General features: G+C 40.7%; 1 protein-coding gene and 1 non-coding gene across 3 annotated transcripts; one reads left to right on the top strand and one right to left on the bottom strand.

Moving 5' to 3' along the window:
• Window positions 1-36,112: 36,112 nt before the first annotated feature.
• On the top strand, window positions 36,113-36,248 carry LOC118978523 (small nucleolar RNA SNORA42/SNORA80 family). Its single transcript, XR_005064738.1, has one exon. It is a non-coding gene; the product is annotated as a small nucleolar RNA SNORA42/SNORA80 family (small nucleolar RNA).
• An 8,141-nt stretch (window positions 36,249-44,389) lies between these two features.
• BCAT1 (branched chain amino acid transaminase 1) lies at window positions 44,390-142,346 on the bottom strand. 2 transcript variants are annotated; one of them, XM_037033936.1, is made up of 11 exons: window positions 142,141-142,346; window positions 106,223-106,294; window positions 99,594-99,794; window positions 88,223-88,333; window positions 85,905-86,024; window positions 71,320-71,483; window positions 64,525-64,667; window positions 58,862-58,947; window positions 55,938-56,078; window positions 53,231-53,305; window positions 44,390-46,129 (listed from the first exon to the last, which is right to left on the bottom strand). In XM_037033936.1, the coding sequence occupies exons 1-11, from the start codon at window positions 142,330-142,332 to the stop codon at window positions 46,088-46,090; spliced, it is 1,347 nt and encodes a 448-aa protein (XP_036889831.1). In that variant the 5' UTR covers window positions 142,333-142,346; the 3' UTR covers window positions 44,390-46,087. The 2 variants fall into 2 exon arrangements, with proteins under 2 accessions (XP_036889831.1, XP_036889832.1); XM_037033937.1 differs by lacking the exon at window positions 142,141-142,346 and adding an exon at window positions 106,372-106,959.
• Window positions 142,347-144,179: the final 1,833 nt, after the last annotated feature.

Raw genomic sequence — 144,179 nt, 5'->3', positions numbered from 1 at the left:
GGTTCACAGGTCCGCACTCAATTCACTGAGCTACACCAGCCAGGGCTTGTATTTATGCTTTTTTTAAAGAGACATTACTTTTAAGACACATGATGAATTATTTGCAACTGAATTGAAAAAAAAACACATTAGATACAAGATTCCCATTGTTTATGTATTAGTTTTGTGTTTTAGGGCCATTTATCTCACTTTCTTCTCCTATAAATTTAGATGAATGCAATATATTACCCAGAATTTTGGAGAAGATTAAATAAGATACATATGTACAATCAATCCTCATCATTTGTGAATTTCATCCTTGCTAATATTTATTTGTAACCCCAAAATCCATCCTTTGGGGCTCTTTTGATCATTTACAGACGAGCACAAAGCAGCCAAATAGTTGAGTCACCTGACGTGTGTTTCCCAGCCGAGGTCCAACAAGGTGACACTCTGCCTTCTTTTGTCAGCTCTCATACTGTAAAGCAGTCTCTTTTTCATGCTATATTGAATGCCATGTTTTTACATTTTTGTGTTTTTGTTGATGATTTCATTATTTGTATTGCCCCCCCAAGCATATGGCTGAAGTGCTGTGTAGTGTTCCCAAGCACAAGTAAGATACGATGCACCTTTCAGAGAAAATGTGTGTGTTAGATAATGTTTGTTCAGGTGTGAATTATAATATTATTGACCATGAATTCAATGTTAACAAATCAATACTATATAGATGAAATGTTTTTATACAGAAATACATAAAACAAGGTTATGTATTGATCAGTTGGCAAAAATGTTGTGATCGGGGGCTTGTAGGAACCTAACCCGACATTTGTCATAGGAGCAATTGTTTAGTATTTACTAACTCGGTGTTAATGGCAACTTTATAAAATGCAACCACCACAAATAACAGGGATCAAGTGTATATAACAGGCTTTGGCACATGCCTTCCTTAGAATGAGTACTTAACAAGTGTTTTCTCCTCTGCTGTTAAGCGTTAGAGATCAGACCCAACCCCTCTTCTTCAGACTCATCCCCTGGGTTCTTCCTCCTTGACACATCTCCCCAGGCTGTGAGCACATTGTCATGTGTGTCATGCCTGTTTGATCAAATTCATCTGGACATAGGTTTCCCAACTTTAGCCCGATTTTTGTTTACCCGAGGTGGTTCTTATTCACAGAAAGCCTGCTGGGCTTCGAATTAGAGAGATCCTGAACCAGGTGTTTGGTCTTCTATGAGATGTGTGATCCACATTCATGTCCTGAGCACCTGGATATTCTCATCAATAACTACATAAAAGAAAATGGAATGACTGTTCTACAGTAGGAGCTAATGGAAAGAAATTAATCTAATTTGGAAAAGCCAAAGGAAGAGATGAAAAACAAGTTTGAAGCTGTCATCTCCTCTTTTGGCATCACTGAGTTCTGCCTGTCCCCACCACACCGGGGAACTCCTAGCAAGTTGCATATCTCCCTCCATAATTTCCAATTAGCATTTATTTGGGCTTCTAAATTTTCTAAATGGGTGTACCAGCACGATTCAACACCCAAGGATAGACATGCATTAACTTTACTAGGCTGTTCATTGAGAAAATTATGTTACAATAAAACTTATTCAGCTATGGCTCAATAGTTCTATGTAGGAAGACTAAGTACATGCTTCTGATGGTTGGCAGTGTGTCCTCTTGACTCACCTCAGATGTCTCCTGCAGCAGAAAAGGGCAGTTCTCATGCAAACAGTATTGCAGCCTGAGTGCCCAATGGGCCTCTCAGCTTTCTGTCTCAAGCCCTTTCCCCAAGCTTCAGAAACTTGGCCAAGCTGCAAGTAGGGAAGACCCACAAATGTGGCATGGTTAACGCCTCTGGAAAGATCCACAACTAATGAGGGATAAGTGCCCCAGATCCCGTACTCCAAAAGAACATTCTAAGGAGATATACACGTGGTTCCACAGAGGGTTGAGCTCCAGATGCTTGCAAGAGTCAGCAGCTCAGTGATGCATCCTGTAGTGGCTTTTCTCCTTCCTGCCTTTCTCACTCTGCCTACTCTCACCTTCCCAACAAACTACATGTACCCAAGTCCTTGTCTCAGGCTGTTTTGGGGCTTAAGGGGAGACATTTCATTGGAAGAATGGACATGAGCTGCATTTGCTCAGTCCTTAAACTAAACTAAATTAAACTAAAGCAATCCAATCATCTGTTTAAAAACATTGAATTGCCAACAGATATTTGACATAGACTTGAAAGCATAATTCTCATGTACTAAGAAAAACAAAGATGTCAAAAAAAATTCTCTCTAATAGTAGCTACTATAGACCATGCTCTAAACTTGAACCTATTCTTTTCTCCAATTAGGGATCTTGAGTGGAAAACAGAAAAATAATTCCAATCTTAATCATCAATATTTTCCACTCATATGACCAGTCAAGAGTTGAGTATGACTGAATGCCACTGCCAAAGTCTACAGAACTGCGGGACTTGGGATGTTCAAGTGTTTAGTTCACTTCGTTTTCTTACTCACTATGAGGCTCAAGGGGAGCCATGTTATAAGAATAGTCTGCCCTACTTCTCAGGCAAAAGAAAATGGAAGGCTGGATAAATGTGGCTACAGGAGCCACATGGACATAGAATTTACTTCCCTGCAAATCTGGTCAAAAAGCTACGATATATATACTTGGTATGTTGCTCTGCTCCGAAGAATTTCAGAAACAATTGCTTTGAAAACTACCAGCATGATCAAGGCTCTTCTTAAACATAAAAGAATCTTCACTGCATTCCAACTGGATAAATATATGTATTTGGATACTTTTTCCCTTACTGATCATTTGTCTTTGGGAATGGTAAGAAAGGAGGTGAATGGAAGGAAATGAGTGGCTGGTTTTTAAGTTTTAGTATGAGATTGAATTTTAAGTTATACCCATGAAGCTAATATTCAGGATGCCCTATTCCTGATTCTCTGATTAAGCATTTTTCTATTGACATTATAATCTGCATTGCATAAGCCAGGGTCTTCTCAAAGTTTTATGAGAGACATGTAAGTACTAACTTTGGCAGAGAGACCTAGCTTGCTTCTGCCCCATTAAAGTTCAAGCAAAGCTGTACTGTTTGTACAAGGTTTCCATCCTCATCCTCACTAGCTTGGATTTTGTTTTCTTTGAAGAGGGGTGACAAATAAACAAAACTCTCTATTAAAAGCAATGAGGAAGTCACAGTTTACAATTATATTCTCTTTTAAAAATTTAACATAATTACTTTAATTCCTTATGTGGCCAGTGATTTGTCCACCCCTGCATTCTTTGAATGTGGAAGACTTAATAGTAAAATCAAATTGGCCAACAGTTGCCAAGACCAGACAACAAATTAATGGTCCAGTTATGAACCTATTGCATGTGTTCTGTGAGTTTGTTGTAAACTAATGCAGGAGTGTTTTTGCCCCCTCATCTTTTAAAATACAGGGACCCAAATCTTGCTTTTGATGGTAATAAAAGCACAGCCATACTAACTTCCACTCACTCATCAGTTTCTTCCAGCATGCCCTGATTTCATGCAGTGTCCAAGTAGTGACCTTTCCCAAACCTGGACGATGGAATAGAATTGGTGACACGGTAAAACACTGTCGAATCACACTTACGCTGTGTTCTACTAGTTTGATTCCAACACCAGAAACCATGTGCCCATGGCATCCACTATCACTCTCTGGTGCAGAAAGAATTACATGTCATTTTGATTTTACTTGTCCTTCGTTAAAATGAAAGAGAAGACATCAGAAGCTTTTGTGTTTATGCAAGAAGGTGTCATTCATATTGATACACACCTGAATATAAAGCCTCTTCTTTGTGAGTGAAGGCAGTTTAAAAATGGTAATGTTCCATGTAAATGTCCTTGTAATTTTGTGTCTGGAACTTTTCACTGCCTGTTGGTGGTTACACATTAAAGGTTTTTTTGCAAGCCTACTTGATGTGAATTAGTCTGTAGCTTGTATCCTGTATATATTACCATCCTTTGTTTTAAACAGCACTGTTTTCTAAGTCAAGCTACCGAGGGAGCAGTTGGGGTATGCAGTCCTGGGGCATAGTGACAGATTACGTGATTAAAAACAGAATTGAGCACAGATTTCAATCACAAGTATGTTCTAATGTAACTCATGTGTTACTCAACCATTTACTCAGCACCTATTACATGATCCACGCTATGCATTCCCTGGGACTTCAAAAGTAACTAAAATAGTCTAGGGAGGAGGGTGAGTAAACAGTTACAATCAGAGACACAAGGAACGACATAGGTTGTACAGAAGGCCAGAAAGATGGATGAAAGATGAAGAGGCAGTTGCATTTTACAGCTCCATGAAAAAATGAACTTGATTTTCATTGCTTCAAATCCACATGGCCTTCCTTGGAAATGTCTTCTTGGTAAATTAAGAGAATTCAATAAAAATTTCCACCTTTTGAGACTCCAATGCCCTAGTGTAGAGAAGGAGAGGAAAGTGATTGATTTTTGCTCACATTGCTGCTTGATGGGCCATCATCATGGTCAGAGTCAACTCTGAAGCATAACTCACAGTTCTTATCTCAGCAGCTGCACACAAGCCTCTGAATGCTCACTCAGGGCAGCAAACAGATGCTGGAAATGTCTTTCTACCAGAAATGTAGGTGAGATGAGCTTGCTATTACTTTAGATTTATTCTCCTTTTTTTTAATTGGCAAGTTCTAAGAAGGATGGATTATAGGCTTCTTGAAAGACCTCATTATGCAGGAAAAGCATTGGAGAAAGACTAGAAGGGAAGGAAAAAGAGAAAGGAAAGGAAGAAAGGGAGGAAAAAAGAAAGGGTGGGAGACAGGAAGGAATAAAAGCGTGCAACACAGCGATAGTATTTGGATTAAGAGAAATGTTTTCTTCTGCTACAAAAAATATAACCATAAGTCACACATCAATTAACACAGGGACTGAAGAAATGTTGGAAAATACAAGCTACCCTACAGTCCTTCTGGAAATCAACTTTAGTGTTGGGCTGGGAGTCATCTATTATTAAGTGCACTGGATCAGTTCTCACCTTCCCTGCTGTCTACCCATTAGCAAAATCTGTGTGTTAATTTTTCTGTGACCAGTTTTGTTGTGTGAAGCACACTGGCCCCAACTGGAAAATAACCAGGTCTTTGGAAGCAAATGTCTAATGACCACAGCATGTAATTGAAATAATACACAATCACATAAACACTTGGTAAGGATTAAAGAGGTTCAAAGATTATCTCTGAAATCCCTTTTAGAAGGGAAAACAGCACATTGCATCTTGGACCCAAACTCCCTTCTTAGACATTCTCTTGGCTCATAGCATTTCTTATTGTAATCAAGCCACAAATAAATAAATAGGCATTGACCCGCTCTAAGAAGAGAGAGTCTCACTCTTAAATTCAGGTCTCCTTCCTTTGCTTAATATTTATTGAATGATTCTTAAGACATGCAATTTGCTACAACTCTTTCATGTTTGTCACCATGATAAACTAATACTGTCGTTAAGCATATTAAATAAGATTATTCACTTGGAAGGAAATAACAGAAGAGGAGAATTGTCAGGAAACAATTTTGGAAGTTTACACTAAATATCTTTGTGCAGTTAAGTAATCACACTTCAAATGGTAACAACTTTTCAGCATCTTTTTTAAATTGGTATTTTATTTGGAAAGTTATCTCTAATTAGGGTAATAACGACATTGAATTATTTATTCAATAGATATTTATCGAAGACCCACTATGTACAAGTCACTATTCTAGGCTCTGGGGAGAAAATGGTGAACAAGACTGTCTTCCACTTATTCATACGTAGAATACAAAAGAAAAAGTAACAAGCAGAAACAACAAAACAAACAAAAATAAGCTCATAGGTACAGGCATCCTAACTGTAGTCACCAGAAGGAAAGAGGTGAGCAGGGGGGCAGAAAACAGGGTAACGGAAGGAAATTAGACTTCAGGTGATGAGCACATGAATATACAGATGTTGAATTGTAACGTTGTACACATGAAAATTATATAATGTTATTAACCCATGTTTCCCCAGTGAATTAAAAAAATTGCTCTCCCATATGGAGTCTATATTTCAGCCGAGAAGAGACTCAATGTACGAACAAATAATTATAGAAGATGATTTCAAATATATGTAAGTGCTCGGAAGATAATAAAGTCTAAAGATGGGACAGAGAACGACTGACTCAGTGTGAGGTATGGAGCCATTTTCATGTGGTCACACAAGACCTCTTGGAGCTCAGACGAGAATGACCCAATGCAAGGACACGCGCAGAAAGCTGGGACAGAAGTACTCCAGGCAGCGGATACAAGAAGTGCAAAGGATCTTGGAACGCTTTTGCCTATATTGTTTCATTCGATCCTACTTATTCAGAGTATAGGCAATATTCTCACCTTCAAAGAACAAGTCACACACCCAAAGCATCAGATGAGGTCTTATGATGCCTCTGCTTCCTAACGTATCATGATATTTCCTGTGTCTCGATGATTATAAAGATTACATAAATCATCTGAGCAGGTAGTTTAATGATAAGATTAGCTCTATTTTTTCTTCCGTTCATGTGGGAAGTGGATAATGCTTGAACTCTGAGTCCAATAGAACTTCATTTGAGTTTCAGTCGCCTCAGTTACATATGCTACCTTCCTGCCAGTCACCGGAGATGGACCATCAACTTGTCCATTACAGCCAAACCCTCACTCGTAGCCTGGATCCTAGACCCCCTAGCCCACTAAGGACATCACTGCAGAAATCCTCCCCTCTCTCTTAGATCATTAAACTTTCTTTCTCTACTAGACCATCCCCATCAGCCTATTAATAAGTGATTATTTCTCCCACCTAAAAGAATATTCTCCTTACTCCATTTCTCCTCAGATTAGCATACCATTTCTTGTCTCCTCTCATTACATATACTGGCTCCCTAAAGTTGTTCACACTTATTGTTAGCAACTCTTTTCTTCTTATTTGCTATATTGTCCATAGTCCCGCTGATCAGGATGAAAACCTTAACTCTCCCACAGTCCTTAGCTAATCTGAGAGCTAATCCTATTGTTTCTACCTTCAACATATATCCGGAAGCTAGCCACTTTTTACCACGTCCACCACTCTAACCCAGGTCTGACCCATCAACAGCATCTCTCACCTGGATTACTGACAGTCCCCTCACAGGCCTGCTGCTACAGTCTATGCCTAGTGCAGCAGCCAAAAGGATCCTTTTCAAAACTAAGTCAAATCATACCATTCCTTGGCTCACAATTGCCCGGTGTCTCTCATCTTGCTAAGAGTTAAATCTAAGTCCTTACAATGACCTGTGAGGCCCACGTGGTCTGGCTACCAAACCCCTTTGACCTTATTTCTTACTTCCGTCCCCTTGGCTCACCTAGCTTTTGCCACGTGGACTTCCATCCCCTGACCCCTCTGCCAGCATATGAGCTCCACAGAGTCAGGGATCTTTTTCTGGGTGGTTCACTCATGCACCCCAAGGGCCTGGAACAGTGCCTGCCACATAGTCTGTAGTTAACATATATCTGTTGAATAAATAGTCCATGCCTACCTGTCATAAAGTTAGCCGTAGATTTGTCCGGTTTTCAATTCATTTAATTGGTATATAGGGTTCTGTCAAATCACGTCACAATGTTAGTTACTGAATACAGTTCTCTCTTAAATAAATAAAACTACAAGGTATAAAACTCCAGCTCACTACGTTTTACACAAAGTTAGTCATTTATTAACATCTTTCATATATCAAAAAGCTGTTTCATTGGCTGCTGCCTTAGTTTCAGAATCTGATCTCCACATTGAGGGAAATATTGCTTCTTATTGTTCAGATTATTGGTTCATGGCTACTTAAGAGCCTAGAAATAGATAGAAAATAACCTTAAAATAAGCAATTTATTCCTTCTCAAACAGAATCATATCTACTATTGAGTCTCTTCTGAGATCAGTGAAAGTTGCTGTGAGAATATATAATAGCTTTTAAGTTGTTCATATAAAATTGAAAATGATTACTTATGAAAGAGAAACAAAACAAATATTTCCCTTTAAAACAATTTTTGATGTAGTAATTGAACTAGAACTTTCTCAGGATTAATCAAGAATCTTTCCATACACATCCGAGATGAGGATAAAAATGAGGGTGTTCAAATTGTTGTGGTGATTATTTCATAGTATATACATAAATAGAGTCATTATGCTTTACATCTGAAACTAATATAATGTTACATGTCAATTACATCTCAATTTGTTTTAAAAAACAAACGTGTTCAAATATAGCCAGAGTACCCAATTATGGAAAAGCTGTTCTATTGGCTGCTACCTTAGTTTAAAACAAAGTATATAAACATATGACAGGATACATAATGTAGATAAAAAACAGGTAAAGTAAAACATTTAAAATAATCAATTACATCTCTGGCTTAATTTGAAAAAAATTATTATACTGAAGCCTCATAATTACTTTTTTTTTACTCTAAAACCAGAAATGGTTACAGCAACTTTATAAGGAGGTTTTTTTTCTGCTTAACATTCTTTTTTTTTTTTAATTTTATTTATTTATCTTTAGAGCAGAAGGGAAGGAGAGAACGAGAGAAACATCAATGTATGGTTGCCTCTCATGTGTCCCCTGCTGGGAACTGGCCTGCCACCCAGGCATGTGCCCTGACTGGGAATGGAACCGCAATCATGTGGTTCACAGGCCCGTGCTCAATCCACTGAGCTACACCAGCCAGGCTCTGCTTAACATTCTTGAATCTACTTCATAATATGAGTGCTTCCCTATATCTCCTGTCACTCACATATCTAAAATTTAAAAAAAATTATTCTGAGAACATATTTTATACTCTTCCAAACTTCTTCTGGGAGTCCTCAGAACTTTGAAATCTGGTTATTTGAAGTCTTGATACTTCCCCAGACCTTTTTCATTCTCCCGAAGAAGAGGAAATCAGTAAGGAAATGTCAAACCCTAGACACATCCTACTGATGTCATCGGGAGCTTTTCTGTAGGGTTCAATGCACAGCACAGTGTTCAAGCACTTCTGAGTTCAGGCCTCCTCCCTGGGCCTGTCCCTGCAGGGTTTGCTTTGCTTTGTTTTAAGAAACGAGAGATTCTCATTTTTCAACAAAGGTCTAGAGAGGTCATTACCGTGACTGAAGGAAACCCAAAACTGATCGCCAAGGAAGGATTTTGGATAGTCTTAACTCAATTCATCTCGGCTCAGTTTAGTGCTACAGTCAGACGTGTATCTGGCTTGCCTGCCCAGGGCTAACCGTTAGACCAATAATGCACGACCCTGCTTTTAAAAACAGTGAGTACAGTTGTGGAAATGGCTGTAGGGAGCTTGGTGATACAAATGAGGTGTGGTCAACTAGCTCTGGGATTCGAGAAAACTTTCTGGACAAAATCATGCAGGGATCAAATTTTCAATACAAGTGAAATGGAAACTGGGCAAAACCAGGTGGAAAGGGTGCTTACAAACTCCATTGATTCATTTAGACAGGAAGAAGGTTAACATCTAGTATTTTAAAGGAGGCTGGATTTCTGCGTTTCACTTTATTTTTGGATCGTTCACCTCTGTGGGGCCCGCTTGGAGTTAAAAGGAGGACCATGTTTAAAGTGCTTGATTTGTTTTTCTTCCCATTGTATAAGTTTTTTTCATTAAAAAAATTAGTTCCCTTCATCTGCGTTTGAGAGTAAAATTAATATATTCTGGATTAAGTCTGAGGAGAAATACATCTTTAACTCTGTACAAAAGACATTCATTTTAATAATCTGCTTGAAAATTTGGACTGACTGCAGAAATTTTTAAAAGAAGTATTCAGTTTGAGTTTTGTTTACCAATATTGTAAGAAATCCTATATTTGTTTTAAAAAAAAGACTGTATTACAGTTTCTTCAGTCCTTTGTGAGTTTGTCTTCCTTCATGTACCCACAGTGCTTGTTTCTATAACATATGGGACTTTATACATGAAAGCAAAGCTGTGTTTGTAAAAAAAATCTTCTGGTTTTAAATTCCAGTTTTTATTCCATGTATACCCTGTTATAAAAAAATTACAGATCATTGCTATTTTTGTCCAAATTTTACCCCACAGAAATCCCTTTATTAAGAAATGAGAGTTAATGAAAAGTAGGGCTACTGTTTATATGGCTACAAATATCACTGGGGAAATATTTTATGTTTAGATTTTGCTGAACTATTTATAGTGGTGACTCTTACTACTGTAAAGCCCTCTTTTCCCCGTATAATGGATATCTTTGTGCCTGAATTCTATATACTTATATGGTTTACATTTTTATCCAGTCTGACCACATTTCATGCCACATGACTTTGTCTTCCAAGCCTAGCAATATTATAGCAACACCTTCTGGCAGAACAGAGAGAGACACTGAAAATCTAGTGAAATAAAACGGTGCCTGCCTAATAGTGTCTTAAATCATTAGCAGGGAACAACAGTGAAACTTAGCTACTTAACAAATCTCTCCTATCAGGTATTAGGTTCTTTTTCTATCCTCACTGATGGACTTGAAAGCTCTCAGTTTTAAGCATCTGAGTTTCTTCCTCTGGCTAATACCTCTTGCTGTATTTTATCTGTCTTTTACCTAGTTAGCATGGGGTATGTATAAATCCAAGTCTTCTAAAACATTTCTTGCCCGAAGTACTGTATCAATGAGTGAACTTTGGAGTCCCTCCAGGGGTCAGTTAATCAGTTTTAAGTGAGACATTTCTCCTAACCTCTCTCAGCTACCAGCCTTCCCCCTCTGCCCTGTTATCTCTGTTCCTCCGTCTCCAGCTAGCCTATGCCACCCCCACTCCTGGCCACACACAATTCCTCACCTCATTCCTATGAAATAGATACATACAATGCACATATTTTCTACAAACTCCTAATGCTGGGTTGTGAGAACATTTTGCCCAGGACATTGGATTTACAATAAAATACTTTCACATTTTATGACACGGCTAAAAGTTGGAACTACTTCCAGGTCCCTGGTTCCTCAATTAGAAATCACAGCTCTGGCTTTTTCCTTACTTAAATATAATTTAGAAACTAATTTGAGTGTTTACAGAAGATCTTTCTTCATGTGCATGGCTCTACATGACTTGCATTTCTTCTCAGTCACCTGAAGGATTCCTTCTAAATGTTCATTTCACTAATTCAAGATCCCCAGCAGAGAACGATTTCACTCAGAATAAGCAGTGGCTGGAGGTAAACACTGTGCAAACGTACTGTCATTCCCTTGGCTCCTTATTTTCACCTACTTGGGAGTGAAGTCTTCCTGAGACTGGCCCTTGAGCAACGAGGAGGTCTCCAAATAGATAAAGTCTTGAATTACCCTTAGAAGAAATTAAGAAGTTATTTACCTAAACAGAAATCAGATGGCTCCTTGACATTAGATGTTGTGCCCTTGACTTTCGTGTCGTTATCTATGTCTCTAGTCAACAGTCTCAGAATCTCAGAGCTTTCCACGTTCATTTCCCACGAGTTCATGGTTTTTCTGAGTGGATGTGTATTGGCTGACTTCACTCTCAGTTGAAAGATAGTCATTCATCCTTCAAGGCCATGTTTGCTTTCACTCAGAAGACGAGTATATTTAATTTACTGTTTACAAAAGGAAAGGAGGGGAAGCAGTGATTGTATTGATGCTGAGATGATTGAGTCACCTAAATCTTTCCAAACACTCAGCTCCCCAAACACCTCCAAACCCACTGCCGTTCCCTCTTATTATAACAAATTTAATTAAGTACCAAAATGCTACATTATAGATCACTAGTCATCAAATCTAAGGTGTCAACCACCCATTTTATTAAATTAAAGTGAAGAGAACTGAGTATAAAACTATTGTAGAAATATTATCATAGCATAGATCATGTTCTTTAAAATTAGAATAATCAAATATCAAATATCATAAGTCCACATATACACATACTTTATACTATTAAAATAGTCAAACAAATAAAATGTCCACTAGGAGCTGAATATAAGTAATGTTGCATTTGTTCAAAGTCAGCACTAATAAGAAATACAGAGTGGAACAATTTGCAAGAAAAATCACGAATGGCATCTGTCACTGCCTTTCCTTAATTGTTGCACTACTGCGCGTGTGAAAAAACACACAACTGTGGTGTAACTTACTTCGCAGGCATCTTTTCCCCGTGGTTTCTAATCTCCAATTCACTTTCATATACTGTGTGGCCTGAGGGTGTTCGGTGTTTTTGAAGAGGGGTTGGAGTTCATGTTTTAATATTTATAAGGGGATGTAGGCAATTCAACATAGCAAATGGGAGATCTGTTCCATGATTGTTTGGCTTTTTATAAGTAGTTACTCTTGAATTATAGCAACCCAATCTCCAACATCCTGGCGTTCAACCACAGCTCTGATGAAGGCTTTCTGAATCTGGAACAATGTGATCTGTAAACTTTCAGGAGTAACTGCTTCAGCTGTTGTGTGGCTTTAGTTATTTTACACGGGAGGGTCTGGCTGACAACACTAGAAACATGGATGCTTAGCACCATCTATTGTTCAAGAACAAAACAACTGTAAATAAAGGGGACAGTCATTCTCAAAGTCGCACATTTAAAGAGAGAGTTTGTATTAGTTTTCTACTGACAGGATAACTGCCTATCACAAACTTACTGGGTCAAAACAACACAAATTCTTATCTTTAAGTTCGGTAAGTTAGAAGTCGGGAACAAGTCTCGCCGGGCTCACAGCAAGGTATCAGTGGGACAGCATTCCTTCCCAGAGGAGAAGCTGTTTCCTTACCTTTTCTATAATAGCTTGTAGACGACACAGCTTTCCGAGGCTCTCCACTTTCCTTGGCCCGTGGCCCCCTTCCGTCACCCACAGAGCCAGCCACACGGCATTTGGACACCACTCCTTCACAGTCTCGTCTCCCTCTGATTCTGACCTCAGCAGGGAAAGGCTCTCTGCTCTTAAGGACTCATCCAAACTAACCTGAATAATCTTCCCATCTCAAGATAATTAAAGACATCTGCAAATTTCCTTCCCCCAGGGTAAAGTAACATCGTCACAGGTTCCGAGGATCAGAACCCATACGTCTTTGTGGGGTCATTATTCCACCTACCACAGGGTCTGAGAGTCAAAGCATTAATTAAAAACCTTGTGCAAATACCCCCAATTTAAGTCCTTGATTTTCGATGGAGTCAGTGGTAGATTATCATTTATGCTGGAAGCACCGAAGAGGAAGGCTGCAACATTTGTCATTTTTATCATTTTAGGTCTTATGAGTTCAGGCTACAATTGTTCATTGTCTTCTACTAATACAGAGTAGGTTAAGTGTTTCTTAAAATTGCCATCTCTTAAGACCCTTCTAAATTTAATATTTCTTAGAAGAAGTCTCAGACCTTATTTCTTATCTTTCAACACCCAAACTATTTCCTTCACCCCATCCTACCTATCAACCTGGTCACCAGTGTGAATGCCACATCTTGTAGAGGTGTAAACACATCGATAAATATTAACATATTCAACCAATGTTATTATCTAATGTTTAATTTCTATTCTACTAAGAGGCTGTGCTTTGAATGTCTTTTCTATAACATACAATGCACCCTCCTTGTCCATGGATGATATGATCCAAGACCCTGAAACCATTCATTGTTTTTTTCTCTTACGCATATACCTATGATAAAGGTTAATTTTTTTAAAATATTTTATTTATTTATCTTTCGAGGGGAAGGGAAGGAGAGAGGGAGAGAAACATCAATGTATGGTTGCCTTTCGTGAGTCCCCTGCTGGGAACTGGCCTGCAACCCAGGCATGTGCCCTGACTGGGAATCGAACTGCGATCGTCTAGTTCGCAGGTCCACGCTCAATCCACTGAGCTACACCAGCCAGGTGTGATAAAGGTTAATTTTTAAATCACATAAAACTAATAATAAAAGAAAAACATTTATAACAATGTAGTATAATAAAAGTTATATGAATGTGGTCTCCCTCTCTCTCTCAAATATTGTATTGCGCTCTACTCACCTTTTCCTATAGGAAATCATTTCCAGCTTCTCTTTGGCATATCCAAATTGCCAGCATCACTACTGTTGTGTTTGGGGGCCATTATTAAGTAAAATAAGGGTGACTTGCACACCAGCACTGCAGTACTGAGACAGTCAATGTGATAACCGTTGTGATGGCTACTGGGTAACTAAAGGGCATGGAATGTGCACAGCATGGACACATCCAGCAAGGAGATGGATATCATAGGATTTCATCATGCTAGTCAGAATGGTGTGCAATTTGAAACTTGTGAATTGTCCATTTCTGGAATTTTTCACTTAATATTTTCAGACCATTTTTTACTTCATATCACCAAAACCACAGACAGGAAAACTGCAGGCAAGGGGCAACTACTGTATAGATGACTTTTCCACCCACCTTACAACACTGAAATGCCACTTGTGATGCTTCTTATTCATTTCCCATAGTCATGTTATTGATAGACAACTTTGATAGTCAGTACTCGGCACTCAGTGTTATTGTCTCTATAACAGTAAAGCAGACGCGTCAGCTACTGGACTTTCGGGACACTGCCGGCATTTCATCACTAATCTAGAAGCACTGGCAAAGGGCAGTGCTACAGCAATGTTCAGCACACCTGTGCCTTCCTTCTCTGACCAGGAGCCACTGGTGGTGCCTGGAGACAGAAGGCAGCTTTGGGCCGAGAACACTGTTCAGAGTCCCCACCGATTTAGAACTGGTACCCACCACTCCAAGATCTCTGGCAAAGGGACTACCTGAAAAAACAGTTTGCTCTGGCCATGCTCACACTGAGATGTGTTTGATGCTTCTCATTTCAGGATGGGAACCATAGACGTTGCAGAAAATAGTATCTTTTTATGATTTCTCAAATTTGGTAATAAAATAAAGGCACTGAATTTTTGAAAGAACTTAAAAATTAATGGAAGGGCTCAAGGTCTATCAGAATATCATTTGCAAAATGACTAGAATGTGTACAGAGATTATGATCTATACATCACATTCACAACCATCTAACTAGGTAACGACACCAATCCTTTAAGACAGAAATCACTTTACAATCAAAGAAACTAATGCTCATGCCTAATTGACTAGAAATCTAAAAAGGCATACTTGTTCACAAGGATATAAGGAAAGGATCACTATTATATAATGCTTTTGGGAGAAGACTCTTATTTTTCCTCTATGAAATATAATCAGTCAGTTTTGATGACGGTGACCCACTTTTATTAGTTATGTTCAGTGGGTATAACAAAAAACCCCAAATAGTAGACTTATTATACAAGCTAGAATTATATTTTTCTGACTAGTGATAGTCCTGTTTTAGGAAGTCCTGGACCGCCAGGCTGGCAGCAACGTAGGCTCCTTCCATGTTCTGCCTTGGAATCCCCCAGGCAGTGGTTTCCAAATTCCCACCCCAGAAATTCTTATTTGATTGTCCCACAGTGTAACTTGGCCATCAGAATTTTTAAAAAGCTCCCTAGGCAATTCTGATATGCAGCAAATGGATCCAACTTTTCAGGAGGGCAGTTGACTACATCACAATGTTAAAATGTGTGTTAAAGTTTTTGACCAAAAACATCTACTATAAATTATGTATTCTAAGGAAGGCTTAAGAATGGGAATAAAGATTGAAGTAAAGTGGCATGCATCTCCAAGTTGTTTATGATAGCAATAAATTGGAAATAACCTATGGCAGAAACTGCTAGATAGCAGAATCTGCTTCCCCTGCCTCCTGGACACACAGCTGCATTACATTTCCCAGCGTCTTCTGCCAGTGGAGAGATGATTAGAGGACCACATTCTGGGTGATGGAATGTGAGCAGAAGTGACACAAAAAGCTTTCAGTTTTCGTCCATGAATACCTCCTGAAGGGCCATCCATTCTCTCATGTCCTGGTGTTGGTGATATACAAAAATTCAGTGCTGAAACTCAAAACTCTAAATGAGGATAAAACTACTAGGAGAAGGAACCTGGGTCCTTCCTGGAATGACCATGTAGAGAATATCCCTGACGAGAAACATGCAGATCATGTGCACATCATGTGAGGAAGAGAGAAATGTTTACTGGTTAAGATGCTGAGAATTTAGCGTATAGCAGTTAAAGCTGACCCTACTACAAACTTTAGGTATTCAAAAATAGAGATATTCGTCAAAGAAGCTTAAGTGACTTTCTTGCAACATCGGCTTTCTGTGGATGACTTATTGATTGCAGTCTGGGCAGTAGCCAAGCCAGAATATATATAAAAGCATGTACTTCCATTCTGCTTTCTTATGATCAATGCTAATACTGGGCTATTCAATTAATGCACTACTATTCATTTGACCACAATCATCTTTGTGTGGCTGAGTTGGGGTTGTTTTTGATACAATAAGAGGTAGCTCACCCCCACACCCCTGCTTCAAAAGTCACCTGTAGCTAAAGACTTTAAAAACTATATGACGCATTCTGACCAGTGATTTGCCACAGAATCATGTAACTGGAAAATTAGGGTGAATTAAGGGTTGGTTAAGCTAATCACTCAGATAATTTGAATTCCAGCCACAACATTCTTTTCCTTGAACACCTCCAATTATGGGTACTCATTGAACATAAAAACAAAGCAGCTTAGTGTTTCTGTGTCTGTTTTTGCAGAGCCAATAGCAAAGATAAAAAGACGAACACAGGCAAGAAGATAAGCTAGCATTTATTGAATGTCTATTGACCAGGTCCTGGGGATAGTATGCCTTCTGTATGTATTATTTCACTTAGTCTTCACAACAACCCTGTGGGGTTGGCGTGCCCATTTTTCAGAAGACTCTAAGCTTGTCGAGCTGAAATAATTCACATATCTGCCAAGTTTACATACCTGTCAAACTGACAGATGCAGTGCTTACCCCTCCTGAACCTTAGAAGAAGAAAATAGGAAGTGGCAGAGCATAAAAAAAGTTTTGGTTAATGATCGGTGAGATTATGTTTGACATTTGTTTCCCTGGAGGACTAGAAAAGAATAGTTTCCCAGTAGGCACATGGCTTCTAGAGTGAGATCACTGGGATTTGCATCCAACTTCTGCTTCCTAGCAGGGTCACCTTGGGGAAGTTTCCTGACATCTCAAAGCCTGAGACTCCTTATCTGTACAACGGGAAAGTGTCTGATAGCCACCACCTGTAGTTCTACTGAGGATGGTTAGAGATAATGGCCATGAAGTTCCTCATACCGTGTTTACCAGATAGTAGAGTTTGCTGCACAAAAAAGAGGAGGATGGGACTTCCGCCAAGATGGAGGCATAGGTGGAAACACTGTGCCTTCTCCCACAACTAAGTTTGAATACAACAAAGGTTTAGAGATCAAAGACACAGCCAAAGAACAGAAAATTGAATTATATGGAAGTCCGACAACAACGAACCATTCAACCAGGATGGTAAGAGGGGCAGAGCCAGCAGTGGAGCAGGGTCGGGCAGGACAGATCCCCCGACCTAGGCGCGCAGGTAGCCCAGACCCTGTCAGGGTGTGGGGCATACTGACCGCGGTCGCACATTCATGCACAGTGAGGCGGACCGCGCGGGCCCCAGCGGGCGAAACCAGTGGTGGAGGGCTGACAGCGGTGGCACACTCTCATGCAGTGGGACAAAACTCGTGGGCCCCGGTGACGGTGGCAGCTGCAGCACCTGTGGTGGCAGCAGCGGGAGGTGGCAGACGAGACCACCATTGTTCCTCTTTGGCCCCGCCCCCACATGCAGCGTCACAACCCAGCGACTGAGTTGCCCTGCTCTGGTGAACACCTAGGGCTCTGATCCTGATACGTAACAGGCATGAACATCTCAAAAAATGGCTCAAGAATAACTCAAAGCCCCAGATCCCATAACTCTAAGCAACCAAGAGATTGCCAGCCTCTCAGATGCACAGTTCAAAACACTGTTTATCAGGATGCTCACAGAACTGGTTGATTATAGACACAAATTAGAGGAACATATGAAGGCTAAACTAATTGAAATGAAGGGAGATGCACAGGAAACCAATAGTCATGGAAAGGAAACTGGGACTCAAATCAATGGAATGGACCAGAAGGAAGAACAAAACATCCCACCAGAAAGGAAGGAAGAAATGAGAATTCAAAAAAATGAGGAGAGGCTTAGGAACCTCCAGGACATCTTTAAACGTTCCAACATCTGAATTATAGGGGTACCAGAAGGGGCAAAGAAACAGCCACGAGTGGAAAACTTATTTGAACAAATAATAAAGGAGAAGTTCCCCAGTCTGGCAAAGGAAATAGACTTCCAAGAAATCCAGGAAGCTCAGAGAGTCCCAAAGAAGTTGGACCCAAGAAGGAACACACCAAGGCACATCATAATTACATTAGCCAAGATGAAAATGAAGGAGAGAATCCTAGAAGCAGCAAGAGATAAGGGGACAGTCACCTACAAAGGAGTACCCATCAGACTGTCAGCGGATTTCTCAAAAGAGACCTTATAGGCAAGAAGGGGCTGGAAAGAAGTATTCCAGGGCATGAAATCCAAAGATCTACAGCCAAGATTGCTTTATCCAGCAAAGCTTTCATTTAGAATGGAAGAACAGATAAAGTGCTTCTCAGATAAGGTCAAGTTCAAGGAGTTCATCATCACCAAGCCCTTATTATATGAAATGCTAAAGGGACTTATATAAGAAAAAGAAGATGAAAAATATGAACAGTGAAAGGACAGCAAACTCACAGTTATTAACAACCACACCTAAAACAAAAGCAAACCAAGAGGACAGCTAGATCAGGAGTGGAACCATAGAAATGAAGAACACATGGAGGGTTAGCAACAGGAGAGTGGGAAGAGGAGAAGGGGGGAGAAGGTACAGAAAATAGCATAGACAATAGGTAGAAAATAGATAGGGGGAGGGCAAGAATAGTAGGGAAAATATAGAATCTACAGAACTTGAGACACATGGTTATAAACTAAGAGGGGGAGAATGGTGGGGGAGGGAGTGTGCGGGTGGAGGGGAATGAAGGGGGGGAATAGAACAACTGTAATGGTATAATCAATAAAATATATTTTAAAAAAAGAAGAGGAGGATGGCAATAGTTATATCAGCCAAGAAATGAAAACACTTTGGGATGTCTGCCATTTTCTCAGAGACATATCAATAGATATGAAAGTGACATAAATGCATAGTATAGTTTTAAAGTTGCACATATTTTACTTCAAGTCATTCTCACGAGGCAAAAATTCTGAGATACCCTGTGCTTTATATACTGCTTGTTCTTTTTGAAATGTACCTCTACCCATCATCAGAATTTGTGCTTGGTATTGACCATTCTTTTTCCCTATACATTCCTCAGTTAATTTCTTAAAGTAACAACCTAGAATCTTAGGGATACAGTTTGTAATTACTCAACACTGAGGGGGGTGAACCTAATAATTTCCTTAAATGGCAGAAATCATTATTTAGAATAGTAATTTCAGCTTTCAAGTATGCTTGACTCAGGTTCTGAATACTATGTCAAAAAAAGTTAAACACTCATTTTGGTTTCAGAACTTATCGATAGGAATGACAAATGTAAAGAAGGTCTCATAGAGTTATGTTAATCTGTTCAAAGAAAAACTAAGGAGTTTTCTTTGAGTGTTTCTGTGTTGTACTTATATGCATGCAATGATTTCAGTGTTGAGAGAAAAGTTAAGGAGTGCCTGTCTAACTGGGGTTATTTACAACTCAACTCCAGTTGTCCGTGAGAATCAGGAAGAGATGGAATGCAAAAGGGATTTAAGAAGTGTCCTGGTGAGCTGAGAAGAAAAGCATTTGGGACTTTGTGCGACTGCTGAGGAATTAGATAGGAAGTTATGTGAAACTGAGGAGAATTATTTGATTAGAGAGCAGTAGTGGTGAAAAAATAAAAGCAAAGGAACTCTTAGCAAATAAAATCCAGTGGAACCCCAATGTACGAACACGCTAAAAATGGAGTTGCTCTGTTGAAGCGGGATATTTAGAACACCTTCTAATAAATCTTCCCTCTGTTGTAACCTGTGTCTCTTGACATTATAATTTGGAGATGAGTACCTACCTGAACACATGATAATCACCTGGGGATGCTTGTTGAAGATGCAAATGTCCAGGTCCCAAACCTGGAAATTCTGATTCAGTAAGCCTGATGTGGGAATATTTATTACTGAAATACCCTGCTAGTGATTGTGATGTACAACAAAGTTTGGGAAGTGCTAATAAAGTTCGTGAAGCTAAGGCCATTGAATAAATCCTACAAATAATGTATCTATTTAGGTATTTCACAAAGTAAAGCCATGTTGTAAGATAATGTGGCTGACAAAAAAAAAAAATAGATTCCATGCTCTATATTTAGCCTCAACTGAACAATGAAGGCAATGGAAATGATTAAAGTTATATAGTTAAAGGATGACCAAAGCTTGGCCTGAGGATTTGGCAAAAAATGAAAAGAAAATACAAGTGCACTCTAAGAGGACCAAGTAATAGCTCTTCTCTACTAGACAGCAGTTGTGACAAGTGGCTAAACAGCATGGACTTCTGCATTCAATTTTTGAGCAAGAATTTTGCTCTTCCCACTTAGGTCTTTGCCTCCACTGAGTTATTTAATCAGGACGCGGGGAAGTTCAGGGATCACAGGAAAGCTTCCACTGGTGATCTTCATCCACCGGCAGCAGACAGAGGCTAACTCCTAGAAAAACCCCAGAAGCAAAGGAAGCCCCCAGGGATGATCTCAGCTGCCTCAAGAGAAGAATGGCTCTCCCTTTCTGTACTTTCAAAACCTTATATAAATGTCTGTCATTTAGCAGAATTTAACCCGGAAACATATTGGAAAGGGATTCTGAGAATTATATTTCTGGAGTTCCCCTTTGCAGGAGGAGAATGTAGAAGGCAACACGGATGAAGCAGCTACAGTGCTAACAGACAATCTGGTATCTCCATGTCTGTCTCCCATGTTTCAATGCCTTCTGACTCCACTCGCTCTCCCACCATGTTCTTCCCTGCTCCTGGAACTAGCCAGGCTGTTAAGAGTCCAGAATTTGCCACAGCCAGATGTCGGTACATTGCCTACCACAAATATGAATGCCACAGAAATATGGCAAGAATTGAAAAGCAAGAAATGCCATATTAACTTTTATAAGGGCTTAGTACGTGACTTCTGTGAGGATAACTTGATTTCTCTCAGGGTTCATTGGCACATAGTAATTTCCTCAGCTGACTGACACTATTTACTTCTACTCTTCTCAGGCAAAGAGAAGTCCTTTTTAAGAAATTGTTATAGCAACACTGCCTTAGGCCACTTGAAATATTAGTTGATGGTTCCTTGACCATGTGTAATTGGTAGTACTTAACTTACTACTCTATGTCCTTCCCTCTCTGCTCCAGCACTATGCAAATACACACCAAAATGGTCATGTGTGGAAATGAGAGAATTATTAGCCCATAAGATTTTTAAAAGAAAGTCCAGGTCCTTATCTGTTGGGAACTGCCCTGCCTGATTTCAGAAGCTGTAACCCTCCATGGCTAAGGCTGAGTGATCGACCTTGGGACCCTAAGCCACTAAGGAGACAAAGCTTATCTCCCTGGCAGAGGTGCTGCCTCTGCCCCTTTTACTTCAACTTGCCTGGCCCCCAGTGCATGATCGGTTAGTCAATGACAGGTAAGATTCCTCAAGGGAGGAATGACCTAAGACAGGCACGATCACAGGGAGGCCCCTTCCCTGGGGCCCCTAGGGAAGGACTTGGGGGGCTATAGCAAAAGAGGGTGATGGACCCTCGCCCCTTGGCTTTGATATATCTTGAGTCCTCATTCTGTCAGTAAGAAGCCTACTAATCTCTTGGCTATCTTATCCCCCCCCCCCCCGCCCCCCGGCCTGACTTAAGCCTAAAACAATGACAGAGGGTGGTGCAGCCACAAAGGACGGAGAGGTTCCCCAGGTGATCAGGCCTAAGAAAGAATATATAAAATCCTATAAAACTTTCTTTGCTGAGAATACTCTCAATTAAATGATAAGGGCCCAAGCAGGAAATGAGTTTGTTTCCCAAAGTTTTGTAGCCCTTTAGCTAACAGACCCTGACTCAGAATAAGCCCTCGTAGTTCTTTGTATGCTATTTATTCTTTGATCCTTACTGCCTGACAATGACTAATGAGCTTTACCTGTATTCCTGTGCCAAAAGAACCCAATAAAAACCCATTGAGGAAAAGGTTCTTGGGTATTCTCCTTTGAGAGACCGGCCACCTTTCCTCCCTAAGCAGATCGTGTCTTGGTAGGCTTATTCTCATCCGTGGTGGCTGGAGGTAGGGGGTGGGCCTGCGGGCAGAGCCCCCAGACACTTATCTGTACCTAGGCCATATTCTACAATAGAATTAAATTGACATCCCATCCCTTTTGAAAGAAGACTGATGGCCTTACTGACATACAGTACTATATTTTAGAGCGCACCCAGGAACTCACAAATTCATGTGAAATTCCTACTTAGGTAGTTAGTTGGCAATTAAGTCCTCTTAGGAAATAAAAAATTCCCTGAAGATTAGAGTATAGACTAAAAATAAAACCATAAGAAAGTATTAACCAAAACATGTCAGTATTAGAAACAGATTAAAATATAACTAGGAACCTAAATGCACAAAATGTTTATATAATATTTTATATAACAGTTTATGTAAAAACTTCCAAAATATATTTTTTCTAATTTTTTTGCTAAATATTGAAAAATATAAGGCATTTCTACAGACATATATACAAACAAAGCTTGGGGACTAAAACTACCAAAAATGTTCAATATCATGAGATTTTTTAAATTGCTACATCTGATTAAAAACATTTAATAATAACTTTTTAAATGACTTAAATGCTGCATAAAGAAATAATAAAAGAGAATGTGCCTATTTTTTTTTAACCTTCGCCTGAGAACAATTTTCTCACCACTTTTAGAGAAAGAAGGCAGAGAGAGAAACATGGATTTGAGATAGAAACATTAATGTATTGTCTCCTAAACATGACCAGGGAATATACACACCAGAACTTGGAATTGAACCTGCAACCTAGGTATAAGCTCTGCCTACACAACCCTTTGGTCACTGAACCATACTCCAACCCACTGAGCCACACTGGCCAGGGCCACACCCATCTTAAAAACCAGTTAGTGAGAATAGGATTCAGAAGATGTCATTCTTATTTGTGAATAACAGAAAGTATATGTTAACTTTTAAATGTTTAAATTCTTAGAACAAGAAAAATGGCAGTATTCTTCAGTCAAACTCAAGAAATACTATTCCTTTGCATTTAATCATTGCTTGCTTCAGAAAAACTAGTGACGATATTTTCTTTGGTTAAGCTGTTTTTGTTTCCATCCCAAAGGTTAATATTATTAAATCATTTGAGAAGTACAATCACATTCTTTTATAATCTACTTTTTTCCTTCTTTTTCTACATGTGTAGTGATATTACACAAATTAGTATATATATCATCAAACTTTAGCTCAAAAAAATCAACTATTGAATCTTGTAAGTAAAATTACTTATATAACACAATATTTCAATTTTAAATAATTTCTGCTTATTTCTTTGTCAATTGGGACAATGGTTATTAGACTACAATGAACAAAATTACCATTTCTGGGGGAGTCTAAAAGAAATCCCTAATCTTTCCTCAATGATAGTCAAATGGGTCCTGTTTACCTGCTTCCAGAAATGAATCAATGCTCCTGGCTTGTAGTTGAAATAGTTCTAAAATTCTTTCATAAGCCAACTACTCAATTAAAAAAGTTTAAGGCAAAATTAGGGCAGTCTGAGGACAGAGATCATACATTAATAAGCCTCAGACTTGCTCAATATCTGGTTTGCAAAAGGTACTCAAAAGTGAGTCAAGAAAAGAGATTAGATCTTAGCGTTGCATGGAAAAAAGAATGTTGAAGAGAGAATATTTTATTTTCTACAAGTTGACTCCTGTATATCTCAACCACTCTCTCAACCCATGAGAGCTAATACTTTTTGAAATATTTATCTATAAAACTTGTTATTAATGGGCATTAGCCAAACACTCTGTTCAAGAACTTACCCACGCATTTTGCATGGAAGTAAATAGGAATTAGGTTAATGCTGAAACTAAGAAAAAATAACAGTACCTTCTCTTCAAAATGTACCAACCCCCTTTTTGAAACACCCTTTTCCCACACTTGGCTCTACCTTGTCACTGCCCCCATTTCCCCTCTCCTCTGCCCGCTCTGCCATCTTTGTCTTCTTTCACACCATCTCCGTGTGTTGTATGTGGCACCTGCGTGTGTTCCTTGGGCTACCGCTGGCAATTTCATGATGCACATCTGCTGCTCAGTTCTTGTTTGTCTTAATCACTTCTCACTCAACTCTAGAATGAAGGGAGTTAGACAAGATTATTCATCTAACATAAAAGCCCATTAATAAACCTAGATCTCCCAAACTCTTCTGTATTTACCAAAAGACAAAAAAAAAAAAGCACATACATGTAACGAGAAGGAAGGTCCCTATATCTAACCTACAAAACTATACTCATATCAGTTTACCTTCAGTTTTCTATTAAGGTTGCAAAGTCAATATTGATACATATAAGAAATAGGCTGAACAAGTCTTCTAATATTCTGAGGGAGTGAACAGTCTCTAGGAAATTATCTATCCAGCTTTGCTTCTAAACTCTATCTGTAAATTCATATAGTCTAAGAAGCATTCCCAAATTAATCCTACCCATTCTTAACAAGCTCAGGTAATATTTGACTTTGCCCTACCATTCTTCCCCATATAAATTTGTAAGTGTCTTGAGAAAAGGACATAATTTTCTGTTTACTAGACTGTAAGAATTCTCAGGCACTTCCTGTCGAAAACTAGAATGTAAAGATATACAAAGGTCACTGAGGAAAGCCACTGATTAGGAGGAGTGAAAGAGACAGGAGGAGCAGTGTATCTTTGTGCTGAGTAGAAACAAATCTGACCTCAAACCCAATTTAAGACAGGAAGAGGAGGCCTACCTGGCTTTTTGAAAGTGAAAAATTAATCGCGTTTATCTCGACAAAACAAAACCTATGTGGAGTCTGATGTACAGAGTAACACCGAGTGTTTCTGGCAGCCAGAATCAATGAGGACCCCTCTAATCACTGGAGACAAGTTTAAAACGGTAAGTGAAATGAGTAAGAGTTGGAAAGTGCGCTTTATCAGGAAATGTATGCTCAAGTCACTCAAGCAATGAAAATTAGATTATTTTAGAAAGCCAAAATAATGAGAAGATAGAAGTGAAAGTAATGGGTTGCCTGGAAAGGCTGCAGAATAAAACATCAATTTGAAATTTTAAGGAGTAAGGTACAGAAACTATAATCTATAAAAGTGTTCATTATCTTCCGCACATTAAGGATTGAAGATTTCTCTACTAGAAGGTTGATTTTTATGAGGACAGATTTTGCTCTTCGAAGAGGATAAAATTACTCTTTTACCTTTAAAGAGCCCAAAATATCAAACTGTGAGATAAGCTCAAGTATTCATAAATATAGTACTTTTTAGTACCATAGGAATGTAACACCCCAAACCAAACCAAACTAATATGTTAAGAATGACTATGGAAAAAAACATCACCTAATAACCCACAGGTATGAGCATCATAGAGTTGTAACAAAGGGTGAATGAGAAGAAGCCATTCAACTAAAGCCGTAAGAAGGTCAGTATTAAACCCAAAGAGGAAAATCGGTCCATATTGTTAGAACTAGAAATGACACTATACTAAGTTCTATCTGTCTATCTATCTATCTATCCATCTATTTATCATTGTCTATCTCTACATTTTAATAAAAGTACTTATTTAATTAATACATAATACTAAAGAAGGTGTGTATGTGTGTGTATCTACGCATAGGGAAGACATCCAGATGAAACGCCCTAGATGAGAAGACCTAAGAGAAAACTATAGAGTAATTAACCCTAACGTTCAACTTCTAAAAACAGGAGATTTACTTAAAAGAACCTCATTTTTCTTAGCCTAACTAGTGCAGGTACTGTTGCTTGACAATTTATCAAAAATGTTTTGGGCCTAATATAGTTAGTTATAAGTTTCCCCTCTTTCCTCTCTCAGAGTAAAGTTTTAAGTCCATTTACTCATAAGAAAAATGGTCATTTTACTTATCTGAAAATCACTGCCTTTAAGCTTCAGTGGGTTTTAAGGCAAAGTAAACTAAAATTTACCAAAATAGCTTTAAATTTGTGCCAGGAGAAAAACGAAACCAACTGGGACATTCCAAGTTGAAGCGTGGTTTGGAGGATAGAAAGGATCGTATTGATAGAGATAGTAGAGGCCAGCAGTTTGCTGAGTGTTCTGGGCCAACGTGGGCTGATCCGTAGAACATGGAACCTGATGAGGACTCACAGATTACTCGTTAAAGCCTCCTTTTTTTTCCCCCAAGAGGGGAATTTGGGACAATTCTCAGGAAAAACAACTAAAAACCAAACAACAGAAAAACCCGCAAAGCAAGAGGCAATATTTTCACTGAGAACAAATGAGTTATAACCCAGAATATATGGTTAAGGCTGCTGAAAGAAACAATACGAACCAGGAGAAAAACTAAATTCAATGGCTTCGGTTACTTGCATATGATTTAATGTCTTAGTTAGTTTATTAAAAATACTCGACAAATGTTCAGAGCTACTACCGTGGGAAAGTACAGATAGTACCTATCATAAATACCTGATTGGTAAAGCATACATTTATAAACAAAATTGGATTGGCCCTGGCTGGTGGGGCTCAGTGGCTTGAGTGCTGGCCTGTGAACCAAAGGGTTGCTGGTTTGATTCCCAGTTGGGGCACATGCCTGGGGTGTGGGCCAGGTCCCCAGTGGGGGGCTTATGAGAGGCAACTACACATTGACATTCCTCTCCCTCTCTTTCTCCCTCCCTTACCCTCTCTAAAATTAAATAAAATGTAAAATTTTTTTAAAACAAAAACACAATTTATAATTTTATTTTCAGCTAAAATATATGTATATATATATATGTATATATATGTGTGTGTATATGTATTTAAACTCAGTAAAAATTCCCCACAGGAGCTTATTCTCACATTTGAATTCAAAATACTTTCAGAATTTTGGTTTAACATAACCGTTCCAGGAACACCACAAGCATGTTCGTGCTGGTAACTTTCTGTCAGAAATGATCAAGGAGAGAGGAGCCTGGTGAACAAAAGCCCTTTAGAAGCAAAAAAAAAAAATGCATATGTTATTTCAGTTCTTTGAAGCTCACACTTCTAAGCAATGTGAATATCTTCAATAGGTGAAAAGGCATTCCCCAACCTTTCAGGTTTGGAAATGCACTCATCAGTTGTGAGAACTAGAAAGCTGGACAATGAGGAAATTCCCAAGATGCAGCTGTTTATGTGAACAAAGTGTTTTACAAACAGGGCGTGAAATGCCTCCGCAGAAGTCAAGTCAAAAGGAAGTAGTTTAAAACATACAGGCCATCACTGTGTAAAGCAATAATTACTCAGTTTTCTTGCTGGAAGTACATCTGTGGCATTTAAATTCAAGGAAGCCAAATCCTCAGTAGAGCCTGTTGTTCCATTTTATATCTGGGTAGTTCCTTTTAGAGAGAAAGACAGCACATATGTTTGATTAACCATCCCTTGTTGAGAATGTGTCCTGTAGAGCTGGTGACCCCCTTATGAAGAGACTTTTTTGTTTGCTGTATCTGAAGGCTTAGGACTTGGGCAAGATAATGGCCTGCTGTGGCTTATTGAAATCTCTCTTCTAGAAATTTTGAGCAGACATGGAGAGTGTAGTGGTGGTTATAACCCTAAAGTGAAGAATTATGTAAGGAGGTTTCCTAATAATCAGCTTGTCACAGACTTGAAGCTTTAAACCACGAAGAGTTGAGGTAGTACGTTTATTTACGTTTTTCTTTTATAACCACAATATCCGGATCACTCCTAACCAAACTAAGAAAGAAAGTTCTCTACGAACATTTAATTCTCATTCCATACCCAATTTTTTTTCAATTTTTCCCAAAGGCCTTGACAACCAATTTGGGTTCCAAGCCAGGGCATGATCTATGATCCCACATTGCTGCTTTGCTCCGTCTCCAGCAGCCTTATAAATCCAAGCAACCCCTGTAACATTATCCCCACCTTCACTTTTATTATTTTAAATTGAAAATATTAGTAAGATGATTGTAGATCCACAGGCTCTGTGGAAGAAAGATTACAGAGAGATCCCGGGTGCACTTTACCCAGTTTCCCCAGATACAAGTAATAATGTACCACATTGCAGGATGCTGTCACCACCAGGATTTTGACGGTGATACAATCCACTGATTTTCCTAGATTAACTTGCACTTACATGTATATGTGTGCATTTAGTTCTATTTCTATGTTAATTGTTTAGTAATAATTTCAGCTAAAATACATGGAGTATCTACTATCTGCCTGGCACGAAGTTTTATACATGTGTTATGTAATTTAATACTTGTGTTAAGTGCTATTCTTCCCCCGTTTTACAGACGAGAGAGGTTAATGACTTGGCAGTGGCAACGCAAGGCCAGTTCACTTAACTGCCACATCACTTGTCTCTCATTATTTCAGAGCACCTCTCAGCACACAACACACAGCCTCGCGGAGCCAGAGCCAGGCTGCGTCCTGAGGCGGGTGAAGCTGGGAATGCATTCCTAATAGAGCTATGAAAGTCCTTGTCTCCTGTACGGGATTTTAGGACAGTGAAATTATCCTATTTGATACTATCATCTGGGTACATGACATTACACATTTGTGAAACTCCATAAAACTGTACAACACAGAAAGTAAACCCTAAATATTGGTATTAATTAATAATAGTATATCCGTATTGGCCCATCAATTATAACGAATGTATCACATCACTGCATTATGTTAATAACTGAGGAATGGGAGAAGGACTGTAAAACAGCTCTAAAAAATAACGTCTATTGACATAAAAAAAAAATTGAAGTCAATGAGTCTTTCAGATGGACCCAGCTAACAAAGTAACTGAAAATATTCGAATCTTTGGAAATCTCCCAACTGCGATCACTGAGCATTTGTACTTCACCAGCTGCCTTGCATTATCTGAAGTGGCAAGAAAATAGTGACAAAAACTCAGGCACTTAGAGCGCGCCCTGGGGAATGTATGTGGCTTTTTCCCCTTCCACAGCTTCCTTCACACCGACCTCAGCAGCTGAGCAGGATGAGAGCAAACAGAGCAGAGAGTCTGTGATTCCCATCCATTCCTGGGCTCTGTGGAATTTGAACTTAATCTTGCTGCATTGTCACTTGCATGCTAAATCTTAAATGTCAAAATATTCTTCAAGGCAGACGCATCAACATGATATCTGAAAATCTCTTTTCCATACTTTTTTGGAAGTTCTGAAAGAAAATTCTGCTACTGCTTCAAAAATATTGTTTTCCCATTCTTGTGGAAATTCACAATGGGAATATTATATTTAATCATTACCACAAGCAGAAATACTTATTTCTAATGGAAATGATATTAGACATGGACATCATGGAAAATATTATCTAAACTTTTGTATTGGGTAAGAATTTCACCCCGCACCTGAAGTGTATTGCACACCTAGAAAAATTGCCAATGACCGCTCGCTGTGGAACTTGGCCTTTGACAAACGTGCTGTGCTCCCAGGCATGTTGTCCCACCACACATCATCACACAAAACCAGGAAGACCAATCACTCTTAACAGCTATTCAGAGGAAGATATCTGAGCATGCCTCGCCCTCCTCTGCCCCAAATCGCAATCCAATATTAACTCATAATCTTTTTCATTGACTTTGGTAATTGTACCCTTTGAAGACAATTCTATGAATATGCATATGGCCTTTAGGCACTTTAATTGCCATCTCATCCAATTAACAGATAATTAAAAATGCTCCGTATGAGTATCTTTTCCCCCTTCCTTTTATCACCAAAGAGTGAGCAATGCCTGTAAGGAACAAGCGCAAAAAGTAGTCCACGTCATTGAGGGATGTGGGGTGTGTCAAAGGCAAACACAGCCAACCTCCTTCCATCACTAAATGCACTAGATTTGGGTTTCATGATTGCTGTTCTCCTTCAACCGTTAACTAGTTCTCATGGGGCCAGTTCTGGGATCTTCCCAAAGTTACAGTGTGTTGTTAGAGTCATTTTCATGGAGAGTCTCATGGGTGAATCATTTTCATAGCAAAATGGAGTAAATCAAACATGGCTAAATTGGTGGTGAGATCTATTTACAGATATGTAACCAGCTTTTTCCACACTCAGGAATGGGAGGAAATGGGCATATCTCAGCTCAAGAAATAGAACTTAACTTGATAGAACAGTAAAACAAATAGAAGGTTTTTAAAAATATATAACAACCAAGAGGAGGTATGTTATAAGTAAATATATGGTAATAAATTAACCCTCAAATCTCAATGACTCCATTCAGGTTTATTTCTCAGTCATGCAACATGTCCACCATGGGTCAGCAGGGGTCTTGGTTTAATTTAGTCTCTCAGGGACCTAGGACGACAGAGGGCTCATGCTAACTCATGCTTCCATGATCACTGAAGCAGGAAGAAGGAAGTTTGCAGTGAGCACCACCAATTAAATGCTTCCGCAAGGAAGTGACACATGTCACTTCCACTCACATTTTATTGGCCGAAGCAAGTCATTGGCCAACCTTAACTTCAAGGGGTCAGGAAATTGCAACCTCAGCAGGCCCTCCACAAGAGGAAAACCAGAATATTTGTGAATAGCTCTAATTATTACCATACTGCCTATTCCCTGTGATTGACCCACAGGAGATTAATAATTCAGGGCAGTTTGGTGAAGTTTGAGAATTTAGCACTGAGTATTTCAGTTACATGTGAGTGGCCCGGAAAGTCTACGATCAAGTCTAATGTCAGGTGGGAGGTAACTGTTTAGCTAATGAGTGAGTTTTGTGGTTCTCCACTTGTTTCCACATTTGTTGTAATTTAAGGAAGGTGATAAAAACTGTGTCTCTTAACAAGCATAATTAGTTGTCCCTTATAAGAACTTTTTATTATTTTAGGTACTAAGAGGCTTTGTCTCCCTCTGAAGAGCTGGTTGTTTTCCCTTATAAATAATTAGAACCAGGTTATGAACTTTGAAATAGTCCCAATAATTAATATATTTTCTTATATGATTTTAACCTCATTTTCTACATTGTAATTAAATTTAAAATAATATTATATTTATCCTTTTTCTAAACTACTTCAAGCCTTTTGTGAAAGAGATGGAGAATGAATGAAGAATTTGAATTGAAAAACAAACCTGTCGTTTTGTTAAAAACAATACTTTTCCTGGTTATGATGTACTAGAGTAATGCAAAATGTTACCGCTGTGAGAAACTGAGTTCAGGATGTACAGGATTTCTGTGAATTATTTCTTACAAGTACATGTAAATCCGTAATTAGGCCAAAGTAAAAAAATATTGTTTCACCTACAATTTAAATTTAAAAAACCTACACTAGCCCCTAAAGAATGTTGACTGCTCATGCTTCAAGTCTTTTAAAAAGACTTGATAAATAACACTTGAAAATGCCGAGATTCTCTTTCAACCCAGTAATTCAATGAAGAAATGTCCAGTTTACCATGCAATAGAAATCATTTTGGTGCAGACTTAAAACCTAGTCAATGTGATTCCACAGTCATTATCTCCCTTCCTTCCTTCCTTATTTTCTTTTAAAAGATATTATTAAATCCCTCCTCTCATTCTTGCTAAGGACTATAGTAAGTAATTGATAAATAACACTGGAAAAATGTCTGCCCACGAAGTGCTTATGTTTTCATGGAAGAGGCAATAAAACTGCAATAGCAATACCTGTTTTGAGGAAACTGAGAGGGCTTCAATGAGAATTATGGTGGTGGGGAGCCACTCTAGACAAGGTGGAGTGGAGGAGAAGGAAAAGAGGAGAAGGAAAAGAAATGGCTTGTGTCGTAAAGGGAAGGATGGGATTATTCCAAGCAGAAGGAACAGCATGCGCTAAAGGCCTTGGAGGGAGGTGGATCTGCAGTATCTGGGAACCTGGCAGTTGGCCAGTATGGCTGACAGCTGGTCAACAAGGAAAGGGCAAAAGACGATATTGAAAACACCGTGGGCAGAGCCCCAGCCCGGGAATTCCAACTGTTGTTATGGGTCAGTGTCAGCTAGGACTGACCTGATTACTCATGTTTGTCTTAAAGTAAAGACATTCATTGGTAAACCAATGGAAACTAAAGTTGCCATTCTTTGTCTCTCTGCTGTATATATCATTACTGTTCCCATAGTCTTTAATATTTTATTCCCAAAGAGAAAGCTAATGAAGGGAAGTTAAGCAAATACAAATACAAAATGGAAAAGTGAGAATTATAAGTGGTTAGAATCCTACTCTGTAAATTAAAGGACCCGTGACAGTGACAGGGAACATTGATTTGTTGATATGCTTGGAACAAATATAAGTATATGATGCCTCTCAGACCCAGCTGTCACCACTTTTTCTCCATATCTTTTTCATTTGTCAAACATTCTCCTAAAGACATATGCAGTCTGTTTTCCTATTAGCGATTAGGCTTGACTAAAACCTCCCTTGCAGGGGCAACAACATTATGACATCAATTTGTATCAGAAATTAAGTGACTATTCCGGAGAGCTTAACTCCTAAGGGCATGGAGGGAACTCTGGCAGAAGAGAGGACAGTCAGAGGATTAAACTTTATGTTAATACTTGATTAAAACTGTGAGGTGGACGCATGGGTGCTAAAGGTATATTGATCTTCATAATGTTTTAGATTAGATAAATTTCTTAATAGTGTTTTTTTTAAAGTAGACTGTTGCTTTCAGATTCTCTCCTGAGCAATTTTTAAGCAAATGAATTCCAAAAAGAGGAAAATGAAGGGACCAGGTGGGATGGAAAGGATCGTGGGAAACCCCGAGTCCCTTAATGACCGATTCCTCAGAGTCGAGGAAGCCTAGAATGAGAAGGGACCTGGGGGCTCCACCAAGTGAAGCCCTTCTTTTCTGAGGAGGCACTCTGTTCAAGGTCGTGCAGTGAGCTGGCAGAGCTGGGGGGGGGGGAGGAGGTGGGGCTCAGAGTCTCAAATCCAGAGCTTCTGACTTCAGCCTGTCACTCAGCATCACACCACAACTTTCTTGAGCTTCCTTTGTGTTTAGTCGCTGGTCACACCACATTTCATTTGAGTGACAAAAGGAACACCCAGAGTTAGAAGGAAACCTCAAGATGATTATTTGTTGGCAAACCAGAGAAATTACGTTAAATAGGGATGGGAAGGGGAAGTGGGGACAGCCACCACAGCTGGAAAGGAAAAGGCACTGAAGAAATCACTGTGATTGATCAATCAGAAGGTGTAAAGCAGCCGTATCAGGAAGTATGAGAGAAATACCACTTAAAAAGGCTATGTCCTCTCCACTGACCGGAGTGTTGCTAGAGCTCATTGTCCAGGCCCAGAGTGTGAAGGGCGAGCGAAGCAGAGCGCTTGGAGAGGCTAAAGGGGTAGGCACAAAAGTTAGGGGGGGGAAAGCACAAAGAGGAGAATTGAAATTCCGCCTAGAGAGGCAAGAATTATTGATAATATTCTTTCATATAGGAGGATATTACATGGGTAAAATTAGAATTTCTTCAGTTTGTAGATGTCTGTCTGTAGATAACACATGAAAATGTCTTTGTATGATAAAGCAAAGAGGATTTAGACTTTAGAGGTAAAAAAAAAAAAACCAACCCTAACACTTTAAACATTAGAATGATCTCCTAAAAGGGCCAGCTGCTTCTGTTCTGGCGAAACTTGAAAAAGAACAAATTCCTCATATCTATGCTGGTTTAAAGGCAGTCCAGCCCAATGCAAGAATTACTTCCAGTCTACAATGAAACAAGGAACCATGTTTCTGGTAGGAACTAAGTCCTACTGACTTGACTTTCCGATGCCTAATTTCAGGTTCTAGGAAACCTACTAAACTCCAAACTGGGGAAGGATCACTCATCGGAATCACGCGAGCCCAGCACTGTGCCTGCAGTACCTCACAAAAATACTGGAGCACCTCAGGTGATCAGCCAACCAACCATCACTGGCAACGAACTTACTTTAATGTAAAAGGAAGCACGTATCTAGGTTAGTATTCCCAGAAACTTAGGAACAGCTGCAATTTGGCTGGGAACCTTGCTTCTCTTTTTAATTGTATATATGTATGCCCAGAGGCTCTCTAATAGCTCTAAATAGAAAGAATAAATAGTGTGCAGGAATTCAGTAATTAAGAGCCTCCTGTTGTTTCCTGTGTGGTAATTTTCACAGAGACCACCATGATAATTTACTCACACGAGACTGAGACGGAAAGGAAGTGCCAGGAGAAACCTCAGAAGGAATTAGCAATTTAGGAGGCACATTTCATAATCAAACTCACATATGTTAGGTTTTGAGCAAACTGAAGCCTACCTTGAGTTCCGGGATGTAAAGTCACTTCAGCTTTGGAACAAATACCTTCATTTATAAAACTGATTCTGTGTTTCAAATGAATCTTGTTTCTAACCTCACAATACTTTCTTGGTGGTACCTCCATTTTACATGGGTCTGTTCAGCTGAGAAGTGTTTAGAGCTGCTCGTTCACATTTGAAAGTGCAAGTAAATTATCTTGTTAATATGTGGACACTGCTTCAGTAGGTCTGGGAAGGGGCTTGAGATTCTGCATTTCTGACAAGTGCCTAGGAGCTGGTGGTGCGGCTGGTCTGGTAATGATGCTTTGAGTGGCAAGATTTTAGATAACATGTCCAGTAGTTGCTACTGTATTTTAGGTTTTAAAAGACACTCTCTGCAAAAATAAATAAATAAATAAATGAAGCCTGGGTAACAGGAAGCTAGGATGATTCTCAGTGCTAAATGGTCACGTGGCCCTGGGACAAGAGGAAGAGCGTACAAGGTGAGACCTCAAGAGCCAGCTGGCAGACAAAAGCAGTGCCAAGCAGCCTCCACCCCATGGAGGAGGCAGAAATCAGCCCAAATCACCACATCCAAGTGCTGATGGCAAACTCAGGTCTCATCAAGGCCGTTTCAGTAATGAAGTGTCGCAGTCTGGTTGATGGGGTCCAGAAATAATCATAATTGAACAAGAGGCAGTGATTCATTCCAAAGGTTTCAATCTGGATTGACTGGACCCATCTATGTTTGGGTGGCAAGAAACAAAAAGTCCAGGCTTGAGGGGTCTGTGCCCCCATTGAATGGGCTGAGGCTGTGAGCAGGTTAACTATTAAAGAGAACTGTACCAGGGCAGAAGTCCAGTAAATCGGATGGATGGACATGCAGACTGAGGGTTAGGAAGAAAGCCCAGTGGGATTTAGTAGCTCATCCAAGAGACACCGACCGGATGCTGGGATTAAGGAAGCAAAGCTAATTCCATACCCTGAACCGCAGCTGTTAATGCGCTATCAGAGCTGTTTCCAGTTAACTCACGAAATGGGTAAGACTGAGCCTGATTCAATACCTGGAGCTAAGTGGTGCTTTAAGAAAGGAAGGTGTGGTGCTGCGAAATATTGTGTACCTACTAGATGCTAGGCACTCTGCTAGCTGCTTAATAGGTGCTGTACTTCTTACATATGATGAAAGGATTTTGTTCTGGGAAGATAGGAGAATGAGTAAAATGTAATCTTTTGAAGTTACTAGTTACATGGGCAAGTCAACTATTGACATAATTACAAGTTCTCAGAATCGCCTAGATGAAAGGGCAAGTATGAAAGCAGAACTGTCTGTGGCCTTTGTACACTTGACTGAATACAAGTCATTCAAATCAGTGATTAGTAGGAAGAATAACTGTTGAATAGAATCAGGAGCAGGATCACTGTCATTGAGAAGAATGTTTGCATTAAACCAGGGGAAAACACTCTAACAGGAAAGGCAAACATTAACCTCGTGATTATGACAATGCTGTTCTTTCTCAGAGGAAATAAGTAATCACCTTCCTCTCCTGAGAGAGCAACTGAGCTGGTGAGGAGCTATTTTGAATAATCTGTCTGTCCCCATCACTTAACCTCATTTGTCTTCTTATTGTCTTTTGAATTGCCTTATCAAATCGCACTGAAGAAGCAGACCAATTTATTGTCCCTGGTCAGGAGTTTAAAAAATGGGTTTTGCAAAATATAACTTCAATATACGGGGGAGATAAATAAAAGGCCAAATAGAGCGTGGTAATGGATTTATGGTGGGCCCTTCCTGTGGGCCTCTCATAGTGTACCCACGCCAGAGTAATTTGCAGCCTCGAACCGTGGACCAGCCCCCTTCTCTGTGGGCTGTGAGCACTGAAGGGGGTTGTACAGTGTGGAGAAAAAGAAGTCCAAATAATTACAAAGATGATTCCTGAATTGAGCGTGGTGGTGAGAACATCGGCACACACGGAGCTGAACCCGGATGTGGCACTGTGTGAAGTCAGCGGGGTCCGGAGAACTCCTGCGAGGGTTAATGTAGCCACGCCTTCAGTAAATCTATAAAACTGATTTTTACCAGGATGGCAGCTCACCTGACAAAATAACCCTACCCCCTGGTTACACCAAAAAGGGAGTTCTTTACATCTACTTGTGGCCACATGGTATTTTCAAGGCATACAGTCCAGCCGGAAACATTAAGCTAATGATATGATAGGGGACCTTTAATGGTCCAACACTCCAAAATATTTCCCTCACTGATGCCTGAAATTTCAGTGATGTCTACCTTCGTTTAGTAAGCTTGGGCGGTACAGCCTTGCCAGTCTGGGAATTCTTATTTTCCCTTAAGTACTCTGTTTGCAATTAGAGCAAATTATTGCTGGTACCTTATGTGATTACCAATTCTCCAAATGCTCAGCATGCCTTAAGGTGGATACTTGACTCAAAGGGAATAAGACAGCATATGATTTTTCTTCCTTAGAAAACCATAAGTAAGGATGTTGTATCGAGGTTCTGTAGAGAAACAGAACTGATAGGTATAGAACTCATATATATAATGTTATACATTTTATTCATATATAAAAGACCTTATATATATTATTATACAGGGTGGAGAAAAAGTGGATTTACAGCTGTAAGTACATAAAACAGTTTATTCTTATATTATTATTGATTAATTATTATATTATTTTCCCTACAAACAACTGTAAAAATATTTTTGTCACCCCTCTGTATGACAAAGACCTTTAGAGAGCATGACCACAGTTTTCAACATAGCAATGAATTATATTATTAATCGATTATACACACACACACACACACACACATATGAAGAGAGATTTTAAGGAATTGGTTCATAGAATTATGGGGACTGCCAAACCCATAACCAATAGGGCAGACTGAGAGGCAGGAAATTAGCAAAGACCTTTCAGTTATGAATCTGAAATCTATACCACAGGCCAGGCAGGCTGGTGACTCAAGCAATGTTTCTGTTACAATTGTAGAACTGAATTCCTCCTTTTTTGGAAAACAAATGAGCTCTTAAGGCTCTCAACTTAACAGACGAGGCTCACCCTCATTATGAAGAGCAATCTGCTTTACTCACACTCCACCAATTTACTATTAATCACATCCAAAAAGTACCTTCTGCGTGGGAACATTTAAGGCAGTGTTTGGCTGGACGACTGGGCACCACAGCCTAGTCAAGTTGACGCATAAAATTAATCATCAGTTACATTCCTGTGGAATACAGAACCTAACTCATATTTCTGAAAACTAAAAGCATCTGATTCCTTCCTAATAATTTTATCAATCGTTGCTTAGTCCAGTCTTCGCCTTTACCTCTGGGCTTGAGTTTCAGTAGATCCCACCTTTCTAACTCCCCGTAAGCACTTTGGGGCAGCTCCACTATGCCACTTGTGCTGTGCTGTGGACAGAGGACCGTTCTCCATCCACACCAGGCAGAGGGGGTGCTGATAATGGCAGCATTTTTGTGGAGTGTCTATTTGCCCTACTTGTCTTCAGGTTCACAAAATCCCACCAGCTTACACTTTACACATGAACTGTTGTAAACCGTTCACATTAACTCCTTAATCCTATCACCTCTGAGATTGGTACTTTGATGATCTCCATTTTGTTCTCCAAGTTGAGTAACTGGTTGAAGGTCACCAGTGTCAATCGGTGGCTCTTAACCGTTCTCTTAATTATTAGACAACATGCAGGTTCTGTTACATCCATCCATGGCTTGGAAGAAGCCAGAGATGAAGGTTGTACCACCTCTGCTTATCATTATCATGAATACTGATGAGAAATGCTTACTAGATTATTGTAGCTATCTTTAAATCGAATGCGGTTTAATCACCTCTTTTGCATTTGGAATACAATCAGCCTGAACTGTACAACTCTAAAACTTTTCATGAGTTCATCTCATAGATATTTCAAAAATCCTACTGATTTAGTGATGGAGAAGTTTGGAGAGAATGACCACGGGTTTCAATCCACATGGTCCCTGTTGCCTATAGGCATGTGAACAAGCCCAGTGATTGTTTGACACACATGTAAGCATTAACATCCTGTGGGGTTTTTGGTTACAGGAATATGGTTCTGCATCATTACAGCAACAGTCTAAAATAGACCACTTCACCCAAAGATAAGCTATGGTGCAAGTCAAATGTGTCATGTATGTGGAAGCGGTGCTCAATTTAAAAAGATATACTTACAATCAAATTGAATCAGCTTAGTAGAAAAACTTATAGAAGTTGAAAATTCACCCTTGCTTCTACCTTCCTTTTTTTTTTTTTTGGTAGTTAGTAAACGAATGTAGAAGAGACATATTCTACCCTGAAGGAGGCTGCTGTCTCATCTGATAAATCACATAAGCTCCAGTGAATGTATGTCATCACCCTCAGGAAGGTCAAGTCCATCTTTGTCATCCTTGGGGGATTTGGGCATGGACACTGTATGAGGACTCGACTAATCACCTTTTTTCCTGGACCTTCCGAACTCTGCATGCAACTTCCCGATAAAGATCTTCATGAAGACCAGTCTTTTCAGTTTCACAGGGTCTGGAGAAGAAGCTCATCAAGCACTTGGACACTTTCACGTTGTTTGTAACTCCTTGAAAAACCTTAGGTTTTGCTACACTTGCAATCAGAGCCAAATCATAAGAAAATGGATGTGAAATATGTGACCCTCATATATGCTGTATTTGGTTTTATTCTGTCAAAGATGTATGTGTACAAAGGCAATTTCTATAAGGCCTGGTTTGATTAAAAGAACACACCATTGGTGTTCACCAGGTTTAGATCAGATATCTTTCACTTTATAGTGTCTTTTATTCTAAAGCTGGCCAGTCACATACAGGCATGTTGTTAAGGTTGGTTAATTATAACAGTGAAGGGGAAGAAGTAATCTATTCCCTTTGTTCTGTGCAAAATTCCAAAGACAAAGCTAAATTTGACTAAAGACAGATTGATAGCTAGTAGAAAGGACAATCTCAAATGCACGTGGTATTTCTTATCCAGATGTTTGAAAATATGAGACCCATTTATACTCTGCCCAGTTGTATGGTTTCAGGTCTTCTTGGGGTATTCAATTCTCTTCATTCTCTCAATGTCATTTTGGTTTAAATATACAACACTACATTTACATCCCACGACCAAAAATCTTGGAACAGCATTAAAATGATAATTAAGCATTATTATTTCATGCATTCAATAATGCCAATTTCAAGGGACTACACAAACAAGATTCCTTTAAGTTGTTTTATTGATGACAGAAACAGTACATAATTAAAGATCTGATGAAGAACCCACGAACAATGAAGAAAGTGTCTATGGCTAGCAAAATACAATTATTCCGGGTCCTTTAGACATTGCAGGATTCTTTCACACCAGACGGTTCACATGTAACAGAGCCATTTTTAAAGGTCATTTGTACTTCTACTAAACCTTCAAAAAACGAGGTAGTGTCCTTTACCCACTCTATTTTCCACATTCCCATCATTATTCTTTCAGTGAGCTTAAATTCTTTTTAACATAATCTTTTAACATTTTTATGAAAGCCAATCCTCATTTTTTAAAGATTTTATTTATTTATTTTTAGAGAGAGAGGGAAAGGAGGGAGAGAGGGAGAGACACATCAGTGTGTGGCTGCCTCTCACATGCCCCCTACTGGGGACCTGGCCCACAACCCAGGCATGTGCCCTGACTGGGAATTGAACCGGCAACCCTTTGGTTTGCAGGCCCACACTCAATCCACTGAGCTACACCAGCCAGGGCCCTGGAAATAAATCAAGTGTTTAAACAGAATTTCAAGAATTACTACACAACTTGTGAAATTTGCAATTTAGCAATGGCTGTGGTTTTTCATTACAATCAAATTCCGATGCGAGAACACATTTTGAAAATTCCACAGTTAAGTTGATATTCTCCTCTATTTTTAACCTCTGATTTAGAAACTTTCTCAAACAAATTATTTTCTCAAGTAAGCACAAATTCTTCAGTATGCTGGGCTAGGCTCCACATACTAGCTAGTTGAGTGGATCTCAGGATCATTCATTCTCATCATCAATGGGGAAGCAATCTACAGACGCATACAGAGGTGCTAGCTTATTTTTAAGATGATTCAAAATCTACTCTGCATTCTTCAAAAACACATCGGTGAAGCAGAAACTGAGGCAGCTGTCTGAATTCCTTTCATAACCCTGGGAATGACTTTAATGACCACGTGAAATTAGCCTGAGGAAAGTGCATGTTGTCGCATGTTTTAGTTAAACACTAAATGATAATATCCAACTAATTTCCAAATCAGTCAATCTTCACCAAGGAAAGGGGGTATTGGTCAATACTATTCCTAAGGAGGAAAAATAGTCCCAGGCTAATCCAGTCACAGTCTACTCCTTGTCAGTTATACTCTTACTCAGGCTCAAGAGGCTTCACAAATCTTAGAATAAGACCACAACGCCACAACAGATCATGTAGACAATGCAGTTATACAATAAAGCGTTATTCAAATAGGTAGTCATTGACAGCAGTTTTCATGGAACACAACCCTCAAATTATTACCTAATGACCGTAGCCTAATTCTCATGTCTGATGAGCTACCACTATTTGGTCACTTTCTAGTTGGCACGAGTCTTTGTGCTTGGCACCTGTGTTGAAAGCTGAAGATCCCTAGGGCTGGCAAAATAAGACAAAAAGCTCCTTTGGAAATGCAGAAGCAACCCTGATTCTTTTTCTATCATTCCTTTCTTTCTCTACCTCCAGTTGTTCTTCCTCTGACATCTTCTCTAGATAAATTTTCCTCCATAAGTCACTAATGGGTAACAAGGACACTGTGGTAGTGGGTATGCAGAGAAATCCGTCAAGGAAACTACATTTTAATTCATTCCCATACCACAGCTTTAGAGTTTAGACCATCTTACAATTCCAACAGCAGATTCCGTAAGTTAACATCATGCAACTTAAGTTTTAGACTTTACTAACTGTATCTATTGTGGGGTAAAAAATACACTTTTGACAGAATAAGATTACCTAAAACTTCAGTACTTACACTTAGCAGACTTCAAAGACTACTTCATTTTCTCAGACTAAAAATTTTATGCCCTAAATTTCATTAAACCAAATGTATACCTATATATGATCTCAAGGATTTACCCACAAACAGTACTATAGCCTTTTGATATATTTCCTTACGAGTTTTCTTCCCTAAAATATCTTTTATTATGATATGTATGCTGAAGATGAAAATATATCACTTTCTTCTACCTTTGTATTTTTAAAGGGCTTTTTGGCAAGGATAAAAATGAATCTCTTTGTAATAGTTTAATTTACCTTTATTTTAAAACCTCAAACTGTGAAGAATCATTATTAAAGTTAGTCTTGCACCTATTTTTTTGAGAAGCTAGATCCACTATTTTCAAACTAATGCTCTTAAACAGACATCCCCCCCAAAATTCACACTAGGAATATTTTGTTTCAGTATTATCTAACTCTGCGGTCAGCAAAGATGCTGTAATTCGAGGTGTTTCTTTTGTTAGGTGCACCATGACAACTCAGCAGTGCTCCTGGAGAATGTGGCTGACAAATGGGCTAAGGGCTGGCGTAAGTAGTAAACCAGGAGGAGGTGATTCACACCACAAGGCAGTGGCTGAATAGCCCCTAACTATTAACCAGACTGAGTCGTTTTTACTAGAGGAAAAAAGACATTTTAAAGGGCAAATACTCTTTAAAAATGAGATGAAAATATTCCTTATAATTTCTTATTAAGAGATGTGTCCTGGTCTTTGTCTCCTTATTATCATACTGCTTTAAATACTGTGTTTTTGTTTAAGGACTAGCATATAAACAACTTGAGGGAAGTATGCTATGTGTACTATTTAGTTTTTAAAACTAACTTCCTAATTCCTATTGCAAATTGGATTAGATATACATATGAGTATTCAATCAACATTTATCAAATTAACTGATCAAATTAGTACAATTTCCATGATCCTCATCAATTAATAGGCTATGGTTGTGGAAAAGCTGGTACCCTTTGCCTCCTTTTCAAAGAGAGATCTGGAAAAGAGATAAGCTGAACAAACTCTTCTTGTTGCGAAGCCAAGTGACAAAGCGAAATGTCCACTAAAATTACTTGGCCAGCATTCCTGTGTGTAACTAGGCTTCTGCAAATCCACATGACAAGGGAGAATACTTGGATCATATTTAGAATCAGGACATGAAATAAGGTCTCCTTACAATGTTTCTCCAACCCCTGGCTACGCCCCTTGCTTTAATGCATGCAATGAATATTTATGACTCTAATATTTTCAATATCAGCCCTTGAAAGTGAACAAATGCTATCATTTTCTGCTTAAAACACATTTTCCCCAATCATAAGGGTAAACCCAACACGTAATTTTAAAAATAAACTTTTTCAGAAAAAAAGAATACCAGGATTGCCCACCCAGAGGGGAAATAAATAAGTTTGTTTTGGCAGCTGATTTCACGGCACAAAGCCCTAAAGCAGAGTCCAAAGTGCAGCTTCAATAAGGGGCTCCTACTATTCTTTTGACTAAGATACACTCATTAATTGCCTTCAAGGGCCCAAGAATGGCCTGATTTGAAAAAGCAAGACCTCTTGTTTAGATACAATTGTATCAAGCAACAAAACTGATATGGTGAGGAATTTTAACCCAGGGTGCATGTCCATAACGTAGGCCTCAGGAGTGCTCACGTTACATGTCATGTAGTTGACGAAGCTCTGTACTTCCTTCCTGCTACTTCTGATCTCCCCCCCCCCCCCTTACAGAAATCTTTTGGGAAAAGAATAAAGGCTGTTTACTAGGGAAGAAAAACACAATTCCTTAACAAATCGTCTCAGTCATTTCTCTTTCCCTTTAACTTTTCCTGTGTATTTTTGAAAGCAAAGGGGAAACAGGTATTATTAATTGATTCATTCTGCCAGCTGCATGGGGCACATTCCTGATGTGGACCCTTCTCTTGGTGCCATGAGTTAGTCCTTAATAAATTACTGCAACTTAGAATATTTTCCACAGCAAATATCCTCAGGAAATGCTCATGTCTATATTGGAATGCTTCATTTAAAAATTTGGTTTCTATGGATCTGCTGGAAAAAGCTGACAAACTTGGTCTGAAATGAAAAAAAAAAAACCACCCTGGAAAATGTGGGAGGAAGAGAACATGCAAAATAAGTTAATCATTATCATTTCAAGTGCCACCAGTTCTGTTTCTATTCATGCACATGTGAATTGCTGAATCTCATTTGATCAACCAATTAAACATTAAATAATTGCAGCCAATTATGCAAATATCAGCAACAATATTAATTTGTTGATCTTTTTGAGCAGATTAGCCTTACGTGTTCCTAATGCTACACTATCTTACACCTTAAATGATCAATTAGTGTTACGATCACTAAGCCCTGAAGAATGGATAATTGCCTAGTTATAATGTGCCACTCTGGCTGTATTAATCCATGACAATTAAACAAATAGTGCATAAGAAAAAAGATGTGCAGATGTTCCCTTTTAAATCTACTTAACAAGTTAGTGTCAAGGTCAATTTCCTGTCTTATTACTTAAAGGAGAATGGCAGATTGTGTTGTTTTAGGATACCCTCAGTTTTTTAAAATACAGACATAATGTCAAAACGTTGCTCTCTGGCTTTTGTAATGGGTGTGTCCTGCCATACTAAAGTTAGAAATGCAAAGTATAAAATGCATTTATGGCAAACAAACAATTTCCATTCTTCATAGAAATGTGAGTCTGGTCACCTATGTGCTACCTAACAGGTTAAAAGTACCTGGCAGTCTTTTCTCGAGTACTGTATTAAAAGTGAGTGGGAAAGTAAAGGACAAACTGACATTGCCAGAGGGGGCGTGGGGGGGGGTGGATACCCAGGGAAAGAAGGGGAAGGGTCAAGTCAAGGAACATGTATAATATAAAGGACCCATGGACAAGGACAGTGGGGTTGGGGAGGATTGACTCTGGGAGCGGCTGGCAGGGCAGGGGACAGCAATGAGGAAAAAACAGGGGTAAATGTAATTAAACAACAATTAAATTTAAAAAAAAAAAAAAAAAACAAATAATGAGTTCCCAGGACTTAGCCAAGGCAATATATACCCTCAGAATGTTACTTGGGGAAGGAGTATAGAGAAAGTCAAATCACCTGAGGCCTGAGAAGAACAGGTACTTCAGATCAACAATTAAAAGCCCCCTAAAAATATTTTTACCATTCTTTTTCATGTTATAGTTCCCTAATTTTCACTTTACCCTTCCTATCTAAAAAGACCCCATGGCCAAAAGTCTTGGGAAAGAATCAAAGCCCCATTTGCTATGTGCTGCTATGTGCCTTAAGGGAAATTTTTCAATGCACTGAACTTTTAGAAAGTTTTCCCCTTGTTTTGAAAAGAGAATAAAATATGATCAGCAAGATGAAAGTTATTAGTACTGAAAGGAACCCAAATATAATGTCTAAGAGTTGACCTTCCAAGGGTAAATGTTGCCTATTTTACTTTCACTTTCTCCTAAATAAACCAGGATACAATTTTAACTCTGAGTTCCTAAACAAGGAAAATGACATTTATAATTGCATTCACTGTACCCTAATCATGTGTTCATCTTCCCATTCAACAGAAAAGAGCACCTATAAAATCAAAAGTATAAAAACCAGAGTATACCTCTCTTTGCTTACCACTAAAAAACAAGTTGAGATGATTTATTTTGTATTTAACACTTAACATACAACATTTGTCATTTCCATTTTGTTGGTATGATACTATGACTTCTCTGTAGAGTTGTAACTTCAATCCCAAGACAGTCTTTGCACATGAAGCAATTCCTCCAAGGAACTATGCCTCTGAGTATCTCTAATGACTGAGCAGTCTATGGAAAATAAAGACTTTATGAGGTAAATATACACAATGTCAGAATCAATCACAATTCTAATAAAGAGGTTTCATAATATAGAAACGAAGAAGGTTCACTTCTATAGAAGGTAAATATTCATTTAGTCATCATTTACTGAGTATCTATTATGTGCCAGGCGTCGGGGATACAAAGATCTCTAAGGCACAGACCCCCAGGGATGTAGTGGAGTCTACGAAGCAGCCAATGACATACAGCACAACACAGAAAGGGCGATGGTGAAAATGTGCACGGGTCCTGCTGATGCATGAAGAGACTATGACATCAGGGAGACAGGAGAAATGCCCCTGAAGATGGACTTGGGGGCCTGCAAAAAAAAATATGACATGAGGAAATACAGTCCTTCCAAGTCTTGATTTAACACGACAAAACACCTTCTGAGGACGAAAATGTGGCACAGGAAGTGTTACCTCTGAAATTCACTCAGATGAACTTCTAAACATACACAACACAACTCATTTGGTTGAGGAGCAGAATTAATACTTACGCTAAAGAATAAACCCACATTTTTGTATCTGAGTGAAGTACTAAGGGAGGCACCAAGAATACTGAGAGAAATTCTATGCTATATGGCTTACATTATTATTATCTTTCTAAGGGAAGGTAAGTTGGTTTCTACTACCAAGTTTACAAAACACCATTTGATGATTGCAATTTATTTTCTCTGGCATGAAGAAACAATCACCTTCCTAACACGGATAATACAAACTACATTACACACAACTAAAAACAAGTAGCCAAAGAACATATAATTCGAAAGCAACAGTCTGTCCCCACAACACACAGATAATATGCTGTATTTTCCATTCAGGATACGATGATTGTCCAGTCACTCTCTTCTCTTCCATACTACAACAAAAACAAGAAAATATCCTTCAGTGTATAAGCTAAGAGTTTGTACAAAGGGTTCATTTAAAAGTATATACACAATAAAAATAAGGTTAGACAGAAACAACCAAATACTGGAAAGAATTTAAAAATTTTTAATTATTGTTGAACTCAAATTTATAGTTGAAATAGGTCCCTTAGAGATTTACGTGAATGCCTTTTCATTACCATTCTGTCTTTAGCTTCTGCTCTCCAAACTGAATTTAACTATTATCATCTTTACTCTGAAGCAGTGATGCTCAAAGTATGTTCCCCAGACCAGCAGCACTGGCGTCACCGGCAAGATGTTAGAATGGCCATCCTCAAGCCCCACCCCAGACCTCCTGAATGGGAAGCTGCCTGAGTGTCCTAGAAACCTGTGGTTCAGCCAGCACTTCAGGGGACCCTGATGGGAGCTGGAGTTTGAGAACGACTGCTCTAAACCCCTCTTTCTCAAGAGCATCTTATGTTCATGGACAATAATATTATATTGACAAGCCCAGTGGATCTGAAGAGTGACTTTATTTTCTAAATGAAAGTTGTTTGTATTATGTTAGTGTCCCAGTTTTTCTTATCCCTTCAAGAATCATGGACCTGCGGCATAATCACAGTTAGATTATTTGCATCAGCAAATTTACTTTAGCAGAGCTAAGTTTTAATATTTAAAAGGAAACTCTTAATATTTAATATTCAAAGATTTCTTTTGCAGAAAGACCCTCTGCTTAAAAATGAAATGCAAAGAGCAATGAACTCTTGAGAAAGCTTCTCAGTTTACACATAAGGACACCAAGGGTCTGGGAAACTCGTAGTCATGAGCTCGGTTCTCCTGCCCCTGCCGGCTGCAGCTTCTCCTCTGTCGGCCGGCCCAAGTGCTGTGTTCAAGACCTCAGAATTTCCCCAACTGGAATAATTACTGGGAACTGCGAATGGGCCTACCTACAACCTTCTGGTTTAAATGAGAAGGAGAAGGAAGGAAGCCCAGTGACTGGCTTAATCCACATCAGAAACCGGTGTCTAGCCCTGGCTGGTGTGGCTCGGTGGTTTGAGCACTGGCCTGCAAACCAAAGATCGCCAGTTTGGTTCCCAGGGGGTTGCAGGCCAGGTTCCTGGTGGGGGGCAGGGGGAGCGTGTGAGAGGCAACCACACGGTGATCTTTCTCTCCCTCTCCTTCTCCCTCCCCTCCCTTCTGTCTAAAATAATAAATAAATAAAATCTTTTTTAAAAAATAAAAGAAATGGTATCTAAAGAGGGTGATCTCCCACTATTGGCTGATTCATGATGAATGCTGAATAAAATTTGCCGGATTGATGTATGCTCTCAACATGATAGAAGACTGAAATATGTGTTTTATTTTCCTTATTTGTACTCCCATGAATACATTAAATGCCTTTGCCATTAATAATACTTGAATGTGAGCATATTGGCACTTTAGCAGATCTATAGAACTGTGATTCATGACCACTGTAATTCCATCTTGAATCTCACTGGTTAAAGTAAACTTGCTTTCAATTAGTTGTTTTAGTTTTATAAGCAGTGGAAAATCAATTTGGGTTTCAGTGACAGTCAAAGGCCATATTACTCTGTGAACCAACATAATATGTATTTAGTTCTCCCCCCTCTCATCCTGCAATTTATGCTTTTATGTGAAATCATAGCATTCTGAGATGTATCCAAGAGATAGGATAATACAGGTAATTCATAATGTCTAGACCTTGGCAGTTAGCAATCAAACTTTTCATGTGGATGATGGATAATTCAATTTACTTTTGTAAGGAAAATAACTCAAAGTACAGATGGCAGATTGCAGCAGAGGTGAAATTATATGCTTTCCCAAGAAGAGGTGTGCAGAGGAGGGGAGAAAGGACGATGCCAGCATGGGCTAGGCTGTCCTCTTACCACTGTCAGTGTCATTACCAACCACAGCAGCAGGCCCATGCCTTCGATCCCTGTCAGTCCTCCTGTCAGTCACAGGTGCGTGGCTTTGTTCACTGGAGTCAAGCATGGGAGTAAAGCGACACAGCCAATCATGCTGAGGCAGGGGAGGGTACTCTCACCCTGTGTGGAAAACTATCTGAGTTATGTGCCCAGTTTTTCTGTTCACAAATGCCCATTGAACACTCAACCAAAACATGACGAATGACAAGTTCCTTGCCTCACGGGCAAAGTATGTATGGCAAATAATTTAACATGGCCCTTGCTAAAAAATGCTTTTTACATTCAGCAGAGAATTCCTAGCAACATAAAAGGACAACCTCTGTGTTATGCACTCACTTTCTGTAATACCATAAAAATATAATAAACACTGCCCACAAAGTAATAATCTGTTGTCCTTCTTCCTAATCCTATTCCATGGCCATGCAAAGCTCTGCAATCCCATAACATGTGGGGCCACGTGGATCAGGCAACAGCGAGAGGGTGAGAAGCTCGTCAAAGGACGGCAGCGTCAGGGGAATCAGGACATGTCCCCTCAGCATGTGCCCCAGCAGAAGGCAGCTCAGACTTCTGCAGGGAAAAGAGATGGGACTCTATCTCCTCCCGCAACTGAAAGGCGTCAAGCTGCTCCATGGCGCAAATGAAAAATGCCATAACCACAAAGGGTCATTTAGTCTTACAAGGCTGTAGCCACTAGTGGGAAAACAGATTAAAGAAAAGAATCTATCTAGCAACCTGCAAGTGATACAAATCCCACTCCTATCCTACTCATGCTTTTCTTGTCTTTTTTTAAATCTTGATGTTTATTAATCTATTTTTAATTAAATTGACTGAGGTTCAATTGGTTAATAAGATTACATAGGTTTCGAGGGTACATTTCTATGATACAGCATCAGTAAATTGCATCGTGTTTTCCTATTTCCACCTCTCAGTCTCCACAATCACTACTTCCCACCTTCTGAAACTGTACCAGCAGCTCTGACAGTCACTCAACATGCTGCCCCCAATATTTAATTCTTGGGTGGGCTCCAGCTTTTAGCTCCTCCTCACAGCAATCCCGAGGTGCACGTCACTTTAAAACTTCTAAACTGGGGTTTCCAAAAGTTTTTTTGAAGAATAATTTGGCATTATTCAAGACTTTCCTCTCACCTTTTTTCAGAATGTGTTAACATACAAGAGCAGCAAGTTTTTGTTCTTTAGTATGTGCTTGCTCTATCGTTCACCCATTCATCCCTCTCTCGTTTATTCAGGAAATGTTTCTGAGTATGTTCTACGGTCCAGATCTTGTGCTGATGACTGGGGTTACAGAGAGAGGATCAAACAATTCCTACATTCAAACAGCCCTGGGACAAAGATGAGTGTGTAACCAGCATATAATTTAAAGGCCATAATGTGACGATCCCAAGGACTACGACAGTGGGAGAAAGAAGCCCTTAAGTGGGTGAGTGTGTGTTTGTACTGGGGGAAGGGGCGTCACTCAAGAGAAATGTAAAAGGCTCTTATAGGATGTGAGTCTTGAAGGACAACCAATACCTTATCAGGTGGGCAAATTGTAGAAGGTGCAGAAGTCAAAAGGAAGAAGCAGACAGCCAAGCATATCAGAAAATAGAAAAGATCCCCAAATGGTCAGAGCACAGGTAAAAAGAATGGTGAGTAAAAGAGCAAAGAATAATGGAAGAAAAAAGAAACAGGGGCAACATCAAGGGCGTTCTCCAAGTTTAAGTGTGGTGAAGTATGAGCACAGAAGTGTTTTCCTTTGTTGCTTCAAAAAGAAAAGGGGGAAAAAAAGAAACTGCCATTTGAAATATTCCCCTCCAAAGAGGTATTGTAGGGCAATCTAAGACCCAGGAAACAATGAATGATTAGCTAAATGGCATGAATACTTATGTTCACGGGTGTTTTCTTACATACGGAAGTAAACAGGTTAAGTGAAGATCAAATCTGCATGTAAGAAGACATTTTTCCCTCAGGGTCACCTTGGAAAGAATCTCAAAGTTGTTTTTTTTTTTTTCCTGGTTGTTGTTGCTCTCCTCATTTTCAGTTTAACAGAGCATTTCGTAGGGAATGTCCATATTTCCATGCAATGTCAACGTGATCAAATGTGAAATGTGATGCAATTCTATGCCTTTTCCTCAATAACTACTTATATTATTTCTCTTGGAGAGAAACAGACAACCTAGTAGCTTGGATGACAGCACCAATTTGCCATCTTGCAAGAGATTAATTTTGAAAATTTAAGGTTCCATACCCACAAGCATAAAATAATTGAAGAGGAAAGATGTGGTCTTAGATTCAGCATGATGGCCTTTGGGCACTTAACAATTTGAAACATAGTTGGTGCTTCTGGTTTGTGGTTGAATTCAGAATCATTGTATTATTTCCTGCATTCTGTGTATCTAACAGTATCCTTTTGTTTCTTTGTTCAGTATGAACTTTGACTGTATCATTAGTTTTTAATGTTACTACCATTATCCATTGTACTTTACTACCTAGGGGAAAAAGAGAAATTACCAACTACTTCTTAGCCACAGAGACTGTATATAGGTGCAAAGAAAATGCATGTCCCTTCTCATTCTCTGCTCTCTCTCTGTTTATCTTTTATTCCTAACCCTTTGCACATGGTGCCACATTAACAGAGTATCAATTGTGACCTTCTGTATCTGTGTGCCGTGGCTTTCCTAGTGTTTTGGCCCCCTTTTAACTACTGTACCACCAACACCTGAACAGCCTCTGGCACCTTGTTTGTGCTTAATACGTGTACTTGTTGACTGAATGAATAAAAGACACTCACTTCAGTCCCCTACATTCTTGGCTTTTATCATTTGACTTTTAAAAATGCTCTTTCTGCCCTGGCTGGTGTGGCTTAGTGGAATGAATGCCGCCTGCGAACAAAAGGGTCGCCAGTTCGAGTCCCCCGTCTAAGTCCCTGGTGGGGGCTGTGTGGGAAGCAAACACACACTGATGTTTCTCTCCATCTCTTCTCCCTCGCACCACCTCTCTAAAAAGAAATAAAATCTTTTAGAAAATAAAAAATAAATGCTCTTTCTGAGAATTTCTGCAATGGCTTCCCATCTTGCCCCAAAATTATGTCTTGGGGTTCTCTTCTGAAGGTTCGGAGGCATTATTTGTCACCACCTCTAGGGTGACACACACATTCTTGCTTGGGCCTTCCTCCGCCACAGCTTCACAGACCCCTCTACTCAGACCTTTCCTTCCGTGCCAATTGAACTTGATTCCCCCCCTCAGCCTAGCCAAATACTTTTCCCTTCCTTTCGATCCTTTATGACCAAATCGAGTCAGTTCAAATTTTCTTATTTTACATAATCTCCCAGAAGTAACCCTGAAATTCCATTTTGTGAATTCACTACTGTAGAATGTAGCATTCTCTTTTGCACAAAGTGTTCGAGAACATTTTCCAAAGTGGTTTTTCTTTCTTATCACTATAACCACACTTCCTCCCCTCTTAAAGACCTTTCAACTTCTATTTTTAAGAAAGGCTTTTATAATCGAGCAAATTATATATTTTAGTTCTGGGGTTTTTTTATTTGAGCAAAACACTGATGATGTTACTTCCATCAGATTTACTTAGGAAACTCTAAAAAATATACAAACACCTGAAACATCCACAAAGAAAGTTTTATTAAATTTCCCCAAGTTTCTTCTTATTGTTTCTATGTATACAAGTAGAAAGCAAATCTGAATAGATTTTATGTCCTCAATATTAAGCTACCCCTTTAATTAATTTGCAGAAAATTCCTATGGAAAAATATTTGTTGAAGAGTAGAGGTAAGAGAGCTCATTGATTCAATAGCCACTATTATTCCTTTCTTTTATTAACATTACCAGTTTTGCATAAAAGTTGCTAAGTATTCAAAAATACTGTTTATCACTGTCCAAGGACCTCAGTTGCTCTGGAGGGACCTGTGGCTTGCCCAACCAACTGAATCTTTGCTTAGTGTTAAGACCCAATACCATCTGACATCACCCAAACTGCCAAACTGCATTTCGTGTTTCAGTATAAATCTCAGCTCCCCTTAGGGATTTTCACTGACTGACACCCATTGGCTCAACAAGATCATGCAATAACTTTCTGAAGTATTTACAAATTATAGAACAGTCTCTTAACTCCTGGTATCTGATATACCTGCCTAGAAAGTTGCTTGAGTGCTTTGTGAGATATTAAATTGTGACTCCAAAAACATAGGCAAAACAAAGTTAGCATATAAAAAAATAGGCATGCATACCCTTGGACCCAACAATCTCAATTCCAGTCATTTACCCTAAGGAAATAATCAGGGATGCACTGTTTATAGTAGTAAAAGAATTGCCACCAAGATCAGCATACAATAATATGATTTCTTTCTTTCTGTAAGATTTTATATATTTATTTTTAGAGAGGAGGGAAGGGAGGGAGAAAGAGGAACATCAGTGAGTGGCTGCTTCTTGTATGCTCCCAGCTGGAGGACCTGGCTCGCAACCCAGGCAAGTGCCCTGACCAAGAATTGAACCGGTGACACTCTGGTTCACAGGCCAGTACTCAATCCACTGAGCCACACCAGCCAGGGCTGATTTCTTAAAAAACTGTAATACATAGGCATAATAGAATTCAATTTAACTTCATATATGGAACTAAAATTATTTCAATATGAAAAAGCAAATGATGTATTAAATGAAAAAAGCACATGAAATTATGTATAATACCATTTTGTTAGGCAATATATTTACCTAAAAATATATAGATGCTTTCAAAATATTAAAAGTTGAGACATCAAAAATTAACAATGGTCAGTGTTGGAATCATAGGCCTGTGCTTTCTTCTACTTTCAGGTTTTTCTTCTTTTATAAAAGTATTATACATTTTAGGGAGATTTTAAGATTATGTGTGTGTGTGTGTGTGTGTAATTTGGAGTCCCTGACAATTATTTAATTATTTTCTTTCTTTCTTTTTTGTTAAAAAAAAAAAAAACCAAAAAACATTTCTTCCCCACCTCTGTGTTGCTTAGGCCCACACATACTGTCAGGAACATCTCCCTTGAATTTCATTTGTTGACTCCAAATGGCAGAATTTAGTCTCTTCTAGCCATTGAGACCTGACGTGGTTCCTTGAGCTGATTGAAATAAGATGACATTTTAACAGAAAGAAGCCCTTACCTGAATATCAGTCAGTTTGCCCACGATCCGGTTTGCCAGCTTAGGCCCGTTCTCCATAGACGGGATGTGTAGAGTCTGAGAAAGAACACCGGACACGAGATAGCTTGAGAATACTCACGTACACAGTGACAACCAATGAGATGCTCGGTGAGGCCGCTGTATTTAGGTGATTCCAGTGAAATAAGGAATGGCCCTATTACAATCTGATTCTGTTAGCTCCTTATATCAAAGCCTCTTCTCTATGCCAAATTTGAATAAAAAGCAGCCAATAATGGGTTGTTCATTGCCCACCAACTGACGACAGAACACAACTGGTTTGTAGACCAGTCTTTGGGCCAACTGAGAAACTAGTAAGCTAGGGATGGCTAAAATAGTGGCTAAACTTAAGAGAACCCTACCTCCTCCAGCATGCCTCAAAGGATAAATGATTGGCCTTCGTATCTAACCCTCTCAGCAGGAAATGAGGACTCAACGATATTTTGCCACACATTAAAGCAAGTCATTTCAGGAACATAAATTAAAGCAAGTGTATGCCTTCACAGAGGGGCTTCTAAACCAATATCCGTTCCTGGGGCCACAACCTCCACAACGCTGGACAGCATGGTTGAGTTCAAGGTTGAGAAAGACTCCGTGACCCTAATTTGTATTTTAGTCATGCCCATCCATGCCTTGCTGACTTGCTGATCATTTGACTTCAGTAGATAGCCCACATTCTCACCTTTCTTATCATGCCCTTTAGGATAATAGGATAATTAGATGTACCCTTTGGCTCTGAGTGCCCTCTAAAACAAGACCATTAAAAACAGGTTAAATTTTATAAATTTCTTATGTCTAGCGGTGAAATCATAATTGGACTTCAAAGTATCTGACCTAATGGCAACCACAGTTCCTTAAAAAGCAGACCAATAACGTATTATCTAGATACCACCATAATAACATATGAGACCGTAGCTTCATAATCAGCACCAGTACTGAATGATGATGAAACCATTCATCTCTACGGAAACGTTCTGTGCCCAGGCTGATGGCAGGAGCCAGTCCCTAAAAGCAAGTTCAAAAACCTCCGGCAATGAAGCAGCCACCATTGAAATCAGCAGGAAAAAAAAAATATCAGTCTGTCAGCTGAGGAAAAATATTTATGATGTTGAACATGAAAACAATAGAATTCATATTTAATATAATTAATTTAGGCCAATTCATGTTTTAAGAACAATACCCACATGACTTAAAGTGATAAAGTTAGCGGATGACGTCAATCATAAGTATTGGATCTTTGTTATAATGTGAAAGCAAAAAATCCAACCAAACATGGAAGAACAGCACTTGTAATTCAGACTGGTTTACGGGGAGGAGGTTTCTTCCAACCAAATGCTCGAATGTCTTTTGAAAGATTTCAGTAAATGCACCAGGCTTGCCAAATAAAAAATTCTGTGAAGTGCTCTAAAATAATAACAACAGCAAGAATAGTAACTGATAAACGTAGGAGGTGATCATTCAAATGAATCTTCCATAACTATTTGCCAATCCTACTCCACTAGTTTGGAAATACTTTATGGAAACTAGAAATTCAAATCTAACTGCTGTTACCTAAACTATCACCCTTCATTTCACATTTCAACATAAATCTTAGCTCCCCTTGGCTATTTTCACTGACTGGCAATCATCAGCTCAACAATGGCTCAACCATTATCCAGTACACTTTACTACCTAGGATAGAAAGAGAAATTACCAACTACTTCTTAGCCACGGAGACTATATACAGGTGCAAAGAAAATGCATGTCCCTTCTCATTCTCTGCTCTCTCTCTGTTTATCTTTTATTCCTAACCCTTTGCACGTGGTGCCACATTAACAGAGTATCAATTGTGACCTTCTGTATCTGTGTGCTATGGCTTCCCTAGTGTTTTGGCCCCCTTTTAACTACTGTACCACCAACACCTGAACAGCCTCTGGCACCTTGTTTGTGCTTAATACATGTATTTGTTGACTGAATGAATAAAAGACACTCACTTCAGTCCCCTACATTCTTGGCTTTTATCATTTGGCTTTTAAAAATGCTCTTTCAGAGAACTTTTGCAATGGCTTCCCATTCCGCCCGCAAATTGTCTTAGGGTCCTCTGACGACTCAGGGTTTGGAGGCATTATTTTCCACTCCTCAATGAGGATGACAGACGCTTTTTAGAGAGCCAGCAGAGAGATGTGGGTGGGAGTCTAGAGACACCTCTTGACCCCAAACTGACAAAAGGCAGGTGTGACGCTTATCCGAGGACAAAGCTGACTCCCCGTCAGGCTGGAGCTTCCACAGAATCACCGGAAAGAGGAGAGTGATTTGCTGATACAGGTTCATGGGGACAATTCACCTCAGTTAATGAAACGCCAAGTTATAAAAAATACATTTTGCATCCCGGGTCCACCTACTATTTTGTTCACACATTAAAAAAAATTCATTATAACCCTGGCTGGTGTAGCTCAGTGGATTGAGCGCGGGTCTGGGAACCACATGATCGCAGTTCGATTCCCAGTCAGGGCACATGCCTGGGTTGCAGGCCAGTTCCCAGCAGGGGACACACGAGAAGCAATCATACATTGATATTTCTCTCCTTCTTTCTTTCCCTTCCCCTCTGAAGATAAATAAATAAAATCTTACATTAAAAATTCATTATAGGCCATGCTTCGAAATGGCAGTTTGGGAGGAAACAGCGTCTTACCTCACCCTCGAACAGTATGTCAGAAACCGGGCAAATGACGCAGGCCGTGCCAGTGCCGAACATCTCCTTCACTCGGCTCTGCTCCAGGGCTGCTGTCAGGTCCCCCATGGTGAGGTGCCTCTCCGACACCTTGAATTCACCCTGTTTGCAAAGAAAAAAAAGGGGGGCAGGATTCAAGGGACATGGAGACATTTTAACCAAAAAAATTTTCACTGTTTGCAATATAAATTTTTTTTAAAAAATCCTATTTCCAAAGAAAAGGCATGCAAGAAAAAAAAAGAAAAGAAAAAGGCCTTGCACAACTACCTTTCTACTTTACATTCCTTTTGAACCCAGATAACATCACGTCATCCTTAGAAGGGAAGCTGAAGAAAGCAATACCATCTTACTGGTAAAACACACTGATGTGCCAAGCAACCTGCTCCAAAGTCACAGCCTCTCTAAACCAGATGATCGGAATAGAAAAGATAAGATGGTCATTATAAAATGCATGGTATATTTTAATACATGTCAGCTTTTTGTTTCTTTTTTTTTTTGGCCTTTTATTTGTCGTCATGGCTAAAGCCTTAGGAGTCACACACGGCAGTGCTGCGTAATTTGTGCTTTACGCTAACAGTGTCTTAGATCCTCTTTGTCATACGAAAGAATATGGTATCCTAACATTAATAATTATAGCCTCCATTTATGGAGCATCCACTACATGCCAAGTTCTTAAGTTTTTACAGTGGGTGTTTTCATCCCCATTTTACAGATGAAGAAATAAAGGGTTGAGGAAGTTGAGTGATAGCCCTAAGGCCACATAGCTAGTAAGTGGCAGAAAGTACATCTGAATTCAGGTCTGATCCAACTTATTCCAAATGTGGTCCTTGCTCTACTGTGTCTTTTACAAAGTAAAAACATGGACTGAGTTCAAATATCTGAAAGATTTCATTATTTTAAAATATCGAAAGTATATTTGGACTTCACTTGAGAGAAAGTGCATTGTATATTTTTTCTTCATAAAGTAAGTTCACTGATTCCATTGACTTTACAGCAGTAATTCCCTCCCTTCTTCTTTGTGCTGTAATAGATTGAATTTTGTTGCAGAATTATTGGAGTGACCTCAACAACTTCTGCTGAACTATGTCAACGGTTTACATGCTCCAGGATAAGAAATAAAAACAAAAAACCAGTAATTTTTAAAGCTATCTGTTTCAGCTATCCATTTAATATGCATTCCTTCATCTGTGTAATTCTTGCTCTTTTACGTTAGTGGTTAAAGTTCAAAGGTTGTCAACAGGCCATTTTAATTAAAGACAACAAAGACTGGATAGATTTAAAAAAATAAAAGAGAGTATTTTTTTAAACCTAGAAACCTTCAACAGATAAAAATGGAAATCACAGCCATTGAGAAGATTCAAAGCACTAGGGGAAGAATGCATCATGCTGTAAGTATGTTATTTGGAAGGGCAGGGGAAAATGCCTATGATAGAAATACGGCTTTTTGCAAGTTTCAATTTATCTTAGTCTATAATTTCAATTATGTTGTTCAAAGGTAAGTAAATTCCAGAAAATCAGCCAAGTTAACCGAAAATAAGCTGAGCTCTGCGTTCTGGAAAAGAAAAATAAGATCTCATAAATATACAGAATTGTTTTTACTCTGCTCACTCTTACTTATCTTTGGACAATTTTCCCTGTCTGGCAAGTCATGGTAACCCCCCACATGCCTCTCTTGGCATTTATGTCTCACTGTTTTAAAATAGCTTTTAAAATAAATTACAGCTAAGGAGTCAAGAAAAAACTTCCCCCATAATAACCTATTTTCATGCTAGCAAATCATTAGTGTGGCAAAGCATTTCCACTTGCAGCTTGTCATCCAACCTTCTGGACTTCGTTGAATTCTTTCTTTAATAAAACAAAAATTACTGAGCTCCGAAACTACATCTTTCCAACTGCAAACATATTTAGGACAGGGCAAGCTGTTTGAAATTATACAAACAGTTTGTAAATGTCATGCCCAATGTGCCAGCCGGCATGTGGCAGTTGTGCTATAAATAATTCTACAAAACCCTGTAGTAGACAAGGCCCAGTTCCTCTATTTCCAAAGTCTTTTCCAGAGAGACTATGCTACTACTCTCCCAGATAATGGGTGTGTTTCGAAACATTTGCCCCATTAGTACAGTTTGAGCACAGCTTGCTCAAAGCCTTTTCAAGGGCCCTGAACATCAGTTTAACACATGGGTCAAAAGTGGGACCCAAGAACCCTTGCCAGATAACCAGCTCATTCAACATTCATCTTGAGTATGTTACAGTGTTATTTCCAATACCAAACAGGTTAACATGCTTGCTTGTGTCGCAGGAATCAGAATGTCTACTGAAAACAACGGTACACTTGCTTGAGTGTTTTGGTTTTAAAATAGGCATGTGTGTGAATTTGGGAGACCAGGGGGCAGGAAGGAAGGAAAAAGAAGGCAGCTAAACTAATAATGTCATGTTAGTAAACATTTATATCGGTAAAATTCTTGAATTTCTTCACGAAGCATGGTTACACTGGATAAATAGAGGAAGAGAAGAACTATGCATCACTCACTGCCACGTGGAAACGATACACTTAGACTCGAAAAGTTAAGGACTGGCTAAATGGAAGTATACAAAGTATAAACCAGGTGAGCTGGTAGGAGACGCCAGATACAGAGCTTGAGACTAGTACTGGAATACTTCTTCACTAGGACAACCTGCCAAACAGGTTCTCTCTGCCCACCTTATAAACAACACTTATTTGCTAGTCTTGCCAAAACACCCCTAGAAGAGTTCTTTTCACTCAAATTAAGATTAAAGATTAGATATCATTGGTTGCAACTACAGGATACTATTTCAACACTAAGCTGAGCATACTGTGATTTTTTTTTTCATGCTTATAAAAGTTGTTCACGTCAAAGACCCACCCACTTGCGAGCCAGGTCCAGAACACTCTGCCTTGTCACTCCTGGAAGAATGATGCCATCTAGTGGTGGAGTTGCCAGTTCTTCCTCTGTCAATTAGAAATTGGAATATTTTCAAACTTTAACTGTATCAGCCATGCCTTATATCAGTAGCCATTAAAAAAAAATCCCTGCTTCTTACAATTTTGCTAGTAATAAACATGGGGATAATGTTACTATTTTGCACTGCCAATTTTTCAAATCTACTCACACTTCAGGTAGATCTTTGTTAAAAGAAGAAAAAGAAGTTGAGGGGTGAAAGGAAAAAGAAGAAAAAGAAAAGAAGGCAAGCCATTCATCTAATCATCTTTCATGTATCTGCAACCGGTAAAAAAGTGAGGTGGTTTTCCACTAAAAAAAAAAAAAACAGTAGAGTCCCAGAAAACACAAGAGGAATATCTGAAGTCATATTTTACTTTAGTGGATTAAAGATGATTAGTAATTAGAATAATATAGATAGGATCTTACTAAAGAACAGTGGTCATTGCCAAACCTTTTAAGAATGCTGTGGAGGAGCCCACCCCTGAGAAGTGTGGATGCCTGTGCTTGCTGGCCACTGCTCCCACACTATCCTTTGACAAATATCTCTCTAAAGTAATTTTTAAACTGTAAAATTACTACCTATGTCATATATGGAGTTGCTGACTTCACCCTATAAGATTCAATGTAATGGGCTCAGGATGGGCTCAAGCATCCTTGTGGCTAACAAAAAAAGGGGGGGGGAAAGAAATCTAAAAAATCAGCACAAAATTTCAGAGATGACACAGAGAGCCAAGGCCGCTGAGACACTGGTCCACTCAAGACAGACCATGGGCACTCCACACCACCCTGAGGCTTGGCATGAGGGCCCGTCTCCAAGAGCCAGTGTGGTCTGTCAGCCACAAACACTCCTTAAAGAAGGAACTCTCCGATAGCCAGCTTTGTCCTCTCTTCCTCGGGTGTGGCCCCCAGAAATCTTCCTCTTTTGAGAAATTCAAGCCTAACTCATTCATTGCTTTATGAAGATGTTAAAGCCTATAACAGACGATGTGTGGCCCACTGTATGTTTGTAGAGGAATTCACAGGGTGTGCTTGAAAGGATCACCAGGTGACAAGAGCAGGTGAAGAAATCATAATTGGTGTCTCTGAACTCCCGCAAGCCATGCTGTGCAGCTAACAGGGACTTTGGAAATCACCCAGTGCAATCCTGATTTTACAGAAGAAACTGAAGTCCTCTAACATGAGCAACTTGTAAGGTTGGTGATACTGGGGGATGGACCAGAAGTGTGACAACACAGGGGTCTCTTTCCCTCTCCCTTAGTACACTGAGGTCAAGGCTGGCCTATTCCACTGCAGTCACATCAGACATCCCCAGCAAATAAGCCGTCTAGAAGACCAAAACTCTACATTTACTCCCATGTCCCCCAAACCCAAACATTCTCCCTGGCTCAGGGTGGCGAGTACTAAGTGTTTTTGCATTAAAAAATTTAAATAAATAATCCTCTTTGCTAGGATACGGCAGTGTGACTTTTTTTTTGAATTTTGTTTTTAAAAATCATGTGCTGAAAACCGCTTTCTGAAAAGAGGAAAATTTGGTCTTGGCAATGTCCTTGGGGCTACTTGTTATTATGTTTGAAATGTTACTCTCAAAAAATAAACCTGTGCTTTGCAATAGCTAGCTAGCTCGTCACACAAATGTGTGGATCTGCATGTGTGTGTGTGTTGATATGCAAACACACACCACACATGCAGAAAACATACTTCTGGTGCCCCCAAACTGGACCTTTCCGAAAGCATACTGAGCTCTAAGACTCCATCAAGTTCCATGCAAACGGCGGCCCCGTGTGTTCGAATGCCACTCTGTGAAATATATTTAACACCCAAACTGTAACCACTAGCCTGAGGTCAAGGAACAGAACATCTGTTTCTCTGGTTGCCAGACAGAGATGATGACAGGACAACGTTTGGGTGAGAAATATTCATTTTCCTCTGCAACCACAAACATGCTTACAGGAGCCAGAACTGGCTCCAGATTGCCCAACATGAGGAAAACAGAGCCTACAAATGTAGCTTGTTTTTGACAGAAAAGCCATTTTTAGGAGCTGAAGAATTTGGAAGCAACAACAGCAGGATTCATCTGTGACATCCCAAAGTCAGGCACTAATGGGAACCAGGAATGTGGGTTTGTGTCGGTACCCCAAATACCCTCAGCACAGTCATTCATTTATTCCACAAATCTACAGATGGGCCCAACTTCATGGTGGTTTGACTTAGGGCTTTTTGACTTTAAGATGGTGTGAAAGTCATTCTCATTCCGTAAAAAACAAACTTTGAATGTTGATCTGTTCCCAGGCTGGAGCTGTATGCACTGCGACACTCTCTCCCAGTGCGGAGCAGCGGCAGTGAGTCACAGCTCCGCGTCAGCTGCGTGGTCCCGAGGGTAAATGGCTGGCACTCTACGTGCACTGTGTCACCAGCGCTTTTTGGATGGGGGGCTCTGAGCAAATTTAAGGCAGGCTAGGCTAAGCTCTGATGTTTGGTAGGTCAGGCGTATTAAACGCACTTTTAACTTTATTTATTTTCAATTCAATGGTGGGTTTATCAGGACGAAACTCCATCCTAAGGAGCATCTGTATATTGGATGCCTACCACCTGCAGTCGGCTATCAATGCACAAAGGATACAGCAGCGAGCAGAACTGATAGAACTCCCTGCTTGCTTTCTAATAGATGGAGGCAAATAATTATTATGCTAAACAGTATGTTAGCCCATGGAGGAAAAAAGAGAAGAGAAAAAGTGACAAAGACTGGGACACGAGGGGCAGGAGTCGGCCATCTTTATTAAGGTGCTCAGTGAAAGCCTTCCGGAGAATGGGAGATGCGGGCAAGGACTTGCAGTGTAGGAGGCAGCCCGCAAAGCCAGTGGGCCCTGGAGGAAAGAGTGCTCCAGGCAAAGTTGGTGTAAATGCCTGATGCCCAAGGGGTCGCCCAGGGCCTGAGCAGACTGAGCAGCATCAACACTCATTGCCATGACTGTTCTCCCCAACTGTCTATGAACTCAAACACAGTAACAGTCCAATGCTCCGGGTGGCTCTAGGGTCCAGTGCAAGGTAAAAATGGTTCCAACAGTGAATAGCAAGTGTATGTCTTAAATTACTCATCGACGAAGCGGAAGAGAGAATTGGGTCTGTGTGGCCGCACCGCCGGGGTGCGGCTACTGCAGTCAGAAGCCACACGTGACGAAACACGTGCTTGCACGGCGCTGCCCCGTGAACAGACGGTCCACCTGACCGACCTTCCTGGGGCAGCTGTTTGTCCAGAAGAATCGGGGAAAGTGGGCACTCGTAGAAGACAGCAGGGTATCCCTCAAAGAGCTGGGCTTTTACCTGTTGTCAGCAAAGCTTGTGAAAATCAGTATTTTGTGGATTTTCAACTTATTATTCTCTATATTTTCATAAAGCTACATGGTTAAATCCAAGTTACTGTAGAGTTGCCTCAATGTCTTCTTTTGGTTTTAACCCAAAGGTTACTCCTAACATGCGACTAACTCTTCTCATAGTACTGTCCAAACATGTATTCCATTTCCTTTCTCCTTACTTCAGCATTTATTTAATCCATTATTAGGTGAATATGCTCAAATTGAAGGGGGCACATTCACATTAAACACTGAAGTTATCTCAGGCCACCATAATCTGAATAATAACTCTTAAGATCTTGTATATTTTATAAGAATCAGAAGACAAATTCACTCATTTCTATTCTGACCTTTAAAAGCCATAGTGGAAATGGTCCATGATAAGTGTTTGTATAAGGAATAATTTTTCACCCAGACTGTTTCTGGTTAAATCATGTAGCTCTGATTCAGACTGTGCTTAAATCCTGACATCTCCCATTCAGAAAAAATGATGTGACCCTTCTGTCTGATGTAATTGTTTTTGTTTGGAGTTGTGTGGGTTTTGGGAGGGGGATGAGAGTAAGAGCAGGCAGGTGGGAAGAAGGAGTTGAATCAATCCATTATCTGCTACGTGCAGAGTTCAACACTGGTTGTCATCTTTCGAGCACAGATTTTGATATATGTCATATGCAGTAACTCAAATTTAGAAATCACAAATATTCTGGTATAAATGATATTTTTAAATAGTGCCAAGTATACACAGCAGGCATGGAAGAATGAGTATGATCTGTATCTGCCTCTTCACATGCCAAGGATTACCAACGGCCAATCCCAGGACACAGTGTGCTCACACCTTCGTTTATTCCACCTCTCACTGGAATGCAAGGCTCAATCTTACTAGTCTCTGCAACTAATGCTCAGATTGGCATCTGGCTCTAGTGTCAACCACGAGTCACCATTTTTCTCTATTTGTAGCCAAATTTTTAAAAAGCAATAGAGACTACTCCAGCTACTTCAAAATAAAAATTTCATTTAAAATTTTATTTGAGCCCTGGCTGGTGTGATTCAGTGGTTTGAGTGCAGGCCCGAGAACCGAAGGGTCACTGGCTTGATTTCCTGCCAGGGCACATGCCTGGGTTGCAGGCCAGGTCCCCAGCAGGGGGAGCTCAAGAGGCAACCACACGTTGATGTTTCTCTCCCTCTCTATCTCTCTTCCCTCCTCTCTCTCTAAATATAAGTAAATAAATAAATACATCTCAAAAATACATACATACATACATACATAAATAGAATGTTATTTGAAACCAATTACTAGACTCTACAAGTATTGGGAAATTATTCAATAACATTTTACATTTATATACTCAGTACTGTGAAATTAACAGCCTCAAAATGCAAACAAACCTAAAAATGTTTTTAAAATATTTTATGACTATTAAAATTCTACTAGAAATAAATGTATACATCTATATTCTCACCCCCCCCCATTATTGGCCATTTAATTCAATACCACAGACACTGAACTTCACTGAACTCATATGGGCTCTTGGCAACTAATAGTAAAAAAGAAAATAGCAAAGAGACACAATGAGCATTCAGAATATTAAAGACACTAAAGAAGTACTGATTTTTATAGTGGACATATGAGTATATTAATAGACTTAAATGAACCAGGATCTAAGTACAATCCCAAGATAGAGCAGTATGTCTTTACAAATAGTGTTCTTCAACCAAGCTGAGCTCCAGAGTACATCTGCAAGGCTCCCGAGACATTCCGAAAATATGTATGAAGGGCAACAATGGTTGAAGGAACTGTAGCAGGGAAGTGTACTAAATGTCACATCAGCAGAATCAGTGGACTGTGTTTATTACTATGACATTTCATTCACAGTATGTGGTGTATGGCCATTGAACTGGTCTGAGAGCTATCTCCAAACACAAGGGATTTCCAACCAGAAAAATGTTAAAGATAGTAAAAGGGGTAAGGCAGCAAATCTTCAAATTGTGTGGATTTAAATTCCCCAAGTTGACATCTCAATAATAAGTACATCAAGAGTCAAAACAATAAAAAACCAAACCATCACAAATTCTGTAAACTCACAATCTATTTGGATGGCAAAACCACAGTATTCTTAGACATTGGAATTGTGCTACTTATTCCCTTGTTCTGAGGTTCTAGTTCTTATCTTCCCAAACCCACTGAAAATGATTGAAGAAGAAAAAAACAAGTAGGGAGCTGACATCTGAGTACATTACCTCCATCTTCATTTATCCAGTAAAGGAAAAGATTCATAGTTCCCACTTCCGTTATCTGGTTATCCTCTCCATAGAGCCAGAGAACCTGCTGGCACCCGTTACCCAAGGCTTCGTACTGGGCAAGAAGCGATGAGCCGTAATTCCTTTTAAGAAATAGGAAACATACTGATTACGAATATACTTCAGCCTTTACCCCATTTTTATGCTAGAATACTCGTCTTTAATTCACACATGGATGTAATCAGTGCACTATGTTCTTAATATACATATACTCTCTAGTTAACAGCGTAACATTAAATTAGAACCTAAATGAGCTAACTGCACTGATTTGAAAGAGAGAGAGAGAATAAAGCAAATTGTGGAACTCTAACTTGAAAAGTCGAGATACGAGAACACAGACAAATAGCCAAATTAACAAACGTTGAAAGTTAGTATTTTTTCATCTACCAAACAATGTTACATGCATTATTTCATTTAGATCTCGCACCAGTACTGAGTCAGCTCCTATGACTGTTTCCGTAATTCAGATGAGAAGCTGAGGCTTAGAGAAGTAACTTGTATCAAGTAATAGCAATTAAGTAGAAGAACATCAAGTCTGTGCTCTCTTAACTGAGATCTTTCAATATACCTAAGAAATGTCTACATTCCTGAAAATGTGGGACAAGATGTTAAAAATCCATATTTTAACAAAAAAAGTATTCTCAAAGCCTGTTTTCCTCAACCTGCACTCTTTATCTTGAGTTATTCAAAAATCAAAGGAACATGATACATCTTCCTAGAATGGCAAATTAGTTTGATAATATTTTTAATTTTTTTATTTCAACTTAAATGGCATATATTGCAAGGTATAAACGAATGTTTAAAATAAAACATGAGAGTCCTTAAGTAACTGTGATGCTTACTTGACCCTCTGCCCCTGCTTATATAATTCTCTTTCCTTGGCTTTCAGAGGGCATGAGCAAACAAGTTTGAAAAGCATGACCACATCACTGTCAAGGCTAGGAAATAAACCCAAGACCCACTATTGCACAGCGAAGCTCCCAGAAGTACACAAAAACAAGCAACTGCCGAACATAAAATAACTACAACAAAGCAATAATGTTATCTTCCACAAAATACCCTTCTAGGCCTTTTAAGTGGTCACTTTTACATATGGGCAAGATGAAAATGTAAAGTTTTGCCTAAGTAAACATGTCAGTTAAGCACAAGAGCCACACAGTACAGTGACGATCTGCCATTGTCGCCCGCACAGCAGCCATTCTCACCTGCACGGCTTCCATTCCCTCCACAGTTTCCATGGCATTTCGGGTGCAAGCAAGGCATTCTGCTTGGGTTGACAGTCTAGCACCTTGCCCTGCACAACTGAATGAAAGGGTGGGTGTGTAACCTAAGCTGCTCGTGTAAATCCTTCTTTGAGTTCATTTTAATCTTTAGGATGTGAAAGATAGTGTTTTCTCACTTCAAGGACGGGGGCTGCTTATTTACAATGATGTAGCCTGGGGTCTACTGTATCCCGGATCACCAGCCTTCACAGGAGAGGACACCTGAAATTGGAGAGCCCTAGGCTAACACTTAGCCAGACACTAAGCCAGACACACTTAGTCACACAGACAAGAGCTGGGGGTGGGAGGGGGGTTGGTAGGACACATGCAAGGGCATACGAAACCCGGCAACCACAATATGAGCCCTCCACGGATCCACTGCTGCCTCCCTACCCAGATGAGCCAATCAGTCCTTTTCCTGCTCAAAATGGCTTGAGTTGGTTTTCTAACTTGCAACTGAAAGAATGTTGACTAAGAACAATTCTAGAAAGCTATGAGAAATAAGCATTATACTCCACGGTTATCGCAATCTGGGGCATGAGAAGGTTTACTCACGTGGAGGTAATATAAGAGTCATCAAAAAAGGACATATGAAAAGATGCTCAATGCCACTAATCATCAGAGAAATAAAAATTAAAACCAATATCTATCAGATTGGCTCTCATCAATAAATCACCAAACAGCAAGGGCTGATGAGGATGTGGAGAAAGGGGAACCTTTTTGCACTGTTGGTGGGAAGGCAGACTGGTGCAGCCACTGTGGAAAGCAGTATGGGGACACCTCAAAAAATTAAAAATGGATCTCCCTTTCAGCCCAGTGATCCCACTTCTGGGAATATACCCAAAAGAACCCAAAACACTAATTCAAAAGAACATAAACACCCTGATATTCATGCAGCATTATTTATAATACCAAGATACGGAAGCAGCCCAAGTGTCCATGAATACATGAGTGGATAAAACAACTATGGGACACGTACACAATGGACTCTACTTGGCAGTGAAAAAGAATAAAATTTTACCCTTTACAACAGTACGCATGGACCTGTAGAACATTATGCTAAGTGCAATCAGCCAGTCAGAGAAAGACAAATACCATATGATTTCACTCATATGGGGCATCCAATGAACAAACCGAACTAACAAGAAAAATGGGCACAGACTTACAGCACAGGAGAGCAGGATGACAGCTGGAACAGGGGGTTGGGTTAAGGGATGGAGGTATTGAACAAAAAGGAAAAAAGACTCGTGCGTGGGACAACAGTGAGGATTGCTGGGGGAGGAGGCTGTAAGGTGACTAAATAATAATAGGGAAAAAACACAGGAAGGTTTTCAAAATGCAGATAATAAAATATAAATTATTGGTTAATCTAAAGATGATACAATTTTGTCATGTAAGGCTTTTATTAAATAAAAAATTCACACAACCTTTATTTAAAATTGATAATGAATAGGCAGTAACTGAGTTACATTATGAATAGATTGGAATAGTGAGTGTTAACCCAGCTTTAGGGGGAATCCAGCAGACAGCCTGGATGGCGGGCCATCCTGAGGTCCAGGCGTAGCTCCTGCACTTCTCCTCTTTGGTTCTGTGTGAACTCAGGTCACAGTTTTTGGCGCACTGAATTCATCTGACAAATGAAAACTCTTGCTTTATATAAATACTACATAGGGTTATATGCAGAAAGTAAAATAATAATAAAAAGCTAAGAAACAGGCTACATAAGGCTCTACTATGTAAAAAAAAATGTGTAACGATTATAATTGACTTTTTTCTAGTTCACAGATACAACTGTTGAGATTTTACCATATCGGACGATAGGTAAATTATTTTTCTCATAGTAAAATTCCATTTTTTTTTTACAAAAACACATGTAGAATTTTCACAGTATGAATACCTAGCCTTTAGAAGAACCTCCTAAAAACACACACACACTTTTGAGAGTATGGCAGAGTTAAAACTACGGCCCCTCAGCAACATAAAGCTGCAAGGGCAGAAAAGAGAATTAAGGCACACTATTTAAGTGCATTGAAAGGAAAGGGGTTTTTGTTTGATTTAATTATCATATTCTATACATGGTATTTTTTTTTCTAAACACGTTTTTTCTCAAAATTTTCTGTTTTATTAACGTCCTCAGGGTAAGTGATACCATAACAATATGCATATATTTGGGTTCACTCCCATATACCGCCAATATTCAAAAAAGAAACACATTTCCTTGGAGGAAAGAGAAAAATGAAAAAATCTACATAAAAATTTTTAATGTAATTTTATTTATTTTTAATATTTTTTATTTATTCATCTTTAGAGGGGAAGGGAAGGAGAGAAGGAGAGAAACATCAATGTATGGTTGCCTCTCATGAGTCCCCTGCTGGGAACTGGCCTGCAACCCAGGCATGTGCCCTGACTAGGAATCGAACCACGATCGTGTGGTTCGCAGACCCGTGCTCAATCCACTGAGCTACACCAGCCAGGGCTTTAGTGTAATTTTAAATATAACAAATATCAGAGAAGAGATATTAAAGACATTTCTCCAAAAGAGTAAAAAAGCCTCACAATATCAGCTATTGTCTGTTGAGAGATTCCTACCTACCAGACAGGGTACTAGGTACGTAACCCCATTATTTCACTGGTTCATCATAAAACAAGCCTAGACTTTATCACACTTTTGAGGGTTGGCAGGCAAACAGGACTTAATCGTATAAGATCACAGAGATAAAACTGTATGAGTCCCAGAAATCACACTCTCAAGCCCACGCCCTTACTCACTGCCAGGTTCTAACACCACACTTACTGAGAGCTTTCCATATGCCAACCACGGTGCTGGGCACGCCTCACAGGGATGGTGGGTATCACCGCCCTGATTTTATAAAGGAGGGAACTGAGGCTTAGAGCAGTTAAGTGGCATGCCTAGGGCAGTTCCGTTTTTAAGCCAGGTCTTTCTAACTTCAAAGCACGCACTCCAGTGAAGAATAAGAATGCAAGAAAAAACAAAATTAAGATGTGGGGAAGGGGCAGGCCTGATGCTTCCAACTTACAGTATTTCTCAGACCATAAGATGCATTGAGGTTTTAGAGGAAAACAGGAAAAAAAATTTTTGAAGCAAAAAATGTGGTAAAATATTTAATAACATAAATAACATACTATTTCACCAATGTTAGTGTAAACAGAACTCAACAGCAGCATTAAGAACCATGATTCCTCTGAAATTTGAGGGAAAATAAGTGCATCTTACAGTCCGAAAAATACAGTTAACTAAGAAACTAAGATATTGCCTAGGAATGAATATGCTCCTACGATGAAAGACCATCTGGCTCAGTATTTCTCAACTCTGGGGGGCACATTTTAAAAATTCTGGTGCTCAGGCTATATGCCAGACCCACGAGCAGCAGGACCCAGACATTAATAGCAGGCACAGCTCTCTGGGTGATTTCAGTGTGCAGCCGCAGGTGAGGAGTGGGCGCCAGAACTCTCCTTAAGTTGTGCACCATCTATTACTTTTCTCATGTCTATTTAGAAACAAAAGGATATTATCTCTGAGAATTTCAAAATAGTGGAATCATCTTAGAATTTTAAAAAATCCTCTCTCTCTCAGATGAACTTAGAAAATGTTCGAGCTACTGAGATTCAACAGCTCTTTAAGTAAATGCCGATTGATGCCAAAGGTCCTTAAAAAGGCTTAGAAAGTAACTGTTGAGTTAATTAGGTTTAGAGAATATGCAATCATATGTCTATCTAAAGTTGCTGCCAAAATGTCCCTACCAGGCAAACAGGTAGACACTAAATGCAGAATTGCTTGTTTCCCTTGCACTCATCCAGGCTGGAGGTAGGGAGCTCTAGAACTCCTTGGAAACAACAGGTGTGTGGGTTCCAAGTCTATTCTTTTGGTTATTCCTTCCCACTGGTGATCCTTGCTTTTACGTGTATTTATGAGACCAAATACTTTTCTCTCAAGGAGATTTCAAGTCAACCTCTTCTGATCTGCTCTACCTAAGCCTAGTGAGTCAAAATATTAATTAAAAAAAAATACTTTAGCCCTGGCAGGTATAACTCAGTGAATTGAGTGCTGGCCTGTAAACCAAAGGGTCATCAGTTTGATTCCCAGTCAGGGCACATGCTTGGGTTGCAGGCCAGTTCCCCAGCAGGGGCGGGTATGCAAGAGGCAACCTTACATTGATATTTTTCCCCCTCTTTCCCCTCTGTCTAGAAATAAATAAAACCTTTAAAAAGTAAATAAATAAATAACAACCAGCCCACATAGAAAAACTAAAGACATCCCTGCAATTTCTCAATGTCTCCATGTTAATTTTTTCCCTAGGCAGGTAGGGGGAGCTAGAAAGCAAGACATAAAGAAGAAAATCTATTTTAAAGTATGACCTCTTTATCAAGATTGCCGATTTACTGTGGTGTGCACTCTAAGAGAAGTTTTAACAAAGTATCACACAGAGGATATGCCGTGCATATGATGAAGTCTGAACAAGATAAACAGAAACCAAGGGAGTAAACAGAAGTCGTTTCAACCTGGTTAGCAGAGTACATCTAGGAAGGGGCGCTCTAATCCAGAAGGAAAAGTGACCTCTTGGTTTAACAAACCGAACTAGGATTTCTTTATCTATTGACAGAATGCAGTTTCCACATTGAAAACAGGGATGATAGGACATAGAATTTTATAACTTTTTTTAGGTAAAAAAATAAAGAAAGACAACACAAGGATCAAAGCTAGCTTCAGCATCTCTCTGACATCCCAAGGAGTACATCCCTCAACTCTCCCAGGGTTTCCTGAATCTACATGTTGCACCTGGGCCCAGAATATTGCCACTGAGTACCCTTGCAGGGCCGCTGCTGCCCCGGATACATGATGCACAGAAGCACTGGTAGTCACAAAAGAAGAGTCCACACTGGTTAATGCAGCTACTCTTGCTCACCCGTAGGGGCATTCCCCAGTCACGGCCAAGCCCACCCCAGACATTGTCTAACACGTTTCAAATGCTCTTTCATTTCCAGCCGGCTACATATGGCCTATGAGACTGGCCTGACAGAGCCAAAGCAGGGCTGTCCCCCAGCCAGTTGGCAGCAGGTACGGCTACGATCTGTGGCAATGAAGACAGCACTTCAATGAAGCAGGCACATTCCCCAGACAGGACTCCCTGGAGCGATCGGAGGGCCTTGGCCCCAGCACCAGGTGCTCTTTATTGCCAACTGACAGCCTGCAGTCAGGGGACCAGCATCCAGGGGCAGTTCATTCAAAGCACCAATTTAAACGATGCTTACAGAACACCCAGTGTTTCTCCCTATAAAGGGCCACAGGTTTTCCTTCAAACAACTACCCCAGTGAAAACACTGAAAACTAAACACAAAATAAAAACGAGCATTTCAAACGGAATGTTACTATATGTATTTGTATTGAAGTGAAAAGGCAACTAAATGGTCATGAGGAACTCTTTCCTTAAGACAGACACACAGACTTACTTACCCTCCCATCTTACAGTCCCCGGTCCCTCCTTTCCAGGCTCGTACAAACTTCGGATTGGCCCACAGAGACACTGGCTTAAAGGCTTCCTTTGAAAAGTAAGGTCCCACTGGGCTCAGGATCACAAAGATCATCGCTTTTGTAGGCTTCTTGACTCCAAGAGAAGGCTGCAATAAAGGAGGAGTACACACAACTGTCCATTTAAAATGTCGACACCAGTCTCAGAATCTAGGGCCAATCTGCGACTATCTCCCAAAGGGGCCATCTAAGGACAGGAGCTGTTACTTCTAACATTGACTTACTCGAAGTCCGGCAGTCTCCTAACAAGAAAACACAGAGAATTGAGTGCATACATTTCATTTTGGTTTGCTTTCTGAGTGGTTTTGATTTTAGAGGAAAATCAAACATGTCCATTTTTATTTTAGTAGGGTTTTTAGAGAAAGATATTTTTAACAACTAGCTAGATAACCCCTTTCAATGTTGCATTGATTGGACATTGAAAAAGAGAAGAACTCAGACTTGGTTTTAGTCTTTGGGAGTGAAATATAATATTTGCTTCTCTAACTTCACCTTCTGCTTCCACATGCATGACAGGTACCAGACAGTAACAGCGTAGCTACGCTAGAGGTGAAGACACCAGACAAGATGAATAGATCCCACAAAAGGCAGATAGGACTCAGGAACTTTTGTCATGAATGGCAAAGACAGAAGCTGGCTTTTGCAAAACATATTCATCATAAGCCAACAGTGCAAAACCATACAAATGCCTTCAGCACAACAGCATTTAAACTAATTACTGTTAGTTCTTGATTAAGGAGAAAAATTGAGAGTCTGGAAGTTTTGAGGGTTATGATATAGGCCACAGAGCTCACTGGGCTGTCTTGTGCCACTCTGGACGCAGGACATAAGAAAACAAGTCAGGACTATTACACTGAGAGTCTCAGAATATAAGATGCTTGTGTTCAGTCTTCATTAGAGTCTGGTCTGGCTGGGTTAGGGTAGGAATCAGTCAGGGCAAGAATGAGAGAAAACTCAATGCCAACAGATTTGTGGCTTTTGTTATGTCTGGTGAAACAGGTGAAAGTAGATCACGGGAATTTTTTTTTCCTGAGTTTTAATTCTATTTCCCACTCCACTACTTTGGCCCTGCTCCCCCTACCTATGCCCAGGTCATCAAGAACCAGGTAGGTCAAAAATTGGTGAGTATAAATAAGTGTATCTGTATATGTGCACACTGATGCCAAGGGAAGCTGACTGAGCTCACATTCCACGTAAACATGAGGACTAGCCTCAGTGACCACACAGCAAATAGATACCAGCTGACGGGTAACCACATTAAAGAAATTAGTCAGCAAGCAACAGGTTTTGTTTGTTTGTGTTTGTTCTTTCATGGGGGCTGAGGCTCCCCTACCAATGAAGAATGAAGAGCCTTAAAGCTTTATTCACCTCTTTTTGGTTTCACCGTTTGGGAGAGAACACCTCAGAATGCACGTACCTGTCTTTCTTTAACGCTTTCATAAGGCCTATGTCTTCTCTGCATTTTTTCACCAATCAGTTGAGTACAACGATCTCTTCCTACCAGAGGAGCTTTAAAACTTAATATTTTATATTTGTATGGGTCCTTATATTGAATAATTAAGAGAAGCTTCTCAACATAATTTAGAAGTACAATAGGCAAGACACAGTCTCTATCTAGCTTCTAAGTTTCTGAACAAAATAGCTTTATTTAGAGATAAGCATTTTATTAGATATTATATAAATTCTTGGACTTTCTTCACTCTGAACTTATATACTTTTTTGCAACCTGCATTACACTAAAAAAAGTAACAATAACTCATCATCACAGAAATTTTTTTCTCAGATAAGTATCTTATTCTTTTCTGTCCCCCAATGTTAACTGACAGGCAAACTTTATGCATTCCACTAGGTGGTAGTAAAGAGAGCACAAGTGGAAAATGGAATAATTCTATGCATTAAATCTATTTATTTTTCTTTGACTTCTCACCCTAGGGTATTTTTCAGTGATTCGAGAGAGAGAGGAATGGGGAGAAAGAGAGAGAAACATTGATGGGTGGCTTCCCATACATGCCCCAATTGGGATTAAACCCAGTTCTTTTGGTGTTAGGGAGGATGCTCCAACCGACTGAGCTGCATCAGCCAGGGAAAATCTATTTCTGAGAAAAAATACCTCAACAAACCTTTAAGTAATACTTCTATTCCTAGAAAGCAGGTAAATTATAGACTAGAGTTTTTCAGTGCTGAAAAAAATGTGTTCATGTGTACTAACATTTTATTTTCTGAAATTTAAACAAGGTTATCACTGATGCTTTACAAAAACTTCAAGTACGGTGTTGATGACTGATTCCTTAGTCACCTTCCTCCTTACAAGATTACTCACATTGACTATCTTTTCATGAAAAGAACTCTGTGACTTGACTGAATGAAAATGGTCACACAGTTTTAAAAATGGGAATAAAGAAAATGTAACTGCATCAGAAAGAGAGCTTGCTGATTGGGTTTCTACCTTCAGGAACCATTTGGGTTTTTTGCCTTAATTCTCCCTTCTGTCCTCAAAGGCGATTTAAATTCTTTAGCAGTATAGAGTTGAGAGTTGAGAGTACAGTTGAGAGTAGTTTACTATATAATATTAATCAAATGGCATAAACATAATTTTATAATGACAAGGTGGGGCTTCTGATCAGATAAACAGAAAGCCATACAAATAGAAAATGTGAACGACAACAGCCGATAAGTTGTATAAATCAGTTTCGGTAAGTCTCATTTCCTCATGAACACTTTGGTTATTCCCCGCTACTAGTTTCTTTGATTATTTTAATACATAAGAAATTAAAGGTTTATATTCCTTATTTCCCATTGAAAATCAGGAATATAAATCTCAGATGCAGCGTATATAACTTCTCAAGGGACCATAATGACTTTGAAATTGAAATTCTGATGTGTACAAAACAGTAACAATCTTATTTTACAAAGGTATTAAATACATACATATTTTGCACAATGTAACAAGGCACTTGTTGTGATGAAAAATAAAGAGACATGTAATTTTCCAAACCCATTGGAAAATTACCACTCTGATTTACTCAGAAAATTAGTTTATAAAAAAGCAGAATGTCGGAAGTGATCTGCATGGTATTAGAAAGAAGTCACTGTGCTGAGAAAAGAAATAAGTCACATGTTTTGGCCTGAAAAAAGGAAAGCACTGTGGTGATGTAAAGGTTAAGAATAATTCTGCCTAAGCAAGGCAAATATAGAGTAGAAATAAGATAACTGGCAACAATGGAAACATTTTTCAAAAAGAACAGCATGCCTCTTTTTTTTAAATTCGAAGAACAACTTATTTTTTTCAATCTCGCCAGTTCTTTAAAAAGATTAGAGGACAGACCCAGGAGAGCGGAGGAGTAACTGGAAGCCACACTAACCTCCTCTGAGAACCAAGCTGGAATTACAGCTCAGTGAGAGAAATCATCCTGCATAACCAACTGAACACTAAGTGGAGAGAAGCCTTATAAACACAGACAGTATACATAGGAAACTATAGACTCCACCGAAAAACTACTCAACCTAATAAGTAATGTGGCAAGACAGTGGGATACAAAGCCAATATTCAGAAACCGAAGGCATTTTTGTACACCAACAATAAAATATCAGAAACAGAAATCAGGGGGGATAAATCCCATTTACTATAGCTACAAGGAAAATAAAGTACCTAGGGATAACCCTAATCAAGGAGGTAAAAGACTTGTACTCAGAAAACTATACAACACTGAAGAAAGAAATTAAGGAAGACACAAATAAATGGAAGCATGTGACATGTTCATGGAACGGAAGAATTAGCATCATCAAAATGTTCATACTATCCAAGGCAATTTATAGATTCAACGCAATCCATATTAAAATACCAATGACACAGTTTATAGATATACAACAAACATTTCAAAAAATTTTAAAGAATCATAAAAGACCCTGAATAGCTGGAACAATTTTGAGAAAGAAGAACAAAGTAGGAGGATCATACTACCTGACATCAAACTATATTACAAGGCTACTGTAATCAAAACAGTCTGGTACTGGCATAAGAACAGACATAAATCAATGGAACAGAACAGAGAGCCCAGAAATAGACCCAAGTCTCTATGGTCAATTAATATTTGACAAAGGAGGCACGTACATAAAATGGGGTGAAAACAGCCTCTTCAACAAATAGTGTTGGGAGAACTGGACAGCTACCTACAAAAAAATGAAACTCAACCACCAACTTATACCACAAACAAAAATAAACTCAAGTTAGAGAAAAGACTTAAATATAAGTCCCAATAACATAAACATCCTAGAGGAGAACATAGGCAGGAAAATTTCAGATAGTCCATGCAGCAATATTTTCATTGATAGGTCCCCTAGAGCAAGGGACACATAGGAAAGAATAAACAAGTGGGACTTCATCAAAATAAGAAGCTTCTGCATGATTGAAGAAAACATCAGCAAAATGAAGAGGGAACCAACCATACGGGAAAATATATTTGCCAGTGATACCTTGGACAAGGGTTTGATCTCCAAAATATATAAATAACTCACAGGACTCCACTCCAGGAAGACAAAAAAACCCATTGGAAAATGGGCAAAAGACTTGAACAAACAATTCTCCAAGGAGGACATACAGAGAGCCCAGAGATGTAGTAAGGATGCTCAGCATTACTAGCCACTAGAGAAATGCAAATTAAAGCCACAATGTGATACACCTTCACATCAGTCAAAATGGCCATCATGGACAAATCAACAAATGACAAGTACTGGCGAGGTTGTGAAGAAAAGGGACCCCTATACACTGTTGGTGGTAATGCAGACTGGCACAGCCACTGTGGAAAACAGTATGAAATTTTCTCAAAAACCTAAAAATGGAAGTGCATTTTGACCCAGCAATTCCACTGCTGGGATTATATGCTAGGAATCCTGAAACACCAATTCAAAAGAACCTATGCACCCCAATGTTTGTAGCAGCACAATTTACAATAGCCAAGTGCTGGAAGCAACCAAAGTGCCCATCAGTAAATGAGTGGATCAAAAAACTATGGTACATTTACACAATGGAATACTATGCAGTAGAAAGAAAGAAGGAGCTCCTACCCTTTGTGACAGCATGGATAGAACTGGAGAGCATGATGCTAAGTAAAATAAGCCAGGCAGTGAAAGACAAATACCATATGATCTCACCTATAAGTAGAACCTAATCAACAAAACAAACAAGGGAGTTAAATACAACCAGAGGCATGGAAATAAATAACAAATTGATAGTACCTGGAAGGGTAGAGAGGTGGGTAATAGGGGAAAGAAGGGGAAGGGTCGTAGCCCTGGCTGGCGTAGCTCAGTGGATTGAGCGCGAGCCTGTGAACCAGACGATCGCGGTTCCATGCCCAGTCAGGGCACATGCCTGGGTTGCAGGCTGGTTCCTTGCAGGCTAACTACCAGCAGGGGACACACAAAAGGCAACCATACATTTATGTTTCTCTCCCTCTCTCCTTCCCCTCTAAAAATAAATAAATAAATCTTTTTAAAAAGTTATACTTAAAAAAAGAAGGGGAAGGGTCCTCAAAAGACATGTATAAAGGACCCATGGGCAAAGATAACAGGGTAGGGGGGAGGATTGAGGGTGGGAGGTGGGAGGTGGGGGTGGCTAGGGTAGGGGAGAGTAATGGGGAGGGAAATGGGGACAACTGTCACTGAACAACAACTAAAAAACCAAAAAAAAAACCCAATAAATTAAAAATATTTTTAAAAAACCATGGGACATTCCATTTACACACTGGAATACTACTAAGCCATAAAAAAGAAAATATTTCACCCTTTGTGACAGTATGGATGGACCTGGAGAACATTATACTAAGCCAGCCAGAGAAAGACAAATACCATAGGAGTTCATTTATATGTGGAATCTAATGAACAAACTGAAGAAAAACAGAGTCAGACTCATAGACAGAGAGCAGGATGACAGCTAAGGAAAGGAAGGTTGGGGGTTGGAGGGGTTGAGCAAAAAGGAAAAAGAATTCATGGACATGGGCACCAGTGTGGTGATTCTGGTGGGGAGGAGGTTATAAGGGGACTAAATGATAATGGGAAAAATACAATAAAAACTTAAAAAGAATAAAAAACATTAAAAAATGTTTAATTAACAAAATAAAAGTAAAAATAAATTAAAAGATCAGAGTAGAAAATGGTAAAGGATATTGGACCGAGGGTCTGCATAGCCTTGAGTGTACATCACAAAAGGAACAGATAACAAACCCACACAGTGTTTTTGTAGGAAAATGTAGTTCTTTTGATAAAAGGAATCTTCAATAATTATACAGTGCTTTTTTGTTTCTAAGACATTTCACAATCATCATTTCTTTTTTAATGAAAAATGATTTATTTATTTTTAGAGAGAGGAGACGGGAGGGAGAGAAACTTTGATTGGTTGCCTCTTGTATGCCCCCACCTGAGGATCAGGCCTGCAACCCAGGCTTGTGCCCTGACTGGGAAGCAAACCAACGACTTTTCGGTGTGCAAGGACAATGCCCAACCCACTGAGCTATACAACTGTGGGCTCACAGATACCATTTCACATCACCCAACAATCCAGGAGTGTAGGATTACTGTATGCTACTTTTAAGTTGGAGAAACTGAGGCTCAAAACAAATGATCTCCCCAAGTTTTCAGTTATTAAGCTCTAGATCTTCTCCTCTTAATTCAGCTTTTTTTACAATATCACTATTAAAGAAAAAAAGTTCAGTGGAGTACCTAAAATTCCCTAATCTGAAGAGAGTTCAAACCAGGGCATACTTCCCCACACCCTCAGCCTTCCCCATAGCACGCACACAGCATCTCCTGTTCAAACCACAGGGAGGCCTTTTCTCTTTGAATTCCTCCACACCTTCCTACCTCTCGATGTTTTCCTGTCCTATTCCCCCCACCTGGAATACTCTCCTTCTTCTCTCCACCTAATTCGGGGCTGAAATGTGTCTGCCCCCCAAATTTATATGTTGACACTCTGACCACCAACCTACTGTTTTAGGAGATAAGGCCTTTAAGAACATAGTTAAGGTTAAATGAAGTCAGAAGGGTGGAGCCCTAATCCTTGGGGCCGGTATGGCTCTAAAAAGAAGAGACACGGGAAGATGAGCCTCAGCAGCCTGCTCCACCCCATTTCCTTCCCCCACAGCACAGAAGGCCCTTAAGGACACAGCAAGGAGGTGGACATCTAGTAACTGGGAGGCCTCACCAGACACTCTCCCTGTTGGCCCTGTGATCTCGGATTTCCAGCCTCCAGAACTGTGACAAAATTAATTCTGGTGTTTCAGACACTCAGCCTGTGGTGCTCCATTTTGGCAGCCAGAGCAGATGGAGACATCCCCTCTCTCTCCTAAGTAATACAAACACTTCCATCCCAATTTAAATGTTATTTTGGGAAATTAGACCTGGACAAGGTTAAGTGTTTGTGTTATGTGCTATTATAGCATCCTGCACTTCCTTAGGTTTAGAGAAAATGCTTTCACCCTTACAACTGTTTTATTTCATTTTCTGCCTCTTGCTGATCTATACACTTCAAGCAGTGCAAGACCCTTTTTGTCCTCTCTACTTAGTATCGTACACTGTTTTACCAAGTTAACTAAATATCTGCCAAATCACTGTCCATTTTAATAAGACACTGTTTATAGAAAAGGGCTGTGAAAACCCAGATGATTACTTTCCATAATTAAATTATTTTAGCTTTTTTTAATCTCACACATTGACACAAGAGAGAACACATTCCTTTCTCTCTTGCCTGATCTCCAGTTGTGCCACCTCTAGACTAACAGATAATATGTAGACATAGAAAGAATAACGCGGGGGAAGCTACATCCAGGCTTCTCTGAGGCTTGCTGTAGGGTGGGTGAGGGATAGGGCTGAGTTTATTTCTCAGTCTGTTCAAAAAGAAAGACAAGTTTAACAGAACACTGAAGTCTTGTTTAGCTTTTAAGTAAGGATGATTTTTAAAATTATAAAAAGCAGAGTTAAAAGAAAACTAAAGATAAAGTGAAATACACAAAAAGAATGCTTAACTTCCGTATCTAACATTATGTAGAGGCAGTGATGACTGAGCACAGGGTTAGTGCAAGGGTTAAATTAAATTGTTTTCTGTGGAAGGCATCCAGGGCCTCATCTCTTTCAAGCATTTAACACATAGCAATCGTTACTTTTTGCTTTTATAAATAATGATTGATGATAGTGATAATGGTAAATAAATTCAATATATACCAAGGCACAGAGCATTAAGATGATTGCCGACGTGGCCACAGAACTATAGGAACCACGGAGAACAGGTATTTGGGGGAAAGACAAGAACTGTTATATTGATGACCTGGGAAATACAGGGTGAAGTCAATAGAAATTTTAGCCTGGGTGAGGAAACAAGTAATCAAGAATACTTGATGGGGAAGTGCTCAGGAAGAGCCAGAATGAATCACTCTTAGAAAAACCAGGCTTCATTTCTCTGCTGCAACGGCTCTAGATCAGGGGGCCAACAAACTTCAGCCTGTTGCCCACTTTTTTAAAAAGTTGTATTGGAATACACGCGTTCATTCACATGTTGCTTGTTTCTGGCTCTGTGTGTGTGCTACAAGGCAGAGCTGACAGTTGACTGGCTCCCTACCCCTTCACAGACAGAGTTTGCCAGCCCCCTCTCTAAATGGTAGGAAAATGCTACAGGAGGGTTTTCCTTGTACCAAGACTGGCTTCAAAACCAGCATCTCTTCACTGAGCTAGTCTCACCACTAGGACTGACTTTGTGATTCCACCCAGTTTGGTTCCGTGGACTGGGCCAAGCAAGGCGCTGAGCCTGAAACAGAAAGACAAATAAGACCAACACAGGGAAATGACAATTGCAATAAATAGGCAAGTCTCACCCCAGGCGACCAAGTGAAGAAGAGGGTCCTCAATGGGCTGATGAAGGAGAAAGGATGTTCAAGGAAAGAGCCTTCAAGAAGACAGTGATGTCAATGGGGTAACCATGTGTCGGGGAAACTGCAAACCAGAGGGGGTTGGGGCAATGGGATGCCCTCATCCAGCCACATGTACAACCTGCCTGTGCCATCACCCTCAGAAGTAGAACCATGAGAGGAGTAGAGTTTGAAAAATCTTTGGACTATTTTAACAATCAGTTTTCCCCTTCATGTTGACCATATCCATCAGCTTGAAAATATGTCGCAATATCTTCCACCTAAAACATACACACTCCCTTTACCCCATGTCCCATTCCAGGCATCTGTTCAGCTCTCTATTCCCTGTATAGCAGAATTCATCATAAGATTGGTGCATGCTCACCATCATAATCTCCCCTCTTCTCATTCTGTCTTGAATCCCTGACACTCAAGCTTTCAACCCCGCCACCCCACTGAGATATGCTTATCAGACCCACCAAGGACCTCCATGTTGCCAAGTACAACAGTCAGTTCTCAGTCCTCACCTCACTGGTCCTACGGGCAGGATTTGCCACAGTTGCTCCTTGCTTCCTCGTTCTTCACTTGGCTTTCAGTACACCAAGCCCTCCCCTTGCTTTACTTTCTACCTTCCAGGCTGCTACTTCTCATACTTGGCTGATCATGTTCCTTTCTTCTAAATGCTGGCTTGCCCCAGGGCTTAGTTCCTGCCCTCATTTCATCATTATCTACAGTTCTTTCCTTGAATACCCTGGCTTTAGTCACTTTATGTTAAATACAATGTTATCATGTAAATTCCAAACTCCATCTGAAATTTCACCCTTGTAAACCTACCCACCTACTTGACATCACTGGTTTAAACGACCACATCCAAAACTAAACTCTTGATCCCACCCATCATCACTTCAACAAATAAATTATAAAAATAATACCGCCCCCCCCCTTCCTCATCACAACAAATCGTTGCTAGTCAGGTGCTTTGGCCCCAAAGGAAAACTTGATGTGTCTCCTTTTCACACTCACACTGTTTATCAGCAAACTGTGTGAGCTGCAATAAATATCCCTAAATACGTGTCTTTATGTGCACTGGGGGATATGTCTGCAGCATAGCTTTATTAAAGAGAGCCTAGATTTTTAAGATTCCCAAATGAAATTATTCTTCTTTAGTCAATTTTTGAATGATAATTCTAATGTTTGTTATATCAGCATTTTGGCTGATTAGGACACTCGCTATATAAATCATGCTACCACGTTTCACAAATTCTAAAATGTCCATTTTGTTTCACATGTAGCATGTCTGAAATCTGAACTCAGAATGTTACATTTGCTACTGCTAAACAGCAGTAAGGGCAAGGCTGACGCGGGCAGGCTTGGAGCTAGCTGTTCACACAGACAAGGGCACTGGCGGGCACTGGTAATGCTCTACATGTCAAGTTTGCCACTGGAAATGTCTTCTAAAAGTTATGGTATGATTTAGCTAAATCATGCAGTAACTAACAGGAATGTTACTGCATAGAAAGGCACAAAACCAAGCGTAGGACATGTATTTGATATTAGTGGAACAAATATGTATAATAACATTAAACAAATGCAATTTAATATTTTCGTGCAAAGCAACAACCAAGTCTTCTAATGGGACATGTGGTAGGAATAATTGCACAAAAAGAGAAAGCAGTATTAGCCTTTATTACTAAGAGATACAGAAAAATAAAAATGCTTTTCACAAGCCCAGAAATGTAACTGATGGCAGGAGAAATTCCAGATGTCCTCAGAAAATAGACATTAAAAGAAGAGAGCCTGGTATGACCAATAATCATGAGTCACTCAGCAGTAGTGGGAAAATATTATCATAGCTTTAACTGGCAATGTTTTTCTATTTCAGTGCAGGAAATAATGGTGTATCTTATAATTTATGGCATCTTGTAACCAATTAAGTATGGTATATATGTATGATGGTATGAATACCTTACAGCTAGGAAAATGGAAAAACAAGAGGCACATCCAAGTACACTACATGGAGGGATCTTTAAGCAGATTGTAAATGCAAAGATAATGATACAAACAAAACTGTGCATAGTATGGCTACCATTTATGTTTTGGGGGGGGGGGGGAAAGGGGTGTGAGAGAGACACAGAGAACAAGATCAGACAGGGAACCAGAAAGAGCAATCGTCTAGGGGAATCTGACAGATCGACCAATAGCTGGCCCCGTAAAGCAGGGAAGAAAGGCCAATCACTCAATAAACAGTGGTGGGAGAACTTGGTATCCACGTGGAGGGAAATAAAGTTAAATACTTCACACAAAGGATTTCAAATGGATTTCATTTAACTGGAAAAAGCAACACTAAAATACAAAACAAGGATGACCTTGGAGTAAGGAAAAATTTCTTTGACATAAAAATCACAAACATAGAAAAAATTAATTACACTAAAATTAAGTACTAATAAGAAATTGGCGTAACACAAAAAACAAGCCCCCGACTGGAAAACTACTTACACGTGTATCTGAGAAGGGAATTCCCACAGACTGGGAGCAGGAAAAGGGCTTTTGCTCAGCACCATATCCCTAGACCTTGCACAGTGGTTATCACATAAAGATGCTGAAGCAAACAGGCTTTCACCTCTTTGGGCCTCAGTGTCCTCATCTCAAAAAGGATGCCAGTAGCACCTACTCACAGGGCTGTTGTCGGTTAGTGCATGGAAAGCACCAAGAACACTGACACTAAGGAGAACTTCATAACACCAGTGATGCTGAGGCTGACAAACCAAATGGCTGTTTCACCAAGGAGAAGCGGAAATTTCCTGTTAAGAAGCAGGGCTTTCTTGGGATGGAAACAATAAGATGGGCCGTGGGCATCTTCCTGGGAAACAGTGACTCACTAATTCCCTGGTTGTACATTTTCAAACCGCTCATTGCAGTATTGTGAGAAGTACCGGTGAAATGGAATCCCAGTAAAAGAACTGGGGCAAAGTGTGGTAGACAGCGGTCCAGTTTGGAGAACTGTGCAGCAGTTAGAAGTGACAGAATGAAAATACAGAGTAACCTGGAGAGGAATGAACAGCAGGGCTGAAGGAAAATGTTAAGAAACACAATGAGATCTGTAGGACAAAATCCTTTAGGCAAGTTGAAACTACAGACTGACAAAGGAATAAGAGATACTTAAAAACGCATACAAACCAAAGAATATTCACTCAATACATGAGAATGATTTCCAATGGGAGAAGACTGGAAAATACAGACAAAAGGGAATAAAAAAAACAGAGGGACCTCATACAAGCCGTGACAGAAAGTGCCATGAACTGAGAGGTGTACTTAATAACCAGGTGCATCGATACTCCAAAAAGTAAAAATAAAGATAATAACAATCGCCCCGTGATAAAGTTCAAATGAACAAGAACAGCCTCACCAGGGTGTCCATTGATAAGCCTGATAATAACAAGCTGATTATCATACACTAGAATCAATGCAAATAAGCTGGATTTCTAAAAATGGACTCAAGGTTTGCAGATACTAAAATGGGCTGTTAATATGAAATATGCTCACAGAGTTATGCAAATGAGAATTTAATGGTTTGTAAACAGTAGAATGAATATATAAAAAAGTCTCAAATAAGGATGCAGAAGCATATATTAAAAGTGGGAAAACCCAAGTTAGTGATTTCAAATTGCTCGTGTAACACCTTGTTTTCAAATTGATTCAGTTTCCTTCCTTTATAGGAGCTAATTGTGAGAGAAAGGAAAATATACATAAGCATAAATAAATGCAGTGAATAAAGGAAATTCTTTTTATGGAACTCTTAGGATTATTGGTTAAACTATAAGTGTAATATCACTATTTTACAAGGTGACAAAAGGAAAAGAAAAGACATGTCTGTAAAATGCATATGCCCTTAATTTCCCTGGGGAGTGAACCACAAATCAAAGATATTTTGATTTTTGGCAGCAAGGTTTTTAAATGTGAGCTCTAATGAAAATCTCATACTGAAAGATTTCCAATGAAGTCATGAATGGGGAAATTGTCTATATGAAGTGACTTAAAATGTTTCTATATGTATTCAAGTTGCATTCTGTGCACCTGAGGCTGGTATTAACCAAAAGCAGGTCAGTTCTCTATGAACTCAACTCCAGAAATGTGTTTTGGGACACTCCAATGTGGACGTACGAGTTAAGTGAATATGAAGAATGAATCAAGTTCTGCATGAGGCAAGGTCAGTCTGTCTTTTGAGTTCAGTGAAAAGTCAGATCAACTGGCAGCTTGCCAATGTGTGTCGACAGCCTGGGGCCTGGTCAGAGGGCTGGGTGAGCTGACCCCAGATGGCCTGGAGGGCTGGCCCTACCATCAGACTTAACCCTTCTAATGACACTTACCCTCACAGCCCTGATATTATTTAGTCCCTCCTCACTCCACCACCTCTTGAGAGGAGAGAGTCATGAACTGGGACTGAGTGGATAAGTACAAGGCTAGAAGCAACAACCATAGGAATTTCAGAGGTTGTGGTTGTGCATATTTTGCTATTGACTGTGGTCAGAGTACCTACACACTTATCAGAAACACTGAGGAAATAAAAGTGCACATGCGCGCATGTGTGTGTACCTGTCCCGAGTTACTAAATAGGGTGAGGTCGAATAGAACAGATGCGGAAATCAGCAAACCTTGGCTTTTTTAGATGTAGGGTTGCTAGATATCCAGTATTGAACCTGACAGTCATGCAATTTTGGCTTCTTCTCTGGTAAAGAAAAAAATTATGTTAGATATTCTCTATTTAAATATTATAAGTTCAGATTTTACCTTAATTTGCAATTGACGGCAGTTTGAAACACTCAAGCTTTTAGTTTCTCTTAAAGTTTTTGACTATCTATAAATAAGTACTTCCAAAGACGTGGACGAAAATGAATTCGGAAATTCTCTTTTAACCTGAGAAATATTTTGGTAATACACGTGATTTCGCCTTTTAATTTAAATGTTTTACAAGAGGTTCCTGTATTACTGTTTAGTACTTTGCTTAATAATGTGAACTTTATAAAAAAGCTGTTTTTCAAATTTCTCCCCACTGGGAGCATACTATTTTTATTAGCAATCCGTACTCACTGGTTATGGGGGAAGAGGGCCCTTCATTCCTACTCCTTACCCAAGACTTCAGGAAAATGAAAATAAAAAGAAGTAGCTCTCCCTCCTCCAAGTTTTCAAACCCTTACCACTTCTAGACCTGAAGAAGGACCAGAGGGACGAGCGGGACTAGACTGGTAAACTGAGGAAGTAACAGTCAGTCTTGACTAGAGGAAGGCAAACAGCCTAGCTTCTTGCTCGTCCCTTTCTATCCCTTGCTCGTCCCAATCCATTTCTTTGTCTCATTTACCTTCAGCTCTGTGGCTATTTCTGTGCTATAATGGCAGAGTTTAGTAGCTGTGATAGAAACCAGATGGCCTGCAGGGCCTAAAATATTTACTCTGGCACTTTACAGAAAACGTTTTTTGACACCTGGACTGGATAATCAGGCGAAAGGAGTCATTCATGATGATACTGGGGGCTGGTTCACACCGCACACGAGAAGTTTCATACAAGAATACACAATAGTAACACCCCCACCAAAGTATCCCAAAACAGGGAGTCCGCTGGTACCTCAGTTCCAATGAATGTGGGACGAATATACAGGCTAGCAGATGTTGAATATGGGACCCACTCTTGATCCAATTTCACCAGCTGCTGAATACACTCCATCAGCTCTTCCTTGTCAAATCCCTGAAGAAATAAAAAGCATAATACATAATGAAACTGTCTTCATTTGGAGCACTGGAAATAATCCTCATGTGAGCTTTAGACTGTTAAAAAGGTAATAAAACCAAACAAGAATTTTTTTCCTGTGATATTTCCCCCTTCAAATTATAAAGGGACAATGGATTATCTACATGTAAAAAATATAAAGTTGGATCCCTCCACATATCAGCTATAGTTGGATCATACACTTAAGTGTGTTAAACATAAGACTTGTATTTAAAAAAACAAACAACCACCACTGTCACCTTAAGGTAGAAAATAATTCTTAATTAAGAGGCATAAAGCAAAGCCCTGGCTGGTATAGCTCAGTGGATTGAGTGTGGGCCTGTGAACCACACGATCGCAGTTCGATTCCCAGTCAGGGCACATGCCTGGGTTGCAGGCCAGTTCCCGGCAGGGGACTCGGGAGAGGTAACCATACACTGATATTTCTCTCCTTCTCTCCTTCCCTTCCCCTCTAATGATAAATAAATAAAATCTTTTTAAAAAAATAATTTTAAAAGAGGCATAAAGCATATGTCATAAAGAAAAAACTGATAAAATTTGACTACTTAAAATTTAAGCACTTCCGTTTGTCAGAAGGTGTAAGAAGCAGCAAACTAAGTGAAGTTATTTGTAACATAACAAAGGATTGTACTGGAATATGTTACCATATCCTAAAAATTAGTAAGAAAAAGACATATTACCTAGTTTCTTAAAAAGGGCAAAAGCTAAGAGCAGTGTATTTCTAAGGAGGAATAGATTTTCATAGGCTAAATGGGTGACAATTTGTCAAATAAGTAGTTTCTACTCACTTGGCAGGAAAGAGAAACATGCTTTCAGACATGTGATGGGCTACCCAGAGGAGAAATAAGTCAGAAACAGGCACCTGAATAGAGCCCATGACCTCAGGATTTAGCTTTTTATTCTAACGGTAACCACAGTGTGGGAATATTACAAAGACCGGGGTGGCCGACCATATAGGACATATCCTCACCCTGCTCCGCCTGCTTGGGTCTCTGGCACTGCTGTCTAGAGATAAGGTGTAGTGGAAAGAGAACCTGATTAGGAATTTTAACACGTGCGTACACTTTCTTACCAGCCATTCTGTGTGACTTTAGACAAGTCATTTAACCTCTCAGGGCTTGAGTGCTCCTCTTTGAACAAAGGTGCTACCAAAATTTATAATACATACTTTCTTGACAATTGCTTACTGCTGCGATTAAAGACATGAAGAATGTAAAACTACCTGACACAGTTTGTACCAGACTCGATATCCAATAAACGTTACTTCCCTTTCCTTCTGCCCCAACTTTAAATTTTTCCCCAGTGATCTATTCCCCTGTAATAGTACAGGAAGGGGACCAAGTGCAAAGAACCTACCTTAATTTCCCTTCTCCTATCCCACTATGGCCTCTGAAGGAGGTGGGTGAGCATGGGTTACAAAAACAGGGAGAAGGAAGAGCCCGGTGATGGGGAGCAGTTACTTGGGTTTAGCATCTTTAATGCGCAGCTTGGGCTAGGTCCCTGAAGGCTAGGTGCTCAGAATGTGGAAAAGAAGGAAAGGGCTTTTATTTCAGAAAAGTGGCCTCGACACCTCCGGGAATGGAAGTAATCTACCTCACCTCCACATACATGAGAATCTTAGCATCGACACCTAACCCACCTCATAATGAATTCTGCTCCACAACAATGTCATAGCCAGGATCCAATGGCCATGAAAAACCACGCTGACACTTTTTAAAAAGTGTCAAAAGGGTAAAATGTCAAAATAATTCATTAAATAACTGTCCACTTGCTAGTGTCTAATGCAGTTAGGCAAAATGCCCCCCAAATACCTGCATTGTACACCACATGTTCCATGGTCAGTGCTACCATTTCACACAGTCTTTAAATTGCATTTATTTTAGTTTGAGGCATGTTTTTACTTCTTATCCTCCTGTCTCCCACATACACGTTAATTCCCCACAGACATTTAAAGAAATAGATTGTGGAATTTCCAATGGTATTGGTTCCTTCTTCATATTTTTTCTCACTAATTACAAAGTAAGTCAGACATAATTCCAGTATTCATATGGTTTGTATTGAATATATAAGTATTCTGAAATGATTTCTTTGGGAGTAGACTCACGGTGAACCATGACATCAAGAGAAACACAAATGAAATTCCTAAATTTACATACCGGCAGAGTTGCTCTCAGAGCAGATCGGTGCATTCTATCCATGTTGAGGTCTGGCCGAAAGAGTCGAATTTTATTATCTACTCCTCGAAATGCCTTCATTCCTTCAAATAACTGAAGATAAAAGAGAGAGAGAAACCTCAGAAGTTAACTAAATAAAAACAATCCTTGTATTCAAAAGAACGACTTGTCTCTAGGTGCTCACCTCCTTCATCCTGTAAAGCTGTTGACACAGACTTCAACCAGAGATCCCTGAATCTAGAAATACAAACCGTTGATGGGCTGGGTACAGTCACTGGGATAGAACTAAGTCACTGTATCACCAAAACATGGCGAGGAGCCAGTTATCCCATGCTTAGGCAGAGCTATACTGCTAACCAATACATTTGGGGATTGGAACGAAAACACCCCCAAATGCATAACATGAACTAACTGCCTGCACAGTAGAGGTGGGGACCAAAGGCCCCAGCGGTGTACCTCAAAATACCCATGGATCTTTTCATCTAACATGGCTCATTCAAACTCTGGATAGTAGATAATGTAGATGTGACCAGAGTTGCTTCAGTCCCCAGAATCATGGAAACCAAGCAGGTCAAGACTGTACTACATCAAGACTTTGTCGCCTTTCTCAAAACGGCACCCCAGCAAAACCACTGCACAGAGGTATGAAAAGACCAAGAAGTAAGTATGTGCTGACAAATACAGACAAAACAGAAAAATGTGTGATTTTAGTAAAAAATTTTAACACGGGCTCTCTATGTTATCAACAGAACAAATAGGCTAAAGGTAGGACAGGTCTGAAAAAGAACAACGAACTAACCTACCGGACTAACAACACCCAGCTCATACCACCTGCAGGACACACATTTCTTTCGCACATTTTCCACCAGAAGATAAGCCAGAAATCAACACCAGAAATAAAACTAGAAAATGTCCGTGTTTTGGAAAAGAAGAAACTTATTATAATAATTGTATTTTGTAAAATACAGCACGAGTCAAAAAAGAAATAAACGGAAATGAGAAAATATGTTCAACTGAATGATAATGAAAAGTAGGCCCATTTTGAGGCTTATAGCCTTAAAACTCACATGAGAAAGGAGAAAAAACATAAATCATGTAGTACAATTAAAAAGCACAAAATTCAATGTTATGGGAGCAAATACATGAGTAATTTATTAAATACAATCAGAGTAAAGCTTCAGTGAAAAAAGAGAGTTGTCTAGAGAGAGACTCATAGGTGGAGAGCAAACTGACAGCCCGTGGGGGAGAGGTCTTGGTGGGCTTGGTCAGGGTACGGAAGGACCGAGCGAAACAGAAAAAGAATAAAACTCAGATATAGACAACAGTGTGGTGATTGTGGGGGAGGAAGGGTGTCTGAGGTAGGAGAGGGTTTGGGGGATAAATGGTGATGAAATGAGACTTGACTTGGGGTGGTGAACACACGATACAGTGTACAGATGCTGTGTTATAGAATTGCATACCTGAAATGCATAACTTTGTTAAGCAGTGCCATGCCAATAAATTCAATAAAAACGAAAAGAAACTCATAGCCATTACAATGTGCTAATTCCTATTCAGATCACCCTTTCTCGTGGATTTACTATTTAAGTTTACTGATAAAACACACTATGTTTCTTCATATATAAATAATAAAAACTAAACCACATTCTAATTATCAAAAAAGGTAAGGTTGTCTGATTGGACTTAGCTCATAACATCTGAAACAAAAAGATACAAAAAGCAATATATCATAGAAATATTCGGTTGGCCAAAAATCTTGTTTGGTTTTTTCCATAAGATGACTCTAGTAGTGCTTAGTTGTCTTTAACTTCATTCAAAACAATTTTGTTAGATTGTATTGTGACAACTGTCATATCAGTGTGTATTTTAAAAAGTTATCCAAACTGGTGAATTTTTGTGTAGCCATTTCAATACTGAATATGGAAAAATAAGCAACTTTTTTGGTATACTCTGCTTTATTATTTCAAAAAAGGCAAAAATGCAACCAAAACCAAAACCAAAAAAAAAAAAAAAAAAGATGTGTGCACAGTACACAGTACATACAAGGTGGTATGACTGATCAAACGTGTCAAAAGTGGTTTGTGAAGTTTCATGCTTGAGATTTCTTGCTGGACGATGCTCTGTGGTAGAGTAGACCAGCTGAAGTTGATATTGATCAAATGAACACATTAACTGAGAACAATCAAAGCCAACATAATAAAAATATACATATCAAAAAAGTTATTGATGAAAATGAAAAAACATGTCTTTTTTTTTTTAAGGAAAAAATTAAAGGGACTTTTCAGCCAATCCAATGCTTTCTAATATAGAGCTGGTGGGTGCAAGTAATAGATAAAAAGTTCTTGATATTTAATGTACAGCATAATAATTATAAATAATACTGTACTATAAACTTCAAACTCACTAACAAACTAGATATTAATTGTTCCCACCACAACAAAGAAATTATACTTATGTGACATAATAGAGGAATTAGCTAAGGTACAGTGGCAATCATACTGCAATATATCAAATCAACACAATGTACACCTTAAACTTATAGAATGTTATGCGTCAATTATATCTCAAAAGAAGGTGGTGGGGTTATATTACTAAGTACAAAAAAAAATACATAACATTTCATTTACTTCACAACTTTAAAATTATATGCATTTGATGTAGGTTCAAATAAGTGTAAAGATTGTATGATAATATATACATGCAAAACATACAAAAGGATAACACAGTATGACTAATCTGAATTTATCCCTGGAATAGAGTTTGGTTTAACATCAGAAAATCAATTAATGATCCCTGGCTGGTATAGCTCAGTGGACTGAACCTGTGAACCACAGAATCTCAGTCTGATTCCCAGTCAGGGCACATACCTGGGTTGCAGACCAGTTCCCAGCAGGGGATGCATGAGAGGCAACCATACATTTATATTTCTCTCCCTCTCTCCTTCCCTTCCCCTCTAAAGATAAATGAATAAAATCTTTTTAAAAAATCAATTAATGAAATTCACTATATTAAGTCTATGAGAAAAAAGTATATGATCTCATTAGATATAGTTCATGAATCTGATAAAATTAAACATTTATTATTTTAAAAAATTTTAAAGATTTTATTTATTTACTTTTTAGATAGGGAAAGGGAGGGAGAAAGAGTGGGAGAGAAATATCCATGTGTGGTTGCCTCTCACATGCCCCCACACTGGGGACCTGGCCTGCAACCCAGGCATGTGCCCTGACTGGGAATTGAACCAGTGACCCTTGATTTTCAGGACAGTACTTAGTTCATTTTCAGTTCACTGAGCCACACCAGCCAGGGCTCATTTATAATTTTTTAAATGTTTCTTAGATAATTAAGAACAATGGGAGCTTTTTTTACATGACAAAGGGTATCTAAAATAAATGCGGGAAACATTATACTTAATCGTAAAATGTAAAGCTTGCCTTTTCAGACTGGGAATATCATAAATTGTCTGCTGTGACTACATTAATTCAATATTCTACAGCCAGTAAAATAAGGCCAGGATAGTAAAAGAAAATACATTCAGTTTAAAAAAGAGAAAAATAAAACTGTCATAGATCATAACACATAGAGAAGATTAAATATCTAGAAAATAAGAAAAGAAACTGACACAATCTCTTGAAATTATTTGTTTAGGAAAGGTAGCCAGCTGCAAAATTATACTCCTATGTAACAGTAGCAGTTCAAACACAATATCATTTATGATAAAACTAAAAGGAACCCTAAGGTGAGAAAAATGCAACAAAAGAGTGAAAGACCCATAAGAAAAACATAAAAGTATGCCAAGTCATTTAAGGATCTAGCTAATTGTGGAAAGCAATCTCACGCTTGTGGACAGAAGACTTTAGTGTGATAAAGATGCCAATTCTTCTCAAATTGATTTATATATTCAATGCTATTCGAATAAGAATCATTTCAGGGCATTTTATTTTCTTTTAACAAACTGAATTATGAAAGCTGACTGACTTGATAAATTGAATCCAAAAGTTATATGGAAAAGCAAAGGACCAAGAGTATCTAAGGCACTACGGAAGAACTAAGTAGAAAGACTCGTCCTATGATCTGGAGGTTAAGAAGGCAGGGTATTTGTCCAGGTAAACAAGTAAAACACTGAAACAGAATAGAGGCCCAGGTAGACAAGACAGTGGAACAAAAATGAGGACCCAGTAGTAGACTCGTGCACACAGGACAGAGGTGCTAGGACACGTTCGAGGGATGAGAATAGTCTTTTTAAATGGTGCTGGGACAACTGGGTACAGGCAGCAAAAAAAAAAAAAAGTAAAAAAGAAAGAAAGAAAAATAGAACAATCAGACCCTACTTCATACTTCACATAAAAACTAACCTAGGACTAAAGAGCTAGCTGTGAAAGACACAACTGATAACGTAGAGGGTACAATCTAGAGGTAGGAGAAAAATCTTTAAGCAAGAAGCAAAAGTATCAAACATAAAGCAAAGATCAGTAAATTCAATTTTTAAAAACTTAAGTGTATTTCTCATCATCAAAAATTACATAGAGTTAAAAGAATAGAGAAGAAGATATTTGAAACACATATAACTGACAAAGGACCCACATCCAAAATATATGAAATACTTCTACAAATTAAAAAGACAACACAATAAACAAGATAGTAAAAGATTCGAACAAGCAGCTTCTTCAAGTAAAAACTTACCCAAGTGACCAATAACATATGAAAAGTCATGTGGAAATTAAATCACAGTAAGATGCCATTACATTAAACTGCCTAAAAATTTTAAATCTGACTCTACTAAGTGACAAGGTTTTAAACAACAGAAATATTTATTCAAGGCTAGTGGTTACAGAAATTGGTAAAACCACTATGGGAAATAGTTTGCCTATGCTTGTAAAGTTGAAAATACATCCTGTGACCAGTAGCATCACTCCTCTGTATATCCTTAAACAGCATTTCTCAAATTTTTTGGTGTCAGGATACCTTAAAAATTATATTCATAAGAATTAAGAAGCTTCCAAAGAGCTTTTGCTTGTGAGGTCTTTCTATCAATATTTACCACATTAGAAATTAGAAGTGAGAAATGGATTTATTTATAATTCTACATCAGGACATGTGAACATATTTTTACTAAAAAAATACCTCTATTTTCCAAAAGAATTAGAGTGAGGTGTGGCACTGTTTTCAATGATCACGTGTCTTTCATGTTTGGCTTAACAGAAGACAACTGGATTCTGATACCTGCTTCTGCATTCTGTCTCTTGCAAGATGCTGTTTTGCTTGAACCACAAGCACCACAGGAAACCCAATCTCACACAGACATGTAGGTGAGACAGGGAGGGGTGTTTCTGATAGCCTTTTCGGGGAATTATGGATAGTCTTCGCTGAGAGCCCTGCTACATTTGCCAAGCGGTGTGGTTCCCGAAAGGTCAGTGGTAACAGAATCTGAAACCATATCAATGAAGTGTTTGCCCAATGTTCATTTGTTAAGATCCAGTGGTCTATCCGTCAGGTCTCAGAACTGGTAGGAAATACATATAATATTAACAGATTTATTTGAAGAAACCGGCCAATGCAGTTGTGGAGTCTGATTAAGTGAGTCAAAACTCTGTAGGCTGGGCAGTCAGGGAGAGAAGATCACAAGCAGGCTGACCCCAGGGGTGAGCACAGGAAGGGTGACAGAGGAAAGGGGACTCACGCAGGTCTCGCTGCTATGTGGGACCTCTTCCCTGCTCCCTCATGGAGTCCTAAGGTCAGGCTCACCCAGCATAATCTCCCTTTTGATTAACTTTAAATCAAACAATTGAAGACTTAAATGACATCTGACAAATTCCTTCACAAGAGCACCCAGACTGGTGTTTGACTGAGTGACCAGAGGTGTGGGTGTGCAACAAAATGGCCACTGCTTCCTGCCGTCCTCTAACGCTCCCAAGAGAATGTGCTGTGGTCCACTCTAATTTTAATCTTTCCCCAAAGATATGTTTATTGATTTCACAGAGAGAGGAGGGGAGAGGGAGAGGGAGAAGGAGACAGGCATCGACGTGAGAAACAGAAACGCTGACCGGTTGCCTCCCTTAAGCTCCTTGACCAGGGATCAAACCTGCAATATTTTGGTGTCTGGGATGACATTCTAACCCACTGAGCCCTTGGGCCAGGCTATACAAACAAACAAACAAAAGAGAAAGAAAGAAAAAGAAAAAGTAAGGAAGAAAGGCAGCTAGTTCAGCTCACAATGCAAAACAATCTCACAGTTGCTCTTCCTTGAGACAACCCCAATACTTCAGTACGAAGAAGGGCTTCAAGTATCGTTGCTATTTTGTCACCCGGAATGTTAAAATGACAGTTCCTGAAGAGTCAAGGTTTAATAAAACTAATCATTGTTACTGCATCACCAAGAACATACTTAAGTAGAAGTGATACTGTTTTTATACTGTGACGCATGGTAATAAAGAATATGACTCCCTAGCAAAGGGTGGGTGTCAGAGTTGTACCTAGTACAAATGTCAACACACTGTGAAAAAATAATATCTTGATATTATTATGAAGACTCTTAAACTTGCAGTCTCTTGAAAGGGGAGTGTAGGGGTCTGTGAACCACATTATAAGAACTGCCAACTCGGAGAAACTTGTAAACAAGCACAGCAGCATACTAGGTAGAAGAATGCTCACAGGAGGAAACCACACAAGTGTCCCACAAAGACTGAATACACTCACACAATGGAATACTACTGACACGGAAAAACGTGTGAAGTGGTGGTACCTACCGCCCTCAGATCAAGGCAACCAGGGCCTCTGCCCTGAGCCTTCCACTTTGGATTGCCTCTCACCCCCAACCTCTTTCCAGCTGTGCCTGTTACCTTAAAGCAAGTAGTCAGCTGGACCCTGAGTTTCTTTTCTAGACCAAACTCCCAAGTACCTAGTTCTCTAGAATCCCAGCCCGGTGGCACCAGTCCCATTTTCAGGGGTGGAATGAGCCATCCTAGTTTCACCCCAAGAATAGACAGCACCACTGCTGTGCCCACACTTAAGTCCAAGGGAATGCAAAGGGTCTATGGTGGTCTGGGCATCTACGCATGTACGGGTGAGGCCCTTTGTGATACAGTATGGAGCAGGGGCAGGAAGAGCTGGAGCGGGTGGACCACTCTGCACTTCCGTCCCAGACCCCACAGATGCTAGGTTTGGTCCTGCAGAGACAGATCTTATGCAATACTGACCTTAACAGGCTCTCACACACAATGTAATTCCATTCACAAGAAGTTCAAAAAGAGGCAAAACTAAAGTATTAGAAATACATATACTCCAAAAAGAAAAGCAGGAAAAAAGTTATCACTAAAGGATAATGGTTGCCAGGAGATACAGGATGTATGATGTGAAAGGGGTACATGAAGGCTTCTGGGATGCTTCAGTGGTCTAGTTCTCTAGCTGGTTGAGCATTCATTCGTGAGCATTCATTCAATAGTACATGTTGTTCGCCCTAACAAATTATACTTTATTTCACTAAATATTTATTTCAACCAGAAAAAGAAGTGTCTGTTCTCATCTAATTTTCTTCTATATTCCCTACTCACAGTTCACAGTTCTCTCTTTCACTATTTAAAACCTCCACCTATTTATCTATGAAAAATACTTACAGAATTCAAAACCACATGTGGCTGTGGGTCTCAAAATAAAATGGATTCTAAAATTAATAGGGCTAATGAGTGGAAGAGAATGATGTTCAAAAAATTACTTACCTATTTATTTCTGAATTAAAAAGTACAACTATTATTCAACTTAAAAATCACACTGGCATTCAATAACCTGTGTCCGTATAAAGAACAGTTCTACCTATGGAAAAGCCTGAAACATCAATGTTTCAAACACAGTATGTGGGAAGAAAACCTTCGAAATAAAGTATTTGCCTAATTTTCTTAGTGGGTGTTTAAAAAGTAAGGAATTCTGAGGACAAGATCATGACGAGTTTGTTTACTATCCTGTCCTGAGCACTTTGCACAGTCCCGGCACATAGCAGACACCCATCATCCCTTTAGTGAGTGAAGAGGGAATGGTCTGAATATGACTCAGGGGAAAATACAGGGGCCCTGAGGTTCTCTGGAAATGGCAATCACACTTCCTAAATTCCTAATACTAATACTGTCCTAATATCTGACCTGTTAAACCTAAGTGCCAAAGTGACAAAGAGGTAACCAAATGCATCACTCTGTCTCCCCATTTATCACTGATACATGTCACGGACTATAGTTTGCAAAAATGGCCACACAATCTGTCAAGGCCCTCGTGATCTTCTATAACTATGATATTCCTCATCAAAAAGGGAAGTGCAGTCTATGGCCATACCACCCTGAACGCGCCCGATCTCATCTGATCTTGGAAGCTAAGAAGGGTTGGGCCTGGTTAGTACTTGGATGGGAAGAAGGGAAGTGTATGCCCTGGCTGGTGTAGCTCAGTGGATTGAGTGCAGGCCTGCAAAAACCAAAGAATTGTGGTTCGATTTCCAGTCAGGGCACATGCCTGGGTTGCAGGCCAGTTCCCAGCAGGGGACGCACGAGAGGCAACCATATGTTGATGTTTCTCTCCCTCTCTCCTTCCCTTCCCCTCTAAAGATAAATAAAATATTTTTTAAAAAGAGGGGAAGTATATATTTCCACTCTTTTGAATTTGGGCAGGCGTTTGTGACAACAGAGTATGGCCAAAGCAATGCTGTGATTGTAAGGCAAAGTCATAAAAAGCACAGAGCTTCCATCAGGGCTGAGTTGCTTGTAACACGCAGCTTTGGAGCACAAGTCACAGCGTCTAGCTATTCTATGGACACCATGCCGGAGTGACCACAGGGACAAAAAATGATGCCAAAAATGAAGGCCCAGCTTTTCAGCCACCACCTCTTTGAGGTTCCCCAGACATGTGAGTCAGGAAGCTTTTGAGCCACCTCCAATCCCAGCCACTATCTGAAGGCAACCACATAAGAGACAACAAGCAAGAACAACCAGCAGTCCTAGTCAATCACCAGAAACCTAAATTGCTGTTTCAAGCCATTAATTTTGTTACATTGCAATAGAATACTGATGTAATAACACACAAACCAGTTCTTAATGCAAAGTAGTCCCTGTGTTTATATTATGCAAGGAACACTAGTAATACAGATTTCAGGGGTTTTTCAAAAGATTTTATTTATTTATTTATCTTTAGAGGGGAAGGAGAGAGGGAGAGAAACATCAACATATGGTTGCCTTTCGTGCGCCCCCTGCTGGGAGTTGGCCTGCAGGGAACTGGCCTGCAACCCAGGCATGTGCCCTGACTGGGAATCGAACCGCAATCCTCTGGTTCGCAGACCTGTGCTCAATCCACTGAGCTACGCCAGCCAGGGCAGATTTCAGTTTTTATTTAATAAAGCTAACAGCAATTGAAGAGTTTGAAAAAACTACCCTTGTTACAAAATTCTAGATTGACAAAACTAATCAGCTCACTCAAAAAGATTTCCAGTGAATTTTGAAAACCAATGGCTATCAAAATCTTTTTATGACTTTCAAAAATGACATTAATACTTTCTCATTTACTTCCCATAAGGCAGTAGTTCTCAATACATGTAGTTCCAGGAGCATTAACACGACACAGGACAACTTGTTAGAAACCAGAACCTCTGAGGGTGGAGCCTGGATTCCGACAAAAGCTATTTGAGAATCACTGCCCTCGGCCTCGCCAGATTCCTCCTTTCAGGTTCATAAGCCTTTTATTTCATTTGTTCTCCCCTGTCCACGCCACATAGGTGATGGCAGCTATCATGCTTATTTTATAATGAATGAAGCTTAGACTAAATAACAAAAGAACTCACCCCAATTGGTACGTTTCAGACACAAAGATGGGAATGGAAGTCTAAATTCAACATTTAGTGGGCACATGGGGGCAGCGAATGTGTCCAATTATTTGAATTTATAATTTTGAACAAGCCCACTGAAGAGGCCTTTTTGTACTATCAGCATATACAGTCAGGGGTAACATTACAGTGGGTAGGAGCTCGGCATTCGAACCAACCCTGACTCCTCTCTTAATGCTACTTTTGAGCAGGAAAGTTAACTTTTCTGAATCTGCTTCCAAAATAGGTGATAATAATGCTTCAAGCATTAGTAATGATAGCTAATAACACTAGACATTCATTATGCACCAGGTACAGCTCTCTACGCTTAAATGAGTCACCATACCTTATTACAACACTGTGAGGCAGGTATTATCACACATCCACCTCGATATCATAGGTAAAGAAACTGGAAGCACACAGTGAGTAAATGCTTCCCAAGTCACGGAGGTCCCTGTGGAGCAACAGAGACAGAACTCGAGCCCAGAAAGTCTGAATCCAGAGCCACAGGTTTTCTCAGTTAAAATAAGAAAGTGCCCACCCAGTACAGGGCACATATCGGGAATTCAATAAAAAAAAGTAACATTACCATTATTGTTATAAATACTTACCATTACCATCTTTTAGTCCCTTAATAGGTAGACTGTTGTTTATCTCCAACATCCCAATATTCTGGGAAAGGTGTCCAACACATTACAAATAAGTCAAATAAAATCAGAGTCAAGAGAACAGAGACTGTGTTGTATATCTAAGTGTGAATCCTGAGAAGGACCAGAGAAACATCTCTAAATATTTAATATTTTATAGTTATAATTATTCCACTCATGCCTGAAGGATGGCATTTAATTACATGTCCCTTAACATGTGTAACTATGCATTACTGCTGATCATAAAAACAAGCAGTTAGCATGAAAATCTAACCATAATATTGTACTCAGTGGCTCCTCCTCAATTATTAGAAAACCCAGAAGATAAGTGACCTACTACACATTAAAAGTACAGGCTTTTGCCCTGGCTGGTGTAGCTCAGTGGATTGAGCACCGGCCTGCGAACCAGAGGATCGCGGTTCGATTCCCAATCAGGGCACATGCCTGGGTTGCAGGCCAGTTCCTGGCAGGGGACACATGATACATTGTGTATCCTCGGCAGAGGCAACCATACATTGATATTTCTCTCCCTCTCTCCTTCCCTTCCCCTCTAAAGATAAATAAATAAAATATTTTTTAAAAATTTTTAAAAAAGTACAGGCTTTTGATTGCTAATTTTCTTCCCAACTATCCTTCCTATTTGTTGTAAATGATTTTTTACTGACATTCTAAGAAGCTCAAGATTATCTAAAAAATTACTTCCTAAGACTTACTCATAAGGAGACTCTACAGGAAAAAATTTTAAAGACTTATTACTTCCTTGGGTACATATGGTCAGGACCACGCTGCCCAAAAGCTACTGTAGCAAGGGGAGACACTTGGTGCCCGCCATCAAGAACCACCACGTCACCAGCCTTCATTGCTGTGTGCTTACCTCCACTGCATAGTGCAAAGCCGACGAGCCAGGGTGCAAGGACAGGTTTTGAAAAGGCTTGATGTGTGGTTTCTCCCACCCAAACTCCGAGGACCACTCGATTGTCAACATGTGATCCGTGAAAACGGTTCCAAAAACCACATTATCTGGGTCTGGTTTCTCCTTTAAAGTGGTGGCTGGCGTGATTATTAGATCTTTAGCCTGGGGAAGAAAAATCAGCACCATTAAAGAAGAGCAACCGCACACCCACTGGCACAGAGGAAGAGTAAAAAAAAACCCATAAAATTTAAGTCACTGGCCATTAAAAATTAAAATTATTTGACTCTCTTGCTAGCCCCCAAACTTATTTACCTTCTAATTGGAGTGGTGTTTACCTTCTGACCACCTTCCCCCATCTCCCTACCCCCTACACCTCCACTTGACTTGCAAATGTTGGCACCTAACTTAGAAATTTAACCTTATGTGAGCCAGACCAATCGCGCCTGCACTCAGAATGTAGCCCGCTGTTTGAAATCTCAGCCAGGCACACTGCCTCTTAAAGGTCAGCACCAAAATCCAGTGCTATTTAGAAGCAGGGACAAAAGTAGCAGATGGGGCAAAATGAATCAGGAAAGAGAACACACCTCCTCCTTGTTACCATTGTATGGCCCACATTGAGCGCTTGGCAAAGAAGAAAGGAGTGTCTTCTGCAATAAAGACAGCAGCACCAGCAATAACTTGTTAAAATAAAGTGAATGTCGTTAAGAACTGAACACCTTGGTGATGGTTATACTTCAACTCCCCACCACCCCCAAAAATTGTTGGATAAGCCTTAAACCTCCCGGGGAAACTGTAGAAGCAATGAGCAGAGTGAAGCAACTGTTTTCCTCCTGGAACACAGAGAAGTGGAGAAGGAACACCAACATATGAATCCTCTGTTCTGTGCCAAGGAAACAATGAACAAAGGGAGCTCTTGCTGACAGAAAGATAGATAGAGCAATAGGACATAACCTCACACAGCAGCATTTCGCCAGCATTCCACGGAGCCAGCTTGCCCCTTGCAAATGACCAGCCACATGAACATTCAAATCCCAGGCAATCCCATCACTAACTTCTTCATAATCCTAGGAAGCGGACAAAAACCACAGGTGAAGGAGGTTTGGGGCCAGTTATAAAACACTAATCAGGCACAGGTTCAACCTGTTAAGAAGTTAGAAGGAAGGTCAAACTCCACTTCCTTTGACACACAGAAGTACCTATCTACCATCTGTATCGCCAAAATCGAACACAGAATTTCACTTTATATCATCAGCTTTTATTATTTTCAAATGATCTAACTACTTCTCATTAATAATTCCCTGTTTTACAGCTGCCTTATCATTTGATATATTATGAATGATAATCCATTTTAATTTTAGAATAATATTCAGGTTTAAATGTATTTAAAAACAACCAGAAAGCTCATTACAAATCTAAAATGGAACACAATATTTCCTCTAAAACTTGGTCCCTATTTCTGACATTCATATTCCTTTCTACTTCTTTACTTCTTAAACCTTAATTTATTGAACAAGAAGAGTAAGCCTGCTTATTATTTTACTTAAATTTTTGACTCTAAAAAAGGGAAAATGAAAAATATAAAATCTGCAACTACCACCCTGGCCACCACATTCCTTCCCACTTACTAGAGATGGCCTCCAAGAACAAACTCATTGTTTATTTTCCGGTATTTTCTTTGCATTGTTGTTACTTTCAAGGTCCCTTATCATTCTTATATTCTCACAGCCCTTGGTGCCCTACATTAGTCACTGAACTGAGACACTTGTCCTCTCTCAAGTATTTCTTGAGTAAGTCTGATGCTTCCACTTCTACTACCCCCTCAGGGGCAAATACCCTGTGTTTCTCCCCTGTTCAATGTCCACGAACAGTTTAAATGTCTGCAGATTCAAGTCCAAATATTTTAGCCCAACTAACTCCCTTTTTCCGTTGTACCTCTCACTGGTGTGCTGCCTAAGGCTTTTACGTATTGTTAACCAATGCATCCAGCCTCAAGTAAACCAAAACCTAACAGGGAGTTGCTTTTGTCGCATTAACAAGCCTGGGGGAGCCAGGCCTGGCAATAGGATTGTCAAGATGCTGACTCTCATGGCATTCTCCTCAGGGTCAAAAAAGGCTGCTGTAGAGGTAGCTTCAGTTTTAATGATCTGACCACAGTCTAAAGGAAAAGTGGAGAGTCCCTGGCCAGAGGGCTCAGTTGGTTGGAGCATCATTCCCACATAACAAAAAGTTGCCCATAGAACAAAAAGTTGCAAGTTCACTTTCAGTCAGGGCGTGTACAGGAGGCAACCAACAGATGTTTTCCTCTCTCATTCCCTTTCTCTCTCTAAAATCAATAAACATAACCTCAGGTAAAGGTTTTTAAAAACGCAAAATTGGAGAGGACAATACCAGACGTATTTGTTCCCTTTAACCACAAAGTAAAACTTTACCAGTATTTCCCTTACGCCTTATTGGTTAGAGATGTGTCAGATGGACCTCTCTAACTGCAGGGAAGGTGAGGAATGCAAGGTTGTCACCCAGGGTTGGTAGGTGAACTGCAATAAGGAACTTCTGTAATATGGAACAAGGAGAGCTGTATTTGGGGTACAATTAGCCCCATGCTAGAGAAGAGTACCCATCCTTAAGAATTCTTGTTCATATACCTTTGTGTAACATGGAAGGAAAAACAGAAGGACTAACACTTGACTACAGAAATCTCCCCCGACACACACACACACACACACACACACACACACACAGAGTTTTCCTCTCTGCCATTTCCTGCACTTGTAGCACTGGACGTGAGATGTCTCCAGTTTATCCAAACTCTTCTTTCTTCCTCCAGCAGTGAGTGTGGAAACTGTAGCACTCCATCTGGCTCAGTAATCTATTCTAGTATCCTCAGCTTTCAAACTACCTAGCATTAGCTTTCCTTACTCTTCATACTGCCCCTCCATATAGACAGCTCACCCTCCAGAAGGCTTGGTTTGGCTCCATCAAATCCTTTTAACTGATGTGAACAACTGGGAAATGGACGTCATGCTTCCTTATTGCACTGGCCTAACTCTCATTGAGCCCAGTAGCTATTATATGTATCATATATGTTTGTCTCAGTTCTAAATTTCACAGAACTTGGATTCATCTTCATGGTTACCTAGTGACATAAAAGACTGCTCCCGTTTTTATTTCTTAAAAATTGCACTGACTATGTTTCATAAAAGACCTTTTGATTGTTGCTTTTACAAACCCTGAAAGAACCAACATTAAGAACAGTCATCACCCGGTATATAATTTTTATTTTTCCGTACTTTCTCCTTAAAATACTTGTCGGCGACCCATATAAGCCGAGGCCCAGAAAGAGCAACTTAGTCCACGGCAAACCAGATATATTGAATAAGGTTTTTTTTATGCTCAATTTGGTGTCCTTGTAATAAGAACTTGCTAATACTAGTTAACTTTCTAGAAACTGAATATAAATTATATTACCAGGTACTAGCTCTATTTTAGTAAACCACTACAGTCTGCTGTAAGGCATGCAATTTCTTAACGGTGTGAATAGCAACCCTCTAATTCTCTGATTTGTGTGTATGGGTTGCCTCAGTGGCACTTTTTCAGAGCAATGTGCTATTTGGGGGCTTTGGAATTTCACCAAGAACTCCAGTTGTCCTTTCCTTGAAAAAAATTCCTGTCATTCTGGAAACTAAAAGTAACAGCTGTCAACCTGAGTTGAAAGAGAAATTACCCAACAATAATAAATTTAAACAATTAGATGTTACAGTTGAACGAAGCGGAAAAGGAAACAATATTAACTAACAGTGTGTGGTTGGTTTTGTGTAGGTACAAAATGCAGTTCTAAGGTAAAAATCATTGGCATAAAAGAAACAATTTTATAAACAATTTTAATGAGTGTTCTTTGAAAACTGATTCCTTTTTCTACATTTCCTTTCCAAGTATGGATAAAAAAGTAACTACTTGTAAAACCTCCTACCTAATTAATGTCTCCGTCCAATGCACCATATTCCCCGATGACTTCAAGTCAGAATGTTTTATACCATTGGTGTGCTTGTGGAAGAATCTGGAAGGCCACTAGGACTGGATTGTGAAATGACAAGAACTACTAACAAAAACAGGGCATATTAAAAAACAACAATTTCCTAACTCAAAACACATGCTTGGGTAATCTTTTGCTCTGAAATAGGGAAGCCGGTAGCAGGCTAGTACAACCTGGGGGAGAGCACCGGAGGACTGCACTAGCCAACGTTTGGGCGAGAGCTGCTGCTGCACACCGAATGTCGCATCTGCACGCCCTGCATAGGCCTCAACGCAAACTCTCAAAGCCTATCTCTGCATTACTACTGCATCAGAAAGTGCAGAATTTTGTTCCACAATAAGTGCTTTCTTTTTTGACTCTGTTTGAAAGGGTTAGGTGCTCTGTTATTGTCTTTTAGAGACAAAACTAATCAGGAGGTAGGAAGAGGAGAACATTGATTCGGAGCGCCGCATTCTGTGGAGATCTACAAAGCAGGGGGAATCGGAAGAAACAGACAGCTGATCTTTTCGAAACAAAGAAGACTGTGGAGTCCACGAAGAGACCCCACAAGACTCCTCAGTAATAAGGCATCTCATCGCTAGGCCTGTCGGAACACTGCACTCTCACTGCAAAATGACCATTTCACGATGGGGGAGGGGATGCAGTACAAAAACTATCCACTAGAGCCCCAAAAGGCAATTTAAAAGGTACAAATGGGGTGAATCAAGAAAGGGGCTTAAAAAATGGGTCAAAAGTAAAGATGGTCCTTTTTAAAATGCATCACTTTCTCTCAAAATTATCAATTTCATGTTTCACTTGCTTCATCACATATGCACTATGAATACAGCCACCATGCGAACACATTTTGATGGATAAATTCACGAGTATAAAATGTCAGTATGCCTCTCTCAACTAAAATCCAATAAACAGAAGTCTAAATTAACAAATAAAGACATTACTTACTTTGTGAATTCTTTGCTTTATAAAATAGTTACTCTGTGTATGAAAGTATAAAGAACGTACCCCTGGCAACGTACCCCTTGTAGCCAGGGGAGCAGCGGGCAGCAGCAAGTTGTCCTGGGCTAGCCCCCCGAACCTGTCTCCAAGGCCCCTTTTCCCTGACTTCTCAGTGAGCTGACAAGGGCCCCACCTAGAGTCTCTTCTGCTGCTGCGTCCATCCTAAGTTCTTGTTTCACTGTTCCCAGCTTTAATAAATGTACTTACTCTCCAAGAAAAAAGTATAAAGACCTTTTGGGAACAAATTTATTCATCTATATACCCTTTGAGTAATCTATTTACTGTATAAGACGCCCCTAGAGATGATCAAGTAAGAGTCCCTTTTATCTCATTCTTTCAAGGACCCATATCTCAAAATCAAAGTCCCCCAAAATGTATTAGCATTTAGTCTTAATAGAGAAAGCAGACTGACTGCAATGTTATAGAGGATATTCTCTTTAAAGGACCAATATGGACAAATAAAATCCACATACTTATTTTTATGAAGAAATTCCTATATTCCATTGTGTTTTGGTTTTTTTAAAATCCTGAATACAGGGACCTTATCTTGACTGTATCTTTGGATTTCCAATGTCTGACCCAGTCCCTGGTACATAGTAAAAGCCGGAGGAGGTGGCTGTAAAACTGATGGGTCAAGTTTCACTCCCTTTCCCAACCCTGCCAGGCATGAGATCATGAGGACACTCTGTGCTGTGGGTGACCACGGGCAGTGCCTGAAGCAGGCAGGCAGCAGGAGAGCGGAACCAGGCATTAAAAGCAGCAGCAAAAAGCCTCGGTGGCTGGGGAGGGGAGGCGGAGGTGAGAGATAGAGGTGGAGGTGATGATGACTACAGAGAAAATAATCCCTTACGTTTGTATTTTTATTGGTTTCAAAGTACTTTTTTACAAGATTCTTTTTTAAGTTGTTCCTCATTATTCTTCTGGGAAGTATGAGATTTAATATATAAAGCCATAATTCACTGGGAAAAGAAGAAAATTTTACTCTAAGATATTATTCAGTGCTGCTTAAAGAGAAAAACCACAAGTTGAACTTTTTGTACAAATGGAGTGAGGGTTATACTTATACAGGCAGATAAACCTTTAGGTGAATATTCATGAACTGATAACTTTCCAATAAATATTTAGGATGTATGAAATACCATAAGCAATTATTAACTGCTAGGTAGTTTTAGATGTGACCTATGTACTCCTGCTCCCCAAATTACTTTAAAAAGGCATGGCAACATGTCAAACTACTGTAGCCATGGCCAGTGTTGCTCGTCCTCCTATAAACGAAAAGGTTGTAGGTTTGATTCCCGGGCAGGGCACAGTCCCTGGTCAGGATCCAAGCACAGAAAGGAGGTAACTGATCCATGTTTCTCTCTCACATCAATGTTTCTCTCCTTCTCTCTCTTCCTCCCTTCTCCTCTCTCTCTAAAACCAATAAGCACACTCTCCAAGTGGGGATTTAAAAACAAAACAGAAAAACTATGTATAACCAGCACAGGGATGGTTATACAAATGCCAACAAGAAATGAATTTCTTCAGTTGAATGGTTTCACATCATCTCTGACACATAATTTACCTTTAAAGTTCTCACATCCGCACTGGATCCTGCTTCTCTGGCACACTCTTCCACGCATCCATTATTGCAGTCCTTAAAGAGGAATGAAACCCATTAATTAAGTCAAACCAGGTGGGGACCAGGGGCCTGGGGTGATCAATACCACTCACCATTATGACAGTGCACCCAAGCAAACAGGCGAAGGAGGCTGGAACACCCAGGCACAGCCCCACAGGAAAAGGTCCTGAGACTGATGTCCTTCACTTCCCACCCTGCCCCAGGTCGTGACTGCTTTTGTCTTCCACCGCTGGCTTGTGCCGACTGCTTAAAAATCCAGGTTAGCCCTACAGAGTCACGGTTCACCAGCAAAGAACAAGAAGGCAATTGTCTCCCTTATATCTGAGCAAATAGTCTAGTCCAGGGTTTTAAGCCATTTATAGAAAAAAATCTCCAGGGTGCGCTCAGCCTCGTGGTCTTGTCAATCTCTGGCGTACAATAGCGAGCCTGGAAAACGGATGGGGAGGAGAGTGCATGGTGTTCTCCCGGGCAGGGTCCCCCGATGCAGGCGCATGGACACCGAACACCAGAGGCTAAAGACAAAACTTCATGGAACTGGGGGTAATTTAAAAGATGCTTAAGGATACAATGGAAGAATGGCAAATTGGAGAAAGATGCAGATCTTTAAAAAAATTTTAATACAGCCTAATTTGCTAAGTAACTGCGGGAGACAGGGAAGACAGGGATCCAAGGAGGCAGAAGGCTGCGGGCAAAATATTTGGGGGTGGCAAAGGCACGCAGGACGCGGCTGTCAGTTCTGGCAGACCAGAAATCCCGCCCCCCTCCTTCTTCCCCAAAGCGGTTTCCATGGCGACTCTCACGTCCCTGGTGGGGGTGCTCTCTGCCTTTTGGGCACTGCGGGGCTTTAGACTTGGCCGGCGGGGCGATATGAGGCGGAGTTCCCAGGCTAGGACCCTAGATTTTGGGCAGGGCTGTGGTAAGAGGACACATCTCGGTGGAGGCAGAACGGGTGCAAGGCGAAGCAGAACCTTGCAGGCACGGGCGGCAATGCGCCTGGCCAGGCCCGCGTGCTACGAGACCCAGGCTCTAATCCACCACCCCCCCCCCCCCCGCCGCCGCCCCTTCCTCAAAGCCCGGGCTCAAGGGCTTGAAGTACCTGGCGGGCGAGGGTGGTGGCACGGGGCAGGCTGGCCATGGAGAGGCTCCGGGAGCTCCGGACTGCAGAGAACTGCTGCGGCGGCGCAGAGCGCGGCCAGGTGGGAAAGCAAGCAGCACCTACCGCACGGAGTCGGCTGCCACCGCCCCTGGCCCAACGCAAGGACGAGATGCAGGAAACCATGAAGCCCCTCCACCCTCTTGGTCCCTCTTGAGTCCGGGAAACCAAAGGCCTAGTCCCTGCCACCAGATGTCTGGGGCTGGGGCACAAGAGTGGGTGCCACCAGGGACCACCTTTCAGAGTGCAGGCACTTCGCTAGCCTGGAAACGCCCCTCGGCCAAAACAAAGGCAACATGGGGAGGGCGGGGGGAGGGGAATATATTTACATAGGGCATATTTTTTATTGACAAACCAACAAAAGGCAGTGCCCCACTCTGATGCCCTCCCCTCACCCCCTGGAGAGTGCCAGCCCCGCTTGGGCACTTGTGCTTGGGGTCTTGTCTGCCACCCACAGCCATGAGCAAACTAAGTCGAATTGTAACTCGGTGTTGCAGGGCCACCAGGCTTACATTCCCTAGGAGCGGTTTCTACCCACAGACCCTGATGCCACTTGGATCCACCTCTCCATCACTTTCAGACAAAATAGATCATCAACAACTCCCAATGAAACTGTTTTGGACAGTTTCCTGATACAGGCCTGTAATAGCAATATTTAAAAGCCGGGCTGGAAAAGGGATGTTTGAAATACTACTGGGACAGAAAGAGAAAAGAGGAATCGCAATGCCCGTTGAAAGGGCAAAGCCAGCCCCATGACTGCGACCTTGGGTCTGTGACCTCGTTAAGCACGACCGTCCTTTTACTCCTCCAAGCCTGTCCCCAGCACTGGAAGTTACTGGCACAAGAACAGAACCTCGCCCTACAGCCACAGGCAGAAGATAACATTGGAACAAACTGTAGCATCAACGCCCCACACAGGAGCTACGCCTCCCACTGTTTTTAATCCCATTATAACCCAAAGAAAGCTGAAGCCCCCACCCCTCAAGGCTGGTGCACGGCTCCACACCATACCCCTCTCCCTTCTCAGTGAGTGAATAAAATCTTTATCCTCTAACACTTTCTTCTCTTTGTGAATTCCTTCACAGCCAGTGTCACCGACCACCTTAACTTTTTGGTGGCCCATACCGGGACATTCTCTATTTCTCCCTCTCCTCCCGCTTCCTGAGACTTTGGACTAGAGGGGTAGTGGGCAGCGGAAGCTGGACCTGGGCCGACCCCCTAAGTCCTGCCTCTGTGAGGTTTGGAGAGAGGATTCTAAGCCTTCTCCACCTCTTTGGAGTCTTCGGACAGCCTCCTCCTCACCTGTCTTAATGGCCAGCCATTGGTAGGTCTCTCTGAATCTCGGATGAAAACTCCTATCAGAGGTGATAGCTATACCCTTGTCGCTTCGTAAACCCTGGTACTGAGTCTATCACTTTCACAGGGTTTCAACTGGGAGGGATCCCTCAAACCATCTCCCTGTTCATTTGGTCTACTCTCGGGGCCCAGGGACACCTGGCTCTGAGGCAGAACCTGTGTTCAGTCTGCTCTCAGACTCAAGGATGCTCAGCTCTGGCCACAGATCTCTGGGTCTTTTGAATTGGGGATGCCCTTCTCAAACCTCCCCGCACCTCCAATTGTTCTTGTCCCTGAGATACACTTCCCTTTTCTTTTCTGTAGTTCTCACCATGGGCAATATTCAAATACCCAACCTAAGGAATCCCCATTGGGTTGTGTACGTAAGAACTCAAAGGCTTCGGCCTCAAGCCCAAGTACTTGATCTTCTATTGCAACACAGCGTGACCTCAATACAAACTGCCTGACCAGGAAGTCAGGCCCATGAATGGATCGCTTAACTATAATATTATCCTCCAATTTGACTTGTACTGTCACTGCTCTGAGAAATGGTCAGAGGTTCCTTACATTCAGGCCTTTTTCAAACTCTCACCATCCTGATCACCGCACTTCCTGTCACGTGTTCTTATTACACCTACTTCCCTTCCTCCTCCATCTTCCCAAGATTCGGAAGACCTCTCCCTCTCTGCACCTCCTCCTCCATATCTCCTGTCATGTGACTCTTCATCACTCTTTTCATCTGCTCTCTCTACCCCTCAGACCTCTCTCCGTGCCCCCTCTTCTGATTGGGTTTCTCCTGGCCATACCAGTTCAGGCCATCTCTTTCAGAAACCTCCCAAGCCTGTGACCCAGTTCCCTCCCTGTGAGGTTGCTGGATTGGAGGGCGTCATTCCTTTTCAATGTCAGACCTCTCCCAAATGGAGGTCAGACTTGGCAGTTTTTTGGCAAATCCAGCTAAGACTACAAATCAGTCTGAGTATCTCACTCTGTCCTATGACCTCTCCTGGAGAGATACTCATATTATCTTTTCTACGTGAACCAATTTGGGAGGAGAAGTTGTGTTTGGCCCAAGGGATGGGAGTACGGGGCTGACCTAAATCGGAGGCAGCCTAATACTTACGCCTCCCGGCGCCACGGCCACCCCTGACCAGGACGCCGACTGGGAGGACCAAACTAAGTCCCTCGACTACAGTAAATGGAATCACATGCTCTCCTGCCTCACAAAGGGGATGAAGGGGCCACTCCTGGGCTTGTTAACTATGACGAGGTCATAAGCCTGCTAGGCAAATGGAGCCCGGATAGCAAAAGGGCCTGGCTTTGTCCCTTCACCTACTGTCTCCCCTGAGGTGTCTGCCTGAGGACTGAGGGCAAGGTCAGCCTAAATTATGAGCCTTCAAAAAGGCTTTTAAATAAGAATTGGTGAATCAGGCCAACTTGAACTGGGGAAGGGAGGAGGGCAGTTTATTCTGGGTAAAAGCAGGCACATCTGGTCTGGTTTTAGAATTGATTTTGCACAGCCCTAAAGATAATACAGCTGTCATTTTTATCAGAAAACAATATTCCCTTCCTCCTCCCCCAACCCTCTTTCATACAACGAACAGAAAAGCCTCTTTTACTGGGGTGGCGTTCTAAGCTACAAAGATCATGCAGCCAGGCAGCTCTCCCAGAAACCTAGTCTCTCTTTTTCTGAAATCCTCACCCACAGGACAAGATTAATGATATTAGAGAGGGAGGGAAAGAGGGAGGGAAAGAATGAGTAAAAGAAAAACATCTATCAGTTGCCTCTCAAATGCTACTGCCCCAGACCAGAGATGGAGCCAGCAACTTACCATATTTTTTGGACTATAAGATGCATCCCCCTGCCCCCCCACCCAAGCCGAAATTTGGGAGGAATAATGGTTGTTAACGCTACTGTTGAGTTCTGTTTACATTTACATTGGTGAACTATTATGTTATTAAACGTTTTACATTTTTTGCTTCAATTTTTTTCTTCTCCTTAAAACTTAGATGTGTCTTATGGTTCAAAAAAAGACAGGTAAGTACGTGCCCTGACCTGGAATGGAACCCGCAGCCTCTTGGTGCACGGGACGACATTCAACCAACTGAGCCACCCAGCCAGGGCTGGGGTCTGTTTCTAAAGAAATTTAAAATCAAATTTTAAAACTAAAAAGTACAGAATTAGTAAACTAAGGCCAAGTTAAAAGCCTAGCCAGGTAGCTCAGCTGGTTAAAGCATCATCCCAATACACCAAGGTTGAAGGTTCAGTGCCCAGTCAGGACACACAGAAGAATCAACCAATGGATGCATAGATAAAGGGAACAACAAAATTGATGTTTCTCTCTCTCTCCTTCTTAATAATAAATAAATAAAGACTGAGTAAGCTCTAGAGCTTCCAGTTTGAGACTCCAGCCCAAAGCTTAAGAATAAGAAACCCTTAGTTGAAGAATTATAAACAACGTTTTTGCATTCAAAAGGTTGCGGTAAATGTCCACACCAGGCATTCATTCAGAGCCTGTTATTGTTTTAAAGGCAGCAGCCACAACGGACACAACTTCCGTTTTCTTGCTATTTTAAAGGTTACCTGTAAATCCGCCCTTTTCAGTGAAGAAAGCAGATATAACACAAGAATGGGGCTGCGGAGGCGTGACCACGGTGTCACCTCTGCCTTTCAGAGCCCAACTCTGTGCAAGTGCCATCTCTATTAACTGCCCCTGCTCCCTCCCTCTTCAAGGGACTCTAGTTTGACTTTTGTCCAATTATTCTGTCTAAACACCTTCAGGTTCCTAATAGCCTGCATTTTGCTCAACCCAATGGTTTTGCTTCCCGTGCATGTTCAAGGCCGCATCTGTATGTTGATGACTTAAGTATACGCTTCTTCATGCTACTTCTTTCCTGAACAGTAAGTACTTAACAGCGTAAAAAAAATCTATCTCAAATATTTTGGTGTGTGTTGCATTTGAGACTGCGCTGGGCTAGGTGCTGGGGTGCAGTGGGAGGCCTATGCCCACCCCATCATCATAAATTGCCTCCATCCCAGGAGAAAAAAAATGCTGCTTATGTTAAAAAGTGTTAACTAACCTCACAGAGGTCAAACTGCCAATGTAACAAGTGCCACCGATGCTTTACCAGCCTCTAATAATGGAATGTAACAGACTTAGAAAGGTCTCAAAAGGCTGTCCAGCAAAGGATTTTTTTTTTTAATTGAATGTACTGGGTTGACACTGATGAATAAAATTATAAGGGTTTGTGGCGCAAGATTCTATAACACATCATCTATACACTGTATTGTGTGTTCACCACCCCGAGGCATGTCTATGTCCATCACCATTAATTCTCCCTATACCCTCCTACACCTTCCTCCAGCCCCCTCCTGGCAGGCAGACACCACACTGCTGTGTATGTCCATGAGTTTTTTTTTCTTTTTTGCTCCCCCACCCTGCTTCACAGCTGTCATACTGCTCTTCCAGCGAGGGATTCTTAAGCACCTGGAGGATTATATATATATATATCACAAGAAGAAGGGGTGAAGAACATCCAGAGTGAAAATGAGTTCCAGGCCAGAAGGACATCTCTGAGAAGGGAAGAACCTGGTTCAAAAGAGAGCCAAGCCTGGAGTAGAGACAAGCAAAGGGTGTTCAGTCCAGCGTGAGACTGGGAGGGTAGGCAAAGGGGCAAACATGTAGTGTCTTAATTGAGAGAGTTAAAGGATAAGGTTCCCTCCCAAAAAGTTAAAAGCATGACTGTCCCCTCTGGAGTCTCCAAACACTATAACCAAAAGTAGGTCCAGCTGCCTACACTACAAAACTCAACACTTGAGAGGCAGGTGCTAAGGTAAAGGAAGTGGTTTCTTTTCAGGTGCAGGCAGCCTGATGATGGGGGACTCATGTCTCAAAACCCATCTCCTGGGGACATGGGGGCCTCACTTCTCAAAGCCCACCTCCACCTCTTAGTAGAGACAGATTTTTTATAAGGAGGGAGAGGGAAACAGAACAAAGAGATCAAGGGAGGGGGTCGAAAAGTTCTCTAAGTGCCCACAAGCACAGTCCGTTCTGATAAGGCCAGTGACAACAGTCCCGTGTGCATCATCCCAGTTTAGTCAGTCTCGCTTCACGTCATCCTGGCTTCACCTCATCCTGACCCATGGATGAAGGTCAGCAAATCTCTTGGAGCTGGGATGCTTGAAGCACAGAATTTATATCTTTTTAAACTAGTTCCTAGGATTCTCATACAAACGTGCTGTTCAACTATCAGCTACATATGAGTGAGAGTCAGCATTCACAGAAACAATGTCAAAAGAATGGTGGGGTGGATTACATCTCCCCACCAGTGTATTTCCCACTGTTACACAGCCTTGTCTCTCCCTCACAGCTGCCCCTCTCCCCTGAAGATGGTCTCTCAGGTGGCGCCCCCCGCCACACTCCCTTCTTCCCCCATCTGATATATCCTTCATGCTATAATCAGAGTATTCACTTTAAAAAACATTTTCTAAACCAGTTTCTCCCCACCTCAAAACCAGGATAATATCTGCTGGTGGTTCAGAAAGTTTGAGTAAACATTTCTTTTCTAATACTCAAAACTGCCCCCTCTACCACCACCACCACATACCACAGGCTCTATTTTATAGGTGTGCAGAAGCCGGCTAACTTTCCCAAGATCAGACACCTGTAGGTCAAGTCAGCTTTACCACAAGGCTGGTAATCCTGCCTACAATTCCAATGGCTCCGGTAAGGACTCCACCCCATCAGTAAAAATTTGAGCATGTATAACACTGTATTTTCCAAAGATCAAATTGTATTTTCCAAGGATAACTGCAACCTTACCCTTCCTTACAAATGCTCTTCTGCTCAACCCCATCGTGAGGTGGAGTTTATTTTCCCCACCCTCTTGCATCTGGGTGGGCCCTGTGACTTTTTTGACCAGTAGAATATGGCGGAATCGTAAGAGTGATGCTGTACCACTTCCAGACGCACACTTTTAACTGACCTGGCAGCTTTTGCTTCCTTCCTCTTGAGAGCTCTTGGGTCTTCCCTATTTGGAACCCAGCCACTGCTGTCGGAAGCCCAAGGCCCCTGCAGAGACCACGTGCAGGCTCACCAATCAGCAGTCCCGGATAAGCTCCGGGCCAATGTGCAGCATCAACTGCTAACCAAGTGAATTGTCTGTCTTGAACATTCAGTCCAGTTAAGGCTTCAGATGACTGAAACCATGTGATAGACGCCGGACTAAAACCGCCCAGCTGAGCCCAGACAATCTAGCAGACTGCTTATACGGCAGTGTAACCAGGACGGCATGCCAGCCTAACACGTTTATTTAGTTATTTATGAAAATAACCTAATACATGAGTCAAACACAAAAAAGGAGTAAAGCAAATGAGATAAACATGAAATAATTAGCATTTTAAAATATTTTTCTAATTATGATTGTTTTTTTGTACCATCCTTGGCTAAAGGTCCAATATACACACGGGCCAAGTAATCACAAATGATAATAGATAAAAAAGCCTTTTCTTATTAAGACTTTATTTATTTTTAGAGAGAAGGGAAGGAAGAGAAAAGGAGAGAGAGACTTGGTTTGCAGGCCGGCACTCAAGCCACTGAGCCACACCAGCCAGGGAGACATAAACACCTTTTAAACAGCCTTCTGATGATCCCAAAACCCCACGGCCCACGGTTTGCCAGTTCTGACTGAATCATTGTTATTTTCTATCTCAGAATATGGATAATGGAGCACTTGCAATAAGACATGGAAAAATAGCCCTGGCCACTGTGGCTCAGTTGGTTGGAGCGTCATCCCATTACTGTAAGACAGTAGATTTGATACTCAGTCTGGACGCACACTATCCCGTCCAGGCCTGAACGGGAGGCAACAGCTCTTGTACCGACGTTTCTCTCTCTCCCTTTCTCTGTCTCTAACCAGTAAGGAAAAACTGCCATTGGGTGAGGTGAGAGTTAAAAAAAGAAAGCAAGAAAGAAAAATACCAACTCTTTTTTTTTCTTGTTTTCTGCTTTTTCCATGATGAATATTTTCTTTATTCTGATTTTATGCTGTTAATTTTGTTTGCAGAAATCTCTTAAAGCTAGTTGTTTCTTTTCCCAAGATTATTAATTAACACCGGGTGGCATAAGCTGTAAAGCTCCTTAACCCAGCTCCCGTAATCACAATCACAGCTCACTAAGCGTCAGCACACACAGAGTGCAGGCGACCCCTCCGAGCCGTCACGCCAGCTGCCCCTCCCCCTCACCAAGATGCTGCTCCTAGTCTGTGACACTGTGATCAGGGACAGGCCTAGTCTGGGACAGGCCGAGCGCGGAGCGCCCATGTCAACCCATGTGATTTCAATATAAGTACGATTTAATTTTTTCCTACGTGTGGTGGAAAAGGTAAATATATATAGTTAATGCTTCTGACACCCAGGTGTCTCCATTATACATCCTAGGTGCACTCACTCCACTTTGAAACTACTGGACTCAAAAGTTCAAACTCCTGAGCTCAGTCTGTGGAGTTCTGCGTGGGGTGGAGCTGTCTGTCTGTCTGAATTTTCTCTTGCTTTGTCTCTCCATTCCTTCCCCTTGTCCTCATTTGAACTCCCCGTTTCCTTCACACACAGAAGAAACGCTTGTTCAGGCAAGTGCCTAGGTCATCCCAACAGGCCCTGAAAAGGGGGGACAGGTGGCCAGGGAGACAGACAACATGAGATAATTAGAAATCTCATCTCATGTTTGGAAACAACGCAGGTTATGACTTTGCTTTTGGCGGAAGTAGAATCACATACTATCTCCTGAGAGGGAGAAACTAATCCTAACTAAATGAGGCTTGTGTCTTCAAAATCCAAGGTATTATGTCCAGGACGGCTTTGGAGAATAATCTGTCTTACACCAGAACAGAAGTAGCCGCTCTGCTTCCAAGAGCGCAGTTTTTTAATAAGTACACAGTAAACAGGGAAAATCAAGAAGCAGTTGATGGTGGACAATGGACAAAAGGAAAAGTACCTCTTTTCGAAAGCTGTAATCTTTCGGGGAAAGTTACAGTGCTTTTCCTGTGAATGTAATGTTTGTTCAAGAAAATAGAAAACACCGGCCTCTCTCAGCTATGTCCCTTCTTCTCTGTCAGAAGTAAACAGGGCGCGTACCACCTCGGCCTCTTTGAGACCATTCCAAGTATGGGGCAGAGACCCAGATGGGATGAGAAGGCCATCAAGCTTCCTCATGGTGAAAATGCCAAGGGCACACCTCATGTGCTTGCCATTCCTGGCGTGTCTTTTATGCACCTCGAATACTTGAATATTTGTATGAAACAATGAAGCACGGAGCCATACCACCGGTCACCTGGATGAGTAAGGGCTCCTCACCAGGTCTGATGATTTACAGACCACAGTCATGGGGATGAAAGAAGGCTGGTAACACGTGTCTTCCTCCTGCTGCCTCCATCATTAACATAGACTGAACGGTGGGTACCACCGCACACACCCAAACTTCCTGTTTCGAGTGTCATCTTCCTCCACGGGAGTGAGAATGTCAAGTACCAATGAGCCAAAGGCATGAGGCCTGACGAATGGGTCTGTGGAGGCTTGATTAGAAGAGGGTAAACTGATGCAATAATCTGACCTCCCTTTCTTTAGCCCTGGTGGTTCTGCAGCTTGTTGGACAATTTAGAGTGAATGAAAAAAAAAAAGTTTTTCTTTTGTAGAGTGGGAGAGACAAGCATCGTTGAAACAGAGGTGGGAAAAGGGTACTGGCGAGATGCCTCCTCCAGCAGACGAGACTCAGGAAAGACAGAGAAAGGTGGGGGACCTGGAAGCGAATTGACTTCCTAACACTTGTGGAAGTTCTGCGGGTCAGAGACACCAGTTTAACCCGCCAGGTACTAGAACAGTTACGACACCCGGGGTTGCTCTGCTGGTTGATGCGCCAGTCCCCTCCTGCCTGGGCAGTAACTGTATTGTTGGGGACTTCCAGTGCTTAGGACACAGTCACGCGCTCCATGGCCCTTCCTCCCTCCTGCGACTTTCAGCCTGTGGAAAACGCCATGGGTGCTTACTCTACAGACTTCCAGGTGCCCATCGAAGGACAGCATGAAGAAAAGGGAAGGGAAATTGCCATAACAAAACAGGCTGGGCACCTTCTAGACAACAAACATTTAGTTCTCACAGTTCCGGAGGCTGGAGCCCGATGCCAGCAGGGCTAAGCGAGGGCCCTCTTTAGGGTTGCAGACTTTTTGTTGTGTCCTCAAGTGGTGAGAGGGGCAAGGGAGCTCTCTGGAGCCTCTTTAATAGGGCGTAATCCTACTGCCGAGGGGCTGGGGCCCTCCCAGAGGCCCCTGTCCTCATAGCATCACACTTGGGGGGTAGGATTCAACACGTGAAGTGTGACCACAAAAAAAAAAGAAAAAAAAAACCACCCTAATTATTTCATGTTTGTTAGGTGATGAAATTAACACACACACATGCTTTTGTGAAAGAACCAGGGTTTTTATAAGCCTGCACGTGAACCCGTGTTCTTCAAATGAGACATCCAAGACTCGAGAGTTAACTTATTTGTGCAGACGACAGTCTTTACTCTGACAAAGACACAAGCATGCACACACACACACACACACACACACACGGTGTTCTTTACATGAACATGCTCGCGGACAACCACCACCCGCTAGCGCATGCACCCTGCATCAGGCCCTCCGTTCTACACTCACTTCATACTCATAACACCACCTATAAGGCTGATATTATCATCACAAACCCCATCGGATGGATGAGAAAACTGGCCGCAGTGCTCCCCACTGTGATTTATTACGAACACAAAAGGACACGGCATAGGGAATCGGCAGAGGGAAAAGGCAACAGGACAAAGTCCAGAGGAAACCAGCCAGAAGCTTCCAGGGGCCCTCTCCCTGCAGTCACTCGGGATGAACTTCATTCCTCCTCCACCATGTTACAACACGTGAAATGCCGTCTGCTGTGGGAGCTCATTAGAGGCTCAGAGCTAAGGCTTCCGTTTCAGTATCTACCTAGCAGATACCGAAATTTCAGGCTCTCAAGGACAAGAGTAGGTGTTCCCCAGAAACCGCATTGCTTATGTAAACCAGGGATGTCAAACTCATTTTCACCGGGGGCCACAAGAGTCTTGAGGTTGCCTTCAGAGGGCCAAATGTAATTTTAGGACCAACTACTCTTTAACTAGGGGCAAGGAGGCCGGCGCTGCCGCCAGGTAGAAACAAGGTGCTGGGCTGTATATAAAACAAGGTGGAGGGCTGGATTCAGCCCCACGGGCCTTGTGTTTGCCACCTGTGATGTAAATAGTTTAGGTAGGCACAGTGAACCACTCTTATCAAGGACTTGTGCAAACCCTCTAGAAATCACAATTCCCAGATCCCAACCAAGGGCCAGCCTCGCAAGTAGATCTTTCCAAGTCTAGCAGTCTCAGGCCTGCTTTGTTCACTCGCCTTCTGCACAGGAGGAAACTGAGAAGACGTACTGTGCTGGTCTCAGTCTGCCAAAAGCAGCTAGAAATGCCTGGGGCCCAGTGAGCTTCCCCCTGACATCTCCTCTTTCTCAACCCATGTTACAGCTGGACCAGCCTTTACGGTTCTGAATAAGGTTTGCAGGACATACTTCAGCAATAACCTTCACGAAACTTTGAAGAAAAAAAATTATTTATCACTTATAAGTTTAACATGTGTAGGCCCCCTCAGGATAAGAGTTTATCACACAAGGGGGCCCATAGCGAGGTCCCTGGAGGGACCTGTGAGGAGAGAGAGAGCAGGCACCTGGGATTCCACTGTTATTGGGGTCAAAAACGCGGGCCTAGGGTTTCATGGGTTCACTCTTAATTGAAGAATTTAAAACAGAGAGCAGGAATTTAGAGTTTGGGAAAGGAGAAAAACAAAAAGACAGGTAGTCCAAATGGTCCGTTATCAAAATTGACCGAGATCTATTAAAACAAAGGAGACTCCGTGGGAGAAAGGTGGCCTGGATTTTTGTCTAGTCCTGGACTGGCAATGTGTACACTGGAAAACAGCCTTCCTGGAAGAGCGTGCCTCTTTGAAAGGATGCCTCCACCGTCAAAGCTTAAGTCAGGTGCCTGCCTTACGATAAGAACAAACTATCACGACTTATGCTACAGAGGCCTTAATCAACAGTGGAGAAGCAGAAGACAGGGGCTGCCATCAAGGACAAGGGTACTGTATTCACCACAGTACAGTATTCGCCACATAACTGCACTTAAGTCAATTAGGGACCACATACATAATGGCTGTGTATGATGGTACCGGGAGATTATAATGGAGCTGAAAAACTTTCAGTGATGATGTAACGATCATAATGTGAAACACACAAATATCGCTGTTACAGTGGCCTACAATATTCAGTACGGTAACATGCTCTTCGGGTTTGCAGCCTAAGAGCTGTAGGAAAACAGAGCTTGCTACCCCACTGATACAGGGTGCAGCCAAGGGGGGGCCGAGAAAAGATTTGGAATGGTGTCCAGAACTCAAAGTATACAGGAATATTGGAGGAAATATTAAGATGTCCTTACCTCCCCCCCCAACGTGTCAGTTGGGGGAAGGGAAGAATGGAGCAGGGCCATTGAGAGCTGTTTTGCATAGCAACAGTTTTGCAGCTAACCTCTGGAACGGTCATTTAACATATCTATAACCTTTAACTGGTTTCATAGATATGTTAAATAGCTGTGGCCAAGTTTGGGGCCAGGGAGAAGTGAGAGGCGGCTAACCAGGCTGGAACTGGGGCTGCTTCTCTGAGAGAGTGCCTGTGGGAGAGCCATGTGGCTTTAGCAGAGTGAGGACCTCCTCTTGGCCAGGTGACGGGGAGAGCCATGCTGTTTTGGAAAGATGTAGACCCCTGTAGCCATTAGGAGGGAGAGCCATGCGGTTTCAGCAGAGTGCAGACCCCCTCTTGGCCAGGTGAAAGGGAAAACCATGCAGCTTTGCCAGAATGGAGATCCCTGTGGCCAGGTAAAGAAGAAAGACGCGCGCTTTTGGTGGAGTGCGGCTTTGGTAGAAGAGGCCCACGTGGCTTTGGCGTGCTCCCTTTGGCCGAGTGGCCTGGAAACCGGGAGAGACTTTGACTGGAACTTGGTACAAAGAACTCTTGCCAGTGAAAGGTGCCACATGACTTTGGATTAATTGGAAATCCTGCCTGGACAGGCAGGCGACACAGCTCACGTGCCAGCGACCTGAAAAATGGACATGTGCTCTTTTCCTGATTTATGGTACCCGGAGTTGGGACAGTGGGAGAAGGGAGCGCTGTGTGTGTGTGTGTAGGTGTATACCCTTAAAGACTTTAATATTTTAAGGAAGGCATTAGGCCTGAATAGCATTAAATAAACATTTTGTTTCCTTTTCACAAATCTCTGGCATTGAGAGATGTCTTTCCAATTGGCAGCGGACAGAAGAGCCCTATAGATATTAGTGTATCGTCCTTGGGAGGGGCCCCTGTTTTCTGTAGCAGTTTTTGGCATCCCTCGGTGGGCCAAGTATTGCCCCCCCCCACCCTTGTTCGGTAACACCACCACCAAAAAAAGTCTGTTTAGCCTAAGGATTATTTAGGCTGGTTAATTCTAAGAAACAGCAGACACGGGAGAAGTTCTGAAAACCAAGTAGAAGTTACCCTTTTTACAATTACATTTGTAAAGGCGTCTTCCCTACCAGGACAGGAAGTGGGCTGCAGGGGACAAGGAGGGAGGGATGGCCATATCTCTAGAAACTCTTATCATGCAGAGACAAATCCTTGTTGACTGGGCTTTTCCTGGACCCTCTTATAACTGACTCCTCCCACCCCCAACCATCATTTGTCTTCAGCCAAAGGTGGCATTTATAATAAGGTGATGACTTCAGCCATTTCTGTGAGTCACCCAGCTTTTTGGGACTCCCTCATGTACACAGGAATATACAGCTTATAAACTTCTGTTTTTCTTTTGTTAATCTGTCTTTTGTTACATGGATGTATCTGCCAAGAACCCAGAATGTAAAGGACAAATTACTTCTCCTCCCCAACAGAGCATCAGGCTATACCGTATAGCCTTGGTGTGTGGCAGGGTGTTTGTGGGTGGGTCTCCATACCCACCCAACACGGCCAGGTAACTACCCTTTCCTGACTAAAGCAGGATGTTAAGATGTTTATTCACTGTAGAAATGAGCCATAAAAGAGCCAGGCCCGAGGAAATCTAAACACTGATTTCAGGAAGATTAAGTGAAAATTCACAAAGTGATGAAAGAACATATTTTTCAGACCACAAGATGCACTTTCCCCCCTAATTTGGGGAAAATGGGGGTGCATCTTATAGTCTGAATGTAGCTTACCTGGTTTGCTGTGGGGGGGAGGGGCAGCAGTGGAGCAGGGTCACAGGTTATTAAATATTTTACCACATTTTTTGCTTCAATATTCCCCCCCCCATTTTCCTCCTCTAAAACCAAGATGCATCTTATAGTCCTAAAAATATGGTAACTAGTCTCCTTTCCCTGATGGGCCCACAGAACAATGGCAAGAAGTCCTGTACAGGTTGGATGATTCTTCCCGTAAAATTTACATGGCACAGTCTTCCATGTGGTCATGATGGGAAACTCAAGAATTAAAGATTTTAGCACCAGTCATAGTTGATTAAAGCATCTGGAAACCTGTTACTTCAGGAGGTCAAAGTGGATGAGCAATTCAGCCTCTGTGCCCTAGAAAGTCTACAAGTGGTGGGGGTGGAGCACAGATAAAGAACTGTTGACCAGCAGGTAAAGAAGTACTAGGAAAACTGCCTGCCAGGTGCAACTCTTGTCTGATTAATCTTTTCCCCAAACCCCTTTCCTACCCTTTCTTCTCCTTACAAAAAGGTCTACTTGAGATGAGGCATTAAGATGGTTTTTGAGAGTACATAACCCACCATCTTCTCAGACCTCTGGCATCTGAATAAAGTGCCCCAAAAGATTCGGTCCTTGTCTCTACTTCTTGGTTCTGGTAGTGACAGGCAGCACGAACGCCACCTTTTCTGGTTTCAGGCATATAACAGTGAAACAACCAGAGAAGGAGCAAAGCGTATGCACAGAGCTTCCTATAGGTTTTTCATTGGCTCACTCTTAAATATAAATGGATTGACGTAAAGTACAGCATAGGGAATATGGCAATATTTTAATAACTATGTACGGTACCAGTGGGTACTTGGCACATCAGGGGGATCACTTTGCAAAGTATATGACTGTCTAACCACTAGGCTGTACACCTGAAACTAATACAAAATAATATTGAATGTCAACTGAAACCGAAAAATAAAATTTATATCTCAACACAAGTCACCAGATATTTGAGGAAAGGCTCCTAAATGAAATGCAACCCCCAGAATTAAGCAGAAATTAAAAAGAGGTATGGGGGAGGGACAATGCAAAGAACAGAAAAAGAGTTTTAATTGTAATTACTTATCAGAAATATAGGTTTTAATTGTATTTTGTTCAGAAGTATAGGGAAGACATTGTATCCATAAAACAAGAACATGACAATTTAAAAACAAATTTTAAAAGCTCTTACAGCCCTGGCTGGTGTAGCTCAGTGGATTGAGCGCGGGCCTGCGAACCAGACTATCACAGTTTGATTCCCAGTCAGGGCACAAGCTTAGGTTGCAGGCCAGTTTCCGGCAGGGGCCAGTTCTCTGCAGGGGATGCACGAGAAGCAACCATACATTGATGTTTCCTTCCTCTCTCCTTCCCTCCTCTCTTCTTCCCTTCCCCTCTAAAGATAAATAAATAAAATATATTTTTTTAAAAGGCTCTTACAAATATGAAGACTACCATTTTAAATTACAGGAAAGGTTGTAATATAACATAGGTAAAAATCTTCCCCCAGGGATAGGCTAGTAAGCCAGGACAGGTGAAATAATGAAACGAAGATGGATAATTACAGGGCAAAGCAGTTTATAGTCATCTAGTAAATTGCAAAATCCTCATCCCTAACCAAGGACACTTAAGAGCAAATAGTTTACGCTTCTCTTCCCTGCAACCAGAAGGTAAACATTTAAATCACCCTACTCTGGGAGACAGATAACAAAAATCCAATTACTGACATTGGAGCCAACCACACCCAAGGAAGGATAAAGTCAGAGGAATAAATCTCATCTGGGGGCATTGGCATAAAGCTAATGACTATTCTACTGAGATCCCCCCCTTAACCCCCAGCCTTAAAAACCTCAAGACAAGGACTTCTCTGGAGCAGGCCCTCGCCTTCCCCTTCTCCCTCTTCTTCCTTCCTGGTGCTTTTCCCTTGGCCTCGCCTCCCCTAGGCTCTGCGAGCCCTTCTTTTGCTTCGGTAACTTGTTTCCTGAGCCTACACAGCCCAGCCGGATCACTTCTACTACTTCTGTAACTTTCTAGACAAACTTTCTCTTATCGGGTTCTTGGCTCTGCATTCTTCCTTTGCTAAAATCAAGAACCGAGGTCCAATTTTGCTGCCAACACCCCACCTGTTGGTGAGGGGGAGAATAGCACCAGCTGTTATTGATAGAATGGTGGGGTCGGACCAGACCTTGGTTCAGTAACCTCAGTCCCTGAGTTCTGGCTAGGAAAGAATTCAGAGTCAAGACTCAAACTATAACCGACTTCTTATTTGGAAAGTCACAGAGGTAGAAGTCAGTGGCAGAAGAAACGGGCGCTGGAGACAAGTTACCGAGACAAAAGAAGAGCCCTTGGGGTTTAGGAGAGGAGAGGGTAAAGGTAACTCGCCTGAGGGGAAGGAGAGAGGAAGGGGAAAGGTGGGTATGCACCCTGGAGGGAGCGTGCACTGGGTCCTCGGCCCTAAAAGCTTTTAAGGGTGGAGATCTTGGGGAGGCTCCACCAGAGGATCTCCATAGAATATTCATCAGCTTTCCAGATGGGTCTTTTCAGGGTCAAACGCTCCAGGGATTGGTCAGCACCAGGGTGCGGCATGATTAGTGCAGCTGGTCACAGCGCTGGTGGCCTTGCTGGTCTGGTTTTGCTGCTTTTCTGCGCCTGGAGCTGAAATAAAACTGAGACTTATCTGTAGGGAGGAAAGGTGAGGTGGACTGGATGACCAGTGATATGAAAAGTCAGGGAGTCCAAACTGCATGACCAGTGATGTGCTGGGGAGGAAAGTTTACCCTGGGGGCAAGGCCCCTGTTTTCCGAGTTTTGTCTGCTTCTAGGCACTCGGGGCTTTCTGACTTGGTGACCTGTACCTGCCCCACCATCCTTGTTCTACTCATGTCTGTCTAACTGCCAACCACACACCCAGATAATTGAACACAATGACAGAAAATTTTTTAAATTATAGGAAGTCTAACAGTAAGCTAACGGGAGTTTACGTGGGGGGAAAAAAACCATAGGGAAACAAAAGAGGAAGAAATCGTCAAAGATATATGACCAGCAAATTTCCTCAGATGAATGACTATGGATTTATGCTGCCAACAAATTTCCAAATACTAGCAATAAAGTAAAACCCCGACTGTGTCAAGAAAGAACAGAAAACAGGTTACATGTTAATAAGAGTGCTCTTGGACTTCCCATTAGTGACACAGAGGAAACTAGAAAGCAATAAAGCAATTCCTTTAAAATTCTGGTGCAAAATCTTTTCAACCTAAGAGAACTATTCACAATTAAGTATCTACCTCGTGTGATAGAACAACAGGATTTTGGGCATGAAAGGAATCAAAATCTTTACCTCTTATTCACTCTTTATTTAGCAACTACCACAGGATATGATTCACACAGATGAGGAAGTAAACTGAGGAAGAGGAAGCCACAAGACTCCGAAATCTGGAGACCTAACAAAGAGAGAGGGTGATGGGTGGCGAGAAGAAGTCTTAGACAGACCGTTGTGCAGCTGGTCTGGAGAGAAACCAGAATGGATTGGAGCAAAAACAAGGAAGGTAGCAGAAGAAAAAAAGTACAGAAAAACAAAAAAGGTAAGTGGACATATTTGACCTACGCAAAATTACATTGCGAGGCTACCTACCAGATATTTGGAAAGCGTTCACAATAAATACATAGCAAAGTAAGCAAATGGAAGAAAATAGTGCAATAATTAACTAAGAAGAACAAAATGTCATGTAAGAAAAAAAAAAACGTCAAGCCCTGGCTGGTGTAGCTCAGTGGATTGAGCGCAGGCCTGCGAACCACACGACTGTGTTTCGATTCCCAGTCAGGGCACATGCCTGGGTTGCAGGCCAGTTCCCAGCAAGGGACGCAGGAGAGGCAACCGTACATTGATATTTCTCTCCCTCTCTCCTTCCCTTCCTCTCTAAAGATAAATAAATATTAAATATTTTTTTAAAAAGCCAACACTGTATACTACGTGGCTCAGCAGTGACTTCTAAAAATGTGGTTCCTTCCACCTTGTGCCAAGCCCTCCAGGGACATTCCACAGCACTGGGAATGAAATCACGTGTCCCAACTCCTGTGAGTCTTCCCTTTCCTCACTAAAGCCCCGGAAGTCTCATTTGCTGCTTCCTACAAACGGGACACAACCTGTGAGGTTCCTTGTGTTTTGGTTTGGGGTTTTTTGGTGGTACTCAGGTCTTAAGTTTACCTTTCCTGTGAAGCTTTCCCCAACCAGCCAATAGGAATTAGTACCGACCTTCCCTCACCTCTGCCACTATAACATATTTTATATCATTTTATTTTCCTCTCGTTGCACTGCTAATTGAGATATTTTGTTATTACAGTCATGCATCACTTAACGATGAGGATACGTTCTGAGAAATGCACAGAGAGCTGGTCTCGTTGTTCTGTGAACCTCACTGAGTGCACGTACACAAAGCTAGACGGTATATAGCCCACTACACACCTGACTCCCCTCTGCCCTTCTCAGGTCTTGGCTGACACATCCTGCAGTCCATCGTGACCAAAACGTCATGATGCAGCACACGACTCACTGAATGTAAAAGTAAATTGCAACAGTACTAATTAATAATGACTTAGTACTTATTTGGACCAGGCACTATTCTTTACACTTGTTATTTTAGTTAATCCTCCCGCATGCCTATGAGCTAAGTATTATTATTACCAACAAGTTATAAATAAGGAAACTGAGGCATGTTAAATAACTTGCTGGAGGTTACTCGAGAGCAAAGCTGAGATTCACACTGAGTTCTGGCCTCAGTGTGTTCTAACAACCACCCGGTGTCATGGCCTTTCCCTGCAAGTGACATGAGAACAGAGACTTTGTTCCCTCTTCAGTCTCGTAGTCTCAATGTCTTATGCAGCTACTGCAGTTTACACAGTGAGTACTCTTCAAATATTTGCTCAGTAAATGCATTGCAGTAATCTGAGGTAATTATACTGAGGGAAAGAAATGAAAAGGAATAAATATTTGTTCTCCTTTGCTATTAGATGTACCTCAACACATCTCAGATTTGTCTACATTTCTGCACCAGCTGCTCTGTTTCCCCTGGTTATACAATCTCTTGACCAAGATATTTCTGTCTTTTATAGGCTTCAGGTCATTTTGCTGCAGTAGTACTTGTCCACTACCCAGTGGCTGGGAGGAGATGATGGTCTATCCCAAAGGTCAAATGACTGTAATGCTGATTTTTCCATGGACCAAATGGATCTAATGAGTTTCTTAAAGAACATCCAGAAGACTCACTGATGGAGTGGTGTTGGAAAGAGCAGAAAGCTACAGACCACTACTTATTGAATCTTTAAGTCCGGGGGAGATCCAGAGTGAGTTCATGCAGGAAAAGATGATCTGTTCCTAAGGACAGGAAGACAGCACATTCCAGAGGGGGTTAGATGGTCAGACAACTCTACAAGAGTGATGCCATATGTTTCTGTTCCTAGATTCCACACCATTACCAACCCACTCGCCCACGCACCAGCATCTCTTCCTTATATCCCAGAACAGCCTCCTGCCTCAAACTTATACACAGCTTGCCCTTGGCTTTCACACCAGATCATACTTTTCTAATGATGAGTTCCCTGATTTCAGCATCTTTTATAGTCTAGAGAGTCTGATAATTTCCAAACCATCTAATCCTGGTTTCTTTTTTTCTTAATAGCTCCTTCCTCGATTTATCTGTTTTCTTTTCATTTTACTATAACTAGCAAACAGAAGCCAGGACTCACCTTCAATATTTTGCTTGGACAACTCAGCTAAATATCCATTTTCACCACTTACAAGTTCTGCCTTCCACATACCTGTAATGCATGGTCCCACTGAGCTTTCTTCTGCTGTGTAACAAGGATCCCTTTCCTCTGGTGTCCATAAGCATGTTCCTTAATTCCCTTTGCGCCCTTATCAGCAGCGCTTTTAGCATCCACCATTCTGCATGGCCTGGACCCAGCTCCCAGTGGAAAGCAAGGTCCAATGCACAGGACCCATGCCCACAGATAGGTACTCCCCTGGGGAATCAGGCCTGCTGCATTGTACCTAGGCCGCTTTGAGACTTGCTTTTGCTAAAACTCCCTCACCCTGAATTGAGACAGCCAGTGCTTACTGTAACTTCCTAAAATCCATGCTAAAACTCTCCAGTATGGAGTGTAACCAGTTAACCACTTTTCCCTTTTCATTTGCAAATATCCTTCTTCTGTGATGTCATTAGCAGGGCATCCGCTCCTTTGTTTCCTATAAAAGGTAACCACCGAAAGTGAACCTGTGCATAGTAAATGAGGACCATCATGTAATATGCCCAGAAAAGAAATAAAGGCCTGTCATGGCGGATGCCTCGGCTTTTGCTCCCCTTGAGAAAAAAGCCATGCTGCCCCTTTTCCTCCACAGGACTCTGTAGTCTATGTGAATGTGTCTTATCTCATCCATAACACCGTGGACACTGCAAGCCAATGTCCGTGTCAATATACTACTAACAGTACATGACTCTTCCGATATTCTGTGATAAGAGTTTGTGCAGTTTTTCTACTGTGTTCCTCACTTCTTCTGAGTGCTCACCAGAAGCACCTTTAATTTCCATATTTCCAGCAACATTGTTTCAGGCAATCTGGGCTTTATCTATCAAGCCCCTTAAAATTTTTCTATCCTCTACCCAGTGCCAAATTCAAAGCCACATCCACTGTTTGAGGCATTTGTTATAGCCACATTCTATGTCCAGGTACCAAAATCGTATATGAACTTATTGTTGCTGTAACAAACTGCAAATTCCATGGTTTTAAGGAACAGAAATGTTATCATTTTGTAGTGCTGGAGGTCAGTTCTATGTCAAGGTGTCAGCAGGGTTGTGTTCCTTCTGGAGGCTCTAGAGTGAGAATCTTTTTCCTTGTCTTTTCCAGCTTTAGGCACAACCTGAATTGCCTGTCGCATGGCCCCTTCTTTTATCTTCAAAGCAAACAGTACAGTATCCTCAAATCTCTCAGTTTCTCTCTCCTCTCTCTCTTCTGCTCCCACTATCACACACTTTCTTCCCTGTGACCACTCTGCCTCTCTCTTGTAAGGACCCCTGTGATTATATTGGGCCCACCCGGATAATGGAGGATAATCTCCAGATCCGAGAGCTACAACTTCATCACATCTGCAAAATCCCCTTTACAATAACAATTTTGGGGATTAGAACGAGGACACCTTTGGGGTGGGGGAGGACATTATTTAGACCATAACACTCACGAATCACCTACTATGAGCCAGGAATTAATCCCTATGCAGTTACTTGCATGATGGTAAAAAATGAGATGTTTCCTGCTCTCAAGAAATACACAATCTAGTGGAAGAGCCAGACCTCAATCCCAAAGCCATACAGATAATCACACAAATAAGTCATTGTGAATTGCAATCAGTGCTCTGAAGCACTGGGGGCCTCAGGGTTATGAGAGCCTCTCTGAGGCAGTGGCATTGAACCTGAGGCTGACAGCCTGATGGGGTGATAAGGAGCTGGCTAGGGGAGGAGAAGAAAAAAAAGGGCAGAGGGATGGGCAAGCGCAAAGATCCTGAAGCAAAAGTTGGGAACGAGCAGAGGTGGAGACAGCACCGACAAAGTGCTATCCCTCTGCAAGGCTGGGAGGGACCAGGTCTCTTGGAAACTTTAGAGCTCGGTAGGGACTTCGGGTTTTATTGAAAACATAACAGAAATGGGCTGAGTTTTGGTCAGCAGATGCTGGGATCAGTCTGCTCTGTGGCAAACAGATTCAGAGTGGGGGTCAGGGTGCATGAAAGAGGAAATGCATACAGCTAGTGAAGTGAAGACAGTGGCTTGAACTGGGCACGCAGCAACTAAAATGGGAGAATTGCAGAGAGGTAAGATAGATCTTGGACCAAAAATTACCCACAGGGCTTAGTGTACTACAGTTTGATTCCAAAGTTTGAGATATGACCATCGGATGGGTGGCATTTGAGGAATGTAGCAAGTTAATGGAGATGCCAGAAAGGGAATGTGACATCCGTGAACCTTGAAATAATGTGGGAAAACAGGACTTGGAATGGAAGGGAGACTCAGAAGTCAAGAGCTAAAATCTTCGGTAATAACGGGGGACAGAGTGACCAGGTTGTCTGTCAGTGATAGTTACAAGAAAGAGAGGGGTAGTACAGACTGATGTGGGAGTGGCAGAGAGGGGTTTTATAGGAAGAGTTTGATCGGGAAACAGCATGGGGCAGGTGCAGACCAGCCCCTCTCCAACTCTGAGAGAGAAGAATGGAGATAAGGAGCAACCTCCTCCCAACAAGATGTAGGGAAATGACCTCACCTAAGCGCAGAAGGAGCAGGAATCATCTAGGGAAGGTGAAAAGGGGTCGTGACCTAATACTGAGTTGCAAAAGGTATGGTGGATAATTTGGGTGGGAGGGTCTAGTGAGGGTTGAGCCAAGAGAGAAAATGCAAAGCATCAAAAGAGAGCAGAGGTGATTAAGGCACTGTTTAAAAAAAGAAGTGTAAAATGCTGAGTTTAATTGTTTGCTGGTTGCCAATGTTATGAGTTCCAAAATTTTTTTCCCTGGAGGATGTTGGGGACACAAGCCTCTGTTTTCACCACGGGTCAGGAAGGGAGGCCAGGCATGCTCTTCCTCATGGTCTTCTATGGCGAGGGTAATCTAGGCTCAGAAGTGAGGGGCTGGGCACGAGCGGACCACATCTATGTCTAAAATGCTCTTACTTCCTTGTTCACCTGGACTTCTTCCACAGGTCTGCTCAAACATCACCTCCACTGGAAAGCCTTGTCTGATCTCTCCAACTTTTTATGCACCTTATGCGAAATTTTATTATAGCACCTGATTACTTTGTTGCATTTTTATATATTTCTCTCCCTGAATAATTTCTCAAGAGTCAGAATAATGCTTGAATTATTTTCATTTGAGTCTAGTAAGAGCTACATAATTAAGTGAAACCCGAACCAATCATTGTCTGTTCATCAGTATTGTAATATATAATAAATGCTGAGTTTGAAGAACGGTTTGCATACTCTTCATATAATAGTTACTCTAAAGTTTGGTTTTCACATTATGTTAACCTGCTTTTCAATAGATCTCTTTCAGTTAGTTCAATGGAAGACACAGTATTAAAATTCTGTCAAGATACAGATCCTTGGTCTTAACTGTGCTGAATTACCCAGTATTTCAGATTTTCTTGAAAGGCAAGTTAACATTTCCATTTCCTTTTTAATTTAAGCTTTGAATATAATAAATTCAATGTTAAAAATCAAAAAATGTATTGCATTGTATAGAGTGAAAATATTCATGGAGCTTTTGTACTGTTATGTACAGAAAGCTAACTCATTCTTTCTTCCATCAATTGTGTTTTTACCTCAATCTCTCTTTTTTTTTTCAGAGACAGAGAGGGACAGGGAGAGAGAAAGAGAGGGAAACATCGATCCATTGCCTCTCATACGCACCCCTACAGGGGACTGAACCTGCAACCTAGGCATGTGCTCTGACCCGGAAATGAACCAGTGACCTTTCCCTTCAGAGAAGATGCCCGATCAACTGTTCTACTCTTCTTTTATTACACCTGATGAGTAGGTGAGTGACTTCCAAACTTTTGTTTCTGCAACAATTCTACGATACTTTTGTTTCTGCAACAATTCTTCCAAACTTTTGTTTCTGCAACACCTTCCCTGTTGTTCGTCAGTCATTTCACACATGTATAAGTAAATACAAGGCACTTCTAATTAGGCTAAGTATTAGCAATGATGTTAAGCCATTAAATCTATCTCAAACTATGTAGGTAAGTTCATGTGGTTGTAAATGACCCCTCATTTCCAGCTTCAAAGTGTTGACCTTTCAGATCAAATGACAGACTGATTGGCTACTATAAACAATGTTCTAAGAACACTGGTCAAGAGGAATCAGGGTGCCTGGCTGAACAGCAGACACAACATTAATGAAAGAGGAATGCAGGAAACTATTAAAAGAGCATAAACCTAATTAGCATCCTATACCTACATATTTATGGAATTACTGGCATTACTAATAGAATATCTGCTCCAATCTTACTGGGGGGGAAAAGCCAGTTTAACAAATAAGTAAAGAAAACATAAGATAATTACAAGGGAGAATGAGGTAGCTCACACTGATGGTATGAATACTGGAGAGGGATTTTATAAAAGAATTTCTATGATATGTGTTATAATATATTATATTTTTAAAAATAAACAAAGACTCGTGGAAAACTATCAGCATAGCCAAGCATAAATTGTTGGTAATTTGTATAACCAAAAGAAAAGGGAAGTAAGTTCATTATCAAGAAACTTTTAAACAGTGAACATAGTAGGTAGAATTTGCCACAGAAGATTTGGAAAGTATTGGTTCTTAAGGAATAGAATTCAAAGCCAGAAAAATAAACTCAAAAGAACAATCCTTCTTTCGCAGAAGTAAATGCCTAAAATGACCTAATAGATTTTTTCTTTCAAAATTCCAGTATTCAATGAACAGTGCTTCTAAGGGCCTCTTTTGTTGGATTTGTTTGTCAGTGTATGCATTCATTAGTTTGCTTAAAAACGGCATTGTTTGCAACAAAATAAAACCATGTTAAACAGTATTGGAACTGGTTAACATCCCCAGACACATGATTTTGTTCTACATTTTAGGTTCTTTCCTTGGGATGTGACACAGTCCATTTCCCCTTACATACTGCCTGAATCTGAAAACAATGATGATTTAGCAGATTGGCATTACTGGGTTTGTTTCTTATAATTTTCATGGTGTTCCATTCATATTGCTATGTTACATCTTTTTGTATGAACATTCCCAGAAATATTTACAATGTATGCTTACAGTCTATACAGAGTTTCACTACTGATGCTAAGATGAGTTTGGCAATAGGCATCGAAACATGTAAATATTTGTTGTTTATAAGTTTTTATCTTTTGGGAGTCAACTTGACTTCAAACAAACCCAGATATGGAAAAATGTATCTGCTATTCTAAAACAAATATAAAACAGTCAATTAACTTCCCAGGCAAGAAGAAGCTGAAGGAGTTCATCACCACCAAACCAATATTACAAGAAATATTACCCTGGTTGGTGTGGTTCACTGGATTGAGTGCTGGCCTGGGAACCAAAGGGTCACAGGTTCAATTCCCGGGCAGGGCACATGCCTGGGACGCACACAAGGTCTCTGGTAGGGGGCGCACGAGAGGCAACCACACATTGATGTTTCTCTCCCTTTCTTTCTCCTTCCTTTCCCCTCTCAAAATAAATAAACAAATAAATAAAATCTTTTAAAAACATATTAAAGGGACTTCTTTAAGAAAAAGAAGAAAATCAAAGATATGAATAATAAAGTACCACAAAGGAAAAATTTCTCACTGAAAAAGGTGAACATGTAGTAAAAGCAGTGGTCAGCCAATACTAAAGCTAACAGAAAGGTTAAAAGGCAAAAGTTGGAAGATTATATATAATTACAATAGCAAATTAAAAGATACATACACACAAAGTAAAAAAAAATAATGACAAAAAACATAAATGAGAAAGGGGTGAGTAAAAATGGCAGTGTTTTTAGAATGTGTTTGAATTTAAGCAACCATCAACTATAAACACAGCTTGGTGTATATGAAGCACAAGGTAACCACAAACCAAAAATGTACAAGAGACATATCAGAAATAAAGAGAAAGGAGTCCAAACACAACAGTATGGAAAGTCATCAATATACAAGAGAAGAGAGCATGAGAATAAGAAAGAAACAGAGAACTATAAAAATTAACCAGGAAACCATTAATAAAATGGCAATAACTACAAATACATATCTATCAATAATTGCCTTAAATATAAATGGATTAAATGCTCCAATCAAAAGATGAAGAGAAAGCAGTCACACATATATATAATACAATGGAATAGGACTCAGCCATAAAAAGAGTGAAATCTTACCATGTGCAACAGCATGGGTGGATCTACAGGATATTACGCTGAGGGAAATAAGTCAGACCGAGAACGGTAAATACCGTATGATTTCACTGATATGTGAAATCTAATGAACAAAATAAATGAACAACAACAAAAAAGAAACTCATAGATACAGAGAACAAACTGATGTTTGCCAGAGGAGAGGGGGATGGTGGAGACTGGGTGAAAATGGGAAGGGATTGAGGACAAATTGATGGTCACCAAATAGTCAGAGGGATGTAAAGGACGGCATAGGGAATATAGTCAAGAATATTGTCATGACTACATATGGTGCCAGGTAGGTGTAGGAAATATCAGTTAAATAAATGTCTAAGTACTATACTGTATACCTGAAAGTAATATAATATTCTATGTCAACTGTAATTGATCAATAAAAACCTAAATGAAAAAAATGTAGCTCAGTTAATCTTGCAAAGCACCATTGCGGGTGCAAGGTTCATGCCAGAGGAGAGGAAAGGTAAAAATGCAGGGAGACTTCAAGAGATGATCAGTATTTTATTTTTAACTTCAAAAGTTTACCCTTCTCTCACCTTCCCACCTTCTACCCATATTCATTCCACTGTACAATACAGTTACTATTTTAAAAAGGTAAAATGCCTGGGTAATGAGTGAGCTTCATGGTGAATGGCATGATGGAGAGTATGGATGGAGGCAGGGGACTGGGGAGGAAGAAGCCAGAACTGACTCTACGGAAATGTGGGGGCTCATTTTAGGGAACAGCAAACCCTTCACATGACTACAGAGGAATGCATCCACACAGAAGAATTATGGGAGAACAGATTAGAAAAATACCTCAGGTACTAAACTAAATTCAGTAGACACTAAGGGATGTCATAGAGGCATTTAGAGTGAGATAATTAAATGATCAAATTAGTACCTAGGAAAATCATGACAGCACGAGTCAGTCCGCTGCAAGAGGCACGAGAGAACTTACGGACACAGAGCAAGTAGAATCCACAGGATACAGCACCTAATTGAATGTGGGGGCGAGAGGTTAAGAAATACAAGATGGCTGGACTTGGGTCAAATATCACCTTTGCTACAACCAGTTGTGGCCAAGGTAGGGTGTAACCTGGTAGGAAGGTAGCCAGGTAGGGTGTTGGCTAAGAAATGGGAAGGCTGGTCACCACAAACTACCAAACTCTAAGAAACTGTGTATTAACCCTGTTTAACAAAACAGACACACACTACGAAACAAAATTAAAGCTAAAAAAATTACAGTACAGATTCTGTGAATCAGTCCCTATTCTGTGACTAGTATAGGGGATCACACTGCGCTACTTTGGCATAAGAATTATTTCGAGCTAAAGGCATTTAGGATCCAACAGATGGAGAAGGAAGCCTTCATGCAGCTTCCTTTTCTGACTAAAAGCAGAAACCTCAGAAATGAGGACTGTCCTAAATTTCCTCTCTTGGGAAAGTTTTATGGCCATGAAGACAGCAGTGAGTCAGCAAGGAGATGGATCTTCGAGAGCAAACCTGAGCCCATTTGTTTCCCTACTTATTTACCTTCCCACAGTTTGCCACCCGTGAAAGCCTAAAACCTGTACCTTTGCCTCGCTACTTCTCCACAAATTTATTAGTCTTTCTTGAGATACTATGAAAACCCAAGTTCTAACACCCCTTTGCATTACTCATCACTGAATTTCTGCAATATATATGCAGGCTGCATGTTAATCCACTTTTGTTTTCCTCTTGTTAACCTGTCTTTTTCCAGTTTAGTTTGCAGGACCCAAGCACTGAACCTACGTGGGTCAAGGAAAAGTCTTCTCTTTCCCCAGACTATTAAAACATAAAGAAGAAAATGGTAACTCATGTGTTGATTTATAACAAAGTACTGGTTCCCTTTCTGTTGGAACTAGAGGCAGATGATTGTTTGGGCTTTTCAATATTCAAAGGGCAGTGTGGATCTCTTGCTTATGTATTTTTATGTCTGAGCTGATTGCAAAGGCAAGAAACAACAGCAATCTCCTGCTTTAAATAACTAGATCATTTCAGTGTTTTCTACCAGTCTTCCATGGACTCTACTGTGCTGATTTTAATTACACATAATTTATTATAGATATAAATTGTTTTGCCTACGTATGTTTTTACATTTTTGGCTGGAGCAACTATGCTATTTTTCATAAGATTTACAAAGTGATGTCAGATCCAAGAGAGGCCAGGGCCACAAGTGAGGAGGAAAGCAGACTAGACTAGGAGTCAAAGTTTCTATTGTCTCATTATGCTTTGCTGTTTCTGATCTTAAGCAATTCTAGTAAGTTTTCTGACCTTCATTTTCCTCACCTGTAAAATGGGGTTAATAAGGGCTGTACTGCTTTTCTCATACATGTTTTAAAGTTACAATTCAATGTTATGTAATTTACATGGTCTTTTAAAATATAAAATCATTCTCTTAGTTAAGTGAAAAAGTCTTTCCTCAAGCCTGGATGTGCTCTTCTATAAACACCAGCATTAACTAACCTTGCAAGTGTACAGACCACGTTCACCAAGACTGAGAATCATGGTATTCCAAGCAATGCATTGCGCTTCTCCATGTAGGATTTATAAATCTACCTTTTATCTTCAAAGTTCAAAGAAACATTTACTGTTGTTTCAGATTCCTGAACCAACATCTAGTAAGTACTAAAATCAAAACAACTTAACTCTGAATCTACAAAAGCAAATGAAACGTACCCGACAAAAATTACCATAAAAGGCACACGACAAAAATCACACTTTAATGTAGTGGTGGAACGCTAGCAGCTGCTATGTGGTCATCCAAGTGCAACGCCACCCTAGGCCTCGTGCTCAGGCTGTGATGAAGTCTTTGTCAGTTATGTTAGAGACGTCGGTTGAATGTTTGGCCTGAAACATTCCAACAGGTGCTCCTTCTGTCTAATTTATAAGGAGTCAGACAGAATGGGAACTCTCCAATTACGTTTCAATGTTATAGTAGCAGCTAGGAATGAGTTAGCAGTAGGAATGAGTGGCCAGAGGGGAAATAAAGGCAGGGCCCTCACTACTGCAGTCTAACGAAGAACTTAATACAGGAGGCTAAAAGCAAAGGAACATGTCTCACTGGTTGACCCAGTGATCCAGAGCTGGGTCCAATAAGGCTGCCAGACATTCCGAACAACACATGTAGATTGTGCTGGTGCAGAGGGGAAGCCCTTGAAAGTCTGTGTGTATCATCTCCACCAGCTGGGAAAAGGAAAACCTTCAGACTGTGTATTCATCCCTAGGCCTGGAAGGGAGAACGGGAGGGGGACTACAGTGCCCAAAGAAAAACCCCTAAAACAACTGTGGTTAATTGCCTGCCTCCCATCACATATGCAAAATGAACAAATAGAGTCTGGAACAAGATAAGGATTCAGGCTAACAGACCCCCATACATACCTATGTTTGGGTAGTCATGTCTCCCTGGAGGAAGCTGGCCCATCATTCCCTTACCCATCAATCAATATGTAACTTCTTCACCCTCATCCCACCAACTACATTAAGTCCACAGAACAAAGAATGCACTCTCTTGGCTCCTGGCTTTTTCTTGCCAGAGGGCCCTGGGTAAGGGGCCTCCGGCCATCTGGGTGCTGGCCACCTGCGCTCTGGCCATCCTGCTTTTGCTCTCCCATTAGAACTTAGCACTAATAAACTTTGCTTGCAGGCTAGTAGGCTCTTGCTGATCTATAATTCTTTACTGCGTTGGCAAGAAGAATCAAGTTTCTGCTGGTGACACCAAGCTTCTTAAGGCCTCCTAAGGCAAATAACAAACTAGGGTCAAACTAGTGAAAAACATTTCTCAAACTAAGGAATAGACTGTGAACGCAACTGATCAAATATTCATATCTACATATCAAAATACAGAACTAATAAATTGGTTCTTTTTTACATGAAATATAGGACTATTATTAATGGAACTAACTGATTTAACAAGTATTTCACAATTTTTCGTATACAAAGAAGCATGTGTATCTCAGTATGACTGCTGGATTATTGCTTGCTATAATGTTATTTTCTCTAATTTTTAAAAAAAACTTCTCTTCCTTTATTCCTTCCTTCTTGAATTTTTCTATATTTTTGGAGCATGATTATTTCCTTAAAATTTTCTTTCTTTCATTAACCACTGAATACAAAAAAAATGTTTTTGACAAAATAGCTTTTTCCACAAAAAGCCATGGCCTACATGACAATAGAAAAATGTTTATGTGCTAGCCTAAGCTGTATTAATAAGGTCATATAATTTCTAAGCTATTTTAAGGATATAAATACTCAATTTTTAAAGGCAATATCATCAGCTTGTGAATTTGAGGGGACTGATTAGAGGCACAGGCACAATTGGCACTTGAACTCTTGTTACAGAAACGACCAATTTTGCTTTGGCTTTGCATTCACCATTAACTTTATGAATCAAAGTCTTTGTCTTACGATAAAAATGTATACACATACTTGCAAATTTATTTTATGGATCAGAGCATCCCAAATCCTTAATTTTGAAACATTTCAGAAATTTGAGTTGCACCTCACATTTCTATCTCAGGTGACTCATGTAGAATCCAACTTCAGAGGCTTATTACTAAATGAGCTACAGGGGCTCAGGAAAGCCCATCAGGAGGAATGTTGACTGTAAGTCACACTATATATTTAGCACATTTGGACAGCTGTTAAGGAGTAAAGTTCCAACACAAAGGCTGCTCACATTTACAGCTATACAGTGAGCGGACCAGTCACACTTGCCTCCTGTGCTCAGAAAGAACGATAGTATCACACCGAAAGCAGAGGATGCCTGGGAGAAGAATGTCTCTCATGGAAAGTCGCAGATTCTCACTCTGAAATGGTAACCGAGTCCCTTGGTCTTAAGGCTGAACCAGGCAGTGGGTTTCTGCAGGGAAGTGTCAGTAACTAGAGGAACTGTGGTTGTCAACCCTAAATGGAAATAGAGAAAGCGCTTCCCTTTTCCAACTTCCTGCGCCCACTGAGAAGAGGCCATTCAATAAGGTAAAATCCCCAAATACATAACCAACCCAAACACTCAAGACACCCACAGTTTAGAAACAAGCTTCATTTATGCACAGAACTAGTTCGCTAATAAGCCCAGACCTCCCTGGTCTGCATCTTAATATTAATAATAAAAATGAGGGGAGGCTTAGGAACCTCCAGGACATCTTTAAACGTTCCAACATCCGGATTACAGGGGTACCAGAAGGGGAAGAAGAACAGCCACGAGTAGAAAACTTATTTGAACAAATAATAATAAAAGAGAACTTCCCCAATCTGGCAAAGGAAATAGACTTCCAGGAAGTCCAGGAAGCTCAGAGAATCCCAAAGAAGTTGGACCCAAGAAGGAACACACCAAGGCACATCATAATTACATTAGCCAAGATGAAAATGAAGGAGAGAATCCTAGAAGCAGCAAGAGATAAGGGGACAATCACCTACCGAGGAGTTCCCATCAGACTGTCAGCAGATTTCTCAAAAGAGACCTTACAGGCAAGAAGGAGCTGGAAAGTATTCCAAGTCATGAAATCCAAAGACCTACAGCTAAGATTGCTCTATCCAGCAAAGCTTTCATTTAGAATGGAAGGGCAGATAAAGTGCTTCTCAGATAAGGTCAAATTCAAGGAGTTCATCATCCCCAAGCCCTTATTCTAGGAAATGTTAAAGGGACTTATCTAAGAAAAAAAAGATAGAAAATATGAACAGTAAAAGGACAGCAAACTCAGTTATTAACAACTACACCTAAAACAAAAGCAAACCAAGAGGACAGCTAGATCAGGAGCAGAACCATAGAAATGAAGATCACATGGAGGGTTAGCAACAGGGGAGTGGGAGGAGGAGAAGAAGGGGGGAGAAGGTACAGAGAATAAGTAGCATAGATGGTAGGTAGAAAATAGACAGGGGGGAGGGCACGAATAGTAGGGGAAATATAGAATCTAAAGAACTTGAGACACATGGTTATAAACTAAAGGGGAATGGTGGGGGAGGGGGTGTGCAGGGTGGAGGGGAATGAAGGGGGGGAATAGAACAACTGTAATGGTATAATCAATAAAATATACTTAAAAATAAATTTAAAAAATAATAATAAAAAGCTGAAGGGGAGCAGCATAGGCCGCCCCAAAAATGTCTCTGAGTGGCCGCAGGCACAGGAGAATCTCTGAAAACAGAGAAGTTGCCTTTCTCTTAGAGCAATTTACATTTCTACGGGAAATCCTTATTTGTAAAGGTGTCTCCCTCTCTGTGCCTGGAAGAGAAAGATAACTAAATCTTTAGAAGGCTCCTACTTAAATCTGAACGAAACTTTACCTTTGTTTACTCGGCTTTCCCCGATAACTTCCCCTAACTGTTCCTCCAAAGGTGTTCTTTGTTTGTTTTCAGCTGAAGATGGTGTGTAAGGTAGTAGCCTGGGATATTTCAAAGAGTTTCTGGGTTTTCCTGGGTCTCTCCCATGTATCCTGGAGGTGTACATGTTATTAAACTTCTGTTTGTCTCTTGTGTTTTATAACAGGGGAATCTCAGCCAAGAATCTAGAGGGGGAGAAGGAAAATTCCTTTTTCTTCCCCTAGAAAACTAAAAATCCTAACTTGAACTAAGGAACACAATCTAAAATCATGAAAAGAAAATCTAAAATCACGAAAAACCCAGCTACTGAAGGAAATCATAACTTGGCTTTAATTCTTAGCAGACACACCTCTGTAATAATCAAATGACTATTTTCAACTTTCTTTCATAAATGTTTTATACCTATTTCAAATCATTACACCTCGGTTTCAAGGAGCTGACAGGCAAGAAAAATTCTGGCATACAAATGGAAATTTTTCTTTTGAAATTATTTATTTATTTATTTTTAGAGAGAGGGAAGGGGAGGGAGAAAAAGAGGGAGAGAAACATCAATGTGTGGCTGCCCCTTGCATGCCCCCTACTGGGGACGACTTGGCCTGCAACCCAGGCATGTGCCCTGACTGGGAATCCAACAAGTGATCCTTTGGTTTGCAGGCCAGCATTCAATCCACTGAGCCACACCAGCCAAGGCAAAAAACTTTCTTAACTCTCTTTCTCTGTGTAGTTTTATAGTCAAATGAAGTTGTTTGTTACATAAACACACTACATGAAATATTGGCCAAAATTAAATCCTTGTCTTTTCTTCTCCCCTTTTTCTTTTTTCTCACCACCACATGTCCACCAATGCACTTCACTCGGCCAGCTGAACTACCGGCCAGCTGAACTACCGGCCAGCTGAACTACCGCTGTCTCTCTGAGCCTTGCATGAGGTGCCACATCCTGTGGCTGGAATGGAAACCCCATCTCACTGCTAGGTCTCAAGTGACCTAGCCCCCTACCAACAAACAAACAGCTCTCTATCCTTCCTTCACTTATCCTTGACAATGACTTCTCATATCACTGTCCCTTTAGGGTATATGTCTCTTTAAAATCTCCACCTTCAAGTAACCTAGTAAAACATAATATGTACAGAACCTTTTTATACACATGCTATTCAATATATGCACTATTTTTCTTACCCAGTTGCCCTTTCTGTATGTATCCATCTTAAAACATAAGCTCCCAGGCAAGACTACATGTTGAGAATTTGCTGAGGACAGAGCTTATCGTGGTGCCAAGTGTAAATAACATTTAAAAAAACTAATAAATATAATAGCAATACTTTGGTAAAAGGCAAGTAGAAAACTATTTTAAATAATAAAATCAAATTTGAAGAAACCTCACATACTTCTTTGAACGTGACTAGAATAAAATCCTTTTTTTCCAGATCTTAGTAAAATTTCAGAAAACAGAGATGAGACTACCTAAAGGTATCCTCTAGTTTCCTGTGTATATAAAAAAAAAGTACCTTGTAAGAGAAACAGGGGCTTTTGAACTCATGTGAAGGAGGCCATGGACTTTCAAAAACTGCATGTTCAGCTATAACTCTATGTAAGAGAGAGAAACGCTGGAACAGCAAGGCTGTTTATTTTCATAATTTTCTCCTTTTACTCAATACTCAGTTGAAGTGTGTTTTTCAGATGCAATTAAACAGGCATCAGCAATCCAGAAACAGAATACCTAACTCTAGAAGAAAAAGGCTGCTAAATGTTTCACTGTGGCATGTTTGCATGACCTCTTTTCACCACAAGACAGTGTTTCCGTTCAGTTCCTGCTTAGTCTTAGTCGGTATTCTTGTTTGATGAAAAAGGCACCGTTTACTTACTAATTCTTGTGAGACTGCGGGTGCGTGCAGTTGAGAACCCTACTCCAACACCCTCTTTCAAAATTCTGAAGCATGGCTTTATTGCTCCTAAAAATCCAGATTGCACGGAGGAGCCTCTTGCTTCCTCAGTGTTAGCCCGCGAGGGGAGCTGCCCACTCCTCATTTTCCTTTGAAAGAGCTGCTCTTCAGTTTCCAGTGTCTGTGCGGTTTTCCAACGTGTGAGAGATCATCAGGAAAACGGAAGGCTTCGTGTTCACTCCTACACCTCAACCTTCAGAAGCAATAGGGAGCTAAGGCAATCACACTTGATTAGCTTAAGAATAGAGGCCATTGGGGTGCTCACTCAGTTTAATAAAAGGACGACCTCAGGCTTCCATGGTTTGCAATTCCTAGAAGCTTTAATTTTCCGCAGGGTACAAAATGCGTGGAGATTTCTGCTTTTCACAGCAGCTTTATGTCCCCTTGCCCCCAGCATCACCTAGTTGATCACCTCCTTAGGCACACCCAGCAGAAACCCCTATTTACAGGGAGCGACACCTCCCAGACCTCTTCTCCAAAGTCCCCCACCTCCTGTGCATCTTAAAAATTGAGAAAAGCTTCCTCTTCCTTCCCAAGCTTCCTAACCCACCAGGGAGGGAAGAGCTGCCGGCAGCCTTTTATCTCCATTCACAAGTGCAGCCGTGGAAAAGCCTACGGAGGTACATCCCGTGAGCGAAGACTCAACGGTCTGAAAAGAAGGGCAGGTGGCGTCCAGAGGCGACTGACAAAGAAAATTATTAACAAACGTTTGCTTGGACACAAACCCTGGTGGCCCTTCGTCCGGCCCCTTTCTGCCAACTGCATCTCTGAGGATTCACAGGCGCCATCCGTACACACACTTTATGTAAAACACAGTCAAAATCATAAGCAGTTACCTTCATTGTTCCCGCGGCGGTGCGTCTGGCTGGCGCTGAGCGGAGGACCAACCCGATGTGTCTCAGGCCCTCTGCGCTTTCTGCGTTGTCGGCTGCGCTAAGGTCCGGGGAGGCGGCTGCTCCACGTGGCGGCGGGACTGCATGCAGACTGGCCCTCTCGCAGGGAGATGCTGGCTTTGGGGCAGATTGCATCAGCAGGAAGAGCAGCGAGGCTGTGTTTCCCCCCAGCTGCTCGCTCTCCGCCCCCCACCCCCACCCCCACCCCCACCCCCACCCCCACCACCGGAGGGTAGAGTCTCTCCCAGCATGAAAACCTCGGCCCGGCCCTGAGCCTCACCCCGTACCCACCACTCACTTCTGGGACTTTGCATTTCCAGACTGGAACACTTCGTGATTGCCAGTCTAGTTTGCTTCGCTAACACCATGCACTACAAGGTTTAAACGTCCCGCCTCTTGCTTTACAACTTCCAGGTCACCTGGGTTCGTGCTACTTACGTTCCATACGTTGTGCAGCATCCTTACCTTCCTTCTTCTACCTTTGGGTACCTCAGCCACTAGGCCATCCTTTCGCCTTTGCTCTAGTTCCGTCATTAGCAACAATGTTCTGGATTCTTGTTTTCTCTTCTGCCCCAGGAACTCAGTGCTTTCCGACTTGAAAGTTGAAACGTGGAGTTCTTTCGGCACTTGACACGTGCCCAGAGGAACTGAGGAGCTGTATGGTATTTTATTTCACTTAAATTTAAATTTAAGCAGCCACGGTGGGCAGCATAGATAGGTATGTGAGTTCGAATTCTCACGAAACTGCTCATGTGGCCCCAGGAAATGGGTGATGTATAGACTGGTCAGAGGAGGTCTCCATGGCCCCAGCTTTGTGGGTGAACGTCCAGTAGGCAGGATGTCGTCCAGACTGGCTCGCCGTAACAATCTCCCCAAGTTTGGGAAACAGAAAGGCAGAGTGATATACTTGTGTTCATATTTAAGTTCAGATTTAATTCCACTATCACCACTTGGGGAACTTTTTTTTAAATAGGCCACATTTCAGGCATTATGGGTCCCCAGAAGAGTAAGAAACCAGTCCCACAGATGGAAAAGACAGATTCTTGGGGGTCTTGGACTGTGGGTGCTGAGAGAGATTAGATTGCTACAGTGTTTGTTCCAGAGCAGAGCAGGCTGCATCTACAATGCTGCGAAGGAAGTTTCTAGATTTGCCTGTTAATCTCTTAGATCATTCAAGGATAGCTGAATTTCAACATCCATGTTTTCTAAATGGACTTTGAATTGACATTCAAAGTCTCCTATGGTAAGCTCTCATATGTTTCAAGTAGGCGTGTGCATACACACGGGGCTTTACTTTGAACATGTTGGAAGTGGCAGAAAAGTAAAATTTCACTATTCAGAACTTTCATTGTTAATAACCTAGATATTACTTTTCAGGTTGTTTTTTCTTTTCTCTATATTTGAGATCATGTATATTATACATATAATTTCCTTGTATCACTTAAAACCTTCCTTTTTTAATTTAAAGGTTATTTCTGTACTATTCCTATTCTATCAATTTGGGATGCCCTCCTTTTATTCAGTGGTACTTGAGAGTGTGTGGAGGATCAAGTCCTCAAAACCATGAGAAGCGGAAAAGCCAGCCAGATTGTTACGCAGTCACCAGAACACTCGTGAGCTTCGGGTTGCTGCACAGTGGGATCAATACGGCCATTCCACTTCTCTGGATTTTCCATCCTGAGACTCATGTAAGTTAGAAAAATATAGAAGTTCTATCCTTTATGTTTTTATTTATAGCCACTTTTTTAAATTAAATAAGATCATTTCATAGATGTAGGACTTGGGTAGAATTAGAGAAAACCTTGGGGCAGGAATAAAGTCTGTAATTTAAAAAATCTGCAGTGTAGTTGGCATAAGACTACGTCCATGGCAATTCATTTAAGTGGCCCTGCTCTCCAGCGTGTGTTACAGAATGGCTGTCTAGCACTGTACGGAAAAGGCCAGGCTTCCTGCTGGCCACCGACCTCTAGCAATCAAGCCTT

The sequence above is a fragment of the Sturnira hondurensis genome, unplaced genomic scaffold (assembly GCF_014824575.4).
Source record: "Sturnira hondurensis isolate 20B ecotype Veracruz unplaced genomic scaffold, ASM1482457v3 Scaffold0021795, whole genome shotgun sequence".
Classification (NCBI taxonomy): Eukaryota; Metazoa; Chordata; class Mammalia; order Chiroptera; family Phyllostomidae; genus Sturnira; species Sturnira hondurensis.
Note: the sequence above shows the minus strand (reverse complement) of the source record. Positions and strands in the feature narration are given on the sequence as shown.

What these genes read in the sequence shown, in the direction of transcription:
- BCAT1 (XM_037033936.1), bottom strand. Translation starts at nt 142,332, where the DNA reads ATGCAATCTGCCCCAAAGCCAGCATCTCCCTGCGAGAGGGCCAGTCTG. An exon ending in CGGATGTGAGAACTTTAAAG is followed by an intron (nt 99,795 to 106,222) that starts GTAAATTATGTG and finishes TTTCTTCCCCAG; the next exon opens with GCTAAAGATCTAATAATCAC. An exon ending in GCAAACTGACTGATATTCAG is followed by an intron (nt 46,130 to 53,230) that starts GTAAGGGCTTCT and finishes TTTTTGTTGTAG; the next exon opens with TATGGAAGAGAAGAGAGTGA.